The 144,179-nt window shown below is 39.6% G+C and overlaps 2 protein-coding genes across 2 annotated transcripts in view; both read left to right on the forward strand.

Annotated features, from left to right (window-relative positions):
- Positions 1–11,382: 11,382 nt before the first annotated feature.
- On the forward strand, positions 11,383–63,234 carry B3GLCT (beta 3-glucosyltransferase). The gene is made up of 15 exons (XM_034060112.1): positions 11,383–11,583; positions 19,569–19,624; positions 22,310–22,349; positions 29,387–29,496; positions 35,668–35,744; positions 39,331–39,442; positions 43,660–43,796; positions 45,050–45,113; positions 48,359–48,490; positions 49,786–49,855; positions 54,969–55,082; positions 57,052–57,151; positions 58,380–58,499; positions 58,967–59,111; positions 61,611–63,234. The coding sequence occupies exons 1-15, from the start codon at positions 11,496–11,498 to the stop codon at positions 61,776–61,778; spliced, it is 1,533 nt and encodes a 510-aa protein (XP_033916003.1). The 5' UTR covers positions 11,383–11,495; the 3' UTR covers positions 61,779–63,234.
- Positions 63,235–125,385: 62,151 nt separating this feature from the next.
- Positions 125,386–144,179, forward strand: part of RXFP2 (relaxin family peptide receptor 2) — a gene marked incomplete at its 5' end in the record, with an annotated part of 20,571 nt that continues 1,777 nt past the window's right edge. Inside the window, 13 exon segments of the mRNA XM_034073048.1 lie at positions 125,386–125,434; positions 127,084–127,158; positions 128,167–128,281; positions 129,285–129,356; positions 130,840–130,911; positions 132,530–132,595; positions 133,235–133,314; positions 134,378–134,447; positions 135,836–135,961; positions 141,896–142,042; positions 142,712–142,821; positions 143,192–143,325; positions 143,328–143,415. Of these exon segments, the coding sequence (XP_033928939.1) occupies positions 125,386–125,434; positions 127,084–127,158; positions 128,167–128,281; positions 129,285–129,356; positions 130,840–130,911; positions 132,530–132,595; positions 133,235–133,314; positions 134,378–134,447; positions 135,836–135,961; positions 141,896–142,042; positions 142,712–142,821; positions 143,192–143,325; positions 143,328–143,415 (1,204 nt within the window).

Raw genomic sequence — 144,179 nt, forward strand, 5'->3', positions numbered from 1 at the left:
AAGAAGCACAAAGAAGTAATATTTGAATAACTATCAGAACATTCCACTACAGGGATATAGATCTTAACACAATACTACATTTTGTGATGTGAATATTTGTGCAAGTACAAGTGACTTTTGTGTTTTTCTTGTATTGCTGTGTGTGGTTTCTTTTATTTACATTTATAAATGATTTGGAAGGGTTGAAGCTAACTCTAAGAGCTGGCAACATGCTTTATGGTGCTCTGCAAAGTGGTATTAATAATGTATTGTTTAGATTTACTTAAAGACTTAAAATTACTTATACAAGAAAGGGATATATGTTTATAAAAACATTATTTTTTATTTTAGGTATAGTAATGTAATATTCTTCTAGTAGACGGATGAGAACAAAGTTCAGAACAGAACTGAGATGTATGTTTTTAACAATGACTGTCATTAATGAGCTCCTGCTAAACTTTTCCAGTATGATAAACTTGTTTGAATTCTTTAAAGTTACAGATGACTGCTCTTCTAATAAGTTACTGGCCTTTGAACATACGCTAGTTTCAGGGCTCCATGGATGAAAACTGCATTGTTGTGCAAGAGACTTGATTTCAGTAGTGAAGTCCATGCACTGCTTGGAACAAGCTGAAGACTGGTCCCTATGAGAAGTCTCAACTGGGTGGGCCCAACAGTATGAAACTAAAATAATGAGGACCTTAGGAAAATGCTGGTTAATGTGTTTTGACAGTTTTGACAGTCCAAATTTACCTGGGCTGTGCTAATATCTATTTTATGGAGAATTCAAACTGGAAACAAAAGAAAGATGAAATATTTGCCTGTTTTGAATTTTACCGTATCTGTTAATCTGATGTCTGAGTCAAGCCTCTGCATACAGGTATAATTACTAATAAGCATTGCAAGAGTTTGTTGGGGTTTTTTTGGTTGTTGGTTGGTTTTGGTTTGGTTAGATTTCTTTTTGTGTTTTTCTTCTTCTTGTTGTTGTTGTTTTGGAGTTTTTTTCTTGTTCTTGAATCAAGAAAACCAAGAAGATCATGTATATCTTCTGGACATTGGGTGGCACCATTGCCTCACATAAACTACCATATAGATGCCTCCTAGCTTCAGTATTACAGGGTTGGCTCAGCTCCCTTTTTGCTTTGGCATAACTATATAAGGCAAGTCAAAAAGCAGTCATCTTGCTTTAAATGGTAGTGGATTTTTGACCAAGAACTGATGTTGCTTAGTTTAAGAAGCTGCTGTTTGATTTCAAGTGCTAATCTACAGATCTGTGAAGCTCTTAACTGAAACAGAAAGGTACTCTTTACAGGCAAGCTGCCGTTGTGGGTGTGTGCCCCAGCCAGCCTGTTGGGAAGCTCTGCACTAATGTAAAAAGCAGGAACAGCACCTGTGTGTTCCACTGTTTTTAATAAAACTTTGGTTTAAAATTACTTTTAATTAAGAGCCAATTTGCTCAGTGCCATGGCTGTTTAGATCCAGTCCGTTGCGTCTTCTGGCTGGAACTGGGAATGAGGAGATGGAAGAGGATACTTAGGATTGGTGGTGTTTTCTGTAAAGCTATGTAAAGAGCTCTTTATTGCTCTTCAGCAGCATAGCATACTGGGCATGTCCACAGTGCAGTTTGCTTAAACGAATGGGTTTGGTTTAGAACTTTATATTTTGGGGGGGGGTTGAGAATACTTTCCTTTATGATTTTGACATCAATCTCCTAAACTTCTTTGGCTTTTGTATCTCCTCTGCGTCATGTTCATTTGATGTTGCTGTATTTGATTGGTTCTGTATCACATGTGACATTCTGTGTTTGGTTTCTTTTTTTTTTTTTTTTGATCTGGTGCCATCTGACGTTCTGTATCCAAAGCGAAATAAAATAATCCTAAGGGAGCAACTGCTGGTGGACATAATCTAAAACTGCTTTGAGGCAAATACAGGTTGTGATGGGTGCAATTTGAAGTTGCCTCCGAAGGGCAATTTCATAACTGAAAATTTTTGGTATGAAGAGTGCTCTGGTTCCTACTGTCAGTTTTGTTCAATAAGCTCCTCACCCAGTTAACTGTCCCAGCCCTTGTTTTCTCTTACCCCTGTTAGCAGGACAAAGGAGATTCCCACCTTTGAGATCAGGATGCAGAATTACTTTACAGATGTAATGAAATACTCTACTGCACAGGGATGTTTTTGTGATTTTATTCATGTCAGGGATTGGTTGTTAGGTGACTTTATTCAGGAGCAAGGATGGTTGGCAAGCTCATAATTGAATCATTTTACCGTTAATGACTGACTTTTCTGCAAAATAATTATTTTTAAATGCTGTTTTGCCTTAAGTGGGGGGCCTCAACAGGCAGCAAATACCAACTTCTGTCCTTGGAATCAGTTTATAAGCCCAAAGTTATAGATTGATTTTGTAGGTGTGTGTCAGAGAGTTGTCATTTGCTATTCTTCTCCCTACCATCACAGAAAAAACCATTAATTTAGCCTGGGAAGGACCTCTTGAGTTCACCTGGTCTATTGCCCAGCTCAAAACAGGACTATATCTGGAGATGCTAAGGCTCCTATCTGGTAGGTCTGGGATGTCTCCCAGGATGGAGATTCTTCAGCCTCTCTGGACAAATTTGTCTCAGTGTCATTTACTGTGAGAATGAAGACCTTAGGCCCACTGTAGGAGAGGATCATGTTCAAGATCATATTATGAACCTGAATGTGCACAAGTCCATGGGACCTGATGGAATCCATCCGCAGGTCATGAAGGACTTGGAGAATGAAGTCACTAAGCCACTGTCCATCACATTTGAAAAATCATGGCAGTCAGGTGAAGTTCCCCTCGACTGGAAAAAAGGAAATATAACCCCCATTTTCAAGAACAAGAAAATGGAAACCCATGGAAATACAGACCAGTCAATTTCACCTCTGTGCCCGGAAAAATCTTGGAGCAGATTATTTTAGAAAGCATGCTAAGGCACATGAAAAACAAGGTGATTGGTGATGGCCAGCATGGCTTCACTAAGGGCAAATCCTGCCTTGACCAATGTGGTGGCCTTCTATGATGGGGCTACAGAAATGATGGACAGGGGTAGAGTAGTTGACATCATCTACCTGGAATTGTGCAAAGCGTTCAGTGCTGTCCCTCACGACATCCTTGTCTCTAAATTGGAGAGACATCAATTTGATAGGTGAACCACTCGGTCGATAAAGAACTGGCTGGATGGCCGCATGCAAAGGGTTGTGGTCAATAGCTAATGTCTGGCTGGAGACCAGTAACGAGTGGTGTCCCTCAGGGATCAGTGTTGGGACCGGTCTTGTTCAACATCTTTGTCGCTGACATGGACAATGGGATTGAGTGTGCCCTCAGCAAGTTTGCTGATGACACCAAGCTGTGTGGTTCTGTTGATACGCTGGAGGGAAGGAATGCCATTCAGAGGGACCTTGACACGCTTGTGAGGTGGGCTAATGCCAACCTCATGAAGTTTAACCATGCCAAGTGCAAGGTCCTACACCTGGGTGGGAGCAATCCCAGGCACAGCTACAGGTTGGGCAGAGAAGAGATTCAGAGCAGCCCTGTGGAGAAAGACTTGGGGGTGTTGGTTGATGAGAAAATGAACATGAGCCAGCTTCAGTGTGTGCTTGCAGCCCAGAAAGCCAACTGTATTCTGGGCTGCATCAAGAGGACCATGACCAGCAGATCGAAGGAGGTGATCCTGCCCCTCTACTCTGCTCTTGTGAGACCTCACTTGGAGTATTGTGTGCAGTTCTGGTGTCCTCAACATAAAAAGGACATGGAACTGTTAGAACAAGTCCAGAGGAGGCCACGAAGATGATCAGGGGACTGGAGCACCTCCCATATGAAGACAGGCTGAGAGAGTTTGGGGCTGTTCAGCCTGGAGAAGAGAAGGCTGCATGGAGACCTCATAGCAGCCTTCCAGTATCTGAAGGGGGCCTACAGGGATGCTGGTAAGGGACTCTTCATCAGGGACTGTAGCAACAGGACAAGCGTTAATGGCTTTAAACTTAAGTAGAGGAAGTTCAGGTTAGATATAAGGAGAAAGTTCTTTTCTGTAAGGATGGTGAGGCACTGGAATGGGTTGCCCAGGGAAGTTGTGAATGCTCCATCCCTGGTGGTGTTCAAGGCCAGGTTGGACAGAGCCTTGGGTGACATGGTTTAGTGTGAGGTGTTGCTGCCTATGGCAGGGCCGTTGGAATAGTCTTAAGGTCCTTTTCAATACAAACCTTTCTGTGATTTTATGAATCCCTCTGCCTTTTTTGTTATATTCATTCATGCCATTGCTTAGAGTATTCTTATCTAAGTGTAATCCCTGCACTTCTTGGGATTACTAGCAATAAAAGCTGTGAGACAGAGATACCCCAAAGTCTTTGTTATGCATAGTTCAGATGTTGCATCCTCCTAAGGATTTTTTCCTTTTTTTTTTTTTTTTTCTGCTGAATTGGCGTGTCATAATGTGTTTTGAGTTGGTTCCTGGACTGTCATAGTTCACAGTGCAGCTGTAATGAGGTAAAACAAAATACGTGGAAGCAATTTGTGAGATATGGGACATTTTGAGGATATAATCCCAACAACTGATGGAGGTTAGTCAGTACTTGAGTGACCATGTTATTTACAGCTCATCAAAACAGCAGAAAAGTTGAAGACATTCAGAGGACATTATTTGACCACTCACTCTCAGTGTTCCTTGAGCACCTTGTTTTTTTTCCCTGCCAATATGACTTAGCACACAGCAGAGAAAGGCAGGTCATTCTTCATGCCACTGTTTCTTTGCTTGTAGGAACAGAAGCAAGGGAAAGTAGTCAACAAGGCTGCTAGGCTCTTTAAAATACAGAGAAGCATTCTATTCCTATATGGTTTTGCTCCATTAAAATCCCTTGCTGTTCATCTATACACTCTCAGTTGATAAGGTAATATTTTCAGAAACTGATAAAAAGACACTATCAGGTAGTTTAGGACTAACATTTTGTATTTTCAAATAGCTGCACTTGCAGGGAAAATATAAAGAGCTCAGGCATGCTTGGTAGAGGCTGTTCTGTGTCAGATGGAAGCAGTAGGAGACCAAACAGGAGAGAGTATAAAGTCTGACAGTTGTTTTAGGCAAGCTGTTCATTTGACCAAAGGAGTGGGCAATATGCCCTTGGCTTATAATTGAGACTGAAAAGTGTTATCCTTGTTTCTCCTTGACTGCAGTACAAAGATAGGAGCATAAATCATCTTCTTATCCTCTGACAGCAGCAAGAAATCAGAATAATGCTTTTCCCCCCTAGTTTTATCCTGGCAGCTATTTGTCTGCAGATACTGCTTCTGAAAAGAGTTTATACAATAGCTTTTCAGGAAAGTTGTGCTAAAAATACAAATGAAAATGCAAAATTTATAAAATAAAAATATAAAAATAATTTTTGTCAGTATCATGGGATTAAATAATTCCAGTCAGTTCTGAACCTAGGTAAAACTAGATAAAATTATTTGATTTTTAAAATAATATCATGAAGTAAAACTGGAGACAAACACTGAATTTTCAAAAGTAGAAAAGGAAAATTTTATCATTGCACATAACTGAATGTGGCAAAGTATTAGGAAGAATTTAAGGATAATAAGGTCCTTTCCACAGGACTCTGACAATCTGAATTCCTTCTCTGATATGATACGTTAGTACAGTAATTATCAGGTAGACTGGATAACCTTGTTGTAAGGTTTTTTTGACAGGTTAGAGCTACTGTAGTAAAAACAAAGCCAAAGAGGAGGTAGAATTTTAGGAGTGTAGAATGACTAAAGCCACCATGGTGAGTTTGTGTAGCTGTGGAAAACATCTGAGGATGGTCTAAGATCTTGTCAGTAAAAGTTAATGTCTAACCAATATGGCAAGAATGAGAATCAGATTCTGCAACTGTGCTTAACTGATTCTTAACTGATCCTGTGGGAAGGAGGGATAGCTGAGTTACTCATTGAAGTGTAGGAAAAGAAATGGGAAAGGTTTCAAGAAGAGTAAGGGGAAGGGAGAGAGGGAATTTAGTTTCTGGGTTCACCTTCCAAAGGATTCCAGATTCTGAACACCAAGCTTGCTTCTCTCCCACAGACCTATTGATTTACTGCTACTGTGTGTTTTAAACCACATATTTAAGAAATACAGACTTGATAAGGCTGCAGCTATAGATTATATTCTTCATGCTACCTGAATAATAACCGTTTTAGACTTCTTGCAGAGCTGAGATTATCCAATCAGAAATTTGAAGGTGTGGGGTATAAGGGAGACTGAAACACTGACATAAAAAGCTTTAAATTTTGCTCAGAGCTGGTGTGGACTGGAGTGTGAACGCAGGCTTTGAAATTGAGAACAGAATTTCTTTAACCTCTTTTCTAGGATCATGGAAGGAAAATCCTCAAATTCAGAGGAGCTGAATGATAAATCAATGGAAAGAGAAAGGCATAGGACTGGGACATGAAAGAATAATTAAAATGTGAGTTGAGCAATGTGAGGGAGTCTGAGATCAGACGCTGTTGAGAAGAACAGGACCTACATAAGCAGAGAGAAGTGAACGAAAAGTATGTCAATAAGAAATCGCACAATTGAATCTCAGGTTTTTTCATTGTGATTTTTAAATATAGTGCTATAAGCACTATAATTAATTAATCCTGACCTAAAAAAGCCAACTATATTCTGGGCTGCATCAAGAGGACCATGACCAGCAGATCAAAGGAGGTGATCCTGCCCCTCTACTCTGCTCTTGTGAGACCTCACTTGGAGTATTGTGTGCAGTTCTGGTGTCCTCAACATAAAAAGGACATGGAACTGTTGTAGCAAGTCCAAAGGAGGGCCACGAAGATGATCAGTGGACTGGAGCATCTCCCATATGAAGACAGACTGAGAAAGTTGGGGCTGTTCAGCCTGGAGAAGAGAAGGCTGCATGGAGACCTCATAGCAGCCTTCCAATATCTGAAGGGGGCCTATAGGGATGCTGGGGAGAGGGGCTGTAGTGATAGGACAAGGGGTAACAGATTGAATCTTAAACAGCGGAGGTTTAGATTGGATGTAAGGAAGAAATTCTTTCCTATGAGGGTGGTGAGGCACTGGAATGGGTTACCCGGAGAGGTTTTGAATGCTCCATTGCTGGCAGTTTTCAAGGCCAGGCTGGATGAAGCCTTGGGTAGTATGGTTTAATGTGAGGTGTTCCTGCCCATGGCAGGTGGGTTGGAACTAAATGATCTTAAGGTCCTTTCCAACCCTAATTATTCTATGATTCTATGATCTAAGCATCTGTCTTAAGGCATTCTGGGGATCTGTGTCAAGTTCCACAGTTTGATAGGCCTCCTGTTTCTCATCTGTGGCTTAGTCTGTAGTGGCTCAAAGATGTAAAAATACCTGTGTTGTCCTGTGCTACCCTGAGTGTATATATTCTGCCTCTTGGACTATCTTATGAACCTCAGAAAATACACCACCTAAGGTGTTTTCAGTGTTTCTGTGCGGGATAACATAGAGGAGCTGTTAGGCAGGCATTATTTGCCCCATCTTTGATCCATCTTTACAGTTTTCTAAGAATTTGTGACTGATCAGTTAATGCCCAGTGGATTTCCAGGTCCTTTCTAAAGCATGTGTAATCTAATAACAGCAGTCTCTATCATGAGAAACCCCAGGACTCTGCTATAGCCCCAGTTTTGTTCTCCATAAAGCTTTGACTGAGTTCCCTAAGACTTCCCTCAAGATGGAGTTTTCAAATTTTAAGTAAGTACAAGTGGGCTGCAGATTAACCCAGGAAGGAGGGGGACTAAACTCAGACTACCTTGTGGGCTACCACAGGGGTTGAGTGGATCTCCCTTGGTGGTTTGGTTGTCAGGCTTACAGAACACATGTGCTCTGATACTGCAGCTTTATCAGTTCTGAACAAGGAAGGTCAAGTCCTAGGCCAGGTGTCACTGACTGAGTCCTGTCTACATCACCCAGTCCATTGCCAGTTTCTCCAGCAAAGGGCTCTTTAGAATGGTCTGAGTGAGATAAGGAAGTGTAGCTAAAAGCTGAGCAATGTGGTCTATCAGAGCTTCCACGCTTGAGCTCACTGTCCAGCATTTGAGAAATGTAGATTGGGTATTATCTGGATGGTGTGTTCCTAATGGAATGGAACTATCATCAGATTACACTCTGGAGTACCTGAAAGCTGTTAAATTCTGTTACCAGATGCATATTCTGATTTAAAAAGGAATTGTGTGATTCTGAACCCATTTGGATTGGTGTTCCTGACTTCCACAGGAGTAGTCATAGCTTAAAGTTATGGCCCTGCTTACGTAACTTGTCAAGTAGGACAGAGCTCAAACTACAGCAACCTAAGGAAGAGCTGGAACAGAACTTGACTTCCATGGTTAACGGGCCTGTCTCTGAAAGCGCCTCACTGTGCCATCCATTGAAAGGAACTGCATGAGTACACGGTCATTCCTGGATTAAACATTTTTCAAATGGCTAACACAACAAAGTAGTTCAGTCAAGTTCTCTAACTCACAAATTGCTTTTGTGTCTGGTTAAGAATATCCCTCTTCTCCCATACTCTAGTCCTTTTACAGGAACAGAGGAGACAGCCATCAAAGTATCCCAAATCACTGCTGGCTGCTTGCACACAAGGGCAAAGCACCTCTGAACCATGTGCCAGTCTGGCCAGTCTCAAGTGTTGTCACCCTGTCACCTGTCTCTGAGCTACTCCCACTGTTCCCTTTTTGTCTGACATGGTAATCTGAGTATTTTGTTCTGAGCTAGAAAGTTTGCTTGTCCCTTGTTTGATCTAAAGGGATGGGTGAATAACACATAGCCCAAATGGCACAGTTGGAATACAAGTAAGGTTTGTAGATATTGCGGGAGTTCATCTTTATGCTTGGTAAAATATAAATACTTGCCATAATGTCAAACTTACCTTTCCATTGGGACTACAGATTCTTTGAATTTCTCTTTTATTTTTTTTTTTTGTAGCCATTTGATTCATGAAAAAGGCTAAAGGTGTAAGGACATACATTTACCATCCAAATAGTTCTGTTGATCTCTTAACTGCTTATGTACATAAAGTGTTTTCAGGACCAAAATCATAGGTGAAAAGTTGTCCCCATTCCAGTCACTGACAATTCTGTTACTGAAACATTGCTTTGTCTCTCACATCAAATTATCAAGCAGAAGTAAATCAGCAAAGCTTTCACAAATCCGTAAGAAAAAACAGCCTCAGAAATTTTAGAGGCCTCAATGCCACAATTTAGGATACCTCCTACAATTTATTTCCTCCTTCCTCCTGCCAGCCTTGAATATAGGATTATAGTGCTATTTTTCTTAACAGTTGGAGAACATTAGGTTTGATACTGGAGTTCCATATTTCTATGGGAGGTTGCTACAATGAGATTTCTCTTATATTTGTGAGAAACCAAACATAGATTACACCTCAGCAAAAGGTTGGAGGTTGTTTTTTTCTTTACTGACTTGCTGCATAGGGAAACATTTGAACATGGGTGTATCTTAATCATTTTGAAAGTGAAAAGCCTAATGTTAATCCCACCTGTTGTAGGCATTATCTGTGACGTAAATACTTCTGGAAACCAGCACATAACAGGGAAATGGGAGAAAGAGCAGGAAACACTGCTGGAACTTACAAAGGAAAACAAACGCAAATGTATGTGGGAATCCTCCTGCTTAATACCTTTTATATTGTTATAAGCATAGAAATGGATAACTTAACACTTTTTGCTCCTGGTAATGAGCATGCACATAGAATCAGAGGGGGAAATGTAGTATGAAAGTTTTTATTTAAATTGCACTAGAATTATTTTTCTTGAGGCCGGTAATGCATTTAGTGATTCAGAATGTCAGCAACAAGCAGTTGTTCTGTAAAGCAAATGACAAGCTGTGGTCGTTCACTCTTGTCTCCTGTTTTTCCTCTCTCTTCAACCCCCCTGACATATAAGGGAGGTAGCAAATAAATAAAATAAGTCTAACACCCCAAGGCAGTCTGGCTGATCTATTTCTGTTGAGAAAGTTTTAGTGTGAAGTCTGCTACCAGGTTACAGTGTTATAAATGTGCTTGCCTGAACTTGCCGCGAGAATGATCATTTATCACTGTGAAAAGATTTCCATTCATCTTCAAAATCCCCTCTCTGGCATGCCTAAGGTATCCTATTGTATGCACTTCATCTGTCAGAAAAAAAATGCAGTAGATCTAGAAGCTGCAGAGTTTTGAGGAAAGGTCCAAGCTAGGTCCCATGCTCTTGGCCTTACTGGATTAAAAATACAGGAAGTTTATGGCTGACCTGAGCACTGCACTGTTTGTCTCCAGTGAGATCAGGGTGTACTGAATGGCTGGGCAGGTAGGAGGGCTCTGTGTGGAAAGTATTTGACAGATACAGACCTGGCTGGGATTCACATCTACATGTGTGTAAGGAAACCTATGGGCACTGGCTGTTATGCTCAAAATCACTTTTAAGGGCAAAGACATGCCTTATGTTAACTAAGGTCAGGAATTTCTTGTTACTATAGTTTAAATGTGAAGAATCTGTAATTATTAATACAGGTCTAATTGCTATGGAAAAAGGAAGAGTGGCAATGCAGTGCAAATTTTATACACACTGCTGGGTTTTTCCTCCTTTTCCTGCTCACCCTTCTCTGGCTCCCCATCATCTGGAGGTTGAGGTTCTGTGGTCTGGGGTGTACAGGTGGATGTCGCAGCGAGTTGTCAGCATGTCAACTGCTTCACTGGGACAGGTTTGACATTCCAGTGGGTGCTTTCTCCTTCCTTGCTCCAGGATCCATGTGGGGTAATTTCTTTCTTTGCTAACAGATTTTACACTCTTGATCTTTCTTCGTTGATATGCAGCTGTTATGTCCAAATTTCCTGCCTGTATTGTGACATTTATGCATGTCAGATACTACTTCTTTGTTTCCCATTATCCCTAAAGCCAGTTTTGTGCAGCTCCTGGTCTGCATTTCTTTATGGGTGGTGCTCCCTATGGGTGAGCTGTGTGTAGCTGTGGAATTCTCTGGTGCCAAGGCTGTGGCCCGCTCATGTTGAGTCGCCGCACTCAACGATGAACCTCATGTCTCCACTCTTGCTTGCACAGATTTCAACTTAGAAACCCTGTCTGCGGACTTTCTGTGAAGTTACTGTAGCATTGAGAATTAAAGTTGTTATTGGTTTGGTAGCAGCTGACGGATGGTCAGTCACGGCTGCATAGAGCTATGCTCGCCATGTCAGTGCAGGGTGGGCTGTTCCGCCCATAAACCGTCCGTGGCTGCCGTAGCTCCGGCTGCCCGGAGACTGCCCGGCACTGGGGTGGGGAGGAGCGCCTGTGCCGCTTCTGCCCGCCAGAGGGCGCCGCGGCGCCGCTCCGCCCCGTCCCTCCCCCCGGCGGTGGCGGCCGGTCGTGCCGGGCCCTGGCGGGGGGGCGGCACCGCCAGCAGCCGGAGGCCGCTCGCCCCGCTCCTGCGGCAGAGGCGGGCCGGCCGGCGCACCGAGCCCCGCTCCTCCGGACCCGGCTGTGCAGTTCGGCGGCCGGTGGCGACATGTCTCGGGAGCCTGGCTGCAAGCGCTGGCTCCTTCTCGCTGCGTGCGCTCACCTCTTCTTCCTTCTCCCGCTGCTCCGCACCCGGGGTGAGTGGCCGGGGGCCGGACCGGGCCGCCATGGCGAGGGGAAGGGAGGAGAGCCGGGGCTCTCGCCCGCTCCGCTGAGGTGTTGAGGGGAGGAGGGCACGGGACGGAGCTGGAGAGCTGGGGGTGCCCTGGAGCAGCCGCTTCCTCGCTCGTCCGTCCCGCCCCGTGGGGGAAGCGGGCGGGCAGGCGGCGGAGCCCTATCGCAGAAGTTTGTTGGAGAGCCGGGCTGCAGCCCGGAGCGGGCGGCGCGGGCTCCCCTCAGCCACCCCCGCTCACGGAGCCGGTGCTGTCATCGTCCGGACCGCTCCCCGTCCTGCGGGCCCCCTTCCGCACTGTGCGCGGGGAACAGGGCGGCGCGGAGCAGCCAACAGCCCGCATGTGGAACCCGGACCTCGGGGACAGCCCCTGAGGTCAGGGGGATCTCCGCTAAACAGCCAGCTGAAACCCACGCGTGCTCGGGTTGGGATCAGCGCCTCCCTGAGAGGAGTTGCTGAGGGGAGGTGGAAAGGCGATATGGCCTGGGTAAAATGTCAGCGTGGAGAAAAGAACACCGTATTACTGTGTTCTAGAGGTGTTCTTAACGTGTCTAGCCGGGTGGGAGAAGATGAGAAGGGTTAGTAGTGTGTCGGCAGTTGGATCGCTACAGGCTGTTGGACCCAGGAGCTGTTGCCGTGAGTGTAAGAGACAGGAACAGATATTTACATCTGTTCTGTTTCCCATTAGTTCTGTTCCTGAATGCTTCCATCTATGTCAGCAGAGGCTGATCAGTTTGTTCTAAGCTTCTGGATTTGTTTCTCTTCCTCTCCTGTGGCTTGTGGATCAAAATCCTGCAAGGGAAACTTGGTACAAGTACATCCTGATTCCAGCAAAGTAAAACAGGGATATTTTGATTTTTCTCATGTAAACCCCTTTTTCTTTCACCTATGCAGCTTGGGCTTTGGAGGAGATCTAATACTCTGCTACTCTCCCAAAGCTGTGTTTCATTCTTTCCAGGATGAGTAGTTTTGCTCCAGTGCTTCAGCAGGGTACTGTAGCACTGGTAACCTTGAACAGATTGTCATCACAGTCAGAGAATAACAGCTTCAGTTTTCTCTGTGTGTATGTGTATTTATTGTACATACTCACCTGCAGGTAGAAGGCAGCAATGGTGAGCTCTTGCTTGGGCAATTACCTCTTGTTTAGTAGGTCTCGGTTAATGCTGGTATACAGTTTGCTCACGGGAGGTTTATTGCAGGATCATGGTTTGCTTGTAGTTTTAAAAGTATCTTTTTAAATTAAAGTCTTTTCTTTCCTAAACACTCCATGCTTTTGAGGCAACCAATCAGCCTTGCTCTTGGAAAACAGAAATAATTTGGATTACATTTTGCAGAACAAAATAGCATGTCTGATGGCAGTTAAGTCATTTCATACATTCTGGCTTGCAGGTGGCAGCTTGAAGAATGGGAGAACATATTCAGATAATTTTTTTTTGGTCTTAATTCTAGAAAATCATAAGGGATAATGATGATGCTTTTACTGCTTTTCTTTGCTTGCCTTTATTATAAATATAGTGGTGTACCCGGCACTCATTTAGACATTTCAGTGGTTTGCTGTGGTGATTTCAGCTGCCTTCTTCCCATGTGTGCCATTAGTGTAAAGAAATAAAGTGAGTTGCTCATATGGCAAGCTTCAGATGCTGGAAATTTGCCTGCATCACCCCCTCCACTTCCTCCTTCCCTCTTCCTTTAAACTGTAATTAAAAATATAAAGAAATTATATTTTAAATGTTTTGTCTGTACAACATAATCAATGGCTTTTATTATTTGAAATGGTTATTATTAGTCAGGGGTTTGCTGTACATAAGTCATAGAATCATCACTTGTTTGTGGCTCATTTGAACTGATCCACAGCCCTGTGAGGTGTTTGGAATGACTCTGGGGTCAGTAAGCCCCAAATCAGACTGTAAAAGAGGAAGATAACAGAAGTGTTGCCTTTCTGCTTCAAATGGATTTTGTCTGTGAAAGGAAAAATGAACTCCTCAGTTTTTAACATCCTTTGCACTCAAAGGATGTAGACCTTTGGAATTTGTTTACACTGGAAAGGGTAGTACTGAACAAAGGATTGCACCTACATTTACAATGCGGTATTATATCACTATATATATTTATACAATGTACTGTATTTTAATACTACAGTATTTACATCCATTTTTCTAATAGCTTGTTGGCACATATGCCTGCAGTTCTGCTGCTAAACAATGATAATAACCAATTTTTACATTCTCATGTTATAAGCAACTCTGTTTACTTGAGAAAAATACATAGGAATTGAAGCTCCTTACATTACATTCTCTGATTAAATTTCTGGGTTTTGAATGGAAAATCCAAAATGTTGTCTAGCTTTTTCAGTGGATTTTAGTTCGGCTTTCAAAAGAAATAAACATAAGATTGATGAAAATAAAGAGCTTTATTTCTAAAATTTCTTTCCTTTTTTCTACTTATCCTCAGTTTTTGAGCATTTAGCAAAAGGAGGGGAGGGCTGGCAGTTGACATATTCAGCTTCTCGCTGCTTGTGCCAGATGATGTAAATAGCTGTGTATGTTAGCAAACTTCAAAGTATGCAATGCATCAAATAATGACATAATAAAAATAAAATTAAGAGGTGCATTTAAGACAGTGCCTTGCTGGGTTTTTTTTCTGCTTTAGAAAGCCTTGTTTGCAGGATATTGTGCAGTTAATCATTCTTGCCTTTTTGGTTACTGTGATGTCTAGCAGTTTGAACTTCTACCAGGTAATCAGTTTCTTCTCTCAATGTTTATTTTCCCTGTGCTCTGTGGTAAGTCAGTGGTCCCTTTTGAGCTATGCTTGCACTGCATCAAAAAACTCAAAGGGACTGGAGGAAATTCTGGATTTAGCTAATGTACCTCTAGCTCCAGAGATTGATGTGTGTCTTGGGGAGTTCTGTGCTGAAAGAAATCTGTTGCAGTTGTGTGAATTAATGTTTGGACATGGAAAGTTACTGTTCTGTTATAGGAGCATCTAATAGTTCCCAGACATAGATCATGCTTGTTTGTGCACCTGCATTTTACAGACAACAAAAAGATATCCTTGCCACAGAGAGTTTACTTTTCTACCTGTGTTGTACAATCAATCTGGTCACTAGCTGCATGTGTAGTTAGAATTTTTCTGTCTGAGGTCCCCTGCACACACCTTTCTCTTGGGAGTGAATTGTGGGTGGATGAATTAATCTTAGGGATGTCCAGCTGTGCTCAAGTACAGCATTTCCTACCTACCCCGTAGCTCCTTTGTTGATCAGTTGTATGCCAACCACGTTTACCACATTCTTCTGATGCCACCCTTTTCCCAGTAAATCCTTAGAAGAGGGTACTTATTTCCAGGCCGAGATACCATGTTGCTCAGACAAAGCAGTCCTGGCCATATGTTAGTAAGACTTGAATTTACTCTGCAAGTGCATCACAGTTTACTTCTTAAGACTGCTTTACTCATGTCAAATTATGTGTGCAGAGCAGATTTGCTAATAAGGTAGTAGAGGGGCTACAGCATATTTGTATGAAATAAATCCGTACAGTCTGCCATAGTGAAAAGCTTGGTTGCTGCTGGGTGAAGACTGGAGGCTTTTCTTTTGGTATCTTCAGGGGTCTGCTAATCTGTTTAGTGAATGGTTCTTCAGTAGTTTAAAAATAGTCTGAACAGTTCTTGTCTTATTAAAATGTACTAAGTGGAGAAAGTCTTCCTGGAGTATTTAGTGTAAAAGATAATAAGTTGTTTTAATATGTTTATTTGTTGGAAAAGAAGGGGAGGCTGCATGTCTGAAATCACTGGGTGTGAGAGTAGTGGTATAGAGAGACACTTCAGCATTCATCAGAGATACTGGTTTGTCTAATAAATGATATGTGTGAGTGTTTGTGAGTGTTGAAGTTGCACTGTATGTCAGGGCAGCTGCAACAGAAGTAATTTTTAGCCAGGCATGTTCAATCTACCACTGTCCTCAACAATACAGAAAGATTGGTGTGGAAGGTAGTCAGGAGAGCTGGTTGATTTTTCCAGGTTCATCTCCTGCAAGCTCAAAAATGGTCCATCCCCATGTGCAGGAAGGCAAGCAAAGATGGCAGGAGGCCTACAGACATGGACAAGGAGCTCAAAACCCAGACATGAAAAGGAAGCATGCAAGAGATGGAAACAGGGTCAGGTCATTCCAGGAGTAATATGGAGACACTGTCTTGAGAGTGCAGGTATGCTGTTAGGAAAGCCAGAACCCATGTGGAGTTGAATCTGGCAAACTTGTGAAAAGCAAGAAAAAGGTCTTGGCTTCTACAGGTGTATCAACAGCAAAAGGGAGACTAGGGAAAAATGTTTCTGAATCTGGGGAGAGCCTTGGTTAAAAAAAGGACATGGAAAAGTGTGAGGAACTCAAAACCTTCTTTGCCTTGGTCTATACTGGTAAGACTCACCTTTGGCAGTCCCAGGCCCCTGAAACACATGGGAAAGTCTGGAGCAAGGAGGATTTACTCTCACTGGAGGAGGACCAGTTCAAGGGGCATTAAAACAAACTGGACATGCAGAAGTCCACAGGATCTGATGGCAGGCACCCACAAGAGCTTGACAGTGTCAATGCAGGCCACTCTTGGTAATCTTTGAAAGGTCATGGTGACTGAGGAAGATTCCTGGAGTATAGAAGAGAGCAAATGTCGCTCTTGTCTTCAAGGAGGGCAAGGAAGTTAATCTGGGAAAACTATAGGTCAGCCAGTGCCATCTCAATCCCTGGGAAGGTGACAGAGCAGATAGTCCTGGATACTATTACCAACCAAGGAAGGACAAGACAAATATATGAAAGGACAAGAAGGTGACTGGGAGATGTCAGGATGTTTTTATGAAGGCCTGCCCAACCTAAAAGACTTCAGTGATGAGAGGAGTGCTTTCATGAAAGTGGGGAAAGCAGAGAATGTTGTTTATCTCAACTTTATCACAGAGTTCAATGCTGTATCCTGTAATGTCATACACAAACTGAAGTATGGGCTAGATATGTAGACAGGTGAATCGGAAACTGACTTGCTGGGCTCATGGGCTCTGATTGGTGGCATGGTGTGCTCTAGGGGCTGATTATGGCTGCAGTAGTGTTTAATCTCTTCATTAATGGCCTGGGCAGTGGGACAAGGTGAACCCTCATGAAGTTTGCAGAGGAATTAGAATGGGTAGGAGAGGTTGATACCCCAGCTGCCATTCAGAGGGACCTTAGTGGGCTGGAGAAACAGGCAAACAGAAAACTTGGACAACCAAGTTCAACATAAGGAAATGACAAGTCCTGCCCCTAGCCAAGAATTCACCCCATACACCAGTGCACACTGAGGGCACACTTTGGAAAGCAGCTTTGCAGAACGTGAGGGTCCTGATTGGCAACAAACTGTGAACCAGCAGTGTGCCACTGTGGCAGAGATGGCCAGCAGCCTCTTGGGCTGCATTAGGAAGAGTTTGCAGCAGGTTGAGGTACGTGGGTCCTTCCTATCTGCTCAGCCCTAGTGAGGCATATCTGGGGTGCTTTGTCCAGGTCTGGGTTCCCCAGTACAAGAGACATGGATATACTGGAGTGAGCCCAGCAAAGAAACATTAAGATAATTAATGGGAGCACCTGATGTATGAGTTGAGGAACTGGGACTGTTCAACCTGGAGAAGAGAAGGTTCAGGGAGGATTTTGCCAACATGTGTAAATACCTGATGGGGGCAGTAAAGAAGACAGCCAGACCCTGTGGGGCCTAACAGCACGAGGTAGTTGACAGAAACTGAAACACAGGAAACTCCGTTTAAACATGTGTTGGGTTTTTTTTTTGTTTGATTTTTTTTTCTTTTTCTTTTTACTCCTAAGAGTAATTCAACACTGGAAGAGATTGCTTGGAGAGTTTATGGAATATCTGTCCTAGGAAGTACTCAGAACCTGACTAGACAGGTCCTGAGCATCCTGCTCTCATGGGAGTTGAACTAGATTATCTTCCAGAATCTTTTTCAACTTCAACAATTCTGTAATATGAAGATACGTAGGTTGTTAAAATAATACCCTGAAGAGGAATTAGCTGTGCTCTCAAACACATAGTATGCAATAGGTCTTTTTTTCCCCCCCAGGTTATCTGAGTGTTGTTTGATTTGTTTCAAGGATCATGTGCATTAATATTTTATAAATCTTACAAGCAGTGTGGCACAGGGTTTTGAATGCTGCAGTTTTGAAGGCAGCATCTTTGAGCAACCCTGGTCTAATAGGAGGTGTCCCTGCCCATGGCAAGGGGATTAGAACTAGATGATCTTTAAGGTCCTTTCCAAGTATAACCGTTCTATAATCCCTTGTCAATCACAGTTGTTTCAGATCTCTCGTGCTGTTCCGCAGCTGAAAGTCCTGAGAATTCTGCTTGTGTTCAGTTTTGCAACTAAGCCGAATTTACCAGAGGATGCTTCTTCAGGTTGATACTATGTAATTACTACATTTCGCAGTGTAACAGTGTTTTGTGTTGATCTTGTAATTAGGGTCTTGTAAAGTAGATGGTGTGGGTCTGGTTTGCGTAGGTGAAGATATTCCTTATTTGGAGCTCATAAGTACTGTTACATTGGAAGAGAAGGAGAAAAATGATCAGAACATGCTGTCATCAAGGGATATGATAGGCATATTGAGGTATTCTCTGTGCACTTTTGAACTAGAAGTTTAAAACATTTGCTTGAGGATAACATTTGGGGGAACACTCCTACTTGTACTCTTTTTTCTTCTTCCTGGCTAAATGCCTTACTAAATGTAGCTATGGTCAACATGAGTCTAGTGGTTTAGAATTTTCGGATGTCTGGATCTAGTGGTGTGATTTGAGATTCAAATTAGTCGAGACCTGAAATGTAATTGTGAAACTCAGCTCTTAGACACTTGATGAAATTAGGTCTCCAGTGGAAAGAGCATAGGGATATAGCTAATTAGAGGTGAAGTGCCACAGCCTTTGGACAAGCTTGTCTTCTTGCTTTTCTGCATTCCAAGTTTCTAGCGTCTCAAAGGAATTGACAATTGCTAGTAATTCACTTTAAATTATTATTGCTTGAATTTGCTTTCAAACTTGCAGTGAGTCACTTCACTGAATCTGTTGATCTTTTTCTGCCCCAGGTTTTAAGAAACCCATCAACTTGACCATGATGAGTAGTGTCTTGAGTTCCTTCCAAATTATAGCAACTTACTTGAATTTGCATCCCTTTAGTATCTTTAAGAAAAAGACTCCATATGAAGACCATTAGCAAACCTTTTGTATGTTAAATGTAACTACTTTTACAAATGAGCAAGATGAGTCAAATTGATTAGATGACTACATCAACAAGAAAAAAACCTCACAACCAAGAACCCTTTTTGATGATGATTTTTCTAATACAAATCAGAAATATGTGTATAAGATGGTGTCAGTATAAAAGGTTTAAGATAATGCTCTGTCTTTGCAAATTAGCTCTTTGGGGTCTCTGTTCTTTTTCTAAATTTTTATTTTCTTATACATTAACAAGGTTGACTATTGTTCGAAGATGGCATTCCAAGCATGTGACAGCTATCTTAAAGCTTGATAGAAATTTCTGTCAGGTGCTGTCAGTTTCTTTGGTTCCAAATGTAGCTTTGGTACTCCTAATGTAAACCTAAAGATAGAGTCAAGTGTAGGTGTCCCTTTATGCTGTTGTCAAGTGAACTACTGGACTGAACAGATTTTATTGTTTTGTTTTAATGGGATTTATTTGTCTTGAAGCCAAGGTAAATTGGCTTCACATCAAAGAGTGATCTTTTCAGGAATGTATAGGAATAGAATTGTCAGGCAGCAAATACATAAATTCTGTAAGAACGGACTGCCTTATGTTCATAAAGATTATTACAAATATAGTAACATTGAATGTGAAAATATTCCTAAATTTTTTTTCATTTGCTGCATAACTTTGTCAAGTGTGAAAATGAGCTCCTATAAAATGAAAAAAGTCTGCTTTTTCTTTCAGCTTTTGCTGTAATTCCTGAAGGTGCAGAAGATGAGACTGAATTACCAGTGCTGCAGGTAATAAATTTTAATTGCCAGAGCAGGAACATTTTACAGACATTATAAAATCATCTAGAAGATACCAGAGCAGAAGGCTCAACATCTGTGACATTGATTATTTTGATCATTGACTTCAGTGGTACTAAATGTCACATAATGTCTTTCTGTTCTGTGTACCATATGAGATACCTTTAATGGGACACAAGTTGCACATAGTACTACTCTTCTGGTACTACCAGGATCTCAATTTATACCATGGATTCTTAGCATTACTAGTACAAACTTACACTTACTAGTACACACTTACACTTACAGTTTTGGTTTCTTTCTTATGCTGGATTTGCTGACTTATGCCGATATTTGTGTGAAGAGAAATGGGTTTGGAGGGTTTTGTTGTGGAACGAAATTATAATTTATAAAACAATTTATTTTCTTTATTCTAGGGTCAGCTGAAGAGTGCATTGGAAACTTATAGTAAAAAAATCCATGGCGATTTTGCATTGCTTCTACAAGCTGATAGTGTTATTGCTGTTGAGAACAGGTTTTGGGTAGTTTTTATTAGTTCAGACATGGGGTTTGCTTTCTTGTGGGTTTTCTTAGATATCTAATACACTGAGAGGGAAATGGCTGCCTCCCTGCTAAATCAGCATTATTGCATTTTGCTGGCCAAGCTGTGGCTCAAGTAAAGCTTGCGTATGAAATTTCAAGCTAGCAGGTTAGAATTAATGCTCAGAACTAGCAGCAGCATTAAATAACATAATAGGGTGTAGGTGTGTATGCATCTGTCTCCTTCAACAAAATTCTAGCTACCTTATTTTTTTATATATATATGTGTGTGTAACAGAAACCTATGTATGTATAAAAAAGGCTGAAGGGAGGAAAATTAAAGTCTGGAATGAATCAAGAGTTAGAATCTGTAAATGCCATTCAGATCTAGTGATCTCACATCAAATGCAATATAAGCATGGTCTGAGATACATGTTTCTAAACAATTTTTGGTGTTCATTATTGCTATATCTACAGTAATTTTCATAAATGAAATAAATCCCTTATTGCAAACGGCTGATCTGCTGCAGTGTCTGGCAGACTACTTAATGTCATTCTATTTTCATTACTTGTAAGTTACTGCTTGTCAAATTCCATTGCAGTCTTAATCTAACTGTTTATAATGTTATTATGCCTATGTAGGATGTAATTTATGAAGGCTTTCCTCCTGTTTGGGTGTTTCAAAACCTTCTCTTAGATGAACTCTCCAGGCCAAAATACTTTTTTTCTCTTTCTTTTTTTTTTTTCTTAATTTTAACAGGGAAGTGATAATGAGCAACAATGGTTTTGTTTTAATAAAGGTAAATGTAAAATATGGCTTGTTCATTACACTGTGTACCACAGAACACATACTGTTTTGTTTGCATAGAAAATTAATCTTCCCCTGTTGTTTATGATACAGATTAGCTTTAAAATGTGTGTGCATTATGCTCTAAGATGGCAGTACTGTATATAGTCATCAAAATAATTTAAGTTTATAATATTTTTGTCAACTGTATTGACCTCATCAGCAAAAAAGGGTCATAAACATGTATGCAATGCAGTCACTCTTGAAAAGGTTTTGCAGATGGGTACCAAGGAAGTTGGAGCTTAGGCATTTCAGTGTAAAAGTCAGTTCTGAACAGAGGAAGAGATCGTCTGATGCAAGTAGGACTAAAAGGATTAGATGGATATGATATTTTAAAAAGGGGGGGAGGAAAAATGTGTTTATAAATAGGAATTAAGTCACAAGGCTAGGAAAACTGCAAAAGAGCCTGTTATTGAGGAGTGCCTTGGATGGTGTTTCTATCTGAAGGTTTTAAAACACTTGAACCAAGATAAATGCCACAGCAACCTTATGCAATTAATAAAGATGATCTTGATTTTTACACGTGAAGAAAACAAAGCACTAAGGTGCTGTTACCAGGGAGAAATTGGGCAAGAAATTAAGGCTCTGTTATCCTTCCTGTAATTTTTGTAGGAAGCACATAGCTATTTCTCCGGTTCTATGTCTCTGCCAGTCTTAAACAACACCTTTCTACCCAGCCTCTGTTATGTAGAAGCAATTGAGTATGCTCCCAGGATATTTTTGTATATGTTTCTTGGTTTCCTGGTTAATGATGCAGATGCAGTGTCATTGTTATCTGTTCTCCAGAACTCTGCTAAAACTCCATCACAAATGTATGTAGGTGATACCTGAGTAAATCCCAATGAAATCATGTTATGTGCAACAGCTTTTTCATACTTGTCTTGATGTAAATTGCTTTTGAGTCTTCCTTTAGGAATTGTGTTTCAATAGATGCTTGATAGTGGATCAAATGAGTAAGAGTGTGCTGGAGTTTTTTTTGTATTATAGAGCTCCATATTCCAATATTTGTGCTCAGGAGATACATGTATATAAATATATATATTTATATATATATATATAAGGACATGGCATTCTCTTTTTTTTCCCTATTATTCTCTTACTGTATTGTCTAAGTAATAGTATATAAACATGTAGAATATCTGTTTCAGCTCTTGATGATGAAAAGCTTTTTACATTAGTTTTTATTACTTCTTGAGATAAAACCTCTGTGTGTGCATTTATAATCTGGTGAATGCTTTGACTCCCTGTGTTTATAGAAATATTTGAGATTTTGTGTGTATTCTTATTTTGCTTTCTCTCCTTTTGTCTAGAAGTCTAAAAAAAGTGGAACAATTAGTAAAATAAGCAGAGGTAAGTACTGTACAGTCTGTGTTTGTTTTCAGTTGTGGCTGCCTTTTTAGTGTAAATAAAGTATGGTTATGCTTTGAAAAGTGACTCTGTGAACAGTGCCTAAATGCTCAACGGCATTGTTAGGTAATTACTGATTCCCAAGTATTTAATCTTTTTTTTTTTTTTCTTTGCTCATGTAGTCTCATCAAACAGAAGTTTCTTGATCTTTGTGCTTGCAGTTCTTATAGTTAACTAATTTTCTGAAAATGTGTGCTTGCACTTTGAAGCTGATGCATTGCTTTTTGTGGTCCCTAATGTGTTAAAATCAAATTTCATGATACTTAGTAGCTGTTCTTGTGCAAAAATTAATATGAAACTGAATTTTACCATTCTACCAGGCTCTCGTGGTACTTGCAGTAAGTAGCGTTACTATAAATTACTTGCAACAACTTGTAATAACTTTGTAATATCTAGAAGAAAGCATTTAAATATTTTATATGTATTTAATATTTTTTTACTGGACATGAGATAAATTATGAGAAAAAAAATCTGCAAGCTTCTGCCTTTTCTGAAAAAAAACTCTGATGTCCTTCCAGCAAAAAAGTATACAGACCTGAGATAAGGACTTGCAGTCTCTGCAGTATAGGCTAGGTCTGCCTCTGCTTTACTACAGCAGCTCAGTTCTTAAAGCAACTTGGACTCTTAATGGTACTTCTCATTCTTCTAAAACCTGAGCACTTGATTCTGCTTGTTCTTAAAGAGCCTCCTTAACCATGTCTCTGTTGTAGCAGTTTCTGAGTAGCTGCGTGTTCATTCTTACATCAAAGCTGAGCACTGAGTTTTGGCATTCTTGTAGTGGAGTTGCTAACAGAACTGTGAATGGTGCTGAGAAGATCTGGTTTTTGTTTGTTGGCTTTTTTGAACTTGGTTGCAAGCTATGGCCCTGACACATAAAACCACTTTTGTGGAAAATAACAAAATGCCTTGTCCCATTTATGTCTCATTTTGCCATTGAAAGTTCAGGATCTGTCCATGGAAGCTTTATTGCTCTGTTTACCTATTAACCCAACCGGAAAGGTTGGTGTCATAGACCGCTTCCTCTTTGTGTTCTTTCATCTCTTTCTGTGCAATCTTATAGACAGGTGTTGGTTGTTGCTTTTATTGCTCCCAGCAGACCTGCTGTGTCTCAGTTTGTAAAATGCCCAGGGAGGCATTGACAGACTCCTTTTTTTTTTCACTTTTGACAGTCTCATTACTTAAGAACGTTATAGTTAGGAATGTTACAATCTAGAATCATGGAATCAGAATGGTTTGGATTGGAAGGGACCTTGAAGATCATCCAGTTCCACCCCCCTGCCATGGGCAGGGACACCATCCACTAGACCAGGTTGCTCAAAGCCCCATCCAGCTTGGTCTTGAGCACTGCCAGGGATGGAGCATTCACAACTTCTCTGGGCAACCCGTTCCATTCCTTCACCACTCTCACAGTGAAGAACTTCTTCCTAATATCCACTCTAAATCTACCCTCTTTCATTTTAAAACTGTCCCCCCCATGCTATTACTACATGCCCTTGTAAAAAGTCCCTCTCCATAATTCTCGTAGGCCCTCTTTAGGTACTGGAAGCTGCTCTTAAGGTCTCCTGGAGCCTTTTCAAGACAATGATATCATGTGGGACAGTGACAAATTTTTTTTGCACAAGCCCAGGTAGATGTGACTTAGAATTATAGTATGGTTTGTATTGGAAGGGATGTTATAGGTCAGATAGTTCCAACCCCCCTGCTTATGCCACTGGCTTGTAATCTTTGTGGAAAGTTACCTTGCTTAATGTTTCCACAGGCAGCATCACATCTGTCCCCAGATGGTAGGCTGCATTACTGACCAGCAATATTTTCAGGTTTTAGAATATTTGAATAATAAAAGCAAATTTTTCCTTGAAGTGAGGCACTGGCTATTTCAGGGTAGTGTGCAATGATTTAGCTTTGTTTGGAAACTCAATGAAATACTACGCTTGGGAGTGCAAGTTCTCTAGATTTGTCTGCAGTCTGTGGAAACAGAGGGGCACTTCCAGAGGGCTGCTGAGATCCAAGAGAGGTTGAGTCATTCCTTCACCACAGGAGTATCTCCTAGCTTTTGGCTGTGGGTTAAGGGGGTGTTTGATTAGGGGGTTTTCTGTTCTTTTTTTTCAAAGAGTATGTTAAATGAGAGAAGAAGAATGAAGTAGTCTTGAGGTTTTGGTTTTATTTCTTTGATTCTTGCAAATATGGTGATGTTACACTTTTTCTGATCTGCAAATACCTGCAATATTCTGAAAGGATCAAAAGCACTTTTTGCAGTTACATCCTTTTAATATCCCTCCTGGCCTAGTTCTGTGTTTCATCTAGGCTCTCTAGGAATTCATGACGGAAATTTGGGAAGAAAGGTGAGAGCAACATGCATGGTTTAAATAAGTTTTTTTTTCTTCGGTATCAGAACAAATGTGTAGGTGATGAACCTCTTTTTTCAAGTAAGCGTTAGGACACATCATGAGCTCTGAAGTGGTAAACAACATACTTTGTGTATTACAAAAGTATGAATGGGTGTGCAGTTGATGGAGAGACAACTGGATACTAGTATTTCGAATTTCAAGAAGTAAACAAGTGTACTAAGATTGTAGGGTATTTGGATTTGATTTTAAAAGGGGTTTAGATGTTGGTAAGTTTACTAAAATACTGGAAATAGAAATACTGGAAATATTCAAACTGTGTTCATAGGGAGTATTTGAATTTAGGATGACTTTCAGTTCTCATGCAGCAGACCATAAACAGAAATCAGTCATTACAGTGCTTATAGCATACATGATAAATAAGTATGCACACAAAGATGTGATTGTGTATCTGTATATATGTCTGTCTATATATATGCATACACTGCCTTTAATCCGGAAGGATCCCAGTAACTTTATATAAACACAAATTATTATTCCTAGAGTAAAAAGACTTGGTGTTACTTTTAACTGTGGAAGCTTTATACTAGGCTGTAATGATCTGCTCCAAGTGTAAGAGCTAAAAGACTCTGATCTAGAGTTTCAGGTTGATTTTATGATTGGCATAAAAAGAGGGGAAGGCATACAGAATATGCAAATGGCCTAATTTTTCTAAACTTACATTGGAAGGTGAGTTTTCTGACCTATGCAGTAGAGTCTGGTTTGTGAGTTAAATCATCAGTGCTTCTGCAGTTTAGGTGTTGTCTCAATAAATATTGAGGCATTTTGTCCTTCTCACTGAGTTTTCATTGTGCAAATATTCCATTTAGCCTTAAGCAAATGAATTTTATTTATATTTTAGGGGTTTTTTTAATGTGAACTTGCAGTATTTTTCCATTTGAGTTTTTTGAAGATACGTTCCAGATGTATAAGTGTCTTAGGGAAGCAAAATTGAAGACAAGAAGAGAAATAAAGTATCTGCATATCAATAGTTCTTTTAGATATTAATCCTCCAAAAGACTCCATTCTTTGTCTTGCTTGTTTGACTACTTCCCAACTTGAGAAATAATTTAGGTGTTTAAAATTATGCCTATTTTCTGTTGACATCTTAATACACTGAATATTTCTTTTTATGAACTATTTTAAACTGCCTATAGCAGAGGAAACTATTTCCATTGGATTAAAGCAGTAACACCAAAGTAAGTGTTAGATTACTTCTGGAAAGTATTCTACTGTGGGATATCACAGCTGTTGTTAAATGTACCATAAATGAAACTGAGTGTAATTCAGATGCTTGCATTCTGTTAAATGTACTGATACTAAACCAGTAATTATATAGAGCAATGTAGCTTTTGCTTCTTATCTCTGGGGAGACTTGCAGTGTTCTGTGTTTAGATTTAGCCCTTTGACTCTCACATCAATGAAGTGTAGTATTAATTTTTGCCTTAATTTTAGTTTTCACACAGGAAATCTAGCAAATAACCTGCTATTCAGAAGTTTATATTGTGCATGGGTGTTTTTAAGCAGTTTGTTTGGTGGGTCAGAGCACGAAGGAATGCTGCGTAGGAAAAATGTGAAATCAAAGCTGATAGCTATGTCAGTGCTTGTGCCATCTCCACAACTTTATCACCAGAAATCTCACACAATTTGACATGTTCAGAGTTTGTCTTGGTGCCTAAGCAAGGGAAAAAGACTTTCAAGCGAAAAATAGAAAAACATTTTAACTGCAGCTTCGAGCTGTCATCAGTCTAAATTAGCAAGTAACTGTTCAGAGGAACAAAGAAATGTAATCAATCCTCAGGTTTTGGACATGGTAATATTCTCATAATCTTGGCAAGGATACTTGTGGTTAAAGCTCTGTTTGTTGCTACTGTTTTTCTTGTGATCCTACTTCCTGTGCTCAGTTTTACTTTTTTTTTTTTTTCCTTGAGACTCTTTTGTTGAGGGTTTTACTCTTTTTCCTTCTTTGGACATTTGTTTTCCATCTTTGTTCTACTGTTCTTCACTCATTCTACTGCACTTGCCAAGTTTGCATTCTTAATATAGAGGTTAAAATCTTGATGTGACACTAGGATATTTCAGGTTGGCTTGATCTATGATGCAAGAACATACTCTTTAAGAATAAATATTGCATGATGTAAAACTTGAATCTATACTATACTGAAACTGCAGATTTAAAGTGTTGAAATAATCTGCTGCCTGACAAGAAGCTTCATGTGCTTCCTCTAAGGTCCTCTGTCTTTGGGATGTTTGTCTTCACAGACGTTGCTTGTAGGGAAATCTGGCAGCCATGACCAGTTCTCTACCGAGCTCTCATGATGGTCTGCCTTTAATTTGACATATCCTATATCTTATTGACAGTTTGGTTTCAGTGAAATATCAGAAGGTGTTCTTAGGAAGCTCTCCTAGAGGTTTTGTATCTTTATTTTTCCTTTCATATTTAATAATATTGCTAAAGATGATGGTCTCGAAGTATTGCTCTTCTGAATTTTGACTCCTACATCTTTTTTGTTACCTATATATTTTTTTTGGTATGTGCTTCATTCCTTCTCCACGTTTTTTTAAATTCTGAACAGATTCCACATGACTTTAATTTCTTTCCTTTTGGTACTGACTTGTCTTGAAGTGATGTCATCTATAGGCAGTAGCTGAGCAGCCTTTTCTGTGCTGTCTCCTTGCTAAATTAACGAGAATCTGTTATTCCTTATGCCTGATATGACTGTCACCTTGAGTAGCAGACTTAAATGCAGTTCTCCATCCTCCTGTGTCAGAGGAACCCAGAATCAAGAGGACGACTCAATATGAGTTACACATCTTGTTCCACTTTATTGATCATGATCACCTGTATTTATACAGTTACTGATAGCCCATGTGCTACTAAACACTCTTTCATTGGTTACATTGGTTTGTCCACACGCCTATCTATATATAGCTATTGACTAAGTTAGAATTTCCATGTTAGTCTCTGTTTCTGCTTACAATGGCTCAGTGATTATACTTTGATACATACACAGTAACTGGCTGTATTAAGATTGGATACATAATCAATAGCTCGCTGTATTAGTGGATACATGTGTAGCACACAGCAACTAAGATACAATTTGATTACATAAAGCGGATGAGAGCCTAGTCTCCAAAACTTGCAAACAGTTCACTATTGTGTCTTAACACATTCCAGTTTCTCCTTATCTTGCTTGCACTGCCACTTTTGCTTCTTTATCCAAAGCTTTCTTCATCCTCGGTTCATATCAAGCTCCACGTAGCACTTGCTGACTTAGGATTGTGGCCTGCACTCTCCATAAATGCCATTTTCTAATGCTAAGACATCAGGATTGGGCACAATATGCCCACTGCTTTGCAGCCAGTCCACAACAGTTCACTGTCATTCACTCAGTTTCAAGCCTGGGTTGTGCAAGTCAAAATCAGGGATTATTCAGCCCTTCATAATTCGCATGCCCACACTCCATCAGCCATTGTTCCACACTCCTGTTCTCTACTTATCTCCTTGAACAGTGGACAACAGCATTGCTAACTTTTTTTGTTCCTTATGCAGTAATTGGCTGGCCATTGACTTGGACCTCTTCAGTTATATTCTGAGTTTTCTCGTCTGTGCGCTTTCTGCATAGTATCTCTAAAATTCAACCTTTTCTGGCCAAACAAACAGAAACTGCAATATCATGCTGTTCTTATCTTGTGTCTTGATTGGTGCTTAGTTATGGTCTTGGGTGGGTTATACAGAAGAGGTCAAATTTGTCAATTTTTGGAAGGGCATCTCCTCTTCCTTTCACCTTTTTATCCTCTGTTGTCCTCTGCTGTGTTCTGCTTCTGAATGGGGTCATAATCTGCCTGTTTTTCTTAGCTTTCAAAGTGCTGAAGGATTATTTGCTCTATTACGATCATGAAAATTTTGCTATTGGCTTCATCACCTACTTGTATTTTTTAAAAAGCACTTTGTCTATCCATAAATGTTTGCAAAGCTACTTCATGATTTTCTTTTAACTTTCTCACAATCTCCTGTCCCATTGAAAGTTCTTAACTATGGTGCCTTTAAACACTGTAAATACACGTGAGATGTTGGTGCTGTCCTATCAGATAAGAGTATTGCCTCATTCTTATGTGTGTGTCTCTCCATCTGATATTTGTTTCTGGGTAGGGTTTTAAGCTCTTTATCAAGGAAGCATCTTTTCTGTTTCATGTTTATGAACATGATGTGAGGGATTGCTCTACCAATTGTAGACCTTGCTGGTCTACAGTTAACAGCTTTTAACTGATAATAGGAGTACTGGTGATTTGGAAGAAAAGCAACTTCATGAATATGGCTATTAACTTTGGGCATAAGATCTGCTGCAGATCGTCTAGTCGTGTAATGTGTTTTATATGTTAATTGTTAAAAGGACCATTTTGGATTTATTTTTGTGTTCAGTTGTGCCTTTTTACTATTTCTTTAAATGTTTGTATAACTAAAGAAAAGTTGCTATGTAGTAGATTCCCCCAACCCTCCCCCCCTCCCCCCCATATCTTTGTTCTCACTAGCTTTGGAGAAAAACTAAAAATAACCTATTCTGTCTTTAAATCTTCTTATTTTCTGGTTTGCAGAATTAAAAGAAATTGTATTTATCATCCAGAGTCAAAGTAATTCTTTTCATTCCAAGAGAGCAGAAGATCTAAAAAGAGATATTTTAAAACAGGCTGCAGATCTTGGAAAGGTATGTTTAGATAATACAGCTTGCACCTTGTTATGCATGTTTTTACTGCATTCTACTGAAAATATTGCTTTCTGTTGTGCCTTTTTTTATTCCTTTTGTTAGTTATCTTCTATGTGCTTGTAAGAAAACTATTTCAGTGGGTATTTACTGATTGTATGCTAATTTATCACTAAATAATTTTAATTTGAACCGTCTACCTTTTTGTATAACAGCTTTTTTGTTTTGATGGCGTCTGATGAATACGGTTTTCTGATATGACTGTAGTGTGCTTAAAAGAAAGATGCTTTCTTTATGAAATGAAAACCATAATAATTTAAGTAATGGAGTAATTTTAGGTGAGTACTTAATTTTGTTAGGGCTGTTGAAACTTCAATGGCTTTAAACTGTTGAAGGAAAATTAGGGTTAGACATGAGGAAAAAATTCTTCCCTATAAGGGTGGTGGGACACTGGAAGAGGTTTCCCAGAGAACTTGGGGCTGCCCCATCTCTGGCAGTGTTCAACGCCAGGTTGGATGGGGCTCGGAGCAAGCTGCTCTAGTAGAAGGTGTTCCTGCCTGTGGTAGGGGTTTGGAGCTGGATGAGCTTTAAGTTCCCTTCCAACCCAAACCATTTTAAGATTCTGTGATTCTATGAAGATGCTGCAGTGTAGGTTTTGTCAGAATTTCACTGCACATCTGCAGTATTGTGGCAATGGAAGAGCATGTGTGTGGACATTGAAATCCTAACACAGGATTCCCTACATCCTACAGCAATAGTCTTCCACATCTTACTTGCTTACATCTGTACTGGTTTCATCCCTGGTGAGGTACCTTCCCTGACTACTGGTTCCTCTGCCATCTCCACTGCAGACTGCCCACTCTGCCTCTCACCTGCTGGGTGGGCCATGCTAGTTAGCTAGCTACTTGGAGTTGTGCAAGTCTGATTTTGACCTAACATTAATATATTTTACTTGCTAAGCTTTATCCTAGAGAGAGAAGCTTATAAACAGGCTTAGATTAAAAGTCATAATTGAAAGTTACATGTATATAAGCAATGCTTTATTTTCTTTGTCTTTAATAATAAAAGTAAGAGGGGCATACATCTCCTGATATGAAATAGCTTGCTGTGAGGTTATTGAACCCATTTTTCAATTCCAGATTCTTTGTTGCAAACTAAGAGGTCTGATTTAGATTGCCTTATGTATCTTGGTCTTGGAATGCCTAAATCAGATTCCTGGATGTTTTAGGCTGCACGTATCTAAGCTTATCAAACCTTTTTTAATTAAATCCATTCTAAATGCAGTTTTTAATCCTTTAATGAAATCAGTCATGTGAACAGCCTTTGTTCTGTGGAGTTCTGCTCTGAATTTCAGAGTCCTCTTTGGGATTGAGACAAGTGTTCAGACACAATGTTCGCAGAGAGGATTATAACTTCAGTTGTTAAAAACAAAGATTTTAGTTGAGCGCTCTGATTGGTGTTGCAGAATATGAATTACGAAAAGATCAGTAAGTGGAAGTATAAATAGTTCCAGTGAGGCTGGACTATAGGCATGTTTTATGGGAGAGGGGTAATATCTTTTTTGTAATTGAAGAGTTGTACCTGTGAGTACTTCTGCCTTGAGCAAACTGAACTTGGCTTTTAAAAAGCCTGAATTCTGAAATGGTGATGCTTTTCCAGTATCAAAAGGTACCTGCTGAACAACATTCAAAGCATCTCAGAGAAGCAGTGATGGAAGTACAGCACACCAAAAATCTCATACCTGAACTCTGGGAACAGGGAAAAGTCATCAATGTACAGGAAAAATATGAGTGTAGCCAGCATGTACTTGGTATGTCTTGTTTATGTCAACACGCAGTTCCACTGTTGGCCACTGTGAGGTATGATCCAATAGTACTGGTTATGGAGACGGGACACAAGATCTCAGAAATCCTGCACATCAACATTAGAAATTCATGTGGAATACATATGGAATTATTACTTTCAGACAAAGGAAGTGAAATCTTTATGTTTTAAAGGACAGCTGTTGTATAGAAACTAAGGACTGGATCAACGGAGTCATCAGGTTCACTTGCTTGTTGTTACAGGATCAAACAATAGATGTTTATAGCAAATTAATGCTATCCATTATGGAGTTAAAAACTAAACCCCAAAACAACCAACAAACCAAAAATGTAAGAATAAGATGTTAAGATTGATACCATGGAGTACTGGAAAATTAAATGAGCATCACATAATTCCATATGAAAAATAGATGATGTGAAGTGTGACCTCTGTTTTATAGAAGTGTTGTATTATAATTTGCAGTATTGTTACTATTAGGGTTACTTTGTTTTGAATAAAACTCCGTATTTTGTATCATCTCCACAAATTTAAATATCCCTACATATAAAAGATATATTGCTCTTTTGTGATTTCAAGGACTGTTACTGTAGTGACTATTAATACTAGTTTAAAAGAAACAGAGTCAAAAGTATGAACTGTACATAGAAAAACCACTGTATTAAGTTGCTTGAGTAAATCTTTGCTTTGGATAACATATTCATTACTTTTTCTTAATATTGTTTCTTTATCAATCTCCCAGTTTCCAGTTTAGCTGATGGATGACAGATGTTAGGAGTGTCCTATAGTTGTTAATTTAAGTGGCCAGTGTATGAAGTTCTCTTTCCTTATCTATGTTAACATCTGCATTTGTTTTCTAATGTGTTCTTATTCTGCTTGCATACATTGCCTGATATCAGCATGTTCTTGGTAATTTTCTTTCCTGTTGAATTCATAGTTTGTCTTCATAATGCTTACTTTCTTTTGAGATTTGCATTTGAAAATGCAGCTGCTCACTTTTGGGGTCTCAGTGTTTGGGTGCTCAACTTCTGAAATGCTTCTGAACTCTGATCTGTTGAAGGGTGTTGTATTTTTAAGTTCTAAAAAACTAACCTTTTGAAAGCATTTCAGGAAAAAGATACAAAATTAGTATCTAGTTTTGAAAATGTATTTCAGGGTGGTAGTCTTGAATCTCTTTAGGGTTGTCTTGCAGGACTTCAGAGGTTTGACTGACTTCTTATCTTTGCTTTTCTCAGCCATTTTCTTGGCTTTCTGACTTTCTTGATCTCTGACTTTCTGATATGCCCTTACTTCTCATTCTGCAAAGGTACCAGAATCGTTTTGACAATTACTAGGCTTTATTATTAGCAAAATTGATGTCTAGCCCATTAACTGTTGAACCTGTAAATTACCTATGGTGTAATGCTAGAAGGTGAATAAGATCATCTTCCTGTAATAGATATTCAGTAGATTTGAAGGAATGTGTAGAAGTTGGCTAATTCAGTACTAATGTGATCTTTTAAATGCTTTAGCAGTGATGAATAGGCTGCTCTCGGCCCTATCTTACACATCATACACTGCCGTTATATAGCTGCTTTCCCCTAGTCAAATGTGGTAATTGCATTGACTTTTTAATGGAGATAATGGGACCTGTCTCACCTCACAGAGATGATTTCTCATGTCAGGGCAAAATATATACATGATACTGGGAAGTTTAAAGTGCTTTAGGCAGAGGTGCCCCTCTGAGCCTCTTCTGCAGCAATCTCTGCATACATAATAGGATCTGAACAAAACCGTTTCACTAAAGTGTATTTTTATTAGAATAGCATAAGAAAATGATCTGAAGTTTCCTCTTCCATGGTGGCTGCTGTGTGCTATATTAATATTGCTCAGTCATCTTTGAATAGAGTGCCATATTCACTGCTCTTGTGTACATGTGAGACTAGGATTTCTAAATCATCAGTTTTAAACTCTTAAAATCAGAACCTGTTGACATTTTAATATGTTCTTGTAAATTCTCCTGATCATTTATGCTAGTATTTCAAATACATCTGCTGAATTTCTTACTTGTGGAAGTTTTTTTGTCTCCTTTTCTCTCCTTCTTACTTCTCTTCTTCCTTTTTTCTTCCTTAGTTAGAAAACTTACTGTATACCGCGTGTCTGTCTTTTGTATGATCGCTTTTTTTTAGAATTCTTATAAACTGAGCTGTGAGGACAGTATTCCTCACTGCTTTTTATCCACACAAGTGATAAGCAAACAAATGGCACTACTACAATATATTGTTGTCATTCTAGACTACTGTCTCATTATATGTACTTCTGGTAGCATTTATTGTAATAAGCACTCAAAGCTTTTCCATATTTTTCCACATCTTTTTGTCTTGTTACGAAATACAATAATTACAGGTTTTGGAGAGACAGAAATACATTGTAGTAGAAGGCTTTCTTTTTGATGTTATTGTGTAAGGATTAATATTCCAGCTAACTGCCTAAAAAGTCACTTCTGATACAAATACTTACTGTAACTCTTACTGGGCCATGAGTCATTGGATCTACTGCGCTGGCATGCAGGAGACAGGGCACTGGTTGTGCTTTCAAGTATATTTTCTGTCAGCTGTGTTCTGGGGATTTGAATATAATGTACCATAGGAGAAATAAATAAAATTGCTTCCTGTTCATTAAAACTCTGACAGTTCTTTTGCCTCTGAAGTTATAGTCAAGAACACTTCAATTCACTTTCTTAAGCTGCAGTTATTACCTCCATGTGATTGGATAGATGCTTCTATCTTTAATGTGAGATTATTTGAGAACAGACTTGCACACAGCATCTTGCTCTTGATTTATGAAAGTACAGTACTGCTATGGCCGTTCGCTGAACCCTTTGAAACTGCATATAGTACATTAGGAAAACTGTTGTTTTTTTTCTAAAATGGTCTTAAAAAGTGTTTAAATTATTTTAGTTAGATTAAATTTGGCTTGTGTCATATGTAAAGTGTTAATATGTGCAAAAGCATATGGGCTCTGTAACTGTGTAAACAATTTCAAAATAAAATAATCTGTGTATACAGTACAGGGTATGAATGCATTTTTAGGAGAGTTTATGAGATACACAGATGCAGTGCATAAGTTATTTATCACTATGTTGACTATAGCAACCCCTGGATGAGCTATACTGCACATGCCCTTTCATTCCACAAAGCTTTTTTTCAGGTGCTTTTGGCCTTTCTTCTGCCCTAGTACTGAAGGTAAAATAAATAAAATGAATAGGTCAGACCAATTCCACTAGGTTCAGAGTGAAAATGCATAAAATGAGAAAGAAAAAGCCACAGAGATCCTCCTATATTTTTGAAGAGGCTATTTTACTTGTACAGTGTTTGTTAAGCATCTCCTTTATTAAATCAGAATTGATGCATTTGTTAGAGGTGTGTGGAAGGAAAGGGAGTATGCAGGATGTGTATTTTTCATGTTTTAGAGGAGGTTGGGTAGAGAAAGAAAGCAGGTGTATGAGAATTTCAAAAAGAAATATACCTTGCAAAAGTATCAGATTAGCTCAAGAAAGCACTTTTTCTTTATCATCACTCCTTTGATCTGCACAAAGGAAAGAGTTGGATTTATTTTTTGAAAGGTTTTCTTTAGTCTGTCCCACTTTTAACATGTATTATAAATTATGCAGTTTGGTTTATTAGTGGGCCATGTTAAAAGGATGTTTTCTTAACTACCCCAGAATGATAGCTTGCCTGCTAGACATCAGGATCTGCCACACCAGGGAGACTTCAAATCAAAAAAGAGCAAAGAAGTGTATGAAAAGCTTTTTACTCCGTAGGAAGCTTCTTTGATTTTTCAGGAAGAAAAAATGCTAACTCCTCATTTTGATTTTTGCATGAACCCATGGGGTTTTGTCATGATGTGAGTGTGACAGGTCAAAGCTGAGTTCAGCAAAGTAAAGAGTATTGGAACTCACACAAGCTCTGTGTAATGTGATTGTCCAATGGAAGCTTCTGTAGAATACCCTGCATTATTTGTAAGTTTTTCTTTACAGTATGGAATTTTATGATATGGAGAAGAAATGAGTATGCTGTATTGCTTAATTGCTTACAGGGACCTGTACAAAACATTTAACTTGAAGTGTATTAGCTTTATATCTAATAGAGAATTAAGGAATTATGAGTTGGAAAAAGCAATTTCCCTAAATTGCAGGCCACTGTTTTTTCATCTCATCCAAAGTCACCTCTTCTGCAGGGCTGCTTGCTGGTAAAAAAACAATGAAGAACTAAGTAATCATTCCAGAATAAATTTTTTAGTTTAGTTGGTGTTTAAGGGAAAAAGAGTACATAAAATTCAAGTTTAATGGGAATATTTTTATTTTTCTTAAAGGAATTACCTACAGTTCTGCTTATTCATCAGATGAACGGGCATGAAGGTGCATGGACAATATTACCCTTAATGAGAGAGTAAGTCTAGCAAATGCCAGTTATTATCAGAAGGTTTTTACAACCAAGAATATAAATATTAATTACTCAGACCTCTTTTTTTCATAAGCACAGTTTTTGAATGAGAGTTGAAATCTTTTCATTTGCTTATTCCTGTTTTGGTTTTCCAAAGCAATTTTCTGTTAAATTTCATTACATCATAGGAAGCTATTTTAAATGGAAGAACAAAAATAGTATAATGTAACTGAACAACTACCTTCAAATCATTGTGGGTTTTAAAATTATTAGGGAAGTAAACTGGTCAAAAGAAATATAATTTCTTAAATATTTATTTTCCTATGTGGTCCCCAGTTCTCACAGACTGTGGTGTGAGGTGTTTCAGAACTTCTGACCTTTCAGATTACATGGCTGAATGAAGTGAATAAATATGTTTTCTTTTAAAAATAGAGAATAATACCTATTTGGTGATTCTATCTTTTACTGCTTACAGTATTTTTAAGAGGTGGTATTGCCTCTGTAGTAAAAAGGTGTAGGTTTCAACATCTAAAAAGAAGCTTATATGGCCAGTTTTCATCTTAGTATAGGCAGAGAAGACAGATAATCTCAAGTATCTTTTCTTCTTAGTTTACACAGGTGGCTCCAAGGAAAATGTGCTCCATTTATACGGTAGCGTGTAGTAAACTGTCAGGAAACAATGATTCTTGTTTCTGAAAGTTCTTAAGCTCCACAGTGCTGAAGGCTATTCTTTGCCTGAAACTTGCATTTGAAATTTATGCCAGAGGCTTTGGATCCTCTTAAGGTTTAATTTAGAGTTACTCAGAAGGTGTTTCTGTTTTGGTTTGAGGTTTTTGCATCAGAGTTGTTGCAGGATAGGATGCTTTTCCATCGGTTTTCCGTTGCTTTTTGTGTGTTTAGAAACATTAAAAGAGTGCTTGTATAGTATCTTTGAGATACATGTAAACTGTGAAAAGAAGGAAAAGGAGAAGTAAATTGAAAAACTGAAAAGATTATGTTCCAACTATCAATCATCTTTGGTTTTCCTTCTTAACTCCTGTTTCAATGACCTAGTAGTTTGTTTTCTGAATTATTTATGTCTCAGTGACAGGATTTACAGTTACAGTTCTTACAAGCTAGCAAAACTCGGAAGCAAAAATAGAAATGCTCATTTGTGTGATAAAGCAGAAGAAATAGATTCAGGAATCAGAAGAGGAATCTTAAGTAGAGATTTCCATCTTGAGAATTCTGGAATATGCAGTTCCTTGTGTCTACTGTTTTTCTTACCACTTTTAGCAGAATGAAGACATTCAGTAGTTTAGAAGTATTTTGATGTTGTGAGACTTGTACTGTTTAGTTTTCTGAGTGGACAGAAGAGGAGAAAGCGAGAACAGCTCATCCTGCAGCAACTAATGATGCTCAGAATTGTGAGTTAAGATGCATTCTTGTCTGAAAACTGCTTTCAGAGAGTGGCTTTCCTCAGTTCTGTAGTTGTAAGGAGACCTCTGAACAGTTATGGCAGTTCTTAAGTTTTACTTCTTGGGCACATGTTAACTTGGATGAAACACTCTATTTCAGAATTTGTAATAATAAAACATCAATGGATGTCTTACAATACAGTACCCTTACTGTCTCCAGAAGGCCCACTACATTTCTTCTGAGTAACCATGTTCATTAAGCAGAGAAGACTTCAGTTTTTTTAAATTACAACCCTAAAACTGTATTTTGTGCGAGTATTTCCAATGGCTCCTTGCAATCTGAACTCCAAAGTTGTGTGATATAAGGTCTACATAAGACTCTCTGCAGGCCTTAAATACCCTTGAAAATTGCTCTGTTTGTCCAACAGTAGCTAGAGGGACAGATCATTCTTTTTGTAAACTTATATCTGCTTTATTTGCAAGATGCAGTAATTATTTTTGTCAGGGTCATTCTAGTGTTTTTTCCTTGCCCTTCACCCACCTGCTTTTATGTAAATCCGGATATTTCTCTCCTGAGTTCTAGCTGAGCAGTAAAGTGTGAGAGAGAAGCCTTCACTCTTCACAGGGCACTGAATACGTATATAAAAACGTGATACCCTTTTTGTAATTGTTTGGCAAGTTTTAGGAGGAACAGCTAGGAATCTTCTTTCCCAGCTGATCGTATCTTGTTTGCTTGCCTGAATGGGAAAGAGTTGCCCAGATTTCAGTGTTGAGTACAAATGCCATCTCTCCAAACATCTCCCTTTCCTTCTTCCCCCAGCTCTTATTGCTGAGCATGATTTCAAATGGTATACCAGCTACTATAAAGAAAATTAACTCTACTGCAGTCAAAACCAGGCTGGAATAGGACTTAGAATCATAGAATTGTTTAGATTTGAAAAGTCCTTTAAGATCATAGAGTCCAGCCATTTACCTAACACTGCCACATCCACTACTAAATCATGTCACTAAGGGCCACATGTACATGTCTTCTAAATGCCTCCAGGGATGGTGATTCCGCCACTTCCCTGGGCAGCATTTTCCAGTGCTTGATAACTCTTTTGGTGAAGAAATTTTTCCCAATATCCAATAAACTTCCCTTGGTGCAGCTTGTGGCTATTTCTTCTTGTGCTATCACTTGTTAGGTGTAAGAAGAGACTGACCCCCACCTTACTACAGCCTCTTTTCAGGTAGTTATAGAGATAAAATCCCCACCCGGAGCCTTCTCTTCTCCTGATTAAATGCCTCCAGTTCCCTCAGCTGCTCCTCATCACACTTGTGCTCCAGACTCTTCTGCAGCTTCACTGCCCTTCTCTGGACCCTCTCCAGCACCTCAGTGTCTCTCTTGTAGTGCGTGAGGGGCCCAGAACTGAACAAAGAATTCAAGGTGCAGCCTCACCAGTGCCCAGTACAGGGGAATGATCACTGCCCTGGTCCCCCTGGCTGCACTATTGCTGATACTTGTCCCAGATGAAAAAAAAGACTGATATAGTTTAGCACCTGGCAACCACCTGGTCCTTCTAGTATGTAATTAGGAGACCTGCAGAGGCAGGTACCACATGTTCTAGCGTAAGTCTTTCTCCGATAGTAAGTTTGTATTTTTTGTTGTTTTGGGTTTTTGTTTTCAAGCACATACCATTCCCTAAAACATAAAGGATCCTATCACCCTGTTTTACTTATTTTTGCTGACTTATGTTTCTGCTATTTATTTTCATTGCTGGTTTTGAAAGTAGACAATGCTGGACAGGGAAAAATCTGTGATGTTCATAGATGCTAGTTTCTTATTCTTCTCAGATGATTTAATTAAATCAGTGTAAAAATAAGCAAAGGAAACTGGACAAGTGAAGATTGGTTTGTTTGTTTTTTCCATCAGGCCATCATGAGTTAAGAAGGCTTTGTTTTGTTAAATAGTCGTTAAAGACGGGAGGAGTAGAGAAACAAGGAATGAGAAGTTTCTGAAGGACTCAGAAATCCTACATTGAAATTAATTAACTTTGAGGAAGGTAGAGGAGTAATTCTAAAATAGTAGTAAAAGTTTCTTTTTCTGTATAAATGAATAATTGATTGCAAAGTACTTATATTTAGGGAATGTGGGTTGAATCTATCATCCTCTTCATAAGCTAGCATATTAATAAAATGCTAATTTCTTTTGCTAGCTTCTCTGTTACCTATGGTAGGAACTCCTCATGGATTTTCTTCTGTGAAGAAGATACAAGAATACAAGTGGTAAAGCTGCTAGAAACACTTGGAAGATTTGACGGCTCTAAGGTGACATAAAAGTTTAGATATTTAATTTTCTTTTGAATGTGTTTGAATCGGTTTTTAGATGAAATGTGGAATTACTTGAAGCACAAAATTATAAATACAGAATTTTAGAATTTCTAGTTACTAAACAGTTTCTGTGATCCAAGATTTTATAAGGATCACAATTTCTGGAATCCAGGATTTTGTAAGACTGGATCTCTCAGAGCTCCAAACATTGGAAAAGTTATATCAAAAAAACTTACAATATGGGGATAAATTTCTGTTGCTGAGTCTGAGAGTGAACAAGATATTTTAACATGAAGCAGTATGAGCAGTATGTCTGGCTGTTGAACTGTTAAAATAGAGAAAAGATTCCTGCTGTGAATAGCCTGAAAATCATGCAGTGTCTGTAAAAAGATGAATATAGTCTGCTGTGTGGTCCACTCTCCACATTTTCCTGTTTGTCGTCAAGTTCTCATTATTATCAGACAGAATGACTGATGTTAATTTGAGTAACTGACTCTTTCTGAACTGTCTTGTTAATAAGACAGTTGTGTTTACCTGCTGGAAAAAAAACACCAAAAGACTCCCAGAACAAAAGAAAAATACACCAAGGAACAAAGTAAATTTGGCAATGTAATTGATGTGAAAGGTGTTAATGTGCAGAATTATCAGTGTTAAGAAAAAAAATCAGTCCTTTGCCTGGACTAGAAGAAGCCAAAACCTCTTGTGTGGAATATGATTTGCCTCTTTATTGTTACCCTGACTGAGTATCAAACTCTGTGTCAGGTCTCACTTTAGCGTTTTTACTTCCTTTGCAGGCACATGGCCTTGTGTTTTCTCACAGTTCTTTTCTAAAACGGTGATGATAATGCTAACTCAGAGATCCTACATTGTTTAACACTGTCTTCAAAATGGCTGACTGAATGTATGCAGGCCTTTGAAGTATCTATTTCTGTTTCAGAAACACCTACTTCAATGTTTTCAGAATGGAAACATGATTTTTTTTTTTGTTCTAGATGCTGCTTTTATGCAGGTTTTAATCTCTCTTTGCATTGCATATGAATTCTATTACAATAACAAATTATGTTCCAACCTGCATGCATAGTTAATTGTCATCTTAGCGTAACAGCCCATAACTGATTTCCATAACAGCCCATATGAAGTAGTAGTTAATCTGTCAAAAAAATGAAGATGAGTTAGACCAGAATGGGTACATTCATTATTCATTTTAAAATGTCGTTAGTTTGCATGATAGAATTGTGGTATTCATTGATCACCATAAAAAGTCTACAGTGGGGCATGTGAATAGTGGAGGAATCTGCAGCTTTTCGATCTATATATATAGAGATTAGTAACAGAAATACAGAGACTGTTCTGAATGTAATATTGAATGAAAGCATGGTAAGAGACCTTGGAGAAGTATTTAGAGAATGATCTACTTTGACAGCCAAGGGCGTTATTGACTGCAGTAAAACTGAAGAACAGTGAGGAATGCCTGATTTACATAAAGACCTTAAGGCAAGCACTCAGATGATGAATTCTACCTGAACATCAGGAAACACTTTTTTTAACTATGAGGGCAACCAACTATCGTCACAGGTTGCCCAAAGTGGTTTTACAGCCTCCATCCTTGGAGATAATTCACAAGCCTTGTCAACATGGTCAGGGGCAGCCTGCTGAATAGGTGGCCCTGGTTGAATAGGGGAAGTTAGACCAGATGATCCCCAGAGGTCCCTTCCAACCTCAACCCCACTATGATTCTGTGTTTCAACAGCAGATGGATTCAGCCTGTGTTTTCATAATGGAGGACAGCAGCAAGTTTAAACCAAACTGTATGTTCCTCTTCCTGTTACCCTAACAGGATGATAGACTACAGCCACAAAGATATACAGAATGAGCAAACCAGGCTGATGGTCAACAACGACTTAGTAGCTGTTGATGCCTAATGGGTATAAAAGATCTGTCTAAAGAACAGTTAGTCTTTGAGAATCATAAGAATTCATGATATGTTGTAGCAAGATGCCATTTGGAGGATTTGACAGGTGATATCTCCTGCCCTCTGCATCAGACACAAGTCTTGAACAAATGAATTCAGTGCACTGTCTTGGCATGTGTAAGTGAACACAAAAGAGAGTCATAAAATCAGCTTGATGAGAAGTTAGGTAAAGTCACCTCTGCCCTCTCTGAGATTTAGTTTTGTTGCATCACATTCCTTCAGCTATTAGTTCAAAGTTTTCTAAAGACTTTGGAGTGTTCGTATTGAAGGTAGGTGATCTTTGCCGTTTTTGAAGCAGCAATCCAGTGCAATAAATCACATTCTTTTCTTTAATCCACATTTTTGTCTATATGCAATTTGCTTAGCACTATTCCTTAAATTATAAGTTCCTTTGCATATAATGAATTTAATCTTGTAAAGCCAGATTTAAGCAGTTTCATCTTGTAAAGCAGAGATTGACTTGTCCTGCATTTCAGTGCAGCAAATAAACAACATTATGACCAAATAAGCTTGGAGAGTATTTGCTGTCACCCAGAATGACTTCACTGTGATTTGCGGCTTAATATTATCAGAAATAATATTATGCAAAAACCTGAGGAGTGTATATGTATGGGTTTAATTTTCTGTGGTTTATAGAGAAAGGAAAGTAAGGTTGACTTTTTTCAATCCATAGATACACATCCTGGCAGCCAGGCTGAGTCCTGGCTGGTAGCCATGGTGTTGCCAGGCTGAATGTCTTCTGGGCAGCCATGTGTACATGATCCCACCAAGCTCAGCCCATCAGTTTTGGCTTTAGGTGTCTCCTGGTGCACGCAGACCTCTCTTCTGTTATTTGCTGACTGCTGCAGCCTGGCCAAATCTCACTCATTGCTCCTCAGTGACGAGAGCTGTAAAATCCAGCTTAGTCTATATAGCAGTATCTACTTGGAGTTAGAAAGATGAGCACTGAGACACAAGGTCCTCTTGGGCTTAGACTGCAGTGTTTTGGGCTGGGTATTTCTAAGGTACTTCAGCTTGAATATTTTCTCTTTTGTCTTGAATTTTGTGTAAATTATTTGTTTCTCTCATGTGAAGTGTATAGAATGGTCTATACAGTGTATGAACTGTGCTAGTGCCTTGAAAGTATTTTTCATTGTTAATAGCTGCCCCTTTAAAGGAGCGGAAAAGTCAAATATGTCAGGGAGTATGGAGAAAGAGAATCTTCTCTGAAAGAGGAGTTGCCCTGCCTTTGAATCTCTTTAGTGTTGAGTTATTGGGAATTGATAAGTTATCAGGAAAAAAGAAAAGCCTAAGTTACTTTCATAATGCAAAGGACTTCACACTTTAAAGATTTAATATAAACATTAGGTGATTTAGAATTCTGATTCGTGGTTTGTACTTCTGGCCTGAAAAGCAGTTTATATATATTTATATTTAAAATTATATAAATACACATATATATTCTTTTTCCCCTTCATTACAGTCCCTGTTCTGCAAAAAATTGGGGGTATACTTGTTTTATATCCATTCTAAACAGAAAGATTAAGACAACTAACTGACAGTATTATTAAAGAAGTAGTATTTAAGTCTGTTAATAATTTCAGATATTGCAGAGACAGTAGTAAATTCTTACTGTTATTTAAAACACGAATAATAATAATACTGCTTAATTTTTTACTTTACAAATGCATAGTTGGGACCTAACTGTTTTGAAGATCAAGGGATTTAAACTGTATTTGCCTTTTATGTTCCTGAGTGTAAAAGAGGCGAGACAGATGGAAATTCAAAATAGATAAAGTTCCTGAATGCAATGCTTGTGCATGTCTCATCTAGTCAGTAGTCAGTTTGGGCAGTCAAACACTGGAACAAGTTGCCTAGAGAGGTTGTGGAGTGTGTCCCAAGCATGATTGGACAGTCCTGGGCAACTTGCTCTGGCTGACTGTGCTTCAATATAGAGATTGGACCAGATGATCTCAAGAGTTCTCTGCCAACCTCAGCCCCTCTGGTATTTTGGGATGCAGTGCTCTTTGATCAGGTGGAATTCAGAGCATATGCTGGAGTTTGAAATACAGTGTGTATTTGAATTCAGAGAATGCTTTTGGTTTCATTTCTTACCAAGTACAATTTTTGTCTGGATTATTGTGAACAATATGCTTCCCTTGTTTTTGTTTTCAGGTTTGCTTTATTCAGCATGAATGCAGTGCTCATCTTCACTAAAAGGATGCTGTAGATGAACAAAACTGTTTCCTATATTCCTTTACAGGAGTGGTTTTTAGGTAAAGCACTATATGATGAAGAATCTACAATAATTCACCATTATGCCTTTGCTGAAAATCCTACAGTCTTTAAATTTCCAGATTTTGCTGCTGGTTGGGCACTTAGCATTCCACTTGTTAACAAGTAAGAATTGAATTGTTAATAACTTCTTGTTTACTGTTAGTAATTAAGAATGTTTAATTTACACATCTTTTCTAGACACTAATCAATATTATTTTAATGAGTTATGATTTCATATGGATTAATATTTTCCATAAAAGATGAAGGTTTTCCTGCAGAACAGTTGAAGGTCTAATCACTGATCATGTAGATATGCAAAGTCAAATTTTAATTTGAGCTGTCTTTCAACTGAAGTTGCTGTTTGCAGTTCAGAGCCTGCACTGGGGTTCTGCTGCTGCCACCTATATTATCAGCATCCATTCTGATACATGTCATTCTAGTTTGGCTTGAAGAATAAAGGTGCGTAGCAAAACATTCAAGCAGGCACAGTAATGTACAGTGAGCTCTGGGTATATCTAAATAAGCTCTCACTATAAACTTACCCAGAACATACTCTTTTGATAAAATTCCATTTCTTCCTTATTGTACACATTCCAAGCATAATAAACACTTAAGAATTCAATAGTAGACAAGGCTACAAAAATAGATTTCCATATTATTGCTGTCCGTGTGATTTATTTTGCTTCACTCTGCCTATCTAGAAGTTAGCATCATGTCAGCTAGTTAGTAGTTGTCCAGCACTACTAGTCATTCAGCTAGTTCAGTACCATCTCTTGTCATTTTAAAATTCTCCCCCACACAGCATTTTTACTCCTGGATCTCAGAGTGACTGCATTGTCCTCTGGAAGTGTTTCTCATGCTATAGAGGCAACCTTGATATTTATTTCAGATTAGATTCATTGAAATTTGAAAAGTTCAGAGATTTCGGAAGTAGAATACATCTTGCTGTAGTGAGGATAGGTATTTTCACAAACTGAAGGTACCTAAATACTCTGCTTTGGAATACACAAAAAGAGAATATTGTCTGAAGTTTGAGATGCTGATCAATATTGAGCTTCAAAAGCTCTGCTGCCTTTAATCTGTTGAAAATATTATGTCAGACTCTGTCTACTCCAGATGAGGATTTTCTTCTTAGGCAGGAAGAATATATCAAAATGTATGTGCTGAAAACTGCTATTAACATCATCACACTGTGATGAGAAAAAAAAAAAAAGGAAAATATAAGTTGCTTCTTGAGCCATAAATACAAAAGTAGGATTTATTTTTTTCCCCTTCTAAGATGGTCACTGATACCAGCCACACTTTGCTGCATACACTATGATTTTTTTTTTAAATGTGGGGGTTTTTAATAAATTTCCTAATCTTTAATTGTATAGGCTCGCAAAGAAGTTGAAAAGTGAACCACTCAAGTCAGACTTTACAATAGATTTAAAGCATGAGGTAAGTAGTGATGTGATGAAATAAAAAATGTCTCAAGTCTGTGTATTTGAATGGTCATAAATGATAATAGGAATAACAGTTTTTCTTAGACATTGGTAAAATGTTTGACTGCGGTGGCATGTTTAATATCTTTCTTTTCCTTTAGAATATTGTAATATTTTAAAATTATATTTCAAGCATATAAGAATTGATGAATAAAAATGCATTTATAGATGAATACATATGTGATTGACACAGTAAGGTATCTTCTAAGGCTTGCTCTTTGAAGGAGAGAGACTTCCAATGCATCAAATGTAAGCTGACAGGAATTCCTCAGGTATTAGACAGCCTCACTTATTTTCTAAGTCAGACTGTAAGAGCTAAATATGGTGGAGTTTGGATTCAGTAATCTGAGGAGCCAGCTGCTGTGTGAGCAATCAAATCTGCAACTGACAGAAGTCTAGTATATATGCTTTTTTTTTTGCCTCTGGTTTGCAGCAGCTTTAAGTGGTAGCCACTAGGTCTCTCAGAGGACAAGTTTACTGCAAGGAGCATGAGAAGAAATGGGCGGGGGGGAGGAATCTGCAAGAATATCAGTGCCACATTTTCTGAAGGGTTTTTTTTATTCTGTCTTCAAAATGCTTATGCAGTGCAAGGATTTGTGCTGTCACCAAAGTGAACTCCTGAGCCAGGGTGGAAGGGGAGAACGACTGCAACAAGCTCGCTGATTTTAGCCTGAAAATATGAGTAATATTAGATTTCTTTTAATCTTTTAAAGCTCCTGAAAGTCAGCTAGAAATTGTGGTTCCAGCTGGGGGAAAAAAAGTAAAAATCACGCCTTACTTAAACTACTGCTTCTGTTTCAGGTCTTTATTCTGTAACGGTTATAAATCTCCTAATTTACAACATAAATCTACAGTGTCTTTATAGAGTATAAATTGGTAGGTTATTTAAATGAATTTGGGTTGGTGCCAACACTATTCTTTCACAGTTTCCCCTCCTTGAGTGATGTATTTCTCAAAAGTAGTTGGACACCTCTCAGCTTTCATTTTGCTACATGAAACAAGACAACAAGCTGTTTCTTTCCTCTCGTTAAGGTTTTGTGTAAATGCAAAACCTTGGGCTTCACACTGCTAATCTTCTTATTGTAAGTTACCTCAGTGGCATTTGTGTATTCTCAATATTTCAGTCTACCTCAGCACTTACCAAGCCTCTAAATATAGAGTCATATAAAAAAAGAAAAATCACTGGCAGACATTCCTTTTATGTGCCACAGATTGCTTAGTGAAAAACAATTGATCATTTGACTAGCGAAATTACTTCCATCCAGTTCTTATTCTGTTGGAAGTTCTTTGCATATGTTTCATTTCAAATTTATTGCTATTGATGACCTAATTCAGCCCTGTAGTTATTCTTTCTGTACAGTCCTGTGTGTCCCTAGAGACAGTTCTGTTCCCCCTCATTTATTTTATAAATCACCATCTTCTCCTTCTTAAATCATCTTTATCTCTATGTCCTTCTTGTGTGAGTCAAGATTGACAACAAATCAAATTATATAATCTGTGATCTTTAATGACTGTGTATAACTTTCAACTTTATGAAGGATGATAAATGCTTTAGGAAATGTTTTTGCTTGACAGAATCCTAATGACATGTGCTTCTAGTCCTTGGTATTTTATTTTGCTCTCTATCAGGGATTTTTCACCCTACTGCTTTCGCACTCCCTGTTTCTTATTTCCATAACATTTATTTCACTTTAGAGCTGGAAGGCCTGTCTTGCAAATATAGTGAAGGGGTTTAGTCAATGCTTCTGCTCATTTGTAGATTGTTTCTTAGACTTTTTGTAGTTGCACAATGTATAGGAAATTCGCTGAGGCTTATGCAAAACTACAAGTGAATAGTGAATTTTTTTGTGTATGTAACATTTGAGCTAGGACTAAGACCGTTTGTTTTGTTTTGTTTTAATTGTAAATACGTTTCCATTGTTTTAGGAATAGTGTGTCATCCTGTTCTATAACCCAAAATGGCACTCTTCTTTCACCTCTCTTCCAAAATATGATAGCCTTACACCATTCTAAGGCTTTCTGTTGAAGATTTCATTATTCAGTGGGAAATATAGCACATTATAGACTTTCATAAATAATTTATGTTGTTACAGTTGTTAAATACACTTTGTGCTGAAGGAGCATTGCTGCTTTGTTGGTTCATGTGATAGACATTAATTCTGAATAGCTGAATTCTGAAGTGATTCAGAGACAACTGAGTAAGGGATGAGGAGCACAATTAGTGTTCCCCTCTATTCTTCCAGTTGCAGGGGATGATGGGGGAAGAAAAGCCAGCAGATCAATACCTGGCTTCGAGCCTGGTGTCACCAGCAGAATTTTAGTGGTTTTGATTGTGGGTCAGTTTAAATGACACCAGACCTGCTGGTGACAGATTGGGTACACCTTGTCTCAAAGGGGTAAAGGATTTTTGCACAGTTGGGGTTTTCTGAGGATGTCAAGGCTTAAATGAGATGGGCAAGAAAATTATCATCTGTAAGAAGTTTATAACTGGTTTGGAGAGTTGGGCTTGTTCAAGCCATATTAAAGCTCTTGGTTTGCACTGTGTTGTTCTTGAACACTGGGGAGAAAGAAATACTATGCCCTCTTAATACTAGCTTAATGATCCCACTACTTATTGAAAGAGGAGCTGAATTCTGGCCCTCAGGGGATGGAGGTGGTATAGAACTAACTGTTTCCAAGTAGGTATGAAACAATGAAAAGGACACTAATTTTCATTTCCTTTAGTGTGTGCTGAGTCTGGTCCCATATTTCAATGAATCGCTGAACTTTTCTTTTTTTCGTGCGAGAGTCATTGGGAATAGGAGTAAATAACATGGGAAACAGGAATTAGAATGCAAAATTGATTTTCCTCCCTTGGAGGAGTCCATTCTCCCTATACAGTAGAGTCAGGCTCTCCTTTGCCACACTATGAATCTTCTTACTTTTTGTGCGGTAACTCAGTTTCATGAGGTGTGAAATAAATTTTAAAACTTGACTGTCTAAAGAATTTCTTTTATAGCAAGAAAACCCTCATGTTATCTCTAGAAATGTGAGCAAGATATGAGGTATGCAGCTAGGTAATCAACTAAGGGGCTAATCTTTTACAGCATCATGTATTTTTCAGTTTTCCTGTTAAGTTTACCCTGTAATATGGTTTCTTTGTATACCCTGAGAATTTTTATCCAGTTTCATTATTAACATAACTCTTTTCTATTTTGGTAGATTGCTCTATATATTTGGCAGAAAGGGGAAGGACCACATCTTACTCCAGTGCCTGAGTTCTGCACGGATGATGTGAACTCTTACAAAGTTGATCATTGTGCAACAACATTCAGTAATTTTCTGCCACTTTGTGTAAGTACCATATTTTAAATTCAACTTGCTTCGTAAAAGTAAAACTGCTACTAAAATACATAAAACTTGACTTTATAATCTCAAACCTTAACAAAATGTTCTTCAATAGGTTAAAAAAAAAGTTTGTTCTAGTATTTATTTCTGGATGTGATTTCAGCCTTCTGTGGCACAAGATATTTCATGGCAAACAAATACTGCATATGCTTTAATGGGTCTTTCTACAACAACATTTGATCCATGCATGATTTATAGAATATTTCTCCTTACATTTCTGTGAGATACTGAAGTACAGATAATCTTTTTTTCACAGATGGGAATCTAAAACGTCTTGAGGCTAAGGATAAAATGTGGTATAATATTCAGTGCATCAAAGTACAACCCATCTCTTCCACTTCAAGGAGAATACATTTATGATATTATGGGCAGAGTGTTGTTAGGGGCTAAAAAGTGCTCCATGCTTCCAGGAGAGGAAAATTATAGATGCCAAAAGGAAAACAAACAAAAGTAGTTATTTTATTACACTTGAAGAATCATAGAATCATAGAATAGTTAGGATTGGAAAGGACCTCAAGATCATCTAGTTCCAACCCCCCTGCCATGGGCAGGGACACCTCACACTAAACCACATCACCCAAGGCTTCATCCAACCTGGTCTTGAACACTGCCAGGGATGGAGCATTCACAACCTCCCTGGGCAACCCATTCCAGTACCTCACCACCCTAACAGTAAAGAATTTCTTCCTTATATCAGGTGTAAACCTCTGCTGTTTAAGTTTCAACCCGTTACCCCTTGTCCTATCACTACAGTCCCTAAAGAATAGTCCCTCCCCAGCATCCCTGTAATTCGGAGATTTCTAGTGTGTAGCATTTAAGCTTCTTTTTCAAAGTATGATACAGTTCAACATGTTCTCATATTGATTAATTTCAAAGAAATAAAGAAAACATTCTTTTTCAGATGAATCTGTCTTAGTTCAACAAGTTCTACTACTCATTCTATTTCCCCAATGAGTTTACGTTAGAATACTACATCAATGGAAAAAGTATTTCAGTAATGATATTTCAGGTATTTTAAACAACTAGTGGGCTTTATTCAAAAAACAAAAATGTACTTTCTACTGTATTACTAATACACTGCTTTACTTGTCATGCTATAAAATTAAAAGGTATTTGTTTGATTATATACATGTTATATATATTATAATTACATATTACTATATATATGGACAAACATACCCTATAAAATGCTACAGGCAGAGACAGCAGTTAAAACATGCATTTTTGTTCTGTTTGTATAGGGAGAGCCAGTGAAAAAAGAAGATGTTTTTGTTGCTGTAAAAACATGCCAGAAATTTCATGGTGACAGAAGTAAGTTGTTGATTGGTCAAGGTAGTGGTTCCATGCAACATAATTTCTGAAATCAATACTTAAAAACCAAGCTGATCCATGCTGTCTTTGTAGCTCTTTGGACTAAATGTTTGCAGAATCCCCTGGGAAACATGAAAGTTTCGGAATTGTAAACGGCTTATTTTTTAGGTAGATTTTTTTGTTTTCTTGGCTATTCAGAGTTCTTCAAGATTGCTGTGAAACATTTAAAATGAAAAGTTATGGTAATTTGATGGTTCACCATTAGTGATGTGTTATAGTGGCAAAATCCCTGAATATCTAAATTAAAAATATGCCTAAAGTTACGTTATGTTGTTGTAAATTGGAGCTGTTTTGATAGTAAGTAATATAGCAACTATTAATATCCTTCAGTGTGTTTTCCCCCACCTAATTGGTTCACTTCTGTTCCTTGTACTAGCAGTGACAATAGTGCAGTTCTGTGGTGGCTGATTTAGAAATTTGAACAAGCTGCAAGGTCTCTCCCATCTTCCTTCCATTTCTCTAGCCCCCCTCTCCAGCAGAGGGTGGAGCAGCTTATACTGTCATATTACTTCTGTCTGTTGACAGCCTATGCAATTGGATGTACACATGTGGTTTATAGTGCTTGGAATGGGAAATTTTGTCTCATGTAGAAATCTGATCATCTGTAGTACTTTGTCCAAGCCATGGCCCAGGTCAAGAGTCTCTCAAGTGTGCCACAGTAGCATGTTTCACATGGCAATTGTAGTTTTCTACAAGTAATGATAGTCACCATGAAAATATGATTGTGATATCCATGGTAAAAACAACAAACCAAAAAACCCTAGCACAGCCCAACAACATACATCCAGTAAGTATTAACTTCCTTCTCAGAGGCACAGAAAATAAACAGATTGATACGCACCTTCAGGTAATATACAGTAAGGCTCCGTTAAATTGAGGTAGATTCAGTGTCTACAAAACTTGGAAGGAAAAATTCCAAATGCACTGATTCAACAGAAGACACTCTGCCTACTTGATGCCACCTACCAGTCCATTCCAGTTTACTTTTAGACATTTTGATAATAAGGAAATTCAGGAATGGGTTTATTTCCAGGAATTTACTTGAGTTTCACGAGTCCTTGAATGCTCCAGATAAGTAACACTGTCATCATTAGTCTTAGGGGTTGTTTTTTTGCTGGGGTTTTTCTTCAAAGTAAGAGTTATGGAATTTTTTTCTTAATGTTTTTGCACTTGATGAAGGCACATTTCTGATATTTAAATCACCTGATCATAGGGCTATCTTTAAAGTAGCTTTTGACAAAACGAAACTGACTGTCCTGTAATTGGAGTTCACTGAAGAGTTCTCCTTTCTGGATACATATTTATTTCTTACATGCAAATTAAAACCAAAACCCACCAAACCTAGAAAGTCAGAAAAGAACATAAGGCTTCAAAAAGATGGCATAAATATCTCTCAAGAAACACCTGTTGAAGACTGAGGAAAATTCTTGAACTTTCCTCACAGCTTCCAGTGTTATGAAATAGAGGATAATCTTACTCAAGATTTTGACAGATTAATGGATGTCAGCTTCAGAGAGCTCTTTTTACCTGGTAAGTCATTTCTTATTGTATGCCAAAACCTACATTAGTGCAACATTAAGGCTTGGAATTCCGTGTGCAAAAGCAGCTAAATTTTACTTCAGAATTTACTTCACATACAGCTCTCCTTACAGATACAGTATATGGTTGTATAAGAAAATTTCAAGACTGCAGACATGGGTCAAGGTTCTAGAAGTAGCACAAATAAAATATTAAGAGCTTAGAGCTGACCTTTTATAAACATCTCTGTAGTGTGGTTTTAAAGCTTCCATGTGACCACAAGTATTAATACATACTGATAAATTTGCATCAACAGCTAGCCTGAAATTTCATATAGTTGTTCTTTCTTTGGAACATATGAGTTAGAAATTATAAATTATTGTGGGATTCAGTTGGCAATAGATACTAGTCTGGATGGTGACACTTCGGTCAAAACAAGCAAGGAAAAGAGAAAGATGCTTTAGCTGGTATTCCCTTGTTAGACCATTTAACATAGGTGAGACTCAGGTCCTTGCTTCAGTGAACTTTTTAATTTATACAAAGACAGGGGACTCCACTGAAGAAATGTAATCTTCAGTGGATTAATCTTTCAGTGGAGAAATATAATAGCAAGTAGTTCTGTAAGTTAAACCATGCTGCTGAGGTTGAAGTCTATGGTTGCAGAAGGGTGAAACAACCTTTACAGGTATGTCTCTTCTGCCAGGTGAAGGTTGGAAGTTCTGTGCTGGGCTCTTGTTTTCTGAAAGCTTTCTTATTTTGTTCTTCTGAGAAACTTTTTAACTAGAACATTTACACAAAATAAGAAAATAATTTCTTGCCTACCTGTCCTCTTATTCTAGCTGGGGGAGGAGAGAGGAGGGAAGTTTACATGGCATTTTCTGCCAACTAATGCCTGATTATGCAGTCTTATATGATGTTATGTGACTTTTTATTGCACTGGAGGTAGAGTTAAAGCATTGTAGAATTCCTGGGTTTGCATTTCAGAACTCCACCATAATGCTGTATGAACACATTTTGTACATAATTACCTTTGATGGTTTTAATGCAAAAATTGAGAGCAGTTTTACATTTCTTTAAAATATTTAAGAGCAATATTGGCCATTGCACAATGCTACAGAAGTGAAATTATATTTTTCCAAATATTAAGGCTTTTGAGTTCTGATGACTCTGTCTTAACAGATACCTTTCAATTCCCTGTGGTGTTACCAAAGTTACTGTTGATCAACCAAGGATTATAAATCCCTCGAGTCCCTGTGAGAGCAAATAGGTAGGCAGCAAATATCAAGTTACGTGATGGGTGATTCCAGCAAGGGGGTAAAATGAGTTGTGCACAAGCATCAAAGTTACATAGCAGCAAAGAGGAGTTATACAAATATTTCCTCCATTTCAAGAACTAGTGAGTTGCCCCTGGCTTGGACCCCAGGTGCTCACTTCAGCTGGGCAGAGGTGAGGAAATATGAGGAAAGGCTTCTAGGTCAAGGTATGAACAGGGGGAGATCACTCACCAGTAACTGTAATGGGCAAAACAGAGTTGACTTGGGGAAATTATTGCAGATCAAATCAGAGTAGCAAAATGAGAAAATAAATCTTAAAAATACTTTCCCCCCCCAGCCTTCCCTTATTCCCAGACTTAATTTTATTCCAAATTTCTATACTGCCTCAACCTCAGTGGCGCAGTGGACAGGGAATGGTGGTTGTGGACAGTTCATCACACGTTGTCTCTGCCACTCATTCTTCCTCAGGGGAGGACTCCTTACACTCTTTACCTGCTCCAGAGTGGGGTCCCTCTCATGGAGAAGTCCTGCAGTGAACTTTTCCAATGTGTATCCTTTGTGTGGGCTGCAGTTCTTCATTAACTGCTCCAGCATTTGTCCCCAGTGGGGTCACAAGTCCTGCTGTAAACCTGCTCCAGTGTGGGCTCCTCTCTACACAGGGCCACAGGTCCTACCAGGAGCCTTCTCCAGCATGGGCTTCTCATAGGGTCACAGCCTCCTTCGGACATGCCCCTGCTCCACCGTGGGATTCTCCGTGGATGGTAATCCGCTTCAGTGTGGACCTCCGTGTGCTGCAGGGCACAGCTGCCTCACCATGGGCTGCACGACTGGCTGCAGGGGAATGAATCTCAGCTCCAATGCCCGGAGCACCTGCTCCTCTCCTTCCGCACTGACCCTGTGTCTACAGAGCTGCTGCTCTCACATGTTCTCATTCCTCTCTCTAGCTGCAATTGTGCAGGTTCCCCCCCCCCCCCCCCCTCTTCAATACGCTTAGAGCACTACTACAATCACTGATGGTCTTGGCCTTGCCCAGCAGCAGATCTTTGGAGCTGGCTGGCATTGGCTCTGCCAGAATTAGGGGAGCTCCCAGCAGCTTCTCTAGAAGCCACCACTGTAGTCCCCCTGCTAGCAAAACCTTGCAATGCAAACCCAGTACAGCAGCAAACATCAAGTTAGGTGATGGGTGATTCCAGCAAGGAGGTAAAATGAGTTATTCACAAGCATCAGAGTTACATAGCAGCAAAAGGAAGTTACATAAATATTTCCCCCATTTCAAGAACCAGCTTGAGACCTACTGGATGGTTTTAGAGAACATAAAGCAGACAGTTAATGACAGCAGTTAATGACTGTTTCAGAGTAGTTGGTCATTTAAGTCCTTTTGTTCATTTTTAAAATGAAAGAAAGATCATTATTTTTAATCTGATCTCTTCCAAACACCCTGCAGGAGCTTTTGGCCTTTTTTATATTACCCATGATTTATTCACTTCTGGCTATAGTTTAAACGTTCATAGAATCATTATTAGAATTTCCTATGATCAATTTTAGATGTTAATGTAAAATGGCAATCTAATAAGAAGAGGATTGCTTTTGTAGAGAAGCATTAAGCATTCTTCCTTTGAATAGATTCTCCATGTGATCAAAACTGATTGTATGATAAATGTCCTTCTGTGAATGTGTCTCCAGAGACAGGTGCTTTTGAGCATTCATATGATGTTGTTGCCAGATATGATGTATATAGCACAAGTGTAGTATTTCAAAAAGTGCATTTGGTCTGTTTCTTATTCAGAATACTTTATACATTGTACAGTGGATGTGATCTTTTAAAAACGCATACTTCAATAGTGGAATTTTCAATACTGGAAGAATGATTGATCTCTGATAGTGCTCATGCTGATGTGTGAAATGAAGTCCACCGTAGCAAGTGTAAAAGCAATTAATTCCTTCCTTTGGTTAGCATAAATGTAAACATCACAGTTTCAGTGTAATATGAATAGATCTGTAATAATATTTTAAAAGAAAATTTATTGCTATATAAATAAAACAGCCCTGAATAGCTTTCATAAAAATGTAAATCTTTTTTCTCTAAATATTGCAGACAAGAAAGAAGAATGAACATTTAAATCATGATGCTGAATTTGAAACATTTGAACAGCATATTCTGTGCAAAGGAATATGCCAGTTAACAAGCCGCATAAATGTTTTGATCAAGTACTTTTTTTAATCGAGTTACATGTGTTTGAATGTCAACAATTGTTTTGCAGTACCAGTTGTAAAGCAGACTTGGGAAAGAGAAGCTGCCCTTATTGAATACTACAGTGATTATGCAGACATCTCCATTCCTACTATAGATTTAGGTGTACCTAATACTGACAGAGGTGAGCTATTGACTGTTGTCAGTTTTGCACTAACAGCTGTCTATAAGTCTTATGGCTGATATCTGTATTTCATGTATAGTATGAAATTTAGAGATTCTATATGTCTGTAGCACATTTGAACAGCCTAAACTGAAAGAATGCTTTTACCACACAGGAAATGAATGGAGAGTGCAGTTCACCTGTGTAATAAGAGTTTCTTCTTAGTGGAAACCTAAATATGCTGATATATGCCAAGAAACAAAAATTAATGTTATTAATCAGGATAAGAGTCATAACTCTTGAGTTATTGATGATCTTGATTAACATTATCAATAGTAGCAGAAGTCATAGGTTTATTTCGAAATACCTCAGACAGTGCCAACTGGTTACTGGGCATAAACTACAGTGACATTTGATATACAGATATTATATGCTTGTGCCTAGTATGTCTTGATTTAAGTACAAAACTGAAATGTTAAGATTGGAAAATCTTTTTATGAAAAATAATGTGGTTTCAATTTACTTTGTATTTGAATATAAAAAAAAAGGCTATGGATGTGATGGCTTCCATGAATTTATTAATTTTAAGGGTTTTTCCTTTCATATGATCACGTGTTCTTAGGTTTATAGTCTCTGCTACAGGCTATTACCTTCTGAAGTAGAAGTGTCCAAGCTGTGACACCTTAGCTTTACCTGGCACACTAGGTCAGCTATTTTGATCTCTGGATTATTTGCAGCTTTCCAGCTGCCCTTGTTTTTTGTCCTCTACAGGGTCTGTTAGAGGCAGAGAGAGAACAGACTGGGATTTTCATTTTCACATGTGCAGCTTGACGTGTGCAACCAGTGGATACTTTCAGGAGGTAGCAGACCTTCCAGGCACGTGTGGATCACCTGTAGTAGAAGCTGTGCCCAGTAGTTCTAGTCACACCAGGGGCAAGGAACCTTCCATGTTTGGCCTTCGAGCGTTGCTGTGGGGGGCCAATGGGCAACTGGCATTCTAAATTAAACAAATCATGCCGAGTTTGCTCTAATACTATTTTTGTCCATCTTTCTTGATGGAATATAATACTGAAATATTGGTTTCAATTTTGTAAATATTCATATATCAATATGCCTTGTTACGGTTTCACACAAATCAGTAAATCCAGGCCTTTCTCCATTTCTTCAGCATAGAGTTACTTCATTTTCTCAAAAAATGTTGAATTGGAAGTAGCTTCAAATATAATATCCTGTCCTTATTTTTTAATGATCGTGTAGTAATTGTAATATTGATAGCAATAATTGCTTTAGGTAATCAGCTGTAATCTAGATGAATAAAGACTGTTTGCAATCAGATATTTCTGGAATCTAAAGGAGATTCAGTAGAAGTCTAATATTTCTTGTTTCTTTTGTCCTGCTCATTCTGAACAAGGGTGTTTTAAATTCTCAGTAAAGGGTGTTTTACCTCTCAACTTCATTGTAGTCTTGTGACAAAGGTTAAGGTCTTTCTTTGGAGGAAGTTATCAGGACCTGAATTGCTGGTGACGAGTACGGTAGATTAATGTAAACTTAAATATTTATATAAAAGCAATGGATCTGACTGATGCATCATGAAATGCTATGAAAATATCTTGGAGTATTTTGCAGAACATGTTTTTATCAATCTTCTCATTTTACTGTTTTAGAGATTCAGAATAGCAGTTTGCCCAGTATTGTTCAACATCTTAACAGGATAGCTGGAATAAAGCTTATTTTTCAGGTTTTCCTGCTTCAGCATCCTTCAAAAGTATATTCCCGCATAGAAAGCAATGGTTGCACTGGAACAATTTGTACAAATGCCATTCAGCACAACAAAGGATGTGATTTAAACTTTCATCTCAAATATTTTACCAGTCATTAGCAAAATGTTTTTTACAGTGCAGTAGCATACTGATTTAATGCATGAAAAATGGTTTGTTATAAAATCTCACTTTATTTAAACGTATATTCTGTTTTTTTCCTCTTCCTTTAGGTCATTGTGGAAAAACTTTTGCGATTTTGGAAAGGTTTTTGAATTATAGCTCTTCCAGAACTCCTTGGTTAGTCATAGTGGATGATGACACACTGATAAGGTATATATTGCAATGCTTCAGGTATTACCACTGTTCATGTCAGTAGGAGTTTTAGCAATCTTAATCTCTTATATATTTATATTTTATTAATTACGTAGCTTCATATACCTTTAAAGAAAAAAATTCTCACTTTCATTCAACATTCTTTGATATTAAAACCAATGTAATCTTGTAACTTGATAAAAACTATGCATATTAGTGTTATTACACAAACATGTATTATGAATATGATTACAAATCATGGTTCTTCAGTATAAGTATGTCTGAACAGATTGGTTTTAGTCATTTGCTAATACACTTTCTATGTAATGTGCCACAAGAAAGGTTCCATAAGCTAGGGCCTGTGTCAGGCATACAGAGCCATATCCACGGACTTGCCCTTGTTAGAAATTTAGACCTTGCTCACTGCAGTGAGTGAAATAAGGCACTGCAGTGTAAGTGAAATAAGGCACAGCAGTCAACCAACAGGATCACAGGGTCATGACCATGAGAATAAGTGCTTCAAGATAGCACTTCACATTAAAGTTTGTGACAGAAGAAGAATTTGGAAGAGTCTTTAACTCTAGATAAATTGATAGTTGTATAATGAAATCTACCTGTTTGCTTTTCAGTTCCTGGGGAGAAAAGATGTTTTGCAAAGGTGTTACCATTGCTTGGAAAAAATAATTTCATGGGCCTACAGGGTTGCTGGGGATGGACTCTTCATTAGGGACTGTAGTGACAGGACAAGGGGTAAGGGTTAAAACTTACACAGGGGAAGTTTAGATTGGATATAAGGAAGAAATTCTTTACTGTTAGGGTGGTGAGGCACTGGAATGGGTTGCCCAGGGAAGCTGTGAATGCTCCATCCCTGGCAGTGTTCAAGGCCAGGTTGGATGAAGCCTTGGGTGACATGGGTTAGTGTGAGGTGTCCCTGCCCATGGCAGGGGGGTTGGAACTAGATGATCTTAAGGTCCTTTCCAACTCTAGCTATGCTATGATTCTGTTTTCTCTCAGATGAGGTTCAGTTTTGCTGATAAACTTTGCTTGCTTCAGAAACATATTTTAAGGTAATTGATTCATCATTTGACCAAATTCAGCAACATAAATTTCATCTCTGTTTTTTGTATAATTTCTGAACTTCTCCTATCATTTTTGTGCTGTTTACTGGAATACATTTAGGTTAGCAGTGTCTGTTGCAAATTGAATGTCTAAATGATGGGGTTTAAATTGTTTTTTCATATTATAGTATCTTCAGGCTCCGAAAATTGCTCAGCTGCTATGACCCAAATGAACCAGTATTTCTTGGAGAGCGGTACGGTTACGGCTTGGGAACAGGAGGATATAGTTACATCACTGGCGGAGGAGGGTAATTTGTTTTAACTCCTGCTGAGATCTACATCAGTCCCTGCTTTGAGTGCAAATACTTTGAATTACAACACAAATCAGTTACAGCAGAAACAGTGATGTTTCCTAGTACAGTTAAAATGTAATGATGCTCCAAAACCCAAATGTCCTAACTAGTAAGAAGGTGTGCTGCTGGGAACAGATTTGTAGAGGAAAACAGTTGGTTTCAGAAGGGATAATTTTAGCTTGGCTGGTCCTAAAAGTAATTAAAGCTAACTAAAATAAATTAATTCTTTTTTAGAAAATGCCTCTTGCACTGACTGTCAACACTGATTTCTTAAATTCTGAAATTTCAGATCTGTTGTACCAGAGGGCCACATTTTGTTGTGCAGTTATATCATTTATCAATATTTAGTAATTACAGTCATTCTGCTTCCCTGATACTTATTGTTTTATATATTTCATTTGCCTTTTTTTTTTTTAATCCAGGATGGTTTTCAGCAGAATAGCTGTTCAGAAACTACTTGCTAGTAAATGCCGGTGTTACAGCATGGATGCACCTGATGATATGGTCCTTGGGATGTGTTTCAGTGGCTTAGGAATCCCTATAACACATAGTCCGCTTTTCCATCAGGTCAGAGAGTTATTTTTACTAGTATCTAATGTATGTTTCATTATTTCAGGTATGCACATAGAACAGAATTCATAAATATTTCAAACTCATAAATAATGCACACTCAATCAATGTGTAATAACAATAACCAAGATGCTGCTCCTGTTCTCAAAGCAGGGGTTATCACAATGCTGTAATAGTTTAAAAGATATTTCAGTTACCCTAAGACTACATTTTGTAAAAAATGCAATCAGAAGTGGGAATTTTGAAAAGAAATAGAATTAGGAGCCACATGCTTTGAATACTTGTGATATGTTCTCTACGAAAAGAAAAAACCCTGCATCACAATACTTTTTTCTTCAAGTAATGGAGAACCAACTCTGAAATATTTCAGTAAATCTTTCTTTTTTACTTACCCAATTTTTCTGTTGATGCAGTGTTTAATATTCTGAAATACCTCATTAGTGAAAATATAAAATGTAAAATTACTCCCAGAACTCTTGCTTTTGTGAATTCTGCAGAATAGTATAAATACTATAAATTGCCCTATGCTGACACAGGGGAAAAAGAGGTCACAAAACATAATTTTCTTATGACAGTATTCTCCAGCTTGGGAGAAATGGGTCGGAATAGATTAGAATCTTGTTTCTGTCTTCCAGAGTATTTAGGAATCTAACTGCAGCATTACAATTGAAAGCACAATGCCAGAGATTTGCTGCCTTGTCAACCACTTTACCTTCCTCCCATGGCAGGAAAGAGAAGAAGCACTTACCATTTTTTCCTGACATTACACAGCATTTTTAAAAATCAACATTTCAATCAGTGTAGTGTTGATGATTTACAGGTGTTAATCTAGTTTAAAAACTGGAAAGACCTGTGCATCTCAACCTGAACTGAGATTAAGATAAAATGCTACTTGAAAATTTGTAAATTGCCATGTAATTTAAAGCAGCTGTCGGGGGGGGAGAAGGGGAAGGTTTGCTATTTAATTCTAAGGTTTTCCTGTGTTAAGATTGTCTTCCAGATTACATTTACTATTTAGAGGAGTGGGAAGGCTGAGAAAGCACTATTCAATATTTGAATTCCTTGTCTGTATAAAATAATCATAGTATTTACTTTTCTGTTTTCTTCATCATTGCTTACTCCTTTCAGTGTAGAAAGCAAGTAATACATCTTACAAAGTCAACAGTTATTGAATAATTTCTGCTGGCACACATGTTTGTTTAAAAAAGCCCAACACCTAACTAAAGGAGAGTCAGAAAGAACAGAACTGGTTTTACAGATATGTAGGAACAGCCCTTACACAACAAAACAGGACACTTCAGTGTAATCCTTAATGTACATTTGCTAATGAATCCCTTTGAAAGTGAAATCCTGGAAGTTTGATTTTCCACATAGAAAACTGCACTTGAGTTGGAATTAATCTTTACTGCTGTTTACAACAAATTCTAATTTAACATACCTTGAACAAAAATTAACCCGGGGGGGGGGGGGGGGGGGAACTACTGAATAAAAACTTAGTGGGCTTATTCTACAGATTCCACTATCAGGCAATAAATATTTTAAAAATGAGAAAAACAAAATTGGATATTCTGTCAACCAGAAAATTATTTTTTAAAGGCTTGACTGAAATACTATGATGTACAATGTTCCTTGAAGTACATGAATCCAAAATTGTACTGTGTATATATTATGAAACAGAAGCAAAGATATCTTCATACTGGAGATATTCAAGGCCAAGTTGGATGTTTGTTTTTGAGCAACCTGGTCTAGTTGAAGATGTCCCTACCCACTGCAGGGGGGTTGGATTATATGACCCTTAAAGGTCCCTCCCAACCCAAACTATACTATGATTCTGTTTTACCAAGGACTGCTACAGGTGGGGCTTTTTTTTATATACTGATTCACTTACATGCTGTCAGAGGAAATGAAACATGCTTGGTGCATGGAGAAGTCAACTGCATCACATAGATGTGCTGTAATTCTGTCTCTTTTGTTACGACTTGATGAAGAATAACAATGCAGTTTGCCAGCACCACAGTATTTCTGTGTTTGGTAACCTTTCCCCATCATAAAACTTCATATATTTTGGCTGCTTACAGCCCTCTTAGGATCCTACAGTTGCACTGGAAGTGCTGGCAAGTCTCATTAATAGGAGGAGATGGAGAGTATTACTTGAAATCTGTTGTTATTGGAGCAAAACTGTATGTTTAAAAAGATGCAATACAAACTATACTGCATCATTTGCTTTTGTAGATGGTGACGTTTTCATCCTGAGAAATAGGGCATGTTTAATGTCAGTGTACTTCATAGCATGATGACTGCAGTGCGAGTTGGATATCTAAACTAATGCCTGTCAATTGATTTAATATAATGATGCAAAAACCCCTTTATGTATGTTTTGTCAATGCCACATTGCTTTGTTGTGGTACACAGGCCATTGGACAACAGTACTTTCTTGTTCTAAACTTGTTCTTTATCATGGAGTACTAGTGATTTTGGTTTATTCTTCCACCCTAGGCAAGGCCAATGGACTACCCAAAAGGCTACCTTTCTCACCAAATTCCAGTATCATTTCACAAGCATTGGAATATTGATCCAGTGAAGGTATATTTCACATGGCTGGCACCAAACACAGAAGAGTCACTTAATGGAAAGAAAGTTGCATATAACAGAGAGGATTTATAAGCAGTAGAATATAAATGTTGATGGATGTACTGCAGAGAAGAGACAGTCATTGCTGTGATTTTTGTGGTGTTTTCACGTTGTTCATCTGTTCATGATACAGAAGACAAGGTTTGTTCCTGTTTGTTATATTCCGTAGAGCAATGATTGAAGGCACCTAATTGACTCTTGTCATACTTGGTTTCTTTCAAAAATGTTTTGGGGTTTTGTATACCAATGAGCTTGAAATGTTTAAAATGTCTCATACAACTTTGTGTTTTGGTTTGGACTTGGAGTCAGGTAGCATTAATTTACATCTCCTTCCTTTGTTCTCTCAAAAGCTGAAGTTATATATATTTGGGAACCTAATACTGAATATGTGTGGAGTATCTGTTGAACATCACCTCTCACTGACCTAGAGAAAACAGTGCTCAGAAAAGCTGTTATGGAACAGGTTCTTTGGTGATAAATCAGAGGAGACATGACTTTGTTTCAGTGACCAGGAGCTAGATTGTGATGTGTGTGAAGGTTATGTTCCTTTATACTCATTTCAAATGAAAGTACTGAAGTTTCCTGGGACTGGTGGACCAAGCATGAACCATTCTTTTTAAGTTTATTTTGTTAGGAATTTCATGTTCAAAATGGAGAAACAGGATTTCTTAAGTGGCCACGGGAGGTCACTGTGGCTCCTTTAGAAACCATAGTCACTATCTCTGTTGGGCAACTACAAATGTGACTAAAGGATTATTGCAGAACTAACACTTCAGTGTTTCTGATGTGTGCATTTCAATAGTATATGGATGCCAGCTTTAAAAAGTTTGTAGTATTTCTAATTTATATCATCAAGGTAAGTAATTTCACGCATACATGTAAAGAGTGATTCATATTTAAAATGTTTTTGATTTTTTGTTTCTTTGAGTACTTCAGTTTTGTAAAAATGTTTGTACAAAACCTGGCTTTAGTATGTGCTAAACTAATTTTTATACTATAGAACTTCTCCTTTTGAGATGACAGTATATGGCACTTGTATGCTGTTATTTAACTTTGCTTGCTATATTGTAACCAAAATACAGGGTCTTAAAGCCATACTGCTGAAGTAATTTGTGGTTTGTTTTCTTTTAGTAAGTTACAACCTGATTCCACTCCAAAGTAATGCAATACTTGCTCTTAAGTTGAAGTAGGGGAGTCACTGATTCCTGTATTTCAGTAATTACTGAAGTTGTATAAACATTTGTTTGTGAATGTAACTTGTGGAATTTTAAGCATTTGAATAGCAAGCACATATTTGTTACAGATTCAGATTCTGATTAAATAGGAGCAATCCATGTTATGTCTTTTTTCTTCCCACTACCAGTGCCTTAACAGTAGACATTATACTGACCCCAGAACTGTGTTCTCTGGTACTGTGGGTGAATTGTTAATTATGTTTACTGTTTAGAACTGTGAGAACTGAAAGCTGAATAAAAGCATTCTTCTTTAACCTTTTGTGCCACCTTCCTCTTTGCAAACCAAGTACAGGATTATTTAAGCACTCATCATAATTTCATCACCTGAATAGTATTCTATGCTCAGTTGTAATAAGAGACAGCTTAAACTTTTCAGTTTTTCATATTCCTTCCTGCCATGCTTATAGGAACATAGAATCGGCTAGGTTGAAAAAGACATTTGAGATCATAAGCCTTTACCCTAGGACTGCCAAGTCCACCACTAAACCATATCACTGGATTAGGTTAATTTTCAAGTCTCTATTTTTGATGCAAATGAAAAAGGCTTTTGCAGTGAACACATGTGATTAGGAATCTTGGTGCTATCATAAAATATATGTCAATATCACATTCTCCAAAGGTCTTGCAATGTAATCCAGTCACTTCCAACTTCAAGCTGATGACATTCCACATGTGCTTGGGCCCTGTGGAGGCAGAATAGGTCAGGCAAAAACAATCAGCTTTTGGTCATGCTGTGTTATACTTGTAGACATCTGTCTTATTTAGAGACTGGGTGCCATCGACTCGTTCATTGGTTGTTTACTCAGACTTTAGCTTCTGCTCTGACACATGTAATAGTAGCTGTCTGCTGCTCCATCTTTTCTTTTGCTGTTAGCTCTGGGGTTTACTACACAATTGTGGGGGTATTAGTAAGCATCAGACTTCTGATTGTCATCTTTATAGTTTTGAAAGCAGTGAAGCAATAGTTTACTCAAACATTCTGCCCCCGAAACTCTGACTTTTGGACATAACTAATGCTATGCAACTCTAGCAGCAGAATGATACAAGTAACCTTTTATTCCATGAACTAAAAAAATTAAGATTGGGGCTTTTGGCTTTTTTTTTTTTTTTTTTTTTCAAGCAGATGATTGTGGAGAGTTTTTGCAAACAAGATGTGAAACCTTCTATATTAAATTCAGTTTTAGAAGGCTTAGGAAGGCTGTTATTATCTGAAATCTAAAGAGAAAATTGCACATTAATGAGCCTCAACATTACTCATGTTTCTGAGGAAAATCAAAGGGATTATAAGTCCTGTGCTGTTAAAGCAAGAGGAGGGTAATTCACAACACTTTTGTAACAGGCAGATTGAAATAGGACTGCAAAGTTGTTTGACAATTTGAAGTTCTTGAAGTTCCCTTTTCTGGAACATTACAGAATTTTGGTGTGAAAAAGAAAAGCTGTGGATTATTATTGACTGATTTTAATGTTCATAATATAGAAAATTGCCAGGTATTAAGATACAACTTTCACAGAATTCTCTTGATAATTTGGTAGATTGGTTAATCTGCTTTCAGGAGCAAAAAAAATCAAATCCTGAAATACTTCAGCATAGCAGGAGTGATGAGTAATAAAGTATTTGGGTCCCACATTTGATCACATGAGAGAATGAGGACTGTGAATCTATTCTTATTTCCCTACATCTGACCTTGTCTCTTCCTCAGTGAGCAGAAAAACTGGGCAGGAGACAGAGGTAGCTTGCCATCTGGGTGCAGGAAAACTATCCTAACAGCAACTCTAATGACTGCTGACTGGAGGAAAGTGTCTGAATTACTTTATTTTCAGTTCCTTAATTTGACATGGTTTAGGACTTTTTATTATCATGGCTAGAACTAAAATATGTCTTGGGAAGAGACCCAGGATGCTATTCCAGTGGATGGTACAAAGCATTTTGACACTGTCCCACATGATATCCTTGTCTCTAAACTGGGGAAGCATGGATTTGATGTGGATAAGGAATTGGCTGGATGGTTGCACTCAAAGAGCTGTGGTAATGACTCCATGTCTGAGTAGAGACTGGTGACGAGTGGTGTTCTTGAGGTGTTGGTTCAGGGACCAGCGCTTTTCAACATCTTTGTTGGTGACATGAACAGTGAGATTGATGCACCCTTAGCAAGTCTGCTGATGACACCAAGCTGTGTAGTGTGGTCAACAAGTTGGAGGGGTCTCTTGTGAGACCCCACCTGAATCCAGATCTGGGGCCCCCAGCATAGGAGAACATGGACCTATTGGACAGAGTCAAGAGAAGGGCCATGAAGATGCTCCAAGGGCTAAGCACCTCTGCTGTGAAGACGGGCTGAGAGACCTGGGCTTGTTTGGCCTAGAGAAGAGAAGTCTCCAGGGAGACCTTAGAGCAGCCTTCCAGTACGTAAAGAGGGCCTGCAAGAAAGATGGAGAGGGACATTCTACAAGGGCATATAGGGATAGGAGGAGGGGTAACAGTTTTAAACTGAAAATAGGGTAGATGTAGATGGTGCATGGTAGTGTCTATTACCTGCTCCCTGAAAGCCTGGGAGAATGGCAGGAAATGCAGCATGTATCCCCCAGGAAGGAGGGAAACATTGTATGACTGAATACTTAGTGAGTTCCCTGATTATCTTAAGGAGAGCTCTTGCTGGTCCTGCTTCAAGTACATGGACCATTCACTAGCTAGTGAGGTAGCAAATGTGATACAGAATGTAACACTAGGTAAACAGGAGAAATAAGAGCCAGTGTCAGGCCAAGCTTAGAGCTCAGGAAGCATTTGTAGCTCTGTGCTTATTAAGGACAGTTGGTTGTAAGTGCTGATGAGTGATCTTGGCCAATCCACCAGCCTTTTCTTCCAAAGACTTCTGGAGACTATGCATCTCACTAATGTTCTGTTTGCAAGCTCCTTTCACTTGCAGGTGAAAACAAGTATGGCTCTGTTCATCAGGTATATTTCCTTGAGGTAGTCCTTCACACAGAGCAGACCAGGAGCTCTGCTCCAGGCACAGTGCTTGGATTCAGCCTACTCTCTTCTCCTATGGCCTCATTCTGCTCATTCATGTATGTCTGCTGAGAAGTTCTCAGCCTGTCTCTTGTCCCAACAAAGTTAATAATTTGTTTTTTTCCATTACAGTTTGTTCAGGCTAGTTTGTACAGGCTAGTATTTTCCTGTTGATGGATTGTATGTTCACCAAAATGCTTCTGATCTTACAAATGCTAGTTCTGGAATGATTTTACACTTAATAAACAGTGAAATACATTTTTAAACCAAATAAAATGTGGATAATAATCCCATAATTACCAGGTTATTATCTTCTTGTGAGGAATAATGTCAAGTACAGAATGCTTGAAAAAGATTAAAAGTCCTAGCAGAGTAAGACATAATTTTGTTTTACAAGAGCTGACTTACCTCTGTCATGCCTTGCCACTTGTTCACCTAAGTGCTGTAATTAAAACTTCAACAAACGTTTGCTTTTGAAGCCTGTAATCATCCTGCCAGTCTTTCAAAAGCTGATGAAGTATTTATTGCCCTTCCAGCATTGTCTAGGTGCTTATAAGTGAGTATTTTCATGACCTTGGTGAGCAATTAACCCACTTCATTCTTAAAATCTTTCTGGTTTCTCAAATGAATACCCTGGAAGGTTGATGGTTTACAGTGAAGATGACAGAATACAGAAAAGCAGAAAGGGAAGAAATACTGAAGTTAAGCTGTAAAAATGACGTCTGTGCAGCTTTTATGTCCATATATGCAGCCATATGCTCATAGATATAGACGCTGATCTCCATGTTGGAATCAGCCTCTGCAACTTTCTGAGAAGTTTCTATCATATCTTCACTGCAAGGACAAAAGGATTGTGGATTTATCCTAATAATGGACAAGCCCATGCTGCAATTTACTGCTTTTTTTCCCCATATGTATTAATGTGATTGTTCTCCAGCCTTTGCAGAACCAGGACGCTGAGTGGGTTGGTTAACTTCGCATCCACCTAGCCACAGGCAAGGTCCCCACATAGCTGAAATAACAGCCAGTTTTAACCGACATAATGTAGCTTATGGCTCCATGGGCAAACATAATAAAAGTGCTGCTCTTCTTGGAAAGCTCTATTCAAGCACCATGACTCTTCATATGTTGAAAAAGATAAGATAGTACTGCATAGGAGTCCAGCTGTGGGACTGAATAGATCCCAAGAAGCAATAACATGGCCTGGCTCATTGCATTGTCATTGCCTGTATCACATGTGAAGAGATATTGAACAGAAACATCAAATGCAGTGAGATGAGTCAGATTCTTATGGCCCTGGGAACTGTTTGCTTGTCAGCACTCATTTAAGCAGGAAATATCTTCCTTTGAGATCAAAAGGTAACATATTGCAGAACTTGCTTGGTTTAACTCTAAAGATAGTGAGAAACAGTGCAAGGGGTGATAAGGATCTGTAGAAATAAGGAGCAGATTTGTTCAGTGAAAGACTGAACAGGCTAGAAGTATCCATTTGAAAAGACACAAGTGGGGCAGAACTCCATCTAACAAATGATACAGGAAAGGTGAACAGGGAGTGATTTTTCACTATCTCATAAGCCAGGTACTGAGACACACTACAAACTTGTCAGGGTAGTTTCAGTACAGGCACACATGTTTCTGTAGGACAAAACTGAACTGCAGAACCTGATGGCACAGGATGGGCAGAGGCTGGAAAGTGCAGAAGGGCTAAAAAATGGTTTGTACAAAATCACAGCGGAAAGGTCCATAAATTCCTAAATGGACCTTTGCCCAGACTCAGTATGACTCTTCCAGTGTAATATTGGTATGCACAAAGTTCAGTTCAAAGGGTGGGCTTGGGGTTTTTGGTTTCCACCAATGGTGGTTATGGGTAGTGCTTCAGTTCCTGTGCTCTCAGAGTATCCTGTGGTTGTACAAGTCCAGAGCCACCTCAGAGGTAATCTCTGCTGCCATGACAATGTCTGAGGGCCCCAGACAAAAAGGTGATTGTGGACCATGGGCCATGCATGCATGCAAACTGAAGTGCTGGTCCACCATGACTTACAGACCAAGAAACATGCCAATGACAAAGACCCAAAGCTCTGCAGGGCACCCAGCCAAACTTTCCTCGCTGAATACAGTGTTAGAATCTCAGAGAACTGAGCAACTTTTCATATTGAGAAGTGAATGAGCTTTGGAGCTGCTATGTCAATAGCATGGTAGGTCACCAGACCTATCTGTCAGTAGTCTCCTTACCAGGAGGAGTGATCACGCTGAGAGATGGTCTCAACAAGTTTTAAGCCCTGCATTACAAACGGAAGTTAGGGATTGATCTCAGAAAGACTGATGCATGTCACAGCAGCCTTCTTTAGATTTCTGGATGACTTACTGCCACAGTTACTGATGAAGGTGACCTCCTGACAGCCACTGCTTCTCCTGGGCACATATTAAAAATGGTGGCAGATATTCCTTAGCAAACATCATCATCAGTAATGCCCCTTCAGGTATCTGAAGCTTTTCCTGTGCTTATGACAGTTCATTCAAACTATATGTTCAGATTACCTATTTTGTTCCCCTTGATACTACACCATCAAGACTGAGATCCTGGGTGCACTGAATCCCAAGAAAGCTTAGTTCATTTTGATACACATTTTGAAAGAGGCAAACTTCCTTCCTGGACATGCTCCAGCAGTCACTTTGATAACCCTGCTAGGCCACATCTTAATTCCAAACATCAGACACTTTGCCAGGCCAGAGGTACTGAATAATTGGGTTGGGCTTGGCAGAGTTGTGCTGAGCTTCCCTACAGGACGGTGTAGTCTCCTCTCAGGTCTCTGATACTCTGGTAAGCATTGCCTGGCATCATTCAGATTGTTTGTATGGCCATCTGAGGGCCAAAGAAGCAGTAATTTACCAGTTCTTTGAAAGTCCTCTAAGACTTAGAAATCCACATCCCACCTTCCCTTTTCCTGGGGGAAGACAGAAATCCACATCTCACCTTCCCTGTGCTTTGCAGGTTGAAAGGAATGGACATTTTAGGCTACGTGTTTGGTTGAGACCAAATGTTCTTGAACACCTTCATGCAAAGAGCCACCTCGGTTCAGCTCTGTAAAATTTGCCATCAGTGGACCCGTGCACTTATTACAGACAACCTCCACCAGCTCCTGGTCTGGAAAACACAGGGGCCCCTAAGACCTGAATTTGCATGTGAGTTATTGTCATGGTTTAAGCTGAACTCAAGACAGTTAACATTCATACAACTCTGGTATTTCGGAAGTGGTATCTTCCCCTCAGGTTTGTGGTGTTTGCAGTGTATCAGTGTTCTCTGAGACACTGCAATTCTTGCTGCCACTTGGCTCTAAAGTTAGCAGTTTATTCCTAAAACCGCAGCAAACAGTAGAGAGATGAGGGAAGTAGCTGTGTGGGAGCACAGCCTTGAGCCAGTTTCCATCCAGGTCTTGCTCTCAGGGACTTGCTGCTTGAGAGCTGAAGCTTCTAGCAGGGAAGTTTCTTGGTCGTTATGATTCTCACTTGTGCATGGCAAAAGCTCTAGCTTTGTACATCCTGCAAAGTGCCTTTAACACTGGACCTGTGAGCAGAGTCACGCCAATTCTCCTGACTTGAGAAGAGGAAGAGGATGGAGCATAGCTCTAGCTGGGCTGAATACCTGCTCCAGGTGAGTAGTTCATTGACTCCCATCAGTATTAATCACACTCAGTCTCTCAGAGCATTGGAGCCAAGTCTGTGCTCACTGTTTCTGGGTAAGCAGATCCCTTGTACCTCACTCCCCTCAGGGAGTGCCTGTCTGAGCTGTTTCTCAAGAGAACAGCACATCCGCACAGGAGCTCAGAATCACAGAATAGCCCTGGTACCTCTGGGGGCCGCCTGGTCAACCCCCCTGCTCAAGCAGGGCCACCTAGAGCTGGCTGCCCAGGAGCAGGTCCAGGTGGTTTGTGAGTACCTCCAAGGATGGAGACACCACCACCTCTCTAGGCAGCCTGTGCCAGTGTTTGCTCATCCTTGCTGTATAAGAGGTGTTCCCCTTGCTGCCCTCATCCTGCTGGAAATTAATGGGCAGTTACCACTGTGACCTTTTGCTTGTGAAGGAGAGGCTCTTTCCAATGAGTACGTTGCCCCTTGCACGGCTCATTGCCAGTATCAAACATCAGGGGTTTATTGCAGCCTTCCAAGGGTTGCATTGCTTGGACAGTGAAGGTGTCACACTGGAGACACTGAGGAAGGGATTTCCTCCAACTGCCCACTTGCTCTGTGGCTTCCCTGACATTCCAGTGTGGAAGTGCACTCCTCCCGCTAGCACAAAGGCAATCTGCTTTTAAAAGTGCACACTTCATTGTGTCAGTTATTTGCGGGTCAGATTGAGGCTTCTCCATGCTAAAGCCTCTCTACTTGTGCAAAGAATGGAAGAAAAGTGTTTGCTGCTGAGGCTGAGGGTTCAAGGCTTCTAAGGGACTGGTGCAGGCAGATACCTTCCTTAATATTCACAGAAATTGCTTCCATGGTAAGAAAAGAACTCATATATTTCTTTGGCAATGTCCCAATAGGTCTGAAGACCGTTGATATCTGCAAAGTACTTCAGGAGCAGCCAAACAGCTCCACATCAGCCCCACTAAGTGCAGATCATACCAGGACCATCAAGCAAGCTCTAAATAACTGCCCTCCTGCAAGGAGCTGCTCACTGGTGTTGGCTTCCCATGGCTCTGTGTCAGCCTTCAGAGGAATTAATGATTGTTGGGTGCAAGGGCTGGGCTGAGCAGAGCAAAGCTTCTCACTGGGATTATTTAGAGGTGGGGGATGGTTTGTAGAAGATAGCTGTATACTCAAGTACTTGCTAGTAAGAACCACCAGAACATTCACATTCAAGATGGCTCGTCAGTGTTAAGACATTATAACTTAGACATTACAACTTAGCCCTCCCCTAGGGTTTACAGACAATGTTAAGACTTTTTGCAGGCAATGTTAAGACTTTACAAGTTAAGACTTCCCAATCTAGCCATCCCCTGGGTTTTACAGAAAAGATGTTTCTGCACCTGCTGGTGGTGATAGGGTATGTTCAACCCATCTAGAACACAAAGCTCTGCATTACTTACAAGATGAGAAGTCATCTGGGAGGGAGCCTGGTTGCTCATCTCTAAGCTCTAAGCAGAAACCCTCTGTGCTACCTGGAGCTGTAAACGTGGACGACATGGAGCAGCTGCGGCTGTCGAAGATGCTCCATTTTGCAGAGAGTGCTTATACACCCGAAGCAGCAGTATATAGATCCCAGGGCTCTACTAACTGAGTAGCTGCTGGATCTGTTGAGATAAAGAAAGGTATGAAATTGTGACAAGGCTGCAGTTGCCCATCTTTCCTATTAAAAATGTTTAGCAACACTCTGACAGTATTGCTGTGGACAAAGAGCATCTCTCTGCAGCAGAGGGTAATTTACATCCCCTCTCTCAGTAGGTGGAAGACCTGAGACAGATACAGATAGGATGTTTGTTAGTGGATATTGGGCTTCTACATCTCAGGCACTGTGAGTAATGTTCCAAGGCTATCTTAATTCTGCCTTTTATTTATTTTTACGTGCACCCTTTGTAACATATCTCATGGAACAGCTATTGCTCAAACAGAAATAGCCTGCATTAGACAAATACAAATCACACTTGAGTTGACTGAGTCATCCCCCTCAGGGTACAATTAATTATTCAAGAAGTACATATCCAAATGTTACACAACAGCTCTCTTCCTACTAGAGTTATCGAATCTGTTTAAAAATTTATGAAGGTATTCACATATCCCTGTGAATTTCTAATTATTTTGAAGAAAGTTTCAAAGCCAGTGTACAACATCCATGAGTAACCCAGCAAATACTGCTACAAGCTATGTGCTCACAGGCATGTAAAGCTCCCTGGGCAAAATCATGCCATAATCCCTGAATCCCCTGTATTGCTGCCCTCACAGCAACCAGTGAGCTCGTGTTGTTGACTTCTGTGGGACCATGTCCTGGTTTCAGCTGGGATAGAGTTAATTTTCTCCCTAGTAGCTGGTGCAGTGCTGTGTTCTGACTTCAGTCTGAGAACAATGCTGATAACACACTAATGCTTTAGTTGTTGCTCAGTAGCACTTATCCTGATCAAGGACTTTTCAGTTTCTCATGCTCTACAGTGAGGAGGGGCATGAGAAGCTGGGAGGAATCAGAGACAGGACACCTAACCTGAACTAGTCAAAGGGGTATTCTGTAACACAGCACATCATGCCCAATATATAAACTAGGAGGACTGGCTGGAAGGGGGTGTTTTGCTGCTTGGGATGGGCTGGGTGTCAGTCCGTGGGTGGTAAGCAATTGTGTTGTACATCACTTGTGGGGTTTCTTTTGTTTTCATTTTTACTTTTGTTAATAATGGTAACAATAAGTATTATTTATGCATTATTATTATTATTAATTTTGTTATTTCTGTTATTATATTTTACATGATTTCAGTTACTGAACTGTTCTTATTTCAACCTGCGGGTTTTACCTGCTTCCGATTCTCCTCCCCATCCTGCCCAGGGAGGAGTGAACAAGCATCTGTGTGACATTTATTGTCAGCTGGGTTTAAACCACGACAGAGCAGAACTGCCCCTGAGACCACCAGCAGTCACAAGAAGACAGCTCAGCTCCCTGGTACACCCCGCCTGCAGCACCCCTTTCTGGAGCAGGCCTTGTGCCCCAGGGCTGTCTGCGCAGCTCCATTTCTAAGCAGCAGCTTGCTTCCCAGGCAGTACCAGTCTGCAGCTGATCTAAAACAGTGGTCTGATTATAAACAAAAACAGGGTAAAACCTAAGTTTAAATTGCTTTACATGGGGAGGTTAATGAATAGAAAATTACGAGTTTGCTTTTCCTAACAGCAGGAAGCAGGAATTTTAAATAACAAGCTGTTGAATAATATTATCCTCTTTGCTGGGCAAGTGTCTCAAGTAATTTTCTTTATGAATAAGGGGTATAAGAAAGGAGATTTACTCACAGGCTGAAGAACATAACATTCTTTTACTTCACTAGTTATATGTTAAGGCTGTAGATCAGCCCTGTAAGACCAGTGCAGGGAAATGCTCTGTAAAAACAACAGAGGTGGGTTAACCCTGTGGGGCTCCTTCAGAGGCGTGCTGCAAAGCTCTAGACATGTCATCACTTCTGCAGGGATAATTGCAAGTGTGTTGATTCCTCCTGAAACACTAAACTCTCACACTCCTTGGCTCTCAGAACCGGTGTTGCTTAACAAATCCCAGGACATGTAAGATTCTTAGAAACTCCTTTTCATGCAGTCTTAAATTTTACGTCCCACTCATCTCTTTTTCTACAAAGCACTTTTCTCCCCTCCACAGCTTGTTTCTTTGCCTAATGAACCTACCATCCAAACAGAGATCAGCAGAGAGGCTGAGGGGACCTTAGTCATTCTCCCATCCCAACTAGGTGGGTGTGCTCTTGTTTAAACCAAGGCTACCTGTGAAGCAGAAAATGCCCAGAGCACTCAGAGCTATCTCCTACTCCTCCTATTTGCTTTTTTTTGCCACTGTTTTATATGCATTTGCATACCAGCATAATTTACTGCATTTTGCTCCCACAGAGGAGACAGTTGAAAAGGGGGGAGTTTTGAAGCCTGTTGTAGAGCAATGCATAATTACTATTTCATTTTTAATGAATTCCTCTGCACCCACTACCTGTGAATACTGAAGTGATATAATTTCTCTGCAAAACTGGGAGAAAAACTCTGCATCGCCAGTGGGATGCCTTTTAATGTACCTTTCCCAGGAATCAGGCTGTTTTGCTCTCTGCTATGACTATTAGGCTCCAGCTCAGTGCACCCAATGTCTAAATACAAGAGAGCCAAAAGGACTGGACAGCCCTATGGTTATCCTGCTCAGGCTTGAACTTGCATCAGCCTGGCTTTACCTGGTGCTCAGAATAGCAACAACGCTGGGGCTCATTCCACACTTTCCTTTTTCCCCCAACCTGCCCAGCATGGGCAGAACAACCACTGACTGCGTCCTCCATCACCTGAGATTGCAACAGCATGCCCTGGGCAGAGGAGCCCTGTGTGTCACCAGAGTATTGTGTGCAGCCAGGGCTCTGTATGTCCATACAGTGTTCAGCCACAAGATCCCTATATCCCCTGTTACCCCTCAGAGCTGGGTGTAGTTGAATATTCAGCTTTCACCTATTTCCTCTCCTGTGCTCACAGTGACAGCACTGCCCGTGACGTCTTCAGTATATGATGTATTGCCTCCTTGTTGCTGGATATTTCACACCTCTCCTTTTGCTGCACACCCCAAGCATCATCAGGGGGATTTCACACAGCCTTTACTGACTGACTTTTTCACTTAATCCTGTAATTTCCAGAAGTACCATCCAACATTATGCTTGATATGCTACTCTCTGCTGCATTTGTTAAACCCTCACGGCCTCCAAGTAGGTGTCACACAGGTTAGCAAAGAGCTGGAAGTGACCCTTAACATGTCAGGGAGCTCTTAGAGGACTTGACAATGGGATTTCAAACTGTGTTTAGTAAGAGGCAGTGCTATATTAAGGCAGTCATCAAACAACCCCATAGTTCTTTCTAACTGTGTTCACAGCAAGGAAAAGCTTTCTGATTGTAGGTACTTTCCATCCTCAGGAACTGCATCAAAACAACACCCCAACAGCTCATGCTAGCACTGAGAGGACCAACAGCCAGGAAGCAGTCCTGCACTCACTTGTGCTTCCTAAAGGTGAAATTAAATGATTCATTACTCATAAAAATTTAATGAGCCTCATAACCTACTTGTCAGGGCAGTCCTGATTAACTGATGCACAGGGCACCCTGCTGGGTCTGCAGAGTTTCAGTTCAACACATGATGCCAGAGCAGCCATGGGCTTCCAGCAGAGAGAGGGCCCATTCCCGCAGATATAGAAAGCCTCTCTCTCCACACTGAGAGGAAAAAACATATTTCATCTTTGTTCTTGAACATAAAATTTCTATAGCCTCTTGCCAGAAACATTCTCTTTACTGAATCAGATTTGCTTTTCAGGTTCTGTGTCTTTGTACTTCTAAATTTAACTGGAACTTACAGTTCTCCTACTGGGAGGTTTACATTTTGGACATAGGAAGAATTTCATTTCCACCACTCTATTTGATTCTCTCTACTTAAACAATAAAGGTGTAAAAGTAATGCTGCAGATTTCCCTGGGACAAGTACCCATTGTAAAGGGGTACTTTTGGGATTTTCTCACCACTACTAGAGCAGGTCTCCTGAGAAGCAACAGGTGCTCAAAGGTACCTGAAATTCCAGGGCTCATTTTCTTCTCTCTATGGATACCACTGTATTCAGCCACAAGCTTTAAGTCTGGAAGGCTTTAGTTACTGTCTAGCCCAATGTGCTGCAGAAGAAAGCTGTATGCTGTACTGGGAGGCTGGGTGCACTATTTGGGGGAAGAGTAAGGTGGGAAATATGGGACCTTGCTGGAGGGAGGCACAGCAGTGTCCTTGGGAAGGGGTGAACAGCACACAGGGACTTAGTGGGGCTGAGTGGAAAGCAGGGAGCAGAGAGGACATGTGTGTTTGGGGCAGGAGGAGATCTAGGACTTGCAGTGGAAAGGAAGGGAGACCCAGGCAATCACTGTGAGATCAGCAGCTCTGTTGTTATAATAAAACCTCTTTAAGAGCTAACTAGAAAAAAAAACCCACAACCCAGCACGGAAGGGACCAATTTATTTCATTTTATAGGAAGTAAACCAGTTCTCTGCATATCTCAGCGTGCCTGGCTTTCATTAACATTTATAAGCCAAAATATTGCTGTAGAGATAAATATGGAACTTTACTCCGAATCATTCTTGAATATTAGAAAAAAATTACATAAAAGCAAGTATCCAAAGGCTGATGACATCTCAGTTATATTTTATCGTGTCAGTTGCCACTGAAATCCTCTTTTTGTGATGATTTAGTTATGACTGTAAGCAAAATTTAATTCAAAACCAAGCCCAGTAATGGTAAAAGGGCTTTAAATGGTGCTCAGCCACAAAAGATCCTTCCCCTTCCCACCTGCAGGTTTACAGACAGTCTCTATCTCCTTGTAATCATCCCACAATTCCCAGCTGATTTTCAAGACCTGTGGCAATTTTTCCTGCAGGTATCTATTGCTCAAAGGTACTTCTCCTCCTAGAGCACTGTTCTGGACAAAGGAAATGAAACTCTAGAGGCTGGGAGAATGTGAATCACCCCTCCCCTCCTATGGGAGCATGTGTATATGGTCCCTATGGGGTACATGGTTTACATATGTTGTGGTTTAAACCAAGTCCTCACAGCTCGTTCACTCACTCCCCCCCTTGCTCCCCCAACTCCCAGAGAGTTAGGAAGGAGAATCCAAAGAATGTAGCCCCCACGGGTTGAGATAAGGACGGTTTAATAACTAAGGTATAACACCAATCACTACTGCTACTACTACTACAAATAATAATGATAAAGCCAATAACAAGGGAAGAGAATACAACACCTCACCAGCCACCGACCCATAACTCACTCCACCCTGCCCGACCGAGCACCGACCAATACCTCCTCCATCCCCCCAGAGCTCCAGCCCTTCCAGGTCTCTCCCGGTTACATCCTGGGTATGATGTGCTATGGTATAGAATACCTCTTTGGCTAGCCTGGGTCAGGTGTCCTGTCTCTGCTTCCTCCCGGCCTCCCCTCCTCCCTGGCAGAGCATGAGCTCAGAAAAGGCCTTGGACAAACCAAACATTTGAGCAGTAACTCAAAACATGCTTGCTATCAGCAACCGTTCCCAGCCCAAAAAGTCAAAACACAGCACTGCACCAGCTACCAAGAAGGAGAAAAATGACTGCTACTGCTCAAATTAGGACAACATAGTTTCTGTGTGGAGCCTCTATGTGACTACTAGAAAAGTTGCTTCCCTCTGCCACACATCCATCTTTGGAGAGCAGCATCAGTGGGGTACATGAAGAAGAAGCTGAAGCAGTACCAGGCAAACAATGGGCGCAGGGCACGTACTGGTTGAAGTGGGCAGGACAGGACAGGAAATAAAAGTTTTGGGGTTTTCTGCAAAACCCCACATGACCTCAGGCAAATTACTTTGTGCCTGGTGCGGTGTGAGAGCTTCAGGTGTCAACTGGTACCACATATTTGTGGCTGGCAAAGTGTTGGTAAGTCCATGTAAATTTGTGGATTGCAGCACATTTGCAAGTAAAGCCACGGGTACCTAAAGCTGCATGCCTGAAATCAAAAAGATTTAGAAATATAGGCCTTAATTTTACCTTAGTTTTCTGGCCACTGGACTAATCTGTAGCTTCAAAACACTATACATTTGGTTAAAGTAAATTCCATTTCCACTCATGTATTATATATAGATGCGTCCTCAGTGCTTGTTTCATACACATGCATGTTTGTGTGCATATACATGAGCGGGATAATTGAACAACTCCTGCAAAAAAAAGCTTTTCAATAAGACTTTTTTTTTAATGAAGCCCACATAGAGGCACTTTATAGCACAGATTCACTTTGGCTGACTACTATATTTCAAATACTGCTTCTTATATCAGCTCTCCCAGCTCTTCTTTGTTAATAAATCTGAGGTTTGGGAATCGAGACAAGCAGAATGGAGGTAAATTAATACCTCTATGATATAAACAGTGTCAGGCACCAAGTCATAAAACTTAATGTATTGAAACCCATTAGTGGTAAATCTAACTATATCAGGCTGTTGGAAAGGAATAGATTAAAACATTTTAAAAGGCTAAGAAAAGATAGGTATTTCTCTTGATTTAAGCTCAAATTCAAAGCCAAAGAGAATTGTTTGCCTAAAGAAAAAAGGAAGATGGATGGAAGTTGCAACAACACCTGGGTGGAAGACAGGACTGCCCTGTGGTCTTGTCTCACTTTACTAATGTAAGGCTGTTTGCTATGTGAAGACTGTAACCACCTCGTGGCTGATGGCAAATTAAAAGCAGGCTTAGAGGCTGGCTTTGCTTTGAGGAGATGGGTTGAACCCCACCACAAACGTAACAAGCTCAAACCCATCCCGGGGGGGTCACATTTGGGGTCAGAAAGAGAGGTCCTGTCTGTTCAGTTCACCTCCCTAAGGCTGTGCCAACTAAGCTTTTGCCCAGATGGAAATGTTTGTTTTATTTGAATAACCAGCCTAACCGTGATACCAGGAACAAGCAGAAGATCAGAACCCCCTGAGGAAGCCCTCTCAAAACTTCCTCCATGCCTCTGGGTACCTCTGCAAGCTGGCTTCCTTCAGCTCCTTGAAGTTAATCTGAAATGACCCTTTTATCCAGTAATGGAGAGCAGAATACCTGTGACCTGGTGGGTTTGGTGACCTGGTGGGTTTGGTGATCTGGTGATTTTTCTCTCTGAATGCTGTCAAGCTCTGGAGTTCATCATGCAATCCCTCTAATGCTATGGCAGCCTGGTATAATCTTTCATGGGAATGAAATGGTTCTTCATTGCTTCGGTTTTCTGCTCATTTCAATTAACCTGAACAACAGGAAGAGAATTCTGCTGAAATCCTGTTGTAAGCAAAACCTTCCTACCTCATTTAAAAGTCCAAGCTGTGTGTATGAAGCTCTCTTTAAAAACAAATTCAATTTCAGATTATACTTTTTTATTCACAATTAGAGTTGGTCAGAAAATGTTGATTAGAAATGCATTTTAAGGGATTTACAAAACCAAAACCACAGTGATTTTAAGAAATCTGTTTAAAAAATTCTGTTTTGCATAGGTTTGATGTAATTCACAGGATTCTGGGAACTGTCGTGAATTGTCTTGAGGCTGCGGGGTTCAAGGAGTCCTGGCTTCTTTTTCCCTTCCTTTGCTCTCATGGGACAGGGTTTGTAGAAAACAGCATGTCCCATCAGACAACACGTGCTTCCTGTGGACATGTTACACAGTGCGCTGTGAAGGTCACACCACCCTGAATTTGTTCCAAAGTCTTGCTCACAGAGCTCAGTCAGAAAACCGTGAGCCCTGAGCTGAGCTTCCCATGAAGCAGTGGAAAGTATCAAATGAGTTTAGTGATGATCAATTCAGTGTGTCAGAACAAAGTACTCTGATTCTGCAAACACCGAAGGATTTATTCTGACATCCCTCAAAATGATGTGTCTCTACTTTTGCCCTGGCATAGTGAAAAGCACAGGTTTAAGGCCAGCATTTGCTGCAATCTGGATTTTCTGGGCTCAGCTCTGTGGAGCAGCACATGGAGGACTGTCACTGCACCATCTTCCCTCACCTTTGCAGTGCAGAACAGAGGGAATCGAAACCTCTGAAGGTCATAGGGCTCTTCCCAGTGCCGTTATCAAAGAACTCGTAACTTCTGTGGTTTAATGGTGAGAAGTGTGCTAATGACACCCGGCACCTGGCAGGGTGATGTCTGTGCCTGGGGAAGATGGCAACATACTTCAGCTTGTACAATGATCATGCAGAAATGGTCTCTCTCACGACCCTTACAGGGACCAGCCCTTCTCCTGCTCACTTGAGTGACTATTTGGCTTCAGTGTTCATCCTGAAAATGAAACAGAAATAGTTACTGGTTTTCAGCAAGCAGTTACCCAAATTGCTGTGCCTTGGAAACTGAACAGATTCGAGCCTTTGCTTTTTTAAAACAACACCCGTAAAGCTCCCTTCTAGAGCTTTCATCAGGATCATGAAGGGGTACCTATGCCTAGGGCTTTTTCTCTATTTTCTGCCTCTTGGTGGTATGTGTCACTGTATATTTTGCTCTAATACACCGCTGAGAGCTGCTCAGCTTGCTGTCTCTGCATTATCATTACATCCGCAGTGGGAAAGGCTGTGACTGTATGAATCAATATCACATATGGCCTAATTCTAGGGAAGTAGGTTTCATTAGTACAAACCAAATACTGCGTTTTTCCATTGTTAGGCCAAATGCATCTAAAATTGTCATTGTCTACTCGCTGGGACTCAGCACATGTGTTAACACTTTTCTCAAGCACCCAGGAAATTGAGCTGATCCAACTGTTAAGAGCCAGTCTGTTTCTCACTGAGAAACTAGCAAAATTCCTAACACTGGACCAAACTGATGGAAGTAAGGTGAAAGACTGAGGTTTGGACTTCAAAATGTTAAAGCCATTGGCCCATGTCAGCATAATGCTTAGCAGTACCCATTAGGCTAATGAGGTCTCAGGGTTACACGGACTTCTTTGCAGGATGTGCTGCTTAGGATTTATGGCTCTGTTATTCTTTGCACATAGTCATTACGGCAACAACAACTTTAAATGGTGCATATTTGTTTGCATGGTTTATGGGTTTCTCTTGCCCTTGAGTGGCACAGATTAGTTTAGGTTTGCACCTTGGCCACCCTGGGCATGTGGGCAGCAGACACAGCCTGCCCAGAGCCCTAGGAAGCCCTGTCTCTCCCAAGTCCTCAGCAAAACAGATGTATCTGACAGGGTAGAGTATCAAGAAAGCATAAGGGAGACCTCTGGGAGAGAGCAGACTCGTGTACAAGGTTGGCACTGATTACTGCATGCACCCTCCCTTGGGAAGTGTACCCAGGGACCAGGGTTTCTTCTCACATGTAAGGCCTGGGAAGTGTCAGGTAATGCTCTCAAAGATTCCTCCAAACTGTGCTATGCACCCATCAGTACAAGCCTGCTGATCCACACAGACACCATGGGCCAGCACGGCACATCAAACCCAGGGCAAGCAGCCTCTACACCTGGATGTAATGGAGGTGGTCAGTACAAAAGCCAGGTACAAAGGTCTCATTTGAGACAAGAGGCATCACCATTGCAGGGTTCTGTTGCAAAGGACCCTGCCCAGAGTTCATACATCAACCAGCTTCAGCATCCAGCTGCGGTACCTCTCTGCCCATGTTGCCTTGCACCCCTTTGCCATAGGAGCTGTAAAATAAGTGGAGTAGTTACTTGGAAGAGTCTCACAGGAGCTCATGTGCAGGGATTTCACTAGTGAGTGGCCGTAGCATTACCCCAAAAGTTTTCACTAAGTCAACCCAAGAAACTTCCACATCCAGGGAACCAAATGGCTGTAAACTTAACAATGTCCATTGCCAGCAACAAGCTGTGCTACAGCTCTTCACCCTTGGTGTGCAGGGCAGTCAGCCCGTCCAAAAGGCACAAGGTGGGTGGAGAGAAAAAGAAGGCAGGAGAGCAGTTGGATCAAAATCTTTACTTCTATAAGTGAGCAACAGAAAGAAGAAATTAGTTTTTTTGAATCACATTAAAACATTATTTATGGAAGCCCAGGGCCTTTTTAACAAGTAAAGCAGGAATGGCCTCCAGAACTTGTTTTTCTTTTTTAGAGAAGTCTGAAATTGCCTGATAATGGATTTTCATCTGTTCTGGGAAAAAAATAAATTCCGCAGATTACTCACATTTGACTTAATTTGAAATGTGCTGTCACTTGTGTGATTGGTAATTATCCCTGTACTCAGTTACTCAAATTAGGATTCTATGATTTGATCAAAGGAGATAGCTGTATCAGGGAAAAGAGGTTTATTTGCCTAAACCTGTGGTCTTGTTCACATACAGACAACAGTGTACAGCAATGGTTTGACCTTTGATAGGGTGGTTTTGACTGTGCCATTGGTCCTGCCTTGTCATGAAGGGAGCACGGCTGGCTGCTTGCCCCTCTCAGCAGATGGCAAAAGGGCTGATGGAAGAACCTGACTGAGAAAAGAGAATGGACGCTTTCAGCTGCTCAAAGAACTTCTGCATGTCTTCTTCTTCACTTTACAGTCTCATGTCTCAATCTCATCTACCACCTTTTCTCCCGAGTCCTGAAACAGCATCACAGAGAAAGGGAAAATAGGGAGAAATCAGGAAAAGAGCCCTGGAGGTGTCTCCCTTTCCCTGAGGAAAAGAGCAGTGTTTCCTCAGCAATAGGAAATACAGAGATGTGCTGAAACAAGATAGGAGAGGAAAAAAAGAGTGAAATAATGACTGGAAAAATTACACTGGGGCTAGGTTTATATAAGAGAAGAAGACACAGATGCAGTTGGTGTAGTAATGAAGGGGAACCTGCTTGTTGTGGGGTGACCAGCGAGAAGGCCTGACCAATGAGATGAAGAGACAGAGGCAGGAAGCCAGGAGTCAAGATGCTGCAATTTTGGTGTCCTGTGAGATGCTGGAGCCCCACATACAACCCAGCAGTGTTGTCTCCAATGTGCCAAATTTACTTGGTGGTATCACCTAGCTGTGGGAGATCATTTGTGATTTTTACTCTCTTTTCCCCATCCCTGAATGTATGGAGATCACTTACTGCAGAGCTCTTTTAACAGGTGTGAGACCGTAGGAACACAGTCTCACAAGAAATTTATCCACAGATGAAATCATGTGTCAACACCTGAAAGCAAAAATTTATACTTAAGGAAGGCAGAAGGCCTCCTATTTCCTGCAAGAAGGAGCAGCCTCATGTCCATGTTATGTCTTCCCAACTCAAATGGTCCCATGGCAAAGTGATCACTTGCAGCTTTCAGGATGTCAGTGGGAGATGCACATACTTAGCATCTTCAAAGACCACATCTTTAACAATATCAGATGGCAAATGTTCCTACAAGTCTATAGAACTGGTTCTTCACTGGGTTTTCTTTAGTTTTTCTTATTTAAGCTGCCATAAATGAGAACTTGGCCTGGGTCTCTTCAACTAGAGTTCAAATGAATAATGTTTGACATGAAGTAGGACCAAAACCAGCTCTCTTTCACAGAGTCACTTGGCTATGGACTATCAATTAGTACTCAGTGATAATTAGGCAAAGGGGAAATGTCACTGAACCTGGCATGAGGAACATCTCCTTATTAAGCAGTCTTAGTTAAAACACTTTCAGCAGCTATGCTATAAAGGTACTGTATTAGATAAAAAACACCAAAGAGCTATACAAGGTATCCTACAAATCCAAATCTTAGAAACCATTAGTTACATCGTCTTCTGGACAACTTTCCATCTGTAAAGAAATAAAACAACTCTATTTTGCTTAAATTGCTCCAAAGAATTATTTTACTTCAGAAAAAGAATATAAGAGCAATCTGCCAAAATAATTTGGATACATTCACCAGCTATTTCTGACTTTGCATGAATAAGCAATTACATCTAACCTTTCGAAATGTCTGGTGTAAACTGTGTGAAAATTAGTCTGACAGTTGAGACCAACTGAATTCAACACAATCATAGGCCACCATAAAACCCTCTCATAATCTGTGACAGGACTACACAAAATTCTTGCAGGTGAACAGTCAGTGGTCTATTTGGGCGCTGTTCTGTCATGTATCCCTGGCTTCCTTACTGAGTGTAAAAACAGGCAAGGCATGATCATCCCTTCCATTTCTTTTGACTCTTGGCTGAGGTAAAGCTCAGCTAAAGCACAAGATGCTTTCAGGTTGTTTCCTGATACCTCAGCTGCCCAACTTCATGTAAAGCTAATAATAATGGAAAGTCTATGAAAATAAGTTTAACATAGAGCAATGTTTGCAAACCGTCTCATTAATCAGTCTCATGCTGCCTTGTTTGTAAGTGTCCCACAAAGCTGTGAACATCCATTCCCCCCAGCACAAGCCCACCAGCAGCGCAGTCCCAGCTACTGCAAGAAAAGCGATTTCTTGTTTTCTTAAATGTTTCATACTGCAATTAATTTGGGATTTTTCCTTCTCCCCATTTTCACACCTCCTTTTCCTTTTAAGATCACCAATTGTACTTAGTAACGCTTTCTGGTACAGATCTTCAAGTGCATCACAGAAGCAAAATTAATTATCCCTCAAACCTTCTACCCTCCCAGAACAGTCTATTAGGTGAGAGGAGAAGCTGACTCACACTCTGTTAACTGATGTATATCCTTCATTATGTAAACAGTTGGGAAAGTTGAAATACAGCATTGCTAAGGGGTTGTTTATATTCTGTTAGCTCAATTTTTTGCTTTATCCAATTACATTTTCTGATCCTGTCGAAGTGTGGTAAGCCCTTTGTTTAGGTTATCCTTAACCTGAGCCCAAATTGCTTTCTCTTTTGTGACTTGTGCAGTCCCTGAGTACGATAATGCCATTTCAGCCACACAGTGACATATATCGGTGTTGAAATTGACCCCCATCTCTACTCATGAATCAAACCAGACATAAACCTGCACCTGCCTTTTAGAAATTACTTTAAGCCCTCAAATAAACTCCCTGCCATTTAACATTCACAATTCATGTCCATCACTCCTTTTAAGTAAAAAAAAGTCAATTAAATTAATTCTATTAATGGGACTGTGTTTGTTAAACAATGTAATAAATATACTTCCAAGGAATGATGTCAGTGCTTTTTCGCATTAGCTTTTTTTCTTCACTAGGAAGCATCTTTGTCACCACTGGTTTCAGGCTGCCCCTTTCTCCACACTCTTGTCTGCTTTGGTGCTGCACTGCAACACACCCCAAGTGAGCTGTGGAAGACTTTGGTAGGGGTACATACAGTCACCATGCTCCTCCCTTGACTCTGAGTGTCTGTACTTCCAGCCAGACCATTGCCTTTCATGCCTTACTGCTCCCGGCTGGGTTTGTCAGACACAAATAGGCTCAGCACATCTCTCTCCTTTCTTTCTTTCTTCCCTCCCTACCCAGGAAGCACAAACCTTTTATCTCAAAGCAGGGCAGCCAAGCACTCAGGAAAAAACCCTTTCAGTAGGTGTATGTCACACCTTTAATTGAATCCCTGTCATTTCAACAGGGTCTTTCAACAGCTTTGTGGGCTTGGTGAGCTGAGGAAAACTTCAGCTAGAAAAAGAGCTTAGCACGGCTGTTGGCCAGGACAGCTCTCCCCCACGACACATGCCTCATTGCTGTGTTAGGCAGGATTACCCGAAATGGCAGCATCCCATTTGTACAAGTGTGGCTATTGCATAAAAAAAGCCACGTGACATTTGAGTTTGTATCTTGTATAAGATGGAATTCTGAGACAAGGAGCATAGTCCTCCTTTTTTGTGTGACTTAAAGTTAATTGATGGCCTGGCTTTGCGAGAGAAGATTTTGGGAAGGGCTTTACCCAATCTTACTACAAGCACGATGACCAAGGGAGAGTGGGATAGGCAAATCTGGTTGGAAAGGCTGCTTAGGCAACCAGGGAGTGTCTGACCAGGACTGTCATCTCCGGAGTAATCTTGAGCTACCCATGTGCTGGTCCACCTGAATGCAAGGCTGGATCTGCAGCTTCCAATGCACCTTGGCAGCTGCCATTTTGACCCTTGCCTGTCCATATTGATAAGTGAGAGGAAACCCTTCCAGCCTGTGCAGTGGATATTTTAGGTGAGGTGCCCTTTACACCTGAGGTTTAACTGCCAGGCCTACCGAGCTAGGATGGTGACAGCAAAGTCTTCAGGTCGTAGGTTTTGTAAGTGTCCTTCTCTTGGAAGACCTTACAAGGCTAGACGAGCTCCATCAGCACGGGTTTGAAGTTAGGAGTGTTCCTTCTCCTATGAGGAGGGCCTGTCTTTGCTAATGAAGACTCAGGAAGGGCTTTAACCCACATATTCTGACCAAGACTCTCATTTCCTGGGTCAATCTCCAGCGACCACTATCGCAAGCCCACCGAGGCACTGGCGGCACTGCGGTATTGCTACGTAGGTGGGATTCTGACTTAGAGGCATTCAGTCATAAACCAGGGGTCTGAACCTGTGGTTCCTCTCATACTGAGCAGGATTAGTATTGCAACAACACATTGAGTCAGTAGGGTAAAACTAACCTGTCTCACGTATTAGCCCAGACTGCAAAAATCCAATGAGTTTTCAGGTGCACCAATTCCTGACACTGTGAAGGGACAGGAAGAAGAGCCACTTCAGAGCCTAAACCAGGGTTTCTCTGCTCCATATCTTCTCACAATTCCACCAGCTGTCCCTCAGGAATGTGGGTCAATGAGCTGTCCCTCAAACCTGCCTCATGGCAGCTTGGAAAGGCTATGGATCTAAACAAGGCTGAAGTAAGAACCACTGACATTTCATTTTTCCCTGGAACACAGACATGGTTTCTGAGATTAACTGCACCTAGAACTGCAGTTGTGCAGCAGACATCTGTAACAGCTGTGAAGATGGAACAGCCTGTTCCACCACGTGGCTGCTTTGGCTTCCTGAGAGTCCAGGTGAGGCAGGGCACCCCTTTTGCCTGAGACAATCCAGGACTTCCCATAAACCTCACCGCACTACAGAGCAGACAACAAATTTTTTCTTTCACTTACATGACAAAACCCTCCCACTTTCATTTCAACCTCCACTGCAAGACCTGATTTAACTCAATTTTTAAGGTTTTGGGACTTGGGGGTGGAGGGCATTTGTTGTTTTTTTTTTTGGGGGGGGGGGTATTTTGATAGGTTTTTTTTGTTGTTGTTTGGGTTTGGGTTTTTTGGTTGGGTGGGTGGGTTTTTTTTACTTTATGCTCACAATTTCTGAATTCCAAGCTGCACTTCATACTCTTCACAGGGTCCCTTCATGTTCTGTTCTTCTTGAGATGAATATACACCTGATTCTGTAATATTTGCCATAAGTCAACAACTGCAGCTTTGTTCTTAGAAGCTTTTAGCCCTTCCTTCATATGCATATTCCAAATGTTATTTGGATTTTTGACCTGAACAAATGCCAGGTTATTTCCATGTTCAAGACCTTGAGCCCGTCTGCTTGCATGACTGAACTGAAGAGGTCCTTTCATTTCTCATTGTCTGTTTGCCCAGTCTTGAAGAATGAGAGGCATTTACAACATGTCCAGTAGCTAAATAACAGACCCGAAAGACCTCTGCATTCAGTCTGCCTCTGAATGAGTGAGTAGCAAAGGAGGAGGGTAGGGAAGAGCTGAGGCACAGTAGTTGTTCTTTGACATTTTCCTGCTTGATTTCCATAGACTGTGTGCAGTTCTGGTGTCTTCAACATAAGGAGGACATGGATCTGTTGGAACAAGTCCAGCGGAGGAACACGAAGATGATTAGGGGACTGGAGAACCTCCAGTATGAAGACAGTTTGAGAGTGTTGAGGCTGTTCAGCCTGGAGAAGAGAAGGCTGCGTGGAGACCTCATTAGCAGCCTTCCAGTATCTGAAGGGGGGCTACAGGGATGCTGGGGAGGGACTATTCATTAGGGACTGTAGTGGTAGGACAAGGGGTGATAGCTTTAAACTTAAACAGGAGAAGTTCAGATTGTATATAAGGAGGAAGTTCTTTACTGTGAGGGTGGTGACGTACTGGAATGGGTGGTGGTGACTGTCCCATCCGTGGGCAGTGTTCAAGGCCAGGTTGGACAGAGCCTTAGGCAATCTGATCTAGCAGGAGGTGTCCCTGTCCGTGGCAGGAGGGTTGGAACTAGATGATCTTGAGATCCATTCCAACCCTAATCATTCTATGATTCTATGATTCCATATTATAATTCTGGAGATTGGTAATATCTATTTGACTATATATGCAGGCTCCCACATGATTCAGTTATGTCTGTCTCTGTTCCTGATACTGCCATCAGAAATGGTGTGACACAAGTCCTGCAACAGGGCCAGGACCAGCCCCAGGGGCAGCCACAGCCATTGCCCATGAGCTCCTGATAGGTTCTTTCCTCGGGACATACTCACAGACATGCTGTCACGGATGTGCTCTCTGTTCATGTTCTCTGATCATGCCCCTATATAAATTCATGGGGAATATATCCATCTCACTCAATGTATACATTTACAGATTCCCTGCAGAGCTACAGTTATGGGTGAGCGGCTTCTGTTTCTATCATGATATTAAAAATACCCTTGGAGAGGGGAGAGAGAAGACTGGAAGCTAGCCCCATGTTTGAATGTACCACTGAGAGACCAGGGGACAGCAGCCAGGTCCATTCATGTCTGCTTTATTCCTTCCAGGAGTACCAAGAATGGAAGCTTATTTACAGCTCCTGGGTTATTCTCTGGAGTAGAGGCTGGCATGCCTTCTATATCTCAACAGAGAATTGTATCCCATCTTGATACCACATGATGTACTGAAAGAAAGTTCATAGCTGTAAATGTACAGATGTTTTTCCAAGCATGGGTTTTTCTCCCATGGCAAAAGGCAGTGGCAGGCACGCTCTGCTCTTTCAGCATTTCCTCTAGGTAATGCAGTTTAATGGTGATTCACAACCTGGGGAATAATAATGCAACTGAAACATCGCACACATAAGACCTGACTGAAAAAACACTGAAAAGAAACACAGATGAGAGGACTTTTGGCTGGCAGAATATTTTGTGATGGAGCAGATATTTTTCTAGCTGTAGTTGCCAGGGTTGTTCTTTATTACACAAATATGCCAAAAAATTACTATCACTGTTAGACAGCTGTCATAGCATTCAGATTTTGGATCTGACAGTTTAGCATGACTTTGTTTTTCATCTGTGTGAAATGGCTGGGTAACATTCTGCAGTAGTACAGCATAGAAATAATTCAGCTGCCCAGAGGGCTTTATAAATAAAATTAGAAATGAGCTAACATCACATTTTAATTTGAAGTAAGACCAGCGACTCACTCTCAAAATTCTTGGCTCTAATTTAATACATATTTTTCCCTTGAGTCTGTCTGTCTTCAAAACGCACAAATGCAGGATTTTTCCTCCAAGAGATACTGTGTTTGTATTGACATTGTCGAAACCGTTTTCTTTGATGATTTTTAATTAAATCAGCAGAATATGTCCTTCTGCCTTCCTCCAGCATTCACTATATGATATTAAAGGAAGAAAAAGAATTCTGTGGTAGAAATACAGGATTATTATCAGAAGATAGCAGTTCTCTTTGTGCTTTCTACAGCTTTCTACACTTCAGAAATGCAGATACATATTTACCAGTGTCACAAGGTAGTTTTAAATTCTAATTTTCTTGCATAGAATTATAGACCCTTAAATAGTGGGCACTTTACTCAGATGAAGTACTGCTTCCCACCTATTTTTGCAGGGTGCCAGTCTAATGCTACTCCTCTGATTTACCAAGTCATTAAACACTGCAGATGCTGGCTGGTGTTAACAATCGCGCTCACATCACTCTACCAAAAGTGGTTCAAATGGTTATTGTCACCTGGAGGCTATTTCCTCCAGCACTGAAAACTTCAAAATGGGTTGTGTGAGCACTCCAGGCTGCTTCACAGCAAAGTAACCATAAATTAACTCGAATTGTCTTTGGCCTCAGAGGTCAGGAAGCACTGGGATAAGGGGAAAACTGCCAAAAGGCAAGTTAAATCATACCCTGCAATTACCTGACAGTTACAATTTGTTAAAGTTACACTGAATAGGAAGTGCTTTTTAAGTCTTATGAACTGAAAGAGGAAAATAAAAGGTACAAGGCTGCTAGTAAGGGCACACTAGGGCAGTTTGAAAACATTCTAGTCATGGTCCCTATCTAAATGTCTAACATTACTTAGATTTTAGTAGGACAGTTTTGGAGTACTATGGCAAAGGCAGGGTGGATGGTCAGAAGCAAGCTATGGAAAGAGAAATCTGAGGAAGGAATAAAAATCAGCTTGATAAGGAGGAACAAAATTCCACTTTGTGTAATGAACTGTCTTCAGAAACAGTGGGTCTGATAACAAATAAATTTCCTGAGCTGTGTCTGGTGATTGAGAAAGTGAGCCAGCAATTGCAATTGCAGCTTAATATTCATGTTGGTTTGTAAACAGCTGCAGACACTATTTATTAACAGACTGCCGATTGTATTGCTCAGCTGCACTGAAGGCAAGCCAGCATGCCTGTCACATGTGGCCCTGCTCTTGCACAGGCTCAGCAAAAGGCTGCCAGGGGCTCTGGGTATCCTGGGTGCATGGTCTCCCCATGGGAGTCCTGCCATTATCTCAAAGGACTCAGTGGCATGAAATGATAGGCCATGGAGCATACGGCAACTGTGATGCCACAGCGAGGACTGAATTTGTCACTGGAGGTAAAAGCAATGTGGAGGAAATGAGGACAGCTGCTGAATCTGCTCATTATATTCAGCACAGAAAAACACACCAAAAATGCCTTTGATGCTGTTAATAATGTTCTAAAAGCTTTTACAATTCTATTGCAAAAACATCAAATATCAATTTACTTGTATAATGCACTCACTGAAATACATCAGGTATTTCCTGAGCAGTTGAAGCTTATCATGCTGCAGTCTGCAAGCTCCTCATGCCAGTGCACAACTAATTGTAGGAAGATTTTCCTGCCAGATACTTAGCCCAGTCCGTAGGTTGTCTTGAAGCAGAAATAGCCCCCTGCACATCTGCATCATCTTACTTACACTCAAATCCAGCCTGATGCCTGCCTGACTCAAAAATAGCTCAGAAAAACCTTATTTCTGCATTGAATTTTGCCAGTTATTCCTCCAAATGTGAGACACTCCTCTCCTCCTCCTCCTCCTTGTTCTTTTTCAAATTAGGAAAATGTCATCTTGGTTTCAGAGGGAATTTTCTAGTTTGCACATCTTTGCTCCAAAGATGAAAACCGATATATGTTCAGTTTGTGCTCTCCTAAGTGTGTTCATCCCTTCTCTTTATACTACATGCACATGTCCTCTGCACTCTGTTTTTAGTAATCCATAACCCAAACCAAAACCCTCCTTCTCTCCTCAAACCCTGTTTCAGCCCATTTGCTCCCATGAATAACTCTCTTGTTAATGGCAGAGCATTCCCATCCCCATCAAGGAACAGATGGTTGTAGTTTATAACTATGTGATGAAAGCAAACTCTGTTTATGACACTGTGGATCTTTGATTCCTATCTTAGGGTGTGTTCAAATTACATTTTCTATTTGCAGCTCTGTGTTTGTTTCTGTGTTCAATTCTAAGTTGGTTCTGCTGTCAATATTAAAAAGTAATCTTTTCAGCTGCTCAGCTGGATTCAAGAACCCCACTTCTTGGGGCTGTCATGGACCAGTATTGTGTTTTCAACTTATGACCATATATTATAATACAGAGAGATCAACATTACCCTGACATTAATATGACATGTAGGAAAAATAAGGAATTCATTACTAGAACAAGATGCAGACAGCACCAACCACTCCTGGTCTCCTTTCCCTTTCTTCTTTCTGCCCAGTTTTTCATGAGCAATAGCATGCCTGTAGCTGAACTCCAGCTGTTGTGCAACCTTCCGTGCTATTCATAGGAAGTACTATTGATTTTAGGATCATAGAAGATTGATCACTGCTGAGTTGGGGGGAGGGGGAAGAGGGATCTGAGGCATCAAAACCCAATTTAAGGAGGTTTCAAGCAACCTTTGATGTGATCCTTGAGTTATTTGTGAAAAGAAATATTTTGCTTGTATTTTCAGGTCATCACTTTTATCTATCACAAAGTTTATTTTCATTCAGCCAATTCCCAGAGGACAGCGTGTTTAGTCTCTTATGCTATATATACATATACACACATATGTACATGTATGTATATATATGTTATGTATATGTATATACACATGTTGCTTTTCTTCCAATAACTCAGAGCAATTAAAAATGTGCTTTATATTTTAAACAAGAGATTTGAGGAGATGTCCAAAACAGTTTTCCTTTAAAACTTCATTTTTTTATGAATATTACTTTTAAACTTTTGCCAACGTACATTTCAATGACACTTTAAAGTAAAAGCTTTAGCACTACTTTTGTTCTACTAAGTTGAAACTAAGTTTGTTTGTTTAGGTTTTTTTTCTCCCACAGTTGAGAGGATTATGTATGAGCTTTAGAACATTATATGCAGTCAATATACTGTCACAAAAATAGGCATCAAAGCTGTAGTATGAAATGCCCCACAAGCTTGTTTAAATGCAGAGAAAACCTTACTCTCGAATGCCAAAACTGCTTTTGGTAGCAACAAAACAAAGGCATTCACAAGTCCCGAGTAAAACACAACCTTTTTAAGAAAGATTAAGAACAAGTGGAAGGCTGCCATCAAGTGTCCTCAAAACACCTGCTTGCAGATTAGGTGTGCTAAGAGGACCCACACCTTGAAATCTGCAATTTGTAGGCTTTTTTCCATATAGTCTAATTTCCTATTGCCAATACAACAAGCATATGTGCTTAAAAAGTACTGATGGAAAAATATGCATCAGAAAAATGCAGTGACAGTAGTTTCCTGTAATATAAAGTGAACATAGATGAACATTATACAAAGCATACGAGCAAGCAGAAGTATTTGTTTCTTTTAAAGAAGGAAGGGATTTTTGGCTTCAAATTGATTTTACTCCATTATTCATCACAGAGCTTGTGCTTGACATTTTTGCATCAGAAATTTAGGCTATTCAGGCAGTGGATTAAACCTCAAATTCATTCATGCATGAAGCCTTTAGGACCAGAATATTGAAAAGATTTCTTGAAGATAAAAGCTCAAGACACAATGAGTATGTCCTGTTGCCGACCTACCCACGTTTCCAAAGAGAAGAGAATTTCATAAGCAGTCCATGAAACTTCTATGAAGAAGTTTTTCTTGGAGGATGATGGGTAGAATTTGACAAAGATAGTTTCCTTTTCTAAATGCACTTTCTTTGACATAGAAAGTCTCACTTTGCACAGTAAAAAGGAATTGGTGTCAACCAAGATGAATAATATAAAACTTCAGTTCCAGGTTCAAATTAAAGCCACAGTGAGCTTTGTGAGCTTGTGCCAAGACAGTGAATGCTAGATTTTTGCAATAATATAGTAATCTGGGATATTTCTTGCAAAATAAGAAATGTTGTTGAAATGGAAGTAGTTGGCTATACCCACTGTTGAACTTGTTGCTTTTCAAAATGCCCTGGTTGAAGTATTGGTGTGCAATTACTCATTCCACAGCCATCTTTTTCTCTTAATTTTGGTGAGAAGAGTTTTAGCTTGCCAGGAGTCCTTGGCTGCTATATTCCATCCTTCCTTCTCTGACTTTTTCCTAAACTTTTATTAATTAAACATAGGTTACTGTATGCTGGACCAGAGCCATAAAATGTCATATGTGAACATCAGAGAATGTAAGGCAGTCAGCGGTGTTTCTCTGCTTTTATCCTACGACTTTTTCCCTGACATTGCTGCCAATGCAAAGTTCCGGCTGGCCTTTGTTCATATAAAGCTATTTTGATGTACCCAGGCAAATTTTTAAAATCAGGTGTAAAGGTTTATAAAGACAAACTGACCTTTACTTGACTCTAGGAATGGACTGAGTAGGAAGGAGCAGCCAGTTTGTGTGTGCATGAAGCTTTGAGGACACAGGTCTTGGCACTGAATAAAGATGGCAAGGGTCAGGGAGGAACATGCACAAGGAGTAGAGCTTGGAGCAGTAGTAAAATGGTGAGCTTGTAGAAGTCAGGAAGCTGTCCTGAATCTCTGAAGAGATTTTTAGGCCTAAAACTCAGAAGAGAAACAGACACAGTGGCTGAACAACTTGTTACTGAATTTGTTACTGAAATTACTGCTGCACAAGCTGTCTGTATCATTCCCTAGTCAGAGCACTGCATTCTGTATTTATGCCGCAGAGTTTAAGAATTTCACTGAGGTATCAAGGCTAACATTGGCAGTGGTGGGGCTTCTTAAGAGGCAGTTTATTCTACCTGTGGCCTGGGTTGGCTTGTGCAGATGCCTTCCATTGATTTATTGAACTCCGTCTTCCTCAACTCTGTGTTCAGTACTGAGCTCTTCCAACCCAGCTACCTGCAAAGCAGTCCAGAGAAATGTATTGACAAAAAGTTGTTACAGTAAGTAACTAGGATTTCTCTGTCAAAATCCAATCTGTAATAGCACAGTGGTCTCTTTTACCCATGTCCTCAGTTACTGATGGGATGAAAGGTATCAGTTATGCCAGACTGACTGTATCTCTCTGACACCACAGAGGGATGTGGCGAGCATCATCTTAGTAGCTACTGAAAACCATTCTCTTTTAATTTGGATGCGTCAAATCTGGCCCTTTTATACCTCAGCCACTAGAGAAGTCATTTTTTTCTAAGGATTTTACTCTCACTTCAGTTGTGTGTTTGATCCTCAATTGACAATATCCATGTCAGCTGATGTGCTTGTGTCGTGGCAAAGACAAAGAGATGAATTTGTGTCCTCTCAAAGAGGGTTTTTCCCATTGCAAAATTCACCCTCCAGTGGTACACAGTGAGCCTGGCAGGCTGAGAGCAAAACAAGTCACACCTCCCTGCTTGTACAGGGCAGTTACAGCTGGAGCTGAAGAGGAGACTGGGCTGAAGCAGCTCTACAGTGGAATTGAGCCTCAGTTGGTGCCCCCTGAGACTGGTGCCTGTCTGACCAATATTAAAGCCCCAGAGTCTGTTGGTTTGATATTATGTTATGTACTGTGACAGCCATTCCCAGTAGCTCTCCCCTGGCAGACAGGTATTTACAGGTGTATCCCACCCTGGAAAACTTCCTGCCACTGGGATCTGTAGCCCAGATTATATAACAACGCCTCTCTTTCTCCCAAGCAGATATGTCTCTAGTTTCATTGAGTTTTATCTGCTTTCCACACTACAGAAATGAGTTAAAAGGCATGTGAAATAAATGCATTATATCTATTACAATAGTCCATGGCTTCTTTGAACCTCTTTTCAAATACTCTCAGATCTTCATGATATTTTGGTATTACAGTCCCTTCCCTTAAGGGAACCTAGTTAACAGGCTGCAAGTCCCACCTAAATGGGTACCAGTTATTCCCACTGCATGTGGTAGACTGCATGAATTGCCAGATGATTGTTATTTCTGGAGGCAGATGTTGGAGCAAACCGTGGGAGTCTTCGGAACAGAATAGGGATTACTGACTGGTAGAAAGCTTTCTAGTTATGACATGCTTCTACTGAAGAATTTTTAATGCATTATAGTCACCAGACACCTTGTCAAAATCTTATTAAAACTAAATCTGAGAAATAGAGGACATGAATTGTACAGCTGAGGAAACTGGCATTCTATGCTAAAAATGCTAGTTTTAAAATGAATAGTTCCAAACTGTTACTCACTAGATTTTGGTAACTTCTCCTGTCTCTGCCAGAGCATGTAATATAATAACATGCTTTTTAATACTGGATTGAATTATTGCAGCTTGTTATTAAAGAGTCATACAGCCTGCTTTCAATTACAGCAGCCATTGCAAATGAAAGTGTAATTTTACCGTTGGTACACTCTGCAATGCGGAACTGAGATGTGAAGAGGAGGGGAAATGAGTTTCTTCTGAGAATTTTTATTACAGAAGATCTGCTCTTGAAGATCTTCTTGGAGTTGCCCTGCTGAAGACTAAACACCAAGTGTTGGGCCAAGCAGCATACACGCAACTCCCTAAGAACACAATGTCCTTGTCCACAAAATGACTTGAGCTGTTCCTGAAATTAGAGGTGCCTACACATGAACTAGACAGGGAAGGGAACGATTATTTACTCATCCCAAGAGTGAGATTACTTTGATACTCTGAGTGATAGTGGATAGAAAATGAGAAGCACAGGCAGCAGTCAAAGCTACTTAATATTGTGGGAAGCCTCATGGAAGAAGGAATTACTGCTATTGCCACCTGTAGCTTCTATTCCTTCAAATCCAGCTTGTGTAGAAACAGCTGTCAAAATAAGATTTAAGTACCCATGGCAAATCAAAAGCTGACTGAGGTAAATAAAATAGCTACTTCTGCATATTATTGAAACTGCCAGCTGGGAAATTGGCCATAATCATTTGGAACTTCTACAAATTGGTTTCAAATTATGGAAGTGAAGTGGGAGGTACCTGAACTGGTGGCTTAGCTGCAGAAAAAGTGAATAGCATGTCTGGCTCAGTCTGTGGCAGAGGCATCTATGCATGGCCTGGCCATCACAGGGGGATCCAGCTTTGGTTTAGTTTCAGTGGAAATCATTGGGAACAGATATTTTCTCATACCAAATTACAGGTCCCACATTCACCTCCTCATTTGGTGTATTATCTTCTAGTACCTTTACAGTGTGTTTTTCCACTTGGGTAAGTCTTGATCATGCTCAGCTTGATTCTCACCATTCTTACAGTAATGTTTCCAAACAGATATTTCCACATTCACTGTGGATTTGCATAATTTAAAATTATTTTCTCTGCAGCACAATACACCTTGCAAGTCCTGCTGGTGGACAACCTCCTCAGTGTCCCCTTGCTCAGCCTGCCTTTACCTCCCTCCCTGCTTTTCCCTGTGCCCAAGTCACCACCTTCTCTGCTCCTGGTGACTTCACACTTGCTACTGAAGGTAGATGAGGGCAGGGGGCTCATTCAGCTGTTTGGACTGCAGTATGATCCCACATCCAGGGAAGGGAGATGGGTCAGCCAGCAGCATCTCTAGGCTGCTCACTGGGCCACACTGCTTTAGTAACACCAAGGCTTTTTGTCAAATACAACTAAGTGATTCTAGGGCATGTTGTGAGAAGGTGTATAGCTTGCTGCCAGCATTGGTCATGGGTGTTTGTATGGGACATTGGTAGTGAAGATAACTTTTGGAGGACAATTGTTCCTCTCCTCTGGCTAGATATGAATACAGGACTTCCAGCCCCAGTGTTTTTCCAGGGTATGAGTACATTGGATCCATGTGAATATAGGTCTGTGCACTACATTGTAAACAATATAGGTTGTTTTTTTTTCTATTGCTTTATTGGGTGAATAAAGTGATTGAGACCAAATTTCGTGGACAGATTCTTAAAATTTAAGGCAGGTGTTTTCTGTGGACATTTTGAACTGATGTGCAAGACAAGTGACTCAAAAAGACTTCTGCCATTAAATTCTGGTATAAGCATACCTACAGAAAGTGAACAGAAAATGACTGTGAACTCAGTCAAAGCACATCTATTTAATACAATTATCTCCTGAAAAGATTCTGTGGTATTCATGCATTAAATATTTCTGAAGCTTGAAAGGAGATGTAATGGAAAGAGTGACATCAAAGACATCAACAGTCCCCACAACTTCAGTTTGGAAAATGAACTTCAGATTTCTCAAGTTATTTGCTTGGAAAAAAAAGGTTATTTATACTTCCTTCTTTTTCTGGAAGACTGTGATGTCATCTCATTGTGTGATGAAGTTAATCATCTGATTGATAATGGTTTTATTCTGTTTGGTTACTCTTTGCTAGTCCCACTGTTTCTGTGAACAACAGGGATGTTTGCAGTCAGGAATATGGTATTTGTAGCAGGAAAGAGTAGTTTATCCTTGACTGATGTTGATCTCTGCTTTAACACTCCTTATTCATGGGGGTATTCATTATATTTCTACCTGTTATAAAGTTTTGTCATTTCATAACAGAATTACAGATTCTGCTTTCTCAACTATGCAGCAGTCTCTTGTAACTCCATTTTGGGTACTGGTTAGCTGACTGGTTAAATCTAAGGTAACACTGTACAACTTATTCCAGTTCTTTTTAAAGTTTTTATTGTTCATTTTCATTGCCGGTAGCAGTCATGAGCAAGGCTGAGCTGGCTTGGGCATTGCCAAGAGCAACCTTGGGAAATTTAAATGGCCAGGAGATTTAAATGGCCCTGGGGAGCAGGAGCAACCAGGAGTGCAGCAAACAGGGCATGCAAACAGGGATCAGCAAGGTGCAGCAGTTTATGCAGAAGGGCATATGAGAAGGGACCTGCACCCTGCTTGTAGGCCCACAGCACAGGGAAGTGCTCTGCCAGAATGGTGGTCACTCTCCTCACAATTAAAACCAAGGTTTTGACAGAAAGCTCTTGAGATGTCTGAAGCTTCCACCCAGGTGGAGCTGGTAAGGAAGGAGACTTCAGTACAGGAGGTAGATTGCAACAAGTGCTCAGCCCCTCTTCAGAAAAGGAAGTACCTGCACAAGGTGTGCACAGCCTGATGTTCTGTTGTGTCAGGTGGCTGAGTCGCAGGAAACAGTTAAAAGGCTGTGCAGTAGCGGAGGGGCTAGATACAGATAGATGGGTGGTTTCAGAACCGTGCTCCTGTGGCAGACACCACAGAGAATGAGGCACGTTGGACCCTGGTGACCCACAAAAGCAGGACTCCAGTCCCCGCCCTCCAGCACTGCAACCAAAACCAGATACACTGGAGCAGGCAGGTGTGATCAGCAGGGAGCCTGAGAGATGTCTCTTGCAAGCAAAACATTTACTTTTTTTCTCAGCCAGTGGTATGTGTTCTTTCTTACCCCCCATTCTTCCTGCTGCCTTCAGAGGAACTGCCCAATCCACCCAGTCTTACTCGGCCACACTTGCTGGCAGCATCTAACAATGATGGGACTAGACAACTTCAGAGAGATCCATTTTCTTTGCTTCTAAAGCAGGCATCTGAGAGTGGCCAGAACATTAATGCAATGGGTTCACATTACTGAAGTGACATGGACACTAAAATGATGTAGTGGTTTGAAAGTATATAACTGGTTGCAAAATGTGCCAATTTGATATCAATAGTTCTTAAATGTGCATTTAAAATTGAGTGGTTTTGAGACTGAAGTGCTTTTTGGGTCACAGTACATGTTAAAGGGCTTTAAAAGGAATGTTTAAAAGGCTTCTAAATCAGTGTTTTCACCATAACCATTTTCATTTAATTTAGATTTGGGCTTGAACCAAAAACCTTGCATCTAATTTTTGAATGTCTTAAAATGGAATCCTTTTCTGTTTGGACTTCAGTGGCCCTCTGACTGTTTGTATCATGTAGGAGCCTGGCCCCCAAAAAGTTGTCTTTGGCTAATTGTAGCGAGTACTTTATTTTTAGTAAAACAGCATTGTTTTACTGTGTACAAAAGTACTCCTAAGCAGAGACCAATTGTGCCTGTCTGTATTTAACTATCCTACCTGCAGTGGAAAAATCATTATAGAACCATGTCACTGCAGAAGAAAGCCTTTCTTATCCTACTGTCTTTTGTTTTTTCATTTTTTTTAAATAATGGATTAGCTGTAATGCTAAATAATATTAAGGAGTTAGTAAAAATTTTTCATAAGATACTGTCCTGTAGGAAAGTGGGATCTCATTTAAATCTTTCATTAGAAAGATTACTGTTTCCACAGACATTCCTATCAAGAGAATCCAAATGACCTATTTTATGTGCAAATCTTCAGTTTTACCTTAGGTATCTTTAAATCCTGTCCTCATAATCCCATTTCTGCCTTGATTCAGCTTTCCACTGTGCGCCCACAGAACAATCAGTCCCTACCACACTGGACTCAGTGCCACCCTCCCTGCTTGAGGGGTACTGCTGACCACAGCTCACCAGGGTAGATGTGCTGCAGACCAAGTCTTATGCCTTCCTGAGCTATCATTTCTAATGTTTGGGGTCTAGGGGGACTTGCAAAGCTGTTTTCTGAAAGAGAAGATGTTAAATTGTAGCTACATTGATATTTCACATATGAAAGCATATAGACTTTCAGTACATCAAGTATTTCTGTATTTTGACTTTTGTCCTTGTGACAAAAAATCAAATACAAAAATATTGACATGCCTCACGTAATGGAAATCTTGGAGTGGTTGATCTCATGCAGTGGTATCTTTTCTTGAATACTGAGCATATTTGTTAGGAAGATGGCATCTGAAATCTAGAGAAAGCCTTTAAAAAGTCTGAATTAGACATAGACTTGCTCTTTTTGTGTCTTATTTCCACCTTGTCTTCTAATTTGAATTTGGGCAATCTACAACGTAAAAAACTGGTGTGCAAAGCTAGGTTGACAGTGATAACTGGATCTTCTGCTTTCATTGCCAGAAACAATAAGCAAATGTTGAAAATAATGAAAAAGTAATAAAGCCCATGCCATAGGAAGTGTGGTGATGGAAGGAACTCTGCCAAAGATGTCTACACAGACACAGAGGTGGAGCCATTGGGATGGGGCTAGAGTCGGCTGCAGTGCAGAAAAGATAGGACATCAGAAGCACAACTACAGTGACACACCATCAGTGGGCCACAGCACGTGAAACTAATGAAGATGGGAGAGTGATACAGATACTTTTCTGTAAATAGGAAATTTACTATATTTGGCATATGCACATTTCTTAATAAACTTAACCATATGGGAAGTTTAAAGCATGTTGAGGGCATTGTCCAAATGCCTCTTAAACAGACAAGCTTGGGAGGAAGGGCTTTGGGGGAAGTCTTTCTCCTGCAGCTCTTTGCCATTACAAGCTTCCATTCTTCTGCGTAATTGTTTGGCCACAGCCTACTGCAGACTGTGCAGACTCTGCAGCCTGAGCTGCAGCCTTTGCTCTCAGAAGAGAGAGCCAAACCAGTGGAAGTTTTAAAGAAGATCTGGTGCTGCTTGTTCAATTCATTTGCAATAAGTCATATTTGTCCCATTAAAGAGAGGATGTCAAATCCCCTGAACTGGCAAAAGATTTGCTAACAATGTAATTGTTGTCAGGAACTGGTCCATAGCACACAGTGAATGCTTTCCAAAATAATGAAAGAACAGTGGCAATATGGGATGTTTTGTGCAATGAATCATACTGGTATTGATCACTGTTGTAAATTATCATGCTTGCCATGCTTCTGGCTTTTGCTCACTGATGTGCTCTGTTGGCAAAAATGGAATATTGATTACCCATTATCATGGAAATTTGCAGAAAATATAATTGGTATAAAATGCAGCACATTCTTGTGTTCAAAGCCATGAAAACCAGAAAGAGCACAAGCAGAATAAAGTAATTTGATTCATGCATATCCTGGACAGGAAGCTTCTCTGTATTTTTTTATAGTAGTTTAAAAACCAAAATCATCCAACTGTAAAAACAAACTGAAAATAACAAAAAAGAAAAAAAAATTTGCAGCTCCTTACATACAAAAGAAGGTGCTGCTGAAGATTGATTTAATATGAATTAATTTAAAAGTTTACAGCTTTCTTCTATTTCCTATCTCCTGACAGAGCTGTCTTCATAGGACTTTTTGACACAGACTTAAATTTCAGGTCTGATAGATCCAAATGCCTTTTAAGTGCTAATGGTTTTCTTTGAAGTTCAAAGTGAATATGTCTACAAGAGGGCATTGTATGAATTTATAGTAAAGCAAGAGGTAAAATCTATTGAAAACATAAACCAATAAGCAATGAAGTATTGTGATTAGCTTTCCAATGAGAAGTTAGTAGCCAAACAAATCTAAGAAATTATATCACTACTTTGATTTTATAAAATCCTTCCATCTTTCGGAATTGTGGGGCTAAATCCAATAGAGATCTGGGGTTGTTACCAACATAGGCTACATTTGTTGCAACAGTCATTGTACTACTGTGCCTATGAAAAAAAAAGGATCTTTGATGGGTGTCTATACAAGAAACATGTTCCTGTTTGTGTTTCATTTTGCCATAATTTTTAGTGCTGGAAATAATTATTCTATTATTTCAAGCATGTTTGTGTGGATATCCACATAGAGAGTGGATACAACAACCAAGACTCATGACTGAAGCACTGATTAATTCACCAAAATCTGGCACTCAACACTGGGCATCTGCACAGCCCGAGTGCACCTCTCAGTCCTATCACCACATCTTGGTTAAATGGCAGTAATGATGTTGCACAGGAACAATGAGATGTGAAGAAGCTCTGAACCATCACATTTAACTGAATATGATTTAGGGAGCCAGAGAAAAAGCAGAGATGTGGAAAGGTCACCTTCACAAGCTGCTGCAATGAGCACCCAGCACACAGAAACTTCAGGGAGAAACATCTGTCGGTTCAGAAGAGAGACTTTTACATGGTGTGTGTTCAGGAAGATCATGAAATACCAGCGTACAGTTTTGTTTCGTTTGCTCTTTCCATGGTGTATTTGAATGAAGTGTTTGAATGTTTCTTGAAGAGAATTCAAGGGGAGTATAGGAAACTCCATGGTGAGCTTCCTGATGTGGGAGAGAGATCCTCCAAGACAGAAAGAACACCCGTAAAAAATATGAGAGAACATAGACTGCAATTTGGTAATGTTTAAATGGGTGACTATGATCTATTAGCACTAGATTCAATATATACTACATGCTCCCTGAACTGAATGAAACCATGGTAGCATGCACGAATGAATACATGGGAGTTTTGGTAGCACACTGACTGTAACAGAGCTGTGACTCAGAAAGACAAAATGCTCACCTTGACTAGGCAGCTGGTTTTAAGCATGAAAATTGTTTTAAGCATGTTTTAAAATAAATTTTAGGTCTAACCTTTTATGGCTTTATTGCAATGATAAAACAGGAAATGAAAAGAAGCAGTAGATAATTCCAGTTTACCAATCATAACATACTTGTTTGAAGTAATCCTTTTTATGGTATAGTACAAGCATGGCTCCTGTGGGACTTTTTCTGCACACTTGGAGGTTGCTTCTTTAACAGATTTTGGTGAAAATGGGTTTTCTTATTATTAAATATACACTTACTATTTGCTACTTTTTCATTTACTTAAACATACATCTCATGCATGATCTTAGTTATTCTTTACTTTCTTGATTCAGGTTCTTCTCAGTTATTTGGGTTTTGTTGTTTCTGATCATACCAGCTTTTATTTTGTAAAGCAGAAACAAGCATTACTAGGAGAAAAGACCAGGAATTTTTCACACATAGAGCCTACAAGGGAAAAGGATGAAAAAATATTCAACCCCAAAACCCAGAGGATTTCCAAAAGGTGAATTAGCAGTTTATGAGCAATATACAACACAACTGTTGGCCAGGTACTGATGATATGATTGATAAGTTCATTGGCAGTTTCTCACAGAAAGCGAAGTGGTTGCAATAGTTAAGGTTGGGCTAAAAATATACCCTTGAACTTTGTTATAGCAGTGGCGGTATGTTTTACCATGACAGCACACATAGCTCTGGCATTCTGTGTGGGGTAAATGCAGATGTATTATTGAACTCCAGTCAAAGCCCAGTCAGAAAGCCTATCGCTTTTCTTATTTCTGTTTTTCAGGATGAGCAAGAAATCTGCACCCTGACTGTTGTATCCCTTAAGCCTGCACCCTGCCTGTTTGTGTCCCTTAAGTCTGCCTCCCTCCTTTTATATTTTTAATTGCCTGTCATAATTATTGCCTTTTATGACATTTTCTTCCTTCTCATCAATAGTGAGAAAGGAAGGCTTACTGCTTTTTTCCCAAGTGGCAGGCTGTTAACTCCTTCTTTTTCACAGTTAGGCAGACTCCACAGGCTGTTTTTGGTAAGTGCTTCTTCAGGGCTCATGCTCTTCTCCTAAGGTGTGGGTATATTCCTAGCTTATCTCCCTCCTTCCTGTCTCACCACCCTTGCTTACATGTGATGCTCCGATGCTGGCCTGCCCTATGCACAAATAGGAAATGTCTTGGGAAAAGCCTTTCCCCCGTCTTTCTTTGTAAAATGCATAGAACATTTCTGAATGCTCTTGGTAAGCACTAAGTTTTATTGTTTGTGTATAACTTTAGTACACAGAGTGATCATTTACCATTCAGTACATGTACTATCTGTCCGATAGATGGGCAGAATTTTCATGTTAATCCATCAAACTACGAAGATTTGGTCTTATTCTCATTGAATAAGCTTACTACTAATGTCAAACAGTGCAGGGTGGAGAGGTACAGACTTGAAAGCATTCTGTAGCACCATTTGAGCTAAATGATCTACACATATTTATGAATCTCAGTAAACAAATACTCTATAAAAACAGAAGGTATGGGGGCTCAGTCCTGCAAGGATTTGAGTGCTTTGGGTTTGATCCACAAATCATAGAAGTACGTACTTAGCTTTGAGCATGTATTTATTCCCCAGGGTATTCCTATGCACTTTAAGCTAAATACCTATTCAAGTGCTTTACTGGATCAAGGCCAGAGTATTTTCAGCATCTTTTAGCATTGAGTTCTTACATAAGATGCTGATACCTCAAAGCATTTCACAAAAAGCACTAAAGACAATTCCTCAAAATAATAAGATGAAATGCTATCATATGACAGACAATGATATTGTTCTCCTGAGTAGGTACAACATTCCCATCCATAAATAAGGTTCCTTACTTTCCAAATCAGTTTCAGAAACAAAAATAAATCTATTTTTGCTCCATTTACTACAAGAAGCTGTGCTCCAGTAAACACTGAAATAAATGAGTCATGTAAGAAAGGCAGGCTTTGAAGTAAGCTGCAGTGAGGAACCTCCCTAGCTACAGGGGCTTTGTTTGTGCTTTGTTTTCTCACGACTGGATGCAGAACAGCATGATTTATCTCTTTACATGGGAAGAATTAAAACCACTAAAAAAATCAGCTAGAGATCATTTATAATAGAGGCAGTAAATTGTCTTGAGAGCAATAGCAAAGAGCTGCATGAAAGATATAGTCCTTGTATGGGATACTGACTGAACTAATAGTAATGTGTGTTAATACTGCACATACATCTCATTCTAAATAATTTTGTTATAGCAACATCAAAAGACCCCACCTAATTTTTTTTGAGTAAACACATATGGAGAAGTATAATGTATTTAAAGGAAGTTCTGCAGCATATTTGCCCAAGGAAGACAAAACCAAAAATCAAACCCGTAATTTGCTTGCCTAGAAAGCATTCCCTCACCCTCCTGGACTAGTTGTTTGCCAGTCTGAAATGTTGGGTTCACTTCGGGAAGCACCATCTGAGCCTTTGGGCAGGCCTGAGCACATTCTCTTTTTCCAGTCATGCCCTCTCCACCTGCAAAGGATGGAATGTTGTGGAGAAGCTCCATTCTCCAGCCCCCAGAAACACTTTCAGGGATGGGGCATACGCAAGTTCTCTGTGCAACTTGTTCCAATGTCTCACAACGCTCACAGTAAAGAATTTCTTCCTAATGTCTAATCTAAATCTACCTCTTTCAGTTTAAAGCCATGGCCCCTTGTCCTATCCCTACCTGCCCATGTCAAAACTCCCTCTTCAGATTTCTTGTAGGCTCCCTTTAGGTACTGGAATGCACCTCTAAGGTCTCCCCAGAGCCTCAGCCCCTACCATCACCAACAATGTTCATATATTAATAATCTACATGGCTGAAAGAACAGTGTACACTGTGGAGACAGTGTTCTCACAGGAGGATGGATATTTGGTACATGAGCTCTGAATAACTCCGAGGGATACAACAAGGCTGTGGGAGGCCCGAGAAAGCCTAAGCAAGCAAGATAAGAAGAAGCTGTAGTTCACTGACTTATGAGAACTGTGGACTGTTGGCAAGCGTTCAAGGTCAAGTTCTCACACCTGTGCTTAACCAATTATATGTTAGTCACTAAGGGTCTTCAGGACAAGTATCCAATCATGATATGCCAAATTGCTGTAGCTGTGTAAGCAATAGTATATAAGGAGTTAATGCTTTGCAATAAATGGCTTTTTGTCTGATCATATTGGTCTCTGACTGAGTCCATTCCACAGCAGTACACATTTCTGAATTGTCTGAACTGATTGGAGAAGTGGTCTGAAATCAAGAAGCTCTACAATAAGGATGAAAAATATCAAATGCCAAAATCCTAAGTAATGAGCCAGCAATGCACAAATGCTGTAAAAAATGGAAATGAATTTCTGGATTTCCAGACTGTGTTGGTACAAATATCATATGGCACTGATCACATGTCAGTTGGAAAACATGAGTCAGTTCAGGTCACCACACTTAGGGCAAATACAGGGCATTTGAAGAAAATGCAAGATATAGTAAGTAGAATAGTCCAAAGCCTAGCAAGTATGGTCTATAAGAAAAAAAATCCAAAGAAGTCAGATCATATAGCCTAGAAAATAATGGAATAAAGGGATTTCTATTTAGGTTGTAGTTAAAAAAAAGATAATAATAATAAAAAAGAGAGTATTGTGACTGATTTTCTTTCTACCAAAACTAGAAGAAAAAGTAATGAGCAGCCTCATCTAGTGGGAGGTGTCTCTGTCTGTGGCAGGGGGTTGGAACTGGATGATCTTAAGATCCTTTCTAACCCAAACCATTCCATGATTCTACAAAATGGACATGTCAGGCAGATATGAGAAAAAAATCCCACTTTTATTTTTTTTTTAAAGCTAACAGAGAGAAAAGGCTTTTTCAGGCTTTAAGAAAGATAGTAAAATCCCCAGCCCTGGATGATTTTGTCTTAGCAGAGTACCTCTCTGAAGAGATTTAAACTTGCTTGATTATCAGAGTATATGAAAGGTTCATTTTAGGTCCCTTTCATGCCACATTTCTGTGATTTTTATGATTTCATAAAGCAATGATAATTAAACCACTAGCTTATTACTATGATCTGCCAGACAATCTAGTTCTAAATTGCATTCCCTTTGGTGTCCTTTTCTCAGCAGTACAGAATTCAAACAAGAGCTGACCTAGTTTACATATTCAGCATGGTGTGCTTTCACCTATTTTGAAGATGAATGTTTCTAATGATTTGCTATTAAATTCTGTCAACATAATTCCAACTTCTCAGTTTAATTAAGGATAATACCTTATATTACTATTTTTAACATGTCTGACCATAATTTCCCAAGCAGGAACATTTTCACAATACCTTTGGCATTACTAAAATCAGATCCTGGTTAATCCTGAAGGCTGTAAGTACATGTTCCTGTTTTACAGTGACTGCTGATGTTTCTCTCCTCTCTCTCTCTTTCTCCCTGCCATCCCATCACTCATCTCTGCCTTGAGAGATTTATGCCAACTCAGCTGCCAGGTCCCTTATTATCTTGTTTGTTAAAACCTGAATATTTTTAGTACCGTGGTTAGAGAGTAACTGTAAAAGAAAACTGGCATTGCCAGGAAGGAGTAAGCACAGAGAGCTTTGGGGGGGAAGGAGTTACTTGCACTGGAAGTGCAGGTCAAGCGTTCAGCCATTGTTTTCGATGCTAGCAGAACACTGTGCTAGCTAACAGTGAGAATTTATTCTCTTGCATTTATTTTTTTCCCCAGAAAATGATTCCTAGAGGTTCTCTTTTCTCAATTGCTATCTAATTTTAAATTTAACATTTAGTTCAGTTCATTGATTGCCAGTGAAATCATTCACTGCAATAAATTATACATCAAAGTTTACAGTCACATTTCCCTGGATGGGTATTTATACACATAAGGCATGTACCTGGTGTAGTGATTGATGTGCAAAATGACAACTGATTTAGCTAGCTGTGTGGTGGCTTTCCCTTCTGCATTTAAAATAATGTACACTTCAGAAAACAATTTTATTACTTGTCACATACTTTATAAACATGTGATATTCCTCCAACACAACACCGTTTTGGATGTAAGATGACATCATGCTAGGAAATGAGTCGATTTTTCTTTCAGGGCTCTTGAAAAGTAGCCATGATACTACAAACATTGTGGACAGCTTCACAAAACGTCTGGTCTGATGATATATTTACAAAAAGGGCCTTATTTTGGAGAGCAATTCACTTTTTTCCTCTTTCTTTTATGAGAATACTTATTGAACAATGCAGCTTTGGGATTTGAAAGTGAACTGTAACAAACTGAACTGCAAGTCATCCTAAGTATGAGAGAAAAGTGAGGAAAAAGATAATAAGGGAACAGAATAGAATATATATATTTAGAAAATATTTGTGTGGAAAAGGTATGAAAACTTCCTGACCACACACAGTCACACTGGTGCTGACAATGCCACAGCTCAAATATTAACTAGCTTCTTGTCTTTATGCATCTCCTGTTTATTCCAAGTCAGTTGGTTTCCTCTAAGATGCTTTTCATTATTTGTTCTAATAGGTTTCAAAATCTTCTTTTCCATTAATACTTCATATGCATTAGGAGAGAAAAGTTAAATAAAACTTCTTAGTTCGAATTGCCTTTACATTTCCTGGTCTCTTATGTTTGTTATGGAGTCATCCGTATCTCTGTAGTAATTAAAAAGCCCAAAACATTTGTATTACTCTTTCTAGTGTAACAGACACACATTCAAGTAACAGAAATTTCCAGTGGCTCTGGAAATAGAGCCAGGGATTCAATCTGGGTCACTGTCACAAGAGCTCAGGGTGGAGGTTTGAGATGGTGCCTCCAGGAGCACTGGAGAGTATCTAGGTCTGGGCTTATCATGATGGCCTCTTGCAGTCTGCTCCTACACAAGCCTCAGCTCAATGCAAACAGTGTCCAGGGTATAAGAAGACCTGACACACAGATATGCTGACAGGAAACATACACTGATTGCAGGAAGATGGTGGGCATCTACGAATAGCAGCAGAATTTGACGGTAGATGGTTCCGTGTTTCACCTGCATGGTTCCAAATCCTGCACAGGAAACTTGTTTTGGTTTTGGAGTTCTTTCAGAAGGTAGTATATTCTCATTCTAAAAGCTTAGAATATTTTTAGCATTTATATATGTGTTTCATGGTGTTATTAAAGTTCTGTATCCTTTTTTCTACAGGCCAGCTAGCTCTCAAATGGAGTTGCACTGAACCTCTTCATTAAACAGAATTTCAGAAGACCAGAAGCAAGTATAGCTGACAGCTGTACCACCAGAGGCCAAGGCAAATAAATATCTGAACACAAAAAATCAATGGCCTTTCTTTAAGCAAAGTGTGCTTTTTTTTACCATCTGACAGATTTATATTCAAGGATCAAGGGTGGGGCTAGAACCATGATGGAGAACTTGACTGGAAAAGCAGAGAGCTTATTCACTTCCAGATTTCTCTGTCATTAATATAGATGCTTCAAGGTTTCCTTCAATGCTTGCAACAGGTAATCTTGCTCCTTTTCAGTTGTATTTTCATCACCTTTTTTACTACAAAAAGTACTAACTACAGAGTCTATGCTGAAAAGGGTCACTTGTGTATGTTGTCTTACTGCACCACAAGAAAGGGCCCATGAAAGTCCCACACAGCATTGCACTGGGTATCACCTTTGAGTGATTTCTGAAGGAAAAATGTTATTGTTGCACCACTTCGTCAGCCTTCCTTTCTCCATTTGAGGTGTTAGTTTGAAGCTTCTGAGATCACTTCATGTGTGCCAATTTACTACATGCTGGATGTGCAACCAGAGATTTCTCTGTAGAAGGTGCCTGATTTTAGATATAAAATGGAAATAAGTAGTCTCGCTAACTTTAGGGAGTACGGTGTGGCGTTCTCAAGCCAACAAGGATAGCACTCCAGAATGCCACCAGAATTTCAGTAGTTAACCAAATTACTAAACTAGTTCAGAATGGAGGAAAAAGAAACCATGAAACTATTGGGATTTTCATAAAAGCAGACAATGCAATATTTATTTTACATGAGCACACATGAAGAGACAAAGAGAATGTAAGCCGGCAAACTGACACATCCAAAGAAATTTCAGTGCCTGTCAATGTTAAGTTAGACAAATGTCCCCTACACATCAGCAGCCATTTCCTGTGGTAAATAGAATATTATTCTAAAGAAACTGAGAGGAAAACACAAGCATTGAAATGTGTATTATTAACACAAATTATAGCTGCCATCAAATACAGTTTTACAAGAGAAAACATGTTTAATGATTTCCTTGCTATGTAAATGTTTGTCAAAGGTTTGTGCAGTTAGGAAAACAACACGATGCATGAAAAGGGAAAGTGTTTTCCCAGGAGGAATGACAAGCAGAGGATTTTACATATAGTGATTTTGAATTACTGTTGTTCTGAGGCTCAAATGGAACAGCAACTTTGAAAAGAGACAGAGACTTGCTTGGAGCTAGGGAGCTGTCATAGCCTTTCCTGCAAACCACCTAACAACCCCCTGCTGATAACTTTTTCATTGTAACATTCACATTTTGTTTGATAGAAGCAAGAAACAGCTACAAACAAGCTTCTGGACTAGTTTCTTACACTGTAAATGAAAAAATCAACAGGAGAATAAGAGGACAATTTACATATAAGGGTATATGGGGGTTTACATATGTTTCTAAAAGTCAAACCAAAGACCCTACAAAGGATATTATGTATAACTGGCCAGCTTGATAGACTTTACTCTTCCAAAGACTTGAAAGACCTCATCCATGAATTTACCTATTTTCAAGCCAGATACAAGTCTCCCCATACCTCATGTCAGAACTAATAACTATGCCTCACATTCAGTATGAGGCCATTGTTAGTGAGGAAATGGAAAATAAAAATAATATTACATGAATGTAATGTGCAATGAATCTACTTTATTCAGTAAGTGACTGCCAGCCCTGTGACTTCTGCTGGATATACCTTCTCAACAGTCTCTTTCCATATGTCATATGTTCACCTCATTCCTCCTCTGCATGGGTGGTACCTCCTGTCACATCTCTTGAATCTTCTCTTTCTCATCTTAATGGTTGAGGAATAGACTTTGCGGGGTGAAGCATTCTCCATTTGAGTTAGAGTGATGAAGTTTTTGCTAGTTTTTGTGTAGAAGGAACTTGAAGTACAGGTGATTTTAGTTCTCATCTGAAAGCAAATAAACCATTTTTTTGTTCCTAGGGTTGTTTATATACTTTATCCAATGCCTCTTGTAGCACAGAGTTCTGAGGACAAGGATGACCACTCTGATTGTCCCAAGTGTTAGATACACGTCCGTGCTACTTCTCTCTCTTTCGCTTTCATTCCACTACCAAGAAGACCAAATGTATAGCTTTCTAGCAAACATGGAGGTTACCCTTTGACAAGTAAATTAAACACTTATGAAAGAATGCAATGGTCTATATTCTTCACAGGCACGAGTTTGTCCTGAGCTGCCTAGGAGTCTTCTGAATCTCAGACACAGCAAGGTATTCAAGCACTTAACAGGCCAGGAATCATTCCAGGCACACAGCTTGGATACCATCACCCTGTTAAAACTGGGTTTACTAAGTAAGGTTTTACTAGCTTAGTTGTGGGCCACTCTGTATCACATGGTCTCTGTTTGAGAACGTGGCTGGGGGCTGTTTAGTCTGCTAGTAAAAGCATGGTTGGAAACTGCTTTCCAGATGGCCTACTAAGATCAGTAGCCTTGTGATTCAACATGCTCTTAGAAAACAACTGATGTCAACCTCTGCACAACAGAGTAGGGGCCTTCTTTCCACATGCCAAATTGTCCATCATATACAATGTCAGTGCCCCTCTTCCTCTTTTAAATGGTTTTTCAAAGGAAAAAAAACTTGTTTACAAGTATCTCTCTGCAGGATATCAGAAGCTTGATAAACAGAGATGCTTCAATGCATCTGAAATAAAGCACTCACACACTAGAAAGCCCAGGGGCTGAAATCTTCTATTCTCTGCATATATATATTTTTTTTAAGCTGTGTGCTAATCACATTGCCTTTGAGTCTGAATTGGTGAGCTTAATGTATTAGCAGCTGGGAACTGTTAGATGAGGGAGTCCAAATTTCCATAAAACTCATACAAAGCATTAATCATAGGTTTCTGTATCTCACTGTAGAAGGACAGGACTTACATGCTAAGCCGTACCGTATAATTTCTTGCCCTAAGTGTGACAGCATTGTCACTGAAATGCTCTCATAAATCTGTGCTTCCTTGAAAAAAAAACAGAAATATTTCCTTGACAAATGTCTAAGACCAGTACTCAGATTCTGTAAAGTTGGCATATTCAACACAAACCAACATCCTTCATCAGGTGTATAAACATAATATATCAGATAGAACTCTGGGTAGGCATGTAGGTAAAAAAAGTTGAAATCTAACAACAAAATAATACAATCCTCGCTAGAGTCAACTGTGAAGTTTGTGTTGCTTACCTGTTGTGTTCATTTGGTAATCAGTTTAGCCTAATGATTGAATTTTAATTGTAAACTCAGTTGGTTCAGTGTTATATCTTTAATTTATCCTCAAAAATCTGTCTGCTTTCCCTTTAATTAAAATCCAGAAAAACCGAAGTCAATCCAGCTTATGATGCTTCAGTCAAGTCACAAGATGGATCATAAATTGTAACGACACAGGTAACCTCTGATAAAAAAACCCAAACAACTGCCCACTAGGTTCTGTTTTCAAATGGAATGTAACTTTCCAAGAGTTTGTTTGTGGTTGTTAAAAATAAACTACTCTTATTACCACAGAGACAGTCTGAAATATTATTGTCAATGTTTTATTTCCATTTTGCAGTGCCTGGGGACTTTGTGAGTTATACACAGCTTCTCAGCAACTTCAGAGGTTTTCCTTCTGCTGTTTTCAGATTAATATATTTTTAAAACATTTTAATGCGTTTCATTTGCAGACAATTACATTTTAAATCTAAGCTTGTGGCTCTATTGTGTTAAGTCCTTCCATAATTCTTTGAATAATTCTTATCATCTTTGAGTTAATGTCACAAATGTTTTCACTTATTACCATATTCCATAAAAATAGTCTAAGTATCATCAATTGTATTTCACTTCCTGCTCTAACTCAGAAAATCCATATATATATCTCATGTCCCTTCTTATTTCAACAAATAGCAACAAATGCATGCATATTGCTTGTTTTTAAATCGTATCTCTATTTTTAATTTTTGTTACATGCTTTCCTGGAAGTAAACCAAATAGCTTGTACAAGATTTGGAGAAGCATTACTGTGATTCATATTGAATGTTTTTAACCTGAACACAGCAATTATATGAAACCCCCACCTTTAGCTGAAGTAATTCAGCCAGAGGACAAAATTTCATTTTCCCTGTGTAGCGAACACCATTTTCTTCACATTTGATTTGGAATTCACTGTACCAAACCTTAGCCCAGTAGTTTGAACTCTCTTTTAGCTTACTGTGAATATTGTAACACTGGGCTCACCCTATTCTCTGACTCTTTGTGGTTTTCTTCTGGCTTCTTGCACAGTATAATGCATTGAATAAGGCACAAAACTTCTTGCTCAGCAGCAGGTACTAGGGAGGACTTTTGCTCCCTTAACAGTCACAGACCAGCTTTCAAACAAGCCTATCATAACACCAATGTGTCTGGAATATTTCTAGCAGTCATCTTTTGTGTTACCCAGCAAGTAACTTTTTTCTGACCTGATGGCTCTCTGGTTGACAGTAAACCTATGCTTGTGTGTATTGAAGCATTCACTGGATGCTACTTTAAAGGTTCTCCCTGGCAAAGCAGGTGCACAAGAAGCTCCCCAAACTGGAGCTGCAGCACTGGCTATGGCAGATCTGAGAAGCTGCTCATGGGAACCCTCTGGCTCAGCACAGCAGCTTTATGAGCTATGTGATGTACTGGAAGAGGCACTGTAAGCCTGTCTGATTTCCAGCTGCTGCTTCCTTCAGTGAGGAAACAGACATTTGCAGTGCCTTTTACAAGAACGCTTTTACAAGACTCTACCTAATCAGCTCTGACTGGGAGTGAAGGATGACATGACCCTCAGCATGGGTTCGATAGAGCAGGTTGCAGATTTACTTGCTTATATGCTACATAAAATTAAAAAAACCCCATTTTTTTAAATCCCATCTTGGATATGTGGCATTGTCACCTAGTTATGAACTCACAATTCACAGAGTCATAGAAGGGACCTTAAAGCTTATCCAGTTCCAACCCCCCTGTCAGGGGCAGGGACAACTTCCACTAGACCAGGTTGCTCCAAGCCCCATCTAGCCCAGCGTTGAACACTGCCAGGGATGGTTCTTACCTCTGGGCAACCTGTTGCAGTGTCTCACCACCCTCACAGTGAAGAATTTCCTCCTTTAATCTAAATCTACCCTCTTTCAGTATAAAGCCATTCCTTTTTGTCTTGTCACTACATGCCCTTGAGGGTTAGCAGAATCTGAACATCTCCACTGACTTTTCAAGGCTTGGATTCCCCAGTTACTTTGCAAATTATCCCAGCTCACATCCCACAACCTGCTCACACTTTGTACTAAGGGCTGGGATTTGGCTGTCCACCAGCACATCCCCTCTCTAGCAGACTGAGCTACATACAGTCTCAATAATGCTATGAAAGAGCAACCTTTTGTGGATATAAACTGTTTCTGCTTTTCTTGGCCTGTGGAAATACTAAGAACCAGGTAGCTCATAAATTACCTCCTCCTGCCAATTGATCCCTCCCTGGAGCTCTGAAAGTACAACATAATTTCAGGATGTGTCGGTGCCACCTCATCTGTTTCCTCCCTTCTTGCTGAGCAGTCAGCTTCCCATAAAGCCATTCCTCATCCATATTTTTATTTGTACAACGAAGTGAAGTTGGTGGCATACATGGTGAAAGTCCTCATCCACCCTGCAGGACCTGAGCAAGCCCAGATTTCACTCAGAAAAGGGGTAATTCTCAGCTCTGCCAGCACTCCTCTGCTGCTTGGCAGGCTCTCACATTGTCTCCCACTGTACAGATCCTTTTTTTCTTTTTTTATTAACTCATAGCCAAAAAAGACTGGCTAAAAATTGTGTGAGGGGTCTTGTTCCCCTTCTTGCTTGGTAATCCTTGATCTCCACATCTTCCGTGGGAAGATAGTACAGTGAATGTTGTCAGGAACTGCCTGATCTTTCTATTCCCTACCTACTTCTACCTGCATTTTCTCACCACCTCTCTCACTTCTGCTTGGCAGAGCAGCACTGTGCTTCACAGACAGCCTTGTCCTTACAGCCTATGTGAGGAGTTACCACCTTAAAGCTACCCAGCTTTCAAGCAGCTCAGGTGCTACAAGCGCTGTCCTCCAAGTCAGTAGGAGCACTGAGGCCAATGTTATCCTGCAACACAGCTGTGCTCGTGGTCCAGCCCATCTTGCAGTGAAGTAGGACACTGGGGAGACACTGTCATCTCCTGTAAAGCCACAAAGGAGAACAGGAAGCTTGGAATGCTACATGGCTTAGTAAGTCACATTAAAGATTCTGAGGGTGTTTGTGTTCTAGCATAGCCTGAAACAGAGGTGAATCACTGGTTGCTTTGACAGAGTAAATGGATGGATGATTGATTATTCCTAGGAAGCACCTCAGAAACAGGAGATGGTCCAGAGCAAAGGTGTGCAGACAATATTAATAAATAAAATAATAGAACAAAAGGAGCACTTACAGATTAGCTGACACATACCCTACAGAATTATGAAAGCATCAGTGTGGCAAAACAAGAAAATTCTGCCCCCCTCTGTGTACCAGGAAACCAAGGAGCCTTACAAGCACACCATCTCCATGCATTTGCCTTTCATAGCAAGGTGTTTCCCTGCACACAGTTAGTGCTTTGTCACGCTAAAAATGCAACAGGACAAATACCTTCTTTTGGTGAGACGTAGGAATGCTTGTGAATATTGACTGATTCCCCCACGTATCTGCTACACTGAAATCCCTGTGGGTTTGTCCATGACTCTCATGCAGAGGAGGTCCCCATGCCCAGCTCACCCTGCTGCTGGCTATAATCACTGGCCATGGATTCCACTCTTTCTTGTCATTGCAGCAGTCGAATAAGCTGACCACTGTTAGCTGGAATAGGCAGCACTGCCAGCCTGGACCATGCCAGCTGGGGATCTCACAGCCTGTGGGAAGGGTCCTCAACCCCTCACAAGTAAAAGTGCTACCATTTCCACTGTATTTGCAGGCAGTGGCTGTACCCAACTGCACTTCTGCTGGGCACAGCTTGGAAATGTTCACCAGTGGGGGCGAGGAAAGGGCTGACAATAGGCACGTGAATCATTCACTGAAAAGCACAAGCACTGTTTTTATTCCTCCTTTCAGGGAAGGAGACAGCTCTAATTCCTCAAGCTGCATTTTTACACAGTTCTGGTGAATTTTTATGCATATGGCTGTCAAAACCATTACTGCAAGGATCTATGTTTGATATTGAAAATGCAGGTTGGGATTATCACAAAGACCTCGTGGGTCTGTCTCTTGTTCTTGACAGGGACAGCTTTTTATGCATTTTTAAGCATATGGATGCATTAACACCAGGTAATTCACCTTTTCAAGAAGCCAGTGTTTAAATTCAGCTTGATTAGATTAATTAACCAGCAGTTTAAAAGGAGCTTGCATTAGATTTGTGTTTCACTGACAGCTCCAAGCTGTCTTCTAAGTGCTAAGTAGCCTGAGACTTAAAAAAAGTATCCCCACATGCAACTCCTGAAAACAAGGAATCAGAATGTTTTATTTAATGTTTTATTATATTTAATGTTTTCTTCCTCAGAAATCACTCATATATGTGTCATTTTTTGGCATTCTTTTATTCTTTCTCATTTACTTTCAGCAGTGCTGTATATTGGGTTTCAAACAAGCAATGCTAGATAAATGCAACTACAACTGAATCACAGAATCCCAAGGATTGGAAGGGATCTCGAAAGATCATCTAGGCCAACCCCCTTGCAAGAGCAGGGTAACCTAGAGTACATCACACAGGAACTTGTCCAGGTGGGCCTTGAATATCTCCAATGTAGGAGACTCCACAACCCCCCTAGGCAACCTGTTCCAGTGCTCTGTCACTCTTACAGTAAAGTTCTTCCTGATGTTAACATGGAACCTCCTATGCTCCAGTTCACATCCATTGTCCCTTGTCCTACCACTGGATATCACTGAAAAAACCCTAGCTCCATCATCCTGACACCCACCCTTTACATAAACACTGATGAGGTCACCCCTCAGTCTCCTCTTCTCCAAGCTAAAGAGACCCAGCTCCCTCAGCCTCTCCTCATAAGGGAGGTGTTCCACTCCCTCAATCATCTTTGTGGCTCAACAAATACAGTTTTAAGGGAACATTGCTCAGGCCATAGTGAAACTTGCAAATAAGTCACTCTCCCTGCGCATGGAGACTTATTAAAATGGTAAACCATGGCACTGCAGATAAAATAGCGCAATAACATGCCTTAGGCAGTCTTGTACTATCTGAGCAAGAGAAATACCTGATGATAGCACTCTAGAATGTGTCTTTTGCAGGGGGAGCTGACCTGATGGTGTACCTATTAACTCATAAAAGTCCATAGTGTGAATATTGACAGGAAGGATTTTAACTACAGGTAAAACACATTTTCTTGCAAAAGGCTACAGCTCTCTGGGAAAATAACCACAAGGAATTGCCTGCAAGCCTGCATACTGAAGGTCTTGGAGGGAGTTAAGCTGAATCACTGTGTAGCAGATTTCAATTTGAGAAAAAAAAAGTCAGCAGTTTCAAATCAACATTTCTGGTGCTTTCCCTTTAAAACTCCTAACTAGCTCTAACCACATCGCAAGAACACAACAAACACTGTTATGTGAGAAAACACACTGGGAAATTAAAGTTAAATGAGAAAAAAAAGAGACCAAAATCAACTGGCTCTGGTAACCTAGAAACCCTGCAGAAGACAGCATCCTGCCCACACTGCTATTCCTGCCGTGGTTATAGGCTCTACAGTGCTGCCTGCATCACAGATGCTTTTCTTATTCAGGGTTCCCCACAGCTTGGCAGCAGAGAATGGAGGAAACATCTGTTTTCTATTTTTAAAAGATTGAAACAGGAATAGACACAATTTCTCCCTGTGACAGTTCAGCCACTTTCCTGATACCAGTTTTAATTAGACAGCAAACAGCATATTATTAGAAATGTATAGCTGTTCCTCACAGCTTGATGAAAAACAGCAGTGCCTCAAATACAGCAACATTCAAACATCATTAGATGGATGCCAAAATGTTAGGGGAATGGCTTAAAGTCTTATGATTCCATTTTTGTTTTTAAAAATATTATCTTGAAGGTTCATTTCCTCAAAAGGAATCTCATGTTTGCTTCAGGGATTCAGTATGAAATGCCTGACACTCACAATGGATATCCTACCTTCTGTTTTACCAAGGGGCTTCTCAACATCTCCTCTTATTCTCCTGTGCATTTTTGTACACTTGTAGCTCGAGGGACACATCACAGTTCATTGTCTGAAAACAGTTCATTGCCAGGCCCTCATCAGCCAACTCTTGCTTGAGCAACACACAGCATTTATGCCAGCCTCCACACTGGTCCTTGCTTTTGATCATCCTGTCTCGCAGATGATCTCAGTTCTGCCACGCTCTCTCTGTGCCTGGGAGCACTGGCGAAAACACCGTCTTGTTGACACCCTGAGTGATGGATGCTCTTTTTTCTGGATTCCCGCTCTTCACCTCTGATTGGTCATTTTTTATATCTGTCTTTTCCAGTTTAGGACGTTGCCTCATTACAACCATTTTTCTCCTCTGTGCTAGCAGTAGGTAGGACTGAGGTCCTAGTTGCTGAACCTCCCAGCAGCACTCTGCAATCTAGATGGCCGATCAAGTGGGGCAAGGCTTCCTCTGCATTTCTGTGGGCTGACTTCAGCCCACACCTTTCCGTCATATCCAGGGTTCAGATTAAGAACTACTGCACTTAAAAAGTCATGTCTCTGTGTTTCTGGATACAGTCCTATACTGTTATTTTACATCCCACTCTGAACACTAGCTCTTATGATGCAAAGGTAGAGGTCTTTTTAGTCCCCAGCAGCCTTTTTACCTTGTTCCCTGGCTATATGTGGCTTTGAAAAGGGTACATGGAATCAAGAGAAATGTTGGTAGTCATGAGAAATTTGCTACACGAAGAAAAATACATCTGGAGAGTCTGAGGTCTATACAGAAGTCCTCTGTGCACTATTTCACCCTTGCAGAGACCAGAATATAGCCTGAATGTACTATCTACCTAGTACTACATGCAGTGCTTAAAAATGCAACTAAGTGTGTGGCTCAAATAATTTGTACTCAGTATCTCTATACTGAGGTGTAAGCTGGACTCCTACACCAGGACAGCAAAATCAGCCATGACTGATGGTAGGTAATTGTAATTACCTCAGGTAATAGGTAGTTGCCATTTTCATCACCAATATGATGGCAGGTAAGCAGAGGCATAAAAGTCTCCTAGTGATTTCCTAGTGACCTCCTAGTGATCAGTCTCACCTGTACCATAGGTAAGGGATTGTCTCTGCAGCTGCTGTGAAGGCCCCAAGAAAGTCCCCAGTGTGTGATTTGTAGCACAGTCCCAAAGAAGAGTGAGAAGCAGGACAGCTCTGCTCCTTTGCAGCTAGTGACCTGTAGCTGATTGCATCTCAGTCCTTGGAGCAGACAACTTGCTGAGTACACACAAGGAATGGGATGCCAAGAAACTGCAAGGACATTTACTGGTGCTATTTTGCTTTTTCATGTGATTCCCACATAATTCTGCATGGCTACTATTCTCAGTTGTAGTTTTCATTTTCATTGCTGAATCTGAGTGGCAACCATCTCTTCTTTTAGACTAGAAACTCTTCAAGTGCCTGGGTGGACAGTATATGGAAAACAGAAATGGAGAGTCAGTGCTGAGCAAGACATACATGTAATTTTACTGTGGTGACCAAGAGCCTTTGGACCTTTCTGCCAACTCCAAGTTTAATCACCTTCCATGTTGCAATGCTGGCGAGTCTCTGCTTTTGCATCTGCTGCAAATGTGACTCAAAATTACCTTGTCAGAAATCACTCATGAATCTAGTGAAAGTAAAATCCCGTACACCCTTTCTCAGATGAAAGCAGCAGTAATTCAGGAGCCAGACAAAACTGTTACTACAGCTCAAATAATTGCCAGCAACCTGATGGGCGACAGGAGATTTCTCCTTTAGAGCTGGGAAGCATCAGGCTGTGAGCATGCCCAATGCCACGCATAACTGAACTGGAGATTATTTGCAAGAGAAGCTACTAAGGTGTTCAGGGCAGAAGTGCTGCTCATGGCTGTAAAGATACCCTTCTCTTACTCTCACAGACTTTAGACTGCCAGCAATGCTATTTCTGCTCCATTTTGTTCCTCTGTTAGAAAGCCAAGGTAAGACCACTACTTTCTTAATTCTTTATAAGTCTGATTGCCTTTCAAGAGACACTAAGGAACATTTACATTAAAGAATTAATAAGGACTTCTATCTAAAGTAAGGAATCGGTAAGAAGTTTCCATTTACATGATTTCAAAAAAAATATTCTTAGGAAAAAAATGTTTATAGCACATTCCATGAGGAAATTTGATTTCATAAAATAACAGAATTGTTCAACCTGAATTTTGATGAAATGAAATTCACAAAATATATGACTAAAGGATAAGCTGATACTTCTTGAAAAAGTACCTGACATAATAAACTGCTGTTGTTTATTATGCCAGCTATCATAGCACATAACCTACATATTAGCTGAAAAAAAAAAGTATTTGACTTAGCAAGTGAATTTTCATAACTATTTCTCTATTGCAAGAAAAATTGTTGTAATTTGGCCAAGGAAATCCTTTCAGTATCAGCATAATAAAATTATGCTGATGTACACTTGTTAGATCACTTTGAATCTCAGAAATTGTTGCCTAAAAGATGCTTCTATGAGAAAAGTTCTTTCCTATAGAAACACTGAATATATATACAAGTAGAAGCTACATTATTTCATTTACAAAAACTTCACAGAATTGAGACTTTCTGGTTTCTGCACAATTTCTTTTTCAATAATTGTTTTCTTATTCTTAGTAATTCCTGAAGCATTACAGAAAAGTGAATAAATCGTTCTCACTGTAATGAGCTCATGAATCATCATTTATCAACTTGTGAAAATTCCTTAATATATCAGCATATTTTTCTAATAATGCACAAAGGGCAGGTTTTAAAGTAATCAAAATAAGAAGTTGAAACAGCAAAATAATTGTTGTGAAGAAAAGACATTTTCAAAATTGTCACTCTGTTTGGGACAGAAAAACAGTATAAAAGAATGTATTATTTGTTCTGTAGATGTCCTGTTACGATGGAGTGAAATATGGGCATTTTAATGTATTGAATTTTTACTTAAAGATAGCTATTTTTAAATCACAATGTTTTGTATTGCCAAAGGAAATTTTACTCATATAAAGATTTTCTTTTAATTTTGACATTAACTTCATTATGCTTCCAACATTTGGTTTAAGACAATGTGGTTAATAAAATAAACACAATTCACCTTTTCATTAAACAGATTAATACATTGCTTTCATTGTTACAAGTTTGATTTCAAAAAAAGTTGGAAATAATTTATTACTAAAGCATCCCTTACTATATTTCCTATTTACACACCAGGAAATGCATCTTTATTTATTTTGAACTGTCAGAAAAAAATACAAATATCCACATTACTATTCTTTCAAATTGCTTTTCCATATACTCCCTATCAGTAACAGACAATAAGGCTTGAGCCCATTTTGGCAGACATTTTCTTGGTTTAACAGCAAACTCTTTGTTCCCTTTAGCCAAACCAGACTAGTCCAGACTAGTCCAGGGAGGGACTGAACCCAAGATGAATGGGCACTCCAAGGCAGTGCAACCTCCATCCCAAACAGGTTCCAGCTCAGAAGACAGACAACCACAGGTACAAGCAAAAATTTTGGGGAAGGAGATGTGAATCAGAGATATTTTTCCTGTGTGGATGAGTCCTCACAGCCCTCACATAACTGTGTTACAAGCAGTACAGAAATATGAGGAGAATGACTGATCAGAGATCAGAGAGGGTCTTGCGCTCTCTTCTTAAATGTGTCTACTAATGTACATGTTTGTTATAGCAGCTTTGAGAATATCATAGGACACAGTTACACCTGGGGAAAACATCTGTTGTGTAAAATGGGTATTAATTACAGGCTGTTTAGGCTTCCATAGGTGTGTACTCTAAAATTCCTAGAACAGATATATGAGTCCACTCCAAAAGAGTGGGAAACATCGCTTGATTATAAATACTATTGATCACTGAATGGCTGCATGGCAGGTTAACCTTCAGAAAGTGCCCTTAGTGTTTAGTGTGAATAAACTGATTCTGCATAAAAAGATGGTATCTTACTGCCCTCTAAAGGCTGTCAGAAATAGCTCATTTTTCGGATTTATTCCTAAAACCCTTCCCAACAGGCCACTGAGACACAAGGTCAGCCAGCCAGAAGGAAACTCACACAATCATCCTCACATGCCAAGACCTCTGGAAAGTGATTATACAGCACCCCAGGCATGCTGGAGAAACAAAACTGGCATGCCACTGACTAGAAAGAAGGTTATTCAGATCAGAAACATAGCTTTGTAATTAATGCTAATTAGCCAACCTGTGTCTAAAACATTAGTGACTGAAATTTCAACACCTGAATAAGACTTACCATCCAAATCACAAATCCTCAGATGCAACTGAGAGAATAGGTATCTTTAACAGTGGTTTCAGACTTATATCACTGTCTAGAGATTCTATGTGTGACAAATCTAAGGATAAAATGTATAAATCCAGACTTTTAAGTCTTTTCTTTTTATGATGAACTGCTCTTCACAGGAGCTATAGGACCTCTTCAGTGAGTAGGAAGTGTCAGGAAGGGATTTACATTTCAGACCTTAATAACAGTACCAATGCAGTTCAATTCTGACAATAAAAGTCCCTAGCTATTATGAATGTGACAATCAATCATATTTAGAGTGCCATACAACTACTGAGTATAAATTATAGTGTGACTCACTTCTAAACCAGGGAAAAAAACAACCAGGTAAAGGATCCAGTCTTTTAAAAAGCCATTTCAGGGATGTTTTTTCCTGTGGAGTAATGTGGATGAAGGGACTGTCACCATAGAAAATGCAGGAACCCTAAAGCAAGCACTACTGAGCAACAACTAAAATATGGGTGTATTATCAGCATTATTCTCAGACTAAAGTCAAAACACCCCCAGTGCACCAGCTACAAAGAAAAATTAACTTTATCCCAGCCAAAACCAGGACAAAACCCAAGTCTTTCTTTTCCAGCTAGAAAAAAAAAAACCACACTAGTGGAAAAGGATGGTTTATGAAAATTTAGATCTGCGCACAAGTAAATAATTTTGTGCATGTTTTAGTATGTGTCTTTATTAAACACTATCTAGAAATGTAAAGACTTCTCTTTCCATTTTCCAAAAATAGTTACTAATCATAAGTGCTTATGATTCACTTGACTTGCTTGTTTTCTTTGTTTTCATCTCTTCCTTCTTAAGGAACTTGACAACAGTTGGGATCCCACTGAGCTCTCAGTGATATTTCAGCAATTTTGAAGCTAAATAAAGCAAGCTGGCCTTTCTGCTCTCACAGTGACCTGGGAGCAGTAATAATAGGATAAAAAAAAAATGTATTCTGTTATAATTTGAAATGTGCCTTAATTATGTGTGTTACAACAGCTCCAAGCAGTATTGATTCAACAAGGGGCTTTCACTAGACCAGTTTTAACCAGTGCTGAAGTCTCTGGATCTGTTTTATTGTAAAGAAGAGTTTTTGCACAAGTTGGATGTTTGCAGAGAATGTTTCAGGTTTTCTGCTTTAAATAAAGCTGTCCTTACAACCACAGTAGCTGAAAGAGACATCATTCCTTTCCTTCACTACCAAGTTTACAATCAATTTATATACTTGTTTCATTAGAGCCCATTGCATAACAGTGACATGCTTGAGAGCTGGGCTCACGTTGCACGAACCTAGCTCATCCTCAGTAATACGTGACATGGTTTGGTTGGTTTTTGCCACTCAGAAATTTATGGTGTGAGATGGGGGAAACCTTGTAGTAAATAGGGAAGGAGCAACTCCATCACAGAGAGAAACCTGAATATTGCATTTTATCACACAGTGAATAAAAACCTGCTTTTATGGCATGCCTGTTTTGAAAGAAGCTTCTACTTTTACCTATATTTATTCATCTGCTAAAGTCCTGTCCATTGGGTGGTAAATTACAAGTCTTATGGACCTGCTCCACATAATACTGCAGACATTGAGGAGAATGGATGACAGATGACACCATCATTTGTGTGTCAGTGTTACTGGGAAAGTGTGTCAGGAACAACTGCAGCCATAAAAGCAGTAAATGCATTATGCTTGATAAAAGAACAAATTAAGACGAGTTAAAATAAATTTAGAGACTGAAAGTGAAAACTAAAAGATCAAGTCCTTCCAGCATGGATAATAGCTGGTTTCTTGTCTGTGAGGGCAATTAAGGGAATGCTGAGAGTGAAGAGAGACTTAGGATTCATTTTCAGCTCTGCTATGTGCACTCTTTCAAAGCTTTGCTTCTCTTGAGAGGTCATGGACACACTGTTCTTTAAAAGGGACTGTCAGGCCACACTGAACATATAAATGTACTTTGAAAAATTGCTTTTTGTGTCCCTGAATACAAAAAGAAAGCTTTTTTCCACTCCATCCTTTGTGCAATACCCAATACATGAAAAAATCAGTTAGAACTAAAAATACTGGCACTACTATGAGGACATTGATAAACAAGCAGAGTCTAATTGTAACATTATTCAAAGTACTGATATACAAAGATCTGTATTTTAACCAGTCTAAAGTGCCTGGTTTTATCCACACAGTGGATCCCAGAAAAACCCAGTCTAAAACTCTTCATACATCTTCTAAGTTTTGTAGCAAGAGAATAGTAGAGATATATTACTTAAAAGGCAAGGCATATATTGATGAGATTTCCAAAAGCAGTAGAATTTGGATCTCAAGCCTGTGTTTGGAATCAACTATGTACTTCATCTCCTATCATCATGTTTCAATCCCATTCTTTGAATCTTATAAAAAGCAGTATTTTTAGGACAGTGTTAGTTTAGTTGAATTTCTTCCATCCAATTTCTTCCATCCTTGCTGATACTCTAATAATAACCCTTAATTGTCCATTGGCCTCATAGGAATTGAGTTACTTCACTTTGCTTGTCATTTGTCCCTGTAATTTTATCCTATATGTTTATTTGGTCTGGTATATATCCCACAGGAGTCTCATGTGTCTACAGTCAGCATGTCTGTGGACATTCTGATGTCTTCAACTATCATTATAATCAAATTTGCTTTGTTAAATCTGAACTTCACTTTTCAAAGACATGCTAATGAGTAAAACCAGAATCAGCTCTGTATGATGCAAAGAACTCTCCTAGTTTATTTAGTTTGAGGTTTTTTTGTAGTTTTAGCATTCTTACATTAGCTTTTCTTGGCCATAAAAGCTCCCATAAACATTGTGAATGAAAAAAAGTGGTTTTGTAAATGGACATGTGCTCTATATGTGTAATGGAACAATAGAGCAGATTTCCTGCAAATGTGCTGCAGAAAACCAGTCATTTGTGTTGTGTGCCAATAGAGGAAATAAAAACTATTTTCTTGCTTTGAACAGCTTGTCTAAATGAGTGATTTACAGGGCTACAAATCTGACACCAACTTTGGAGATTCGTACCAAGATTTGATTTGCCAATTGCTCAAAGATTTTACTGTAATTGTGTGTGATAAGTGTACTTAGTAGTTTTACCTTTCAGATGTGTAAGTGGATGCTTCCCTATTGCCCAGCTGCCTTAGCCATGGGGAATGGCTTTCCACATGCTCCAGCTGGAAGTTTTCTCTTCACGTGCCACCTCTAATTCCCCTATCCAGGAGCATCCAAATACCTCTTCTCTGTCCACCCATGGCCATGCTACAGGGTTCTGATACTTAATGCTCACACGTTGGAGGAACCAGTTTCCTTTTGGCCATCAATGTGTCCTGCAGATGATGGAGAGAATTAAAAAAAAACCCAGAAACTTCAAGCTGTGTCTTTTAAATTTCAGTGTTGGGAAACCATTTGTAGCTGACATTGTAATACAGGACATAGAAATAAAATTACATACAAAGCTCTTTAAAGTGAAAAAGGAACATACACTGTCACATGCTGTGGTTGCAGTTTTACCAGGACTTTCTAATTTGAAACTTATTCTACTACAGAGGAAATATCTTCTCATATTTTCTCAGAAGTCTCACTGGTGGAAGACATTTAACTTGGTTGTATCTGCCAAAAAGGGTAATTTCCATGCACATTTGCCTCCTTGTGGGGTTTTCATTGTGATGAAATAAATGACTGTGAGAATGGTGCAGATGAAGAGAACTGTGGTGAGTACTGTGACATCTGTGAGTATACAGAAACAAAATCTGCTTGTGAGATGTGCTCCTCCAGCTAATATACACTGAATCACTAATAGTCAGCAGATGATCCACAAGCCTGACAAGTCTGAGGTTTTCAATGTAATTGAATACTTTATTTTCTTCAGTGAATGAGGGAATTACACCATGTTGGTCAGCAAAGAAAACTGACAGGGTGTCTGGATGACCCAAGCAGACTCCAGTGGTGAGATTCCTGTGAAATCCCATCCTCTGCTGTGGACAGTGGATAATCATGGCATATCTGGATAGGGAATCCTTCAAAGTGTGTGCATGAACTCCTCCTGCTCATAAATAGAGGTAATTATGCTCAGTAAGGTTTTTTACCAGTAAAGTGAGGAATTCTTTTTCTATGAGGATTTCAAGTATTGTAAGAGTCTCAGATATGTTGGTATATGTGCATAAGCATGTATGCACTTGGTGGTGATCACACCACCACACCACCATTCTTCTCTGCCTTACTGATCTCCATGCCTACTCTCAACCCAAAAGAGCAATGAGGAACTCAGATCTATGAGAACAATCTCCTTTTTCGGCTAATAAATTATCACTATTTTGGAGCTTGATTCCACCTGTATCACATTTGACTTCTGTGACTCTGAAGCATGTTGGGCGAGAAAATAATGTGTCAACGCCACTGTCATTTCCTGCCTTGTATCCTCCCTCCCCACCTGCCTCTAAGTGAAGTTCTTACATCTCTTTCACTTTTCTTCTTTCTGGGTATTTCAAATAATCCTTCTGTGCCTCTTTCCTTTTTCATTACCATTACCCCTCAGCTACAGTCTTTGGATGTGGCCATTTGCATTTATGGCTTTCCACATTGCACCTTTCCTGTTCACCATTCACCTGCGTTCCACTCCTAGCTCCAATCTACTCTGTGGTGTGCTAACATTGATTACTCCAACGACTGATATTCTCCTTATATAATAGAGATTCCCACCTCCTGAAAAAAAAAATCTATTAAAAAAAAAAGTCTAAGCTTCATAAATTTTAACTTTTTCTCTTAAATCTCATATGATTTATACAATTGTCTATACATTTACCTGGTCCAGTAGTTATCTATTATAATTTTCCATGCTTTTGCCTGAAATTTGAGATTACCAAATGTATTAATTTAATGAAACTGGTGTAAACTTTCTGGTTTTAATGAGTCACTTTCTGTCTTTCAATCTTGTCCTAGAACACTTCTGTTATTATGTGTAGATTTTTCACTGTAGACAATTTGTAGCTGTCCATGCTATACCATGTACTGCAGTATGAGTTTCTCCACTACATTAATCATTCCACTTTAGAATTCAGTTATCTTTATAAGCACACCTTCTAACATTTGCATCAACATTAGATTTCTTTATTTCTCTTTCTGCTGTGCTTATAGTCTGGTACACTTCTGATATTCAATTTACATGAGATTTCTTAATTTCAGTTTCTAATTGCTACTTATAATCAGCAGAAAAGAAAATAAAACTAATCCATTTTGGTTCCATTCCATATAAGAAAACACATGTACCTTACTGACAAATTAGAATTAATGCTCTGATAGATAGATAGATAAATACATAGGTAATCAAAAGTACAGCTGAAAATGTTAACACTTCTCATAGGAGACAATAGTGACTGGGCCAGTAACTTTGATATGGTTCATGGAAAGCCCAATTATCTGGATTTATCAGATGAATTCTAACTTAATATTAATGCCCTTGTTGATATCCTTAAATTCTTTTACACTTCTAAGTTTTTTCACTGCATACATGTACTTACTATAATTATTGAGATATCTGGAATTTCAGATGCACTCAGGGAACTCATTTACTTTACCACAACTTTTTACATGCATACCAGAGCACAGCAGAGCAATACAATGTGAAATGTACTTGCTAGTGCCATGTTGCAGCACTATAAAGCTGCCAGAAAATGGTAATTACATTTCTGGAAACTTCTGGAAAGCCTGTGTTTGTTTTCATCCCCCTCAGGAACAAAAGAAAGAAGAAAGTCTGCCCATTAACATAAACATTAAAAAAAAATAAATCTTGAAGTGCCTTATGTTGATCCCTTCTAAAATATTAAAATATTTCTTCCTGCCTGCTGATGAAGAATCATAAACCCAGAAGATTCAGTTCAAAGTATTACAGTTCTGGGACAGTTCTTCAGATGGACTGCCAAGTTGTGGTACCCAAAAAAGCCCTTCCCTTAAATCCTACAAAACAAGGACAATGTCTTGGCAAGCAAGAGGCAACTTCAGATGCTGTGTTCCCTCTCGTCTGCACTAAAATCAAAAAAATCAAAGTATCCAGTTTCTCAGTGGAGTGACTTGAACAAATCTGCATTTTCAAGTGGAAACTGTGTTCTCAGATGTTTCCATTTGTATATCTAAATTTGTACATACATTAAGCATGTGTTCTGTTTCAGTTATTTTTATTGTAGCTTATGGACAGTAGGATATTAAACTTGATATATGTTTTACTTACATTTGCTTTCTTTACGTGTAAAGCACTGGCAGTGCTAGGAAGTACAGTATAGTGTCCTACAGCCTTTGAGGTAAGTGAACCTTACTAAGGTTATTTGGGGGGATTGCATAGAGTCATGGAATCCTTTTCTAAAAAGAGGTCTCAGAATGATGCTCCATCTGATCAGACATGCTGGGTGGGTCATATGTAAGGCATTCACACAATAATTCCTTTTCCCAGGTTGCCATCAATACCCAGAAGGTTCGAGCTGCATGGAAACAGAACTAGAATGTTCTGCCATTAAGCTAAAGTCTGTTCCACTTGTTTCAAGTAACATAACCCTCCTCTCCATAGAGCTCCCTTTCCTCTCCAGCATAAAGCTGTTTTACAGAGGCCTAAATACACTTAGCATAGTGCTATACTATCAAGTGTGCGCTTTATTCATCCAGAGACTACAGAAAATGTTACCCACTATGTATGTTTACCAGATGATTTATTAGTATGTAGTGAATGTTGTGGACATTTTGCTGCAACATCCACTTCAGTGCGGAATTCGTCTGACAAAACATATGTCTGTATGTGTCTGTAAGCCAGTCATCTAATGCAGGTCATAGGAAGAGCACACAGAACATGTTTACTTCTGTCCTCCAAAGAGAGCTTGGGGTGTTAGCCGAGATGTGCTTTTGCACTGTATATGTTTACAATTAGGTGAGTTGAATGCTATTTGTGTTTGTCATTCCTATTGCTTAATACTTGCCAGCCCCAGGCCACTCTCTAAAGATCACTGGTTGTGCAGCCAGCACTGGGCTAATGAGCACCCACCAAACATGTTGATGTTACCAAAGCAGGAATTTCAGGATTATTGGTTCTTAAAAATGACTGACAGCTCCTTGTTTCAGTTTGCTAGCTCCAGTCCCTCTATATGGCTGAATACTTGTTAATATGATGAATTCCCAACGATCTGTCTGGATCACCAAAGGAAAATATTTTAAAGAAGTCAGTCCTAGAACTTGGCAATGAAGTTTGCTGGCCTTCAGCTAGCTCGTTCAAGCAGTCAAGTAAATTTACTTTCCAAACAGACCAAAGGGAGGCCAGTGTTCTCTCAGCTAATCCCAGGCTGGCCCTCAAGCTTCAGCCTGGAGTTTAAACAATGACAGGTGACAAAGCTGGGGCTTCACAAGCAAGGTAATGTGCCCAGCGTACTACACCCAATGTGTAACGTCATGGAATGTGCCCAAAGTCCTTTCCAGGTTCTGATGCTCTGTCAGCTGCACCCAGATGTAAGGTCTGATTTTTGACAGTTGCAACACTGACCAAGTAATTTAACAATCTCAGCATCAGTTACCAACTGCTTTTAGGTCACTCATACACAAACAGATCCATTCTCTTCCAGAAGAAGTTTACAGCAAGTGTACAAAGCTGAAGAAAATGGGAGTATCTTGACAGTTTATTAAATTATTACAAGTCCTGGAGTATCTAGAACGAACAAAATCAATACGCAGTCAGCTGTGTGATCACTGTTTGAACAGTATATAGCACAGCATTGGCCTTTGAAATTCATGTTTTGATCATGCTTGTCTTCCAGTATAGCCAGATGTGCACAGATGCAGGCGGGTTTATATGCAATACACAGAGATTTAGTCTTGCTCCCTACCATGGAAAAATCAGCAAGCAGAAAATAAGTCTGTCTAATACAACATGCCACCTTATGTTGAAAGGCAGTATGTTGTCATGAAAGTGCACCTTACTCTTTTAAAAAGTTAAATAAAGCATCCTTTTATTTTTTCCTTTTTTCTTTCTTTTTTCGATGCTAAGTTACCATGAAAACCAATTATGCAAGTAGCTGTGTACATGGCAATTCTCGCACAGATCACTGGTACTTTTTTTTTCCCAAGCTATTTTCCATGTTTTCAAGCTATTATCCATGTGTTTTCCGTGTTCTTTATATAGTAGGATGGTGTTTTTACTGGAATTTGACTTGGAGAGCTTTCAATGCAGCTTCCTTCAAATTCCCATGGGAACTAGTCTAACCTTCGTGGAGTTCTGAAGAAGGAAGTCATTCATAGATATGAAGTTTTCAGGTATAATGACACACTTTTTTTTAAATACAGCTGTTGTTAATGACACAAAAAACCCCCAAACAAAATAAAATCAACCATCAGTCCTATACCTCAGATAAATTCTGAAAGGATTAAAGCATACATAAAAGCTAGCATATATGAAGGCTACATAAGAAAATAGGGACAGATTTATGCACCCCCTAAGAACACAGCACTTGAGTTCAGCTCTTTCTTCAGACTGGATGGTATATGCCTTTTATTTGACAGTTGCTAACGACATCTCAAACTGCATTCCATCCAAAAGTGGTTAGCAGCCTGCAAGAACAATGGTCATGTGGATGGCTTGTATCATTTGAAGAGTGGGCAGAGAGCTAGAACCAATGTTGCATAAATAAAATATACATGCCAGTAATTTTCATCTGAGTCGCATCAGCTGGTGCAATGTATGTTAGTCTAAGTGTGCCAAGGATGGGTGGTGATGCTTCACGCTTCATAAAATTCAAAATAATACATCTGTAGCCTGGAACAGTATTGGCTTTTCTTCACAGTCTCTTGTGCTTTCTATTTTGTACCTTATTTTTTACATCCTAAGATCTTCTATTACACATGCCTAATCAAGAAATGGGATATGACATATGCTGGAAACAAACACATACAGAATAACCTCAAAGAAGTCATTAGAAAGTTCTGATGGGAAATATTGAATCTGACTTCAGTGGTATTACACCAGGCATTACTTTAGTAGTGTGCTTAAAATGGAAGAAAGGAATAAATATGGGATTATAAAACATTTGCATTTCTAAGAATTTAATGAATTGTGATTATCCTTTCTCTGTTACTTTACCTGTACTGGATTTCTGCAACACAACTGAATTCAGGCAGTACCAAGGAAAGCATTCTTTGGACTATGCAGACTTCAGAAACTGTGAGTACATTATCACCCATAATCTGCCACTTTTAAATAACTGGCTGCCTTTTGGACACCACTGAGCAACAAGCCTTCCAAACTACAGGAAATGGAATCTAAACTTCAGCCCTTCAAAGTCTCATCCAATCACTGTTCCACATATTCCAGTAGCTTGAGAAAGGTATGAGTGCTTCATTGATTTTACCTTCTCCTTGGAAAATATCAAATCAAATGCTACTGCCTTTGCAGTAACAGTCAGTCTTTCATGAGACAGATAGAAACCTTAGAATACTTTCACTTGCATTTTAAATTCAAATATTGCTTGCCACAGTTCTTCACCTCTTTGTTATTTTTCTTATCAATTAACTGAAAGGTTTCTGTCTCCTCTCTTTGAAAGCGGTTCATCAGTTTTTAGATAGCATTATTTTTGTTTCATGTTGGTATTGTTCAGTAATCAAGCAGCTTCCTTTTCTATTTCTCTGTTTTCCTCCACGTTCTTTTCTTTCTGTAGTACTTTCAAACATCTTAAGGAATCTCACTTGCCAACTCCCCATGCTTATCACATCTGGATCAAAATTTGGATTTCACTTTCCCATAGGTGTCTTACATGCCAAGACTCTTTAGTATGTTTCTGTTAAAACTAAAGCACATTCCTGAAATTGTAAAACTGTTTAGAATAATTTATCTTTTCCCAGAATTCCTACAGGGACCTCGTGATCTAAACTGAAAATCCTTGGAAACAATCAGCAAACACCTAGCATCACCTTTTAGAAAACTGAATAAGTGTTTTAGTCCTTGGACAATTTCCCAAGCAGATATCACTGTGATCACTGGAACAGAAAATTCCACATAAGGCAGAGCTTGTTGTACTCGTGAGGGGGACATGAAGTCTTCTAAACTTTTTTCATGACTCTTATCAAGTAAAGCAGCACCTGAACTTGTATTCTTGTAAGATCTAGTAGCTGTTAATAGTGTCCAGAGAAATAAATCAGTTGGGTTTGCTAGCAGAAAATTTAGGTTTTTCTGCTAGAGTGTTGTCTCAGGGCAAAGAAGATGAAGAACTTTGTGTCTTCAGTGATTTATTGACTCTGCTGTTTCAGCTAAGCTCATGGCATGCAGCTGCTGGCATCAGAGCTCGCACCAGCAGCCTTTGACCAAGGCTCCAGAGAGTGAATTCTGAAGCAACAGATGCAGCAGGAAGGAGCTGAAATAGCACCCACCCTTCCACCATGGGAAAGAGTCTGAGGAAGGTCATAGCATGTGTGGAAAACCTACAGTAATCATATCGAGAATGTGAAGTTTTTAATAAACACATCTTTTTCTGAATTGCTCAATTCAGCATATATTTTGATTATTCAAAGAATCCATTGCCTATAAATAAAATGCATTAATAAACTAGTACCAAAACCAATTATTTGTGCTATCTTTTGCTATTGGTAACTTAAAAAATCTTTCTTTTTCTTCTGTAGTTCCCGTAAAATCTAAACTTACTTTAAATTTCAAAGCAATATAACTAAATCTAATCTTGGATTCTTCTCTCAAAGATTTACATTTGCACATTTTCCTTACACCTACATATTGTGTTATGAAGCATGGTAAAACATCTTGTTTTGTAACCATGTTTTAATTCATGAAGATCAATGATAAACAATTCACTTGAGACTCTTCCCAAGAGGATCTGTACTCAAATGCCCCTTATGAAAATTATGCAAGTTTCATTTGATAAAAGGAAACATCTTTTTCAGAGAAGAATTCACCATCTATTCTGTTACACCAAGCCACTTTTAAAGGTGTGACATCCTAAATCAAGTATAACCTTGCCAAAGTTGAACCTCACGGTGTTTCAAATGGCTGTCTGAAAAACATCACAGTCCTCTGCCAACATAAATCTTGGGAGCTGCTTCTTGTTCTCACGACTTTCATGAGTTCAGCAAAATTCTTTCACTTTAGTTTCTCAATGAAAAAGAAATAGGTTATTGTGAATGAATGTTTATTCTAACTTAAAATATACAGATATACACTGAAATTAATTGTAAAATTCCCACCTAGCGGTGTCTACTTATTCTCGTATGCAGATTACATGTTAGAAATGCCAATGTATTAGTCTGTTATTGCTGAAATGGCTAGTGAACTGAACCACAGAGACAAAATTACAGCAAAGGGCGTAATTTGCTTTCTTTGATACCTACAGCCATGTTCAAAACTATGTAAATTTGGGCTAATTTTGTAAGAAATAAATAAAGGGAGGTCAGGGAAAAAAAAAACAAACTAAAAAACCCTAGCTCAGAGCTTAAACTCCCTCCTTCAAAATGATTACACAACATGTGAATGAAAACCCTTTCCTTATGGATATTGATGGCAATCACATTAAAGCCTTAGCTAATACCACCTTCCTGGAATATGATGTGCTCATGGTATTGCAAGTAAAAAAGTGTGAAAATAAGGCAACAAAGGCATTTGAATATGTGTGACTCTCAGTCCTCAACACAGGATTTGTCTCAATGTATAAAGCCTCATCAGGACAGTAGTGCTATTGTCAAGGAAGTATTCTTTATAATTAATTGAATTATCGTATGTACAGTCACATGGCACATTTTGACAATTGTCACAATCACTGGTTTCAGCAGAATAAGAAAAAGGCTTACCCTATTATTTCTGCCTGGTGATCAGATAATGAGCACCAGGGTGCTTTTTAAACTCCACTAAATCCTGAGACTTGCAATCTGATCACGAAGCAGAAAAAATATAGTATGCCTGTATCTCAGCCTGCAGGTATTTTATTCTTGTTGAATCCATTCCTCACTCAGACTGGATTTTCCCTTTGCAGGAAACCTGAGCAAAACGTTTTGTTGCTGCTAAAACAAAATATATTGGTATAAAGTAATAAATCACATTTCTCTTTTAAATATATATATATGTACATATATATATATATTCAGCTATATCTCCTATAGTACACAGGACAAGAAAAGCAGAATCTGAAGGAGGATCATGTTCATGAATAAAAATCCTACAGATTAAGAAATACAAAATGAAATGCTCCTTGGTGTTAAACCATGTGGTGTCTTACCAGTGGGGAACAGGGATTCCCTGCACTGTGCTGTATGAATCGAAGCGAGAGCAAAAGCAAAAAAAAGCTGAATTAGACCATGCAAGATTTCTGGATAGCAATTTCCAGAGCCTTTAATCACACAAAATTCCATGTTTCTATTTTACTTTGTAATTTTCTTGTTTTTAATTAAAACTAAGGAAAGATTTACTTAACTAACTACTTGTATTGTAGGCTCCTTTTGCACTGACCACAGTAGCACAAGTTGTTACAGCCTGGGTAACAAACAGGGTCCTGGTTAATTTTCAGTTGTGTAACTTCCAACACAACTAGAAAAATAAAAAGCCAAGCAGTCATACTGAAACATGAAATTAACATTCCATGTTAGATTGAATCATTATGTACTTATTCTAATATGTATTTTACTTCACGGGTTTCTTCATGGAACTCAAGTGTGCTTACTGCCTGCAAATATGTTTTCCTCATTAGAAGATTTGGGGGAATAGTGAGCTTTCTAAAATCTGTATTTAAATTACAGGCTTTGAGCTGTTACATGCCTGTAATCTGTGAGTATGCTGCACTTTTTCTGCCAAACATAAGGGAGGAGATCAAGCAGAATCAAAGCTAGAAGGACAGAACGTTACCCAACAAGAGTGAGGTGCACATAGTTCTTAGGGCATCAAGGGGCGGGGGGAAACTTATTGCAAGACTTTCCATGTTTTACAACAGACAGTTGTATCGCTGAAAAACAAGGTCTTCCTCTAACCTACTGCCCATCAGGGTCCCTCCCTTATGGGCATGGGAGTGCCCAGCTTCACCTGGGTCCTCTGGGGCCAATTCTGTATTTTTCAGTTGCTTTGGCTCAAATGCTATATTAGAGGCTATCTATAACCCCTGTACAGCCTACAGAAAGATAGCTCTGTACTTTGGAGATGAAACAGCCTTTCCTAGTAGCTGTCTGGGAAACTCAGGCACCTACTTTAAGATTTGAGAGTACCACTTCACCTGGAGAGAAGTGTGCATGCATTGGGTTCATCTGCATGTAGTTACGCTGCATCTGGGTTCTGGTTGCCTCATTATCTTGTATGACATTCTTAGGCAGAAACATTAAACATCTGCAGAAAGTGTAGAAGTGGGAAAAAGAAGGGAAATCTTGAAGGAGAAGGGGAGCTGTCAGTGACATGAGTGACTGAACCAGGATGCTACTGGCTGTGGAAGGAGAGTAGCAACTGGTGTTATTTGTTGAAGAAACTGATTTTATGATGTAATGAAAACTCATTCACTAATACTGACCTTCAGCATTAAATTTACTGTGGGTTTTTTTTTAATTTTTTATTCTCTGTTTTCCCATATTCTACCTACATTAAACGCAAAAACTTCACATCTATGTAATTATCTTTGGTTCATTTCACCTCTCAGCAATTATTGCATTCATAAATTATAGAGAGACCCTCAGGCAACCAGGTTCCCAAATTAGATACCTCCACTGAATTAGTTACGATGAGTCAGAGGTAAAATGATCCATGTTTAGCAATAGCCAAACATCAGTGCCAGTACTGATTGGCTTCAAAGTGACTTACGGATAAAATCAGAGCAAAGAAATATTGGATGAACAGAAGTAATGATAAAGCTAATTTTCCTGCTTTTAAAATTTTTAGGAAGATATCGTATCTCCTCATCTATAAAAGGAGAATATCTGAGGCTTACAGTTCTTAAAGTTTGTGCATTGAAAGGGATGGGTAGAACACTAAGGATGAATCTGATTGCTTTTTTCTCTCTGTGCTTCTGAAAAGAATATTTCCTCTAGCATGATTATAGAATTACCACATAATCTTTGTAAGACACCTTTAAGTTACAAATGAGAAATCCCAACTGAATTTAAAAATGTACCAGTTTAGCTTGTCTTTTTCCTGAAATAAAAGAAGAAACAGATTTTACTTCTTTTCGCAATCTGTGTTTCAGTGCACCTTCTCACCTCTCTGAGGATCACACTGAAAGTCCACAGTAGCTTCAGTCACTGTAAGTAAACCCTGAAACATTTTACTAACACACTAAACTAAATAATATCCTTATTTTTTCCAGGAGAAATATTCATCAATTACACACGATATGTGAAATATTAGTTGTCAGTTTATAAGATACTGAAACATGTTATTTAAAATTTATACCCTTTTTGTTAAGCAAAATGAAAACATCCTGAATTAATCTGAATGATTACTCTGATCAGTTTTCCTGCAATGCATTGTTTGCTTTATTTTCCTCCTTTGATACACCGTCAAAACACTGTGAGGAAATTGCAGTGGGACTGAGTGCACCCTCAGTAAGTTTGCCAGCAACAAGCTGTGTGGTGCAGTTGAGATGCTGGAGAGAAGGGATGTCATTCAGAGGGACATTGACAGGCTTGAGAGGTCAGTGCAGGTCAGTGCAAACCTCATGAAGTTTAACAAGGCCAAGTGCACGGTCCTGCACCTGGGATGGGGCAATCCCAGGCACAGACATAGACTGGGGAGAGATTGGATTGAGAGCAGCACCAAGGGGAAGGGCCTGGGGGTACTGGCGGATGAAAAGCTCAAAATGAGCCAGCAGTGTGAACTCACAGCGCAGAAAGCCAACCGTGTGTTGAGCTGCATCAAAAGAACCTGTTGAAGCGAGTCCAGAAGAGGACCATGAAGATGACCAGTAGACTGGAGCACCTCTCCTAAAAAGACAGGATGAGAGAGTTGGGCTTGTTCACCCTGGAGAAGAGAAGGCTTTAGGGAGACCTTAGAACCACCTTCCACTACCTAAAAGGGGCCAACAAGAATGCTGAAGAGAGACTTTTCACAAGGGAACGTAGCGATAGGACAAGGGGGAAAGGCTTTAAATTAGAAAAGGGTGGATTGAGATTAGAGATTAGGAAGAAATTCTTTTCTATCAGGGTGGTGAGGCGCTGGCACATGCCCAGAGAAGCTGTGGCTGCCCCATCCCTGGTGGTGTTCAAGGCCAGGTTGGACAGGGCTTTGAGCAACCTGATCTAGTGGAAGATGTCCAGGCCCATGGCAGTGGGGTTGAACTACATGATCTTTAAGATCCCTTACAACCCAAACCATTCTATGATTCTATGATGCAGTCAACATACATAGTAATATTCTGTTCCTTTTTGTAGACCTTAGGGGGGTCTACAAAAGTGTTCAAGTGTAACCACATGATCAATATATCATAAGCCATTACAATAACAACAAAATTTAGGCGACTGGCTTAGTTGCCCATAGGTCAGATTTCTAGTGCTATTTCACTTCCCTACAGCATTCCCACTTGAGAAATTCTTTGGCCTTTCACAGGTTCTGTGTTGTGTCTGCCTGGCCACATAGATATCTCAGATACCACAGGACATGCTGAATAGTATAAAATGGATTTAGTCTGCAGAGCCATTCAGCAAACCAAAAGCTTGTCTAGTTTGACATAAGTCCTCCTGATCCCAGTAACTGTGCTCACCACTGGCTTATTCAGTTGCTTGCATACAAGAGTCTGATGCCATTGGAGATACCCTTAGGTATCTATCCCACCTGGCTGTCACCTGCTAATCCATAAGGCCACAGGTCTCTTGTAGGTCTTCTGTTTTATCAGATAGCTCTACATGGACATCTCAAATGGGTGCTTCCAGGGCATCTCAGATAGTTTTTGATGAATAACTTAGTCAATCATACAGCAGCTGTGCCAGAATGACTTCCTTGTAGATTCTTTTTGAGGTTGCATTAGTTGTTTGTTTCATTATTCACAGAGCTAAATGCAGCATGTATCAAAATTCTTGTCCATAAGCCAACACGGAAGAAAGATATTAATTGTAAGACAGGACACTGTTTTCAAACATGGATGGAGACATGCTCTGCTGCTAGATAAACCTTGACAAGCGAGAGAAAGTGTAGTTATTTCAATCTGAGAGTACATTAACTGTGACAGATATGGTACTGCCAATGTAATAGTTGCCTGCCTGTCAAAATTACTGTCTTATCTATGTTTCCAACTCAGAACATGCAGTACAGGAACAATGTAAGACAGACATAATGTCACACACTCCCCCATACTCTTCCTCTTCTCCACTCCCCTAAGAATCTTACCGGGCTGGAATTAACCAGAACAAACTGATTTCAATAGTTGTTCATTTTTTTCCAGGAAACTTTCTGACAGGATGACAGGCATTTTATTTCATGGGATAGACAGTATATAATCCAAGCAAGAGTTTTAAAGTTTAAAATCTCTGAGGAAAAATGCCTCTTGCTCAGATCAGGACAAGAGCCAAACCAAATCCTCAAATAAAATTTGAAATTCTTATAAAAAATAATCTCCTCTTTGCCTTTCTAGAACTGAAACATACACTGCAATTGGGAATAGCCAAGGCAGGAACATTTACTAGGTTCTTTGGAAACAGAATCCCTGGTAGTAAATCAGGTATCAAAGGTATGGGTGTTTTAGGACTAAAGATCTGGAGTTCAAAATTGGGATTTAACATTTTTGCATAGTGGCTATAAGCAGTCTTATTGTTTTATTCATAGAATCACAGATTCCTAGATTGCTTTGGAAGGGACCTATAAAGGTCATCTAGTCCAATCCCCTTGCAATGAGCAGGGACATCTTCAACTAGCTCAGGCTGTTCAGAGCCCAATTCAACCTGTCCTTGAATGTTTACCAAGGATGGAGCATCTACCACCTCTCTGGGCAACCTTGATACAGCTGTAGCTATAACAGATTTGCATTGGTCATAAGGGTAGATGCTACACACACGCTGTCACATCTGTCAGAGGCTCCTGAAGATCTGTTGCTGGTACTCTTCACAAATGTAGAAGTCATTCCTCAACTATTCTATTGAGGCTTTCAAATTCAAGCTCTCTTTACCCATCTTACCAGACTAATATGTTCTTCCTAAACCGTATTTGGAATCATTGGGACTAGTTAATTTTCCCCTTTCATCAGTCATTTCAAAGGGATACTGCAACCCAAATGCTTTTTATATAAGCAGATGTCTTGGTAATTTTGTTAGTTTTCTTTCTGGTTCATCTGTGATGTTTCCTTTTTCTAAGTCAGAATCAAAATACATCTTTTGTATGTATACTGCTTTGCCATTGCCATGAACCAGTTTCAGGTTATGTCAGCTGCATCAGATGAACAGAATAAATTTTGTTTTGCATGTTACTAGAGCACCACTGACAAGATTTCAGTTCCTGCCCCTCTTCCCTCTTGCAAGCACCTTTCCCTAAAATATCATCTGTGCAGATATTGTATCAAAACCCTTAAAATGCTATTGCCTCACAGGTGAAGTAAAGATGATACACTGCAGCCCAAGTATGCCAGTACCTACATTGAGCATCTACTGCAATGGACTCACTCAACATTTCAGGTTTCTGTAGGTGTTCTCCCTCTTCCAGGTTGCTACAGTTGGCTTCGATTATGCTGTTTGGATCACAGCTAATCAAATAAGCTATTCCTTTGGGTTATTTTCTTTTTCCATTATAGCCAAATGTGCAAAATAATGAAAATTTGCCGCTGTTTCTATCCTTTCTTACTGGGTTTGCTAATAATAGAATCATAGAATAGTTAGGGTTGGAAAGGACCTTACCATCATCTAGTTCCAACCCCCCTGCCTTGGGCGGGACACCTCACACTAAACCATGTCACCCAAGGCTCTGTCCAACCTGGCCTTGAACACTGCCAGGGATGAAGCAGGTTCTTAAGATGGTCTCAAACCAGATCCTCTTCTACAGTGGGCCCAAGGTCTTCATTCTCACAATCAAATCCTTCAGCACATGCACTACTGACACTGAATTTGTAGACTGAAGGTCCACTGGGATGCTGCAGAATGAAGCTTTACTTTCAGACGCTTCAGGAAATGCTCACTGAATATATCCAGTACACAAAGTGTCCTTTCATGGTTCTATAACTATTAGGATTTTTATCAAGTTTAATGCTTTTAAGGCTCTCAGTGCCAGTACTGGTTTTGCTTGCATGCATGTAATATTATACAAACCTTTTTTTTTACCGATTTTTAATACAATATTTCCCTGGTGGTAGTGTATGTACTGCCCAGCCAGCAAGTCCCATTGAACCATGCAAAACCACAGACAGAAGAGCTCTATTTCTGCATTATTTGTTTTCAGTGTTCATTGCAGTTGTTACTGGCATTTCCTTGGGATCTATTTGAGTAATCACATACACCCATTGTTGTCCTGTTCTTTATTGTATTACAGCAGAAGTCAGAATTCTGTACAGTGTTTTTTCTCAAGTGTCCCAGTTGCCATCCTTGTACCTCTGCACCCTGTTTTTGATTCTTGGCATGTGACATGAGCAAAGTGGTTGCCCCATGGCACTATATGTGAAAATTTTTCAGTGCTCTTCATCTTTCTTGCCTCATATAAGGTAGTCTACACCTGCTGCAAGCACAACCCATCTGCCTCTGACTATACCTTTCTCTTTGGTTCTGTGATCCTCTGTCACTCATGGTGTGGGAAGGAGGATTTTCTCTTTTCTTTTCTTTTCTTTTCTTTTCTTTTCTTTTCTTTTCTTTTCTTTTCTTTTCTTTTCTTTTCTTTTCTTTTCTTTTCTTTTCTTTTCTCTTTTCTTTTTTCTTTTCTTTTCTTTTTTCTTTTCTTTTCTTTTCTTTTCTTTTCTTTTCTTTTCTTTTCTTTTCTTTTCTTTTCTTTTCTTTTCTTTTCTTTTCTTTTCTTTTCTTTTCTTTTCTTTTCTTTTCTTTTCTTTTCTTTTCTTTTCTTTTCTTTTCTCTTTTCTTTTTTCTCTTTTCTTTTCTTTTCTTTTCTTTTCTTTTCTTTTCTTTTCTCTTTTTTTTTTCTTTTCTTTTCTTTTTTCTTTTCTTTTCTTTTCTTTTCTTTTCTTTTCTTTTCTTTTCTTTTCTTTTCTTTTCTTTTCTTTTCTTTTCTTTTCTTTTCTTTTCTTTTCTTTTCTCTTTCCTTCCCTTCCCTTACTTCATTTCTTTTCTTTTCTCTTTCCTTCCCTATTTCCATTCCCTTCCCTATTTCCCTTCCCTTTTTTTTCCCACAGGAATTAGTAGGTACATCTGTTATTTTTGAATTAAATGTTTCAAAATTTGAGGACTTTCAAATGACCTCACCAAAGCCTGTCCAGCAATTGCTCCCAAATCCTCAAGCCAATAGAAATGTGGAACCAAATTTATACTTGCTGTGGCCAAATCCTACTTTCTTGCAAGTTTATGGTGCAATAGTGTGACACTGGTTTTTTGTGATTAACCCTTTAAAAGCATGAGACCTATTATTATTTCTCCTCTCTTTGTTCAAGTTGCCCAAGCCCACAAACTGTTTTCTGACTGTGTGTTAACTTCATACAGGAAAGATTTTATCTTGCATGACTTCAGATGCTTACAGCGCAGATGTCTATGACATAGTCACTTTGTGCTCTCTTTATAGTCAGGGAGTTGTGCAATCTACCTAATTCTAAAAAAGAGATCCAAAGAAGCCAAATGAATCATATCCCAAAAATATCTGCTGAATTCACTGATGGTGAAGACAGCCAAGGCATGACTTTTAGCTTGCTCCTGGCTGAAACGCTGCCACTGCAGCATCTGTACCCTGAGCATTGCCCAGACACTGCCATAGCCTCTCTCTAGTGTGGGCTGTCTCTGTGTCAAATATTGCAGTGATTAAATATTCTGCTGTCTGCAAGAACCACCGTGCTGGCCACAGCCAGGGATCTTGGCCTTGGATTGTTGCACGCTCACGAGAGCCTTGTTCAGCAACACTTCCACTCACGTCCTGACACAAGCTTCCACTCTCCCATTTGTCACCAGGGGGCTCATAGCCCTGTAGTACCTGAATTCTGATGCTGCAAACATGGAGTTAAATTATTTTTTAATATTAGTCAGGGTTCGGCTAAACTTGCAAAATTATATGATATATAAAGGATTTAATTTCTTTTTTGGTAAACTGTAAAATCTAAATCTTAAATAAGTGCTGATTGTCTAATGGCTTTGTATTTGTTCTTCTTTGGAGTTTCTGATATTAAATACTATGGGCAGTATAAAAATTATGCGGTGTTGTGGATCAAAAGTTTACCAAGCCATATCATGGGGTTCATTGCCATGCTACCTATATATGTGTTAGTCCCATTGTTGACATAGTCCTGGCCAGAAAACCTTCTCCAGTATGGGCTTCTCTCTCCATGGGGCCACACATCTTCCTAGGAGCCTGCTCCAGTGCTCTTTTGGGCATCCCTGTGCGCTGGTATGAGGTCCTCACAGGCTGCAGGTGGAATCTGCTCCAGTGTGGACCTCCATGTGCTGCAGGGGCACAGCTGCCTCACCATGGGCTGCATCAAGGGCTGCAGGGGGGCAAATCTCTGCTCCAGTGCCTGGAGCACCTCCTCCTCTCCTTCTGCACTGCCCTCGCTGTCTGCAGAGCTGCTGCTCTGACATACTCTCATTCCTCTCTCTCTGCTGCTATTGTTATCCCAGAAGTACTACCACCATCACTGATAGGCTCAGCCTTGGCCAGTGCTGGGTCCATCTTGTAGCCAGCTGGCACTGGGTCTAGCAGACAGGGGAAGCTTCCAGCAGCTTCTCACAGAAGCCACCCTTGTATAAAAAAAATACAAACCCAGTGCACAGGTGCTGGGATCTTGACATAAACAGCTCCTGCAATGGCTCTTAGCTACTTACTAGAGTACTCCAGTCCACGAACTTGCCTGTTGAAAGCCTTGCTTTGCAACATAGCAGAGTGCAATGTAAATCCAAGTGCACAGCTTGCTCTGCACATGCTCTTCTGTCAGTACTTTAGGACAGATATTTATACAGAACGGAGGAAGCCAGTCTGAAATGAAGATACGCCTCAGATTGGTTTGTCACTTTGCTGGGGAATATGCTGTTCTTTCTGTGCCATGTGAGAGTCCTGCAGGTGGTTTCTGCTTCAGATTTTATGCAGCACTTCTAGTCAGTAGACCAGATCTCTCTGGAATCACAAGTTCACCCATACTGTGCAGTAACTGGGTTTCTATAGTAACTTCTTACAACTTATTCACATCTCACTGTGTAGAAGGTGGGAACATGTGATATGTGAACATGCTGTGTGACACTAGACAATTTTGAGGATCTGTTTCTAACATAGAATTGGTATGTATGTACTACAGATACATTAATGTAAGATTTACAACAAAATAATGGAAGAGAATGAAACAGAGAAGTGGTGGGGAGAAAGGGAAGAAAAGAAAGAAGACGAAATACCATTTGTTTTGAATCTTGTTTCTTCACAGGTGTGAACCTGCTAGCTTCTACCATCATCATCGTGTTTTCATAGGTCAGCATGCTTTGTTCTGTCCAAAAAGCTGCCCTTCAGACATGAGAGGTAAGGAGTCCTATATGCAGGGATGTTGCTGTTGTCAATCAATATATTTTTTAATAGTATTCACTGATGCCATCTGCTGTGTTTCTCTCTTTCTCATTGAAATCCCCTCTTTATTCCAGGCAGAAATCACAGGCAATGCTCTGTATACAATTTCTTTTGTTAAAGATTAGATTAAATCAAACCATTTCTGCCAGAGGAATTCTAGTTAACCACTGGTGAAGAGTAAGTATTGCCCAAAATATTTGACTTTTTCTGCATTCAGAAATTGAGCTTTGAAATACATGCTTACAACCTTCAAGCCATGTATGTAGGTGAGGCCCAGAAGAGGCTATCCAGTGAAGAGGTTCTCTGCTACATCTGCAAAATCCTGTGGAAATATGCATAAGTCCATAGGTTTGATCATCAGAAAAACTAAATTACAACATGAGCATCTTTAAGCAACCCTGACACTGTATATATAGCCACAGACAATAGTTTTCAGGAGTCCTGAGGAGGCTACAGACCCTCCTGCACATGTGGGGCAGCACATGCTTTCCCCTGTCAGCCCGCAGAGGAGCTGGACAATGTCACAGTTCTCCGCCACCATGCTGGTTATGTCCAGCCCTGCTAACCTGGCAGCTGCTAGCAGATAACATGGAAATGAAGGTGTCCTCCTTTCCTATTATAATAGAAAATTGATACCTCGTATTTGTAGAAAACTGGGTAAATAATTCTCCATAATACAAAAGGCATTTAAGAAATGTAGTAAACTGTCAATGGTTTTATTGTAAAACCTATTTAGCCTCATTGGGAGCACTGAATTCCATTTGTGTAACCAGGAGAAAAGTGAGTACATGTAGATTATTAAAAATAAAGCATGGGCATCATACGGGTGTTCAGAAGATGTATGGCTGTGG

Source organism: Melopsittacus undulatus, chromosome 2 (assembly GCF_012275295.1).
Source record: "Melopsittacus undulatus isolate bMelUnd1 chromosome 2, bMelUnd1.mat.Z, whole genome shotgun sequence".
Lineage (NCBI taxonomy): Eukaryota > Metazoa > Chordata > Aves > Psittaciformes > Psittaculidae > Melopsittacus > Melopsittacus undulatus.

Coding starts and splice junctions, on each gene's coding strand:
- B3GLCT (XM_034060112.1), top strand. CDS start 11,496: ATGTCTCGGGAGCCTGGCTGCAAGCGCTGGCTCCTTCTCGCTGCGTGC. Junction 11,584..19,568: donor CCCGCTGCTCCGCACCCGGG/GTGAGTGGCCGG, acceptor TTTTTCTTTCAG/CTTTTGCTGTAATTCCTGAA. Junction 48,491..49,785: donor GTAATTTTCTGCCACTTTGT/GTAAGTACCATA, acceptor CTGTTTGTATAG/GGAGAGCCAGTGAAAAAAGA.